At 39.3% G+C, this 144179-nt stretch overlaps 1 protein-coding gene, 1 long non-coding RNA gene and 2 pseudogenes across 3 annotated transcripts; 1 reads left to right on the top strand and 3 right to left on the bottom strand.

The window, feature by feature from the left end:
• Positions 1-37122: 37122 nt before the first annotated feature.
• TMEM158 (transmembrane protein 158) lies at positions 37123-40352 on the bottom strand. The gene is made up of 2 exons (XM_074271513.1): positions 38404-40352; positions 37123-38289 (listed from the first exon to the last, which is right to left on the bottom strand). Exons 1-2 carry the CDS (start codon positions 39707-39709, stop codon positions 38177-38179), a joined length of 1419 nt encoding a protein of 472 aa, XP_074127614.1. The 5' UTR covers positions 39710-40352; the 3' UTR covers positions 37123-38176.
• On the top strand, positions 39758-102272 carry LOC141543843 (cell division cycle 5-like protein pseudogene; annotated as a pseudogene).
• Positions 102273-124449: 22177 nt separating this feature from the next.
• LOC141543842 (nicotinamide phosphoribosyltransferase pseudogene) lies at positions 124450-126854 on the bottom strand (annotated as a pseudogene).
• Positions 126855-130055: 3201 nt separating this feature from the next.
• Positions 130056-136679, bottom strand: LOC141544849 (uncharacterized). 2 transcript variants are annotated; one of them, XR_012482823.1, is made up of 2 exons: positions 133269-136679; positions 130056-132834 (listed from the first exon to the last, which is right to left on the bottom strand). It is a non-coding gene; the product is annotated as an uncharacterized LOC141544849 (long non-coding RNA). The 2 variants fall into 2 exon arrangements; XR_012482822.1 differs by having other exon boundaries at positions 133339-136679.
• Positions 136680-144179: the final 7500 nt, after the last annotated feature.

Here is a 144179-nt window from a genome sequence, read left to right as displayed (position 1 = left end):
CTCAGTGCAATGCTATCTGAATCTTTTTAACATTTACACAGGAAGCCAGACATGGAAACTCAAGCTGTGTGCTAGAGATACCAAGGCTCTCGAGCTCAGGAGTTCTGGACTACAATGAGCTAAACCGACGATGGGGGCTGACTGACTTGGTCTCTGGGCAGCCCCTCTGTCTCCAAACTGGTGGAATAGGGAGACCCAGTCTTTTGTTACTTTTTATAAAAGATTTACAAAATATTTTTCATTTATATCAAAAAGCATTTATTATTTGCCCATTATGTGTCAGGCATTGGGCTAGATATTGGGGAAACGAAAGCAAATATAAGACATTAGAATCGAAAATCATTTTTTAAACTGTAAATCCCCAAGGAAGATAATACAAGGATGAATCTGCTCCTTTTACAAAAGAGAAATCAAAGCTTTCAGAGGTTAATTGATGGGTCCATGGTTACAAAGCTAGTGAACGTTGAGCCAGGATGTACTAAAGCTTGCCGGCATCAGCCTCTGTTTCTATTCTCAACCTCTCAGGCTTATTAGTGGTAAAATTCCCAGCTCTCCAGCAGCGAGAGGCTCCCCCTCTTTGACCCTGTCCCCAGCAATTCTCAGAGCTGTGGATGGTGCTCATAGCTATGCTCATCACCATGGCAACTGCCAGGGAGGATCAACAATGATGGAGACAGCTGTCCTTAGTGCTCACAAGACTTCTCCTTTCTTTGTTAAATGATCTAGTTCAGGCTGTCTTAGAAGATAATGAGGGAAGGGAGGTCTCCTTCTGGTCACTTGAGCCTTCTAATCCCATTCTTCCTGCTATCTTGATGAGGTAAGGGTCCTACCACCTTGTGAACATGGTCTCCCCACTTATACTTGGGGACTACCAGATTAAGTAACATTTACATTCAGGATAGGTGTCACTGAGTAGAGGTCACATATTCAGCTGTGTTTGGAGAGATGATGGGAATCATGGGCTCTTTGCCCCTTCCGAATAGCTCCTTTGGCTGTTGTTCGTTCATTTTTCAATCATAATCAACTCTTTGTGACCCTAAAAATGTTACTGTCTACATTTATTACAATGCTTGGAATCCATGATACTCATGACCGAATCTCCTGTAAAAATGCTAAAGGTATTCAGTGAGTCAACAAGCACTTATTAAGAACTTGCTGTATTTCAGATATTGCTCTAAATATTGGAAATACAAAACAAAAGAAAAACCTGTCCCTTCTCCCCAGAAGCTCAACAGTCAAGTTCAAACAAAGGAAAATGGAAGCTACTCCAGAGGGGAGTCGGTATTATCGGCCTAGATGAGGTATTTTGATAAATTAATGGCCAAGAGAGAACTGGACTCTCACACTGAGATTGAGTGTTTGGAGGTGGCAGGAAAATAGAGACTTTGGGGGTCTCAAAAGGGGTCTTACTTTCCTATGAAACAGGAATGAGGAAAGAAAGGTTTGAAAGAGATTTGATCATAAGGCATATTTCACCTAATATTATTACTTGGTTTCATCAAATTCAATTTTGGGTGAAATAAAATATAGGGGTCAGTTGAAGCCTTAGGGGCAATAATATAAAGGGGAGAGAGCCCTTGAGAGGTGAAGAGGTGAGATTGTTTAATCTCTAGGTAAGACGTGGGATATATCTGTGTGGGGAGGAGGGGTGAAGTGGGGGTGATAGGGGAGATCAGGGAGTGCTAGGAATAAGTATAGCTGATCTAAAGACTGGCAGCTCATAACTTTTGGATCCTGTGTCAGAACTGAGATTGGGGCAATTCTGGTCCAAGGGAATCCTGGGAAGGTCATGGGACTAAGCGAAGCAAAACCAAATCAAGCCTGAGCGAGGGGGAACCCCAGAATTAGGGTAGAGGGGCATTCTGAAGCATGGAATTGAAGAGACCCAAGGGAGGGCTGGGGCTTGGGGAGCAGTGATGGCAACCAGAGGCTAAGGGCTAAAAGGACAGGGAGGGTTACTGGGGTGGTCCTTGGGAGTAATGCTCTGGAGGAGAACAAGACAGAGCCAGAACGGGGGCTGGTAATTAGTGATATCACAGGGAAATTTTGTTTGGGTATGATACATTAATGTTCCTGTCCTGGGTAGAAAGATAGTTAACTTCTCTGGGAAGTCTATGGTAAGTATCCTAGAAAACTTTTTATCGTTCTTTAAAATGGTAGAAAGAGGGAGGTCAGAAAGACCTGAATGCTATTTCTACTTTAGACTCTTACTAGTTTGTAATCCCTTGAACCCCAGCATCATTATCAGTAAAACAGAGCTAAACAGTATTGTTAATATCTATTTCATGGGGTTGTTGGGAGAATGAAATGAGATAATATGTGTAAGTAATTTGCTAAATTGAAAATCCTCCATTAATACTGGCTGTTATTAAAATCTCATCTTATAAATGGTCAAAGAATATGAACAGACAATTTTCAGATGAAGAAATTAAAACCATTTCTAGTCTCATGAAAAGGTGTTCTAGATCACTATTGATCAGAGAAATGCAAATTAAGACAACTCTGAGATACCACTACTCACCTGTCATATTGACTAAAATAACAGGAAAAGATAATGATAAATGTCAGAGGGGATGTGGAAAAACTGGGACACTGATGCATTGTTGAAGGAGTTGTGAACTGATCCAGCCATTCTGGAGAGCAATCTGGAATTATGCCCAAAAAGTTATCAAACTGTGCATACCCTTTGACCCAGCCATACTACTACTGGGCTTATATCCCAAAGAGATCTTAAAGAAGGGAAAGGGATCTGTATGTGCCAAAATGTTTGTGGCAGCCCTTTTTGTAGAGGCCAGAAACTGGAAACTGAATGGATGCCCATCAACTGGAGAATGGCTGAATAAATTGTGGTATATGAATATTATGGAATATTATTGTTCTATAATAATGATCAGCAGGATGATTTCAGAGAGGCTTGGAGAGACTTACATGAACTGATGCTGAGTGAAGTGAGCAGAACCAGGAGAACATTGTACACGGCAACAATAAAACTATATTATGATCAATTCTGAGGGACGTGGTTCTTCTCAACAATGAGATGATTCAGGCCAGTTCCAATGATCTTATGATGAAGAAACCATCTGCACCCAGAGAGAGGACTATGGGAACTGAGTGTGGATCACAACATAGCATTTTCACTCTTTTTATTATTGTTTACTTGCATTTTGTTTTCTCTCTAATTTTCTTTTTAAAATTTTTTTTATACAGCATGATAAATGTGGAAATATGTATAGAAGAATTGCACATGTTTAACATATATTGGATTACTTGCCATCTAGGGAAGGGGGTGGGTGGGAGGGAAGGAAAAAATTGGAACAAAAGGTTTTGCAAGTGTGAATATTGAAGACTATCCATACAAATATTTTGAAAATAAAGCTTTAATGAAAAAAAATTCTCATCTTAGAGTTCCCTGTTACAACCAAAGAGCCACTATGGGGAGCCATAGTGCACAGGGCACTGGGCTTGGAGGCTGGAACTCCTCCTGAGTTCAAATCCAGCCTCAGACACTTCCTAGCTGTGTGAGCCTGGCAAAGCCCTTCCCTAATTGCCTCAGTTTCCTCACCTGCAAATTGAGTTGGAGAAAGAAATGGTAAACCTCTCCCCAAATGGGGTCATGAAGAGTTGGACATGCCCAAAATGACTGAACAATAATAAACCATAACCAAAGGCTATTTTAATATGTTAATACTAAATGTTAATGTCGAGAAGAGCAGATCATTGGAAAGCATGGGAAACTTGTCCAGGGTGGGGGTGGAGTGGGAGGTGATAATTTCCACCCTGTTAATGAATCTAAGAAAGGAAACAACTTATTATCAGCTCATAAAAATGACTGGCAACATTTGGCCAAGGCTTTTATCATCCTCTGCCAACGAATTTCCTAATGGCAGATGGCACTGGGGGCATTATCTGGGGCTGTTCCTGAGCAGATATGTCCAATGGGGGGTGACAAAGCAGAGAGGTGGTACCGACCTGTTGGGCCACAGTGGTGCCGTGGGATGAAAAAGTTAAAGAAGCCCCAGCAAGGGCCCAGAACAAACTGCACAGGACTCTCAAGTTGCCAGGTTTCCCTTCTTGTTGGATAATCACTCTGGCCCATAGCTCTGACTCTCATCTCTGCTGCCTGGTCAGATTTATTGTGACATGCCCTTTGGCCTCTGGTTTTCCCCTCAACTCTCTTTTGGCTGACATGTTGTTGACATCTTCCATACAGATAAAAATTCAACTCTTCCTTCCCCCTGATCAGCAGTTGGCTCGGTGGCACCAAGTGGCCAAATCCCTAATTCTACATTCTCTAGATCCCAGCTTCTTAAACTGTGGTTTATGATCCCATATGGGGTCTCAAAACTGTGTGGGAGTTGCAAAATTTTGATTTATCCTCAATAAATGTTTAATTTGTAACCCTGTTTTATATAGCTATATACCTGGGGGTATATTTCTCAACACAAAAGGTTGAGAGTGGAAACATTTCTCAGACACAAAAGGGTTGGGAGTGGAAAAGGTTTAAGAAGCCCTACAAGTTTAGGTCATCTATCCTTGGCTGGGAAAGAGCCCTGATGATGGGCAAACTCACATCAGACAGTGTTGGTCAAGAAGCAGACTCGTCAATCCTGTTGTGAATACTTTCCAAGTTATAAAGACGACTTGGACTCCCGCTGCCCAGAAAAAGTACCATGGCTGCACAGTGTTTCCCACCTCTACTGGGGCTAGAGTAGAGCTAATTTGTACAGATGTAATTCTTGGTTTTATAAAATATTCCCCTGTTTTAGTTCTTCTGGTTCCTCTCATGACTTGTAGGCTTTGGGACCGATATAAACAGTAACTGTGATTTCTGTGACCCTGGACACATCACTTTGTTATAAAAGTAAATCCTTCCATTCTGCATCTGTGACCCAGTAATGCTGTGAGCAGGTGATGGGCCACAACAAGGTGGAGGAACACCAATGTAGCAGGGAGGAACTACATTACTATGAGAATTTCTCAATCGGCTGGTGCTTTTTTGGTGGTTTTTCTTGCTCTAAAAAGTAAATCAACAAACCTAAAACTTTGGCTTCAGGGAGGTAGTAGTCTTGTCAGGTCCTTCCAAGGCTTTTTCTGATCTGTCTAGTCTGGTGCCCTCAGTTCTCCCCAAATGGTCTGAGTCTGTGTTGCTGTAATGTGCCTATTTTGAGGTAATACTTCACTGGGCTGTCAAGATTCCAGCTAAGAGCCTTCTGCAGCTAGGATTGGGTGAAAAGATTGCGTGGGTTTATGCTAGCTCTGGCAGAACTGCCTGGAAACCTTAGGCTTGTGTAACCTGGATACAACTTACCTTGTTCCTCTGAAAGGTTTCTGACTTCATCAGGGTGGGTGCACTCTCTATGGATGCAGGTTTTTTCCTTCTTGAGGAAAGAGAGAAGAAAACAGAAAGAGAGAGAGAGAGAGAGAGAGAGAGAGAGAGAGAGAGAGAGAGAGAGAGAGAGAGAGAGAGAGAGAGAGAGAAGACAGAGAGACAGAGACAGAGAGAGACAGAGACAGAGAGACAGGGAGAAGAGAAGACAGAGACAGAGACAGAGAAACAGAGAGAGAGAGAGAGAGAGAGAGAGAGAGAGAGAGAGAGAGAGAGAGAGAGAGACAGAGAGACAGGGAGAGAGAGAGAAAGAGAGAGAGAGAAGACAGAGACAGAGAAACAGAGAGATAGACAGAGAGAGAGAGAGACAGAGAGAGAGACAGACACAGAGAGAAAGACAGAAAGAGAAACAGAGACAGAGATAAAAACAGACAGACAGACATAGATACTGAAACAATGAGGCAGAGAGATAGAGAAGCAGAAGCAGAAGCAGAAGCAGAAGCAGAGACAAATAGGGGAGAGAAATGAATGCATAGAGGCACATAGAGGACATTTATTAGGCACTTATTTTAGTTGATTCATTGATTGATTGCAGGAGACCAAAAAAAAAAAATCATCAATCTGCCTCCTTCTGGTGATAAGTCTGTATGCCCTTGGAAGCCATAATCTCTCATTGATGCATGAAACCTTTCCTACTCGGATGGACCACTTAGAGTTTGTGCTGTGCAAACTGTTTTAAAATCATGGGTCATTTAGAGTAGATAAAATCCATTTTTACAGATTTGCTTTGCTTTAGATTACTTTATATTATGAAATAACAACTGAACTTGGAAAAAGTGTCTAACATTTTTGTTTTAAATGTTTGCTTTGAAATTGTTTAACTTTAGAAAAATATTTAATATTTTAAAATAAAAATGAATTATGTTATTAAAAAAGCCCTCTGGAACTGTAGTTGTTCATAGCATTGCTTAGGATTCTAAAGCCTTTTAAGCTGTCTTTCCTTATAATTTTGTCATCATTGTATAAATTGTTTTTCTGGTTTTGTTCACATCATTTTGTATCAGTTTATAAAAGTCTGTTCAGGTTTCTCTGGAGCCATCCTTTTAACCATTCCTTATGGCACAATAATATTCCATCATATTAATTCACTACATTTATCCAACCATTTCCTAATTGAAAGAAAAATTAAATCAGTTTAAAGATACCATTCTTTTTAGAAGTAATATGGCCTAGTAGATGAAATTTGGGGCTCAGAGTCAGATCTGGGTTGAAATCTTTTGCTTCTGGTAATAAATTATAGGACTCTGGAGAAATTGCTTAACTTCCATTATTTTCTCAAAACTTCCTAGAATTTATATGTCAAATCACTGATGGATTGTGATCTATTTTAGTGACACTGGGAGATCCTCATGCTAACCAAATCACCAATCTTTCACATGGTACATACTAAGTGCTTAATAAATGCTTTTTCATTTGCTTATTCAAATTCACATGCTAACCTAATAGAAAAAATGTATTAAATTATCATATATTAATTAAAGAAGTGGTAAAAACCTAATGATAGCAGGAATGTGAGGAAATGGATAAACTTCCATCTTACTTAGGTCATTGAAAACAGTTCAGTCTTTCTAACCTAACTAGCAATATATTTTTAAAAAACTGTCTATCCTCTCTCAGTCAGTAAATATACTTTGTGAAATATAGGGCAGTACTTTAAAAGTCCCATTATTTCAACTTGGTGAATACACCCTCAGTTGAGACAATCTTTCTAAGTTTTAGAAAATGGTTTTAAGATGTTCTGTGGACAAAAAGTACTCCATCCTGAAACAAAAATAGTCAAACCTACAAGTTGGTGGCCAATCTTCATAATCCCATCCAAACAGCAGCAGCAGCAACAACCATAGCTAACATATATAATACCTCCTATGTGGCAGGCACTGTATTAAGTGCTTTATACAGATTTAGCTAATTTGAGCTGGGCCCTGGATGACAAGACACAATAATTGCCAAGATCACACTCAAAAACTTTCCTACTTGATAAAGTTTGAATTCTATTGACCTTAGCCTTTGAGTTAGTATTGAGTGCTTTTTGGGTGTTGGAGAAGTTACAATAGTTCTTATAAAGCCAGTCCTTTCTCTTGTGGAGGCTATAGTCTGATATGGGGTTTGATACTCTTTTGCATACTCAACATGCAAAAGAATTCCTGGTGAATATATATGAGAAAGTCAAAGTTCTATGGCCATGGGAGTGGGGAGGGAGGGATATCATGGAAGGCTTTATGGCCTTCAAGAAGACAAAATTCAAATTTGTAGGGACAAGGGGAAGACAAGAGTTTTGGGTTGATATAAAAATTGGTATGACTTGGGTTTGAGCCTCATCTCCCTATAGAATATAAGCAGGGACTATTTTGATTTGGTGTCTATATTGCCAGTGACTATTACTACCAAAAAACAAATCAAACGTACAGAGTTTATAGGTGTAGGATATGAAAAGATCTGGCTTCCCACAATACAAGGTTACTTTAATTATAAATTCTTTAAAATCTTTAATTGTAAATTCAAAATCTTAGAAAAATCCTGTAATTTCATTAGTATAGAGAGAAGTTCTTGGTCAGGAAATATCTTTACCAAAGCAGATCAGCACCTTCTTTGGGACTGATTATCTAGAGTTACCTGGAGGTATTAAGAGATCAAGGGATTTGTAGAGGGCTAATAAGCTTATAAATGTGAATGTCAGAGGCATTGGGTCTTTGTGACTCAAGGCCAGCTCTTTATATCTATACTCTACATATCTATACATACAACTACCAAAGCCCTGGTTTTGACTTTCAGTTTCTCTTCCATATCTCTTTTGATTTAAAAACAGATTCTTCTTTAAATTGTCCTAGGAGAATGCAGTGGTTTCCATTTGTGCCTCCGTACAAATAAAATTCAGGCTGCTATTGCTTAGGAAAGCTTAGGAGAATTTAAGAAAGGCAATTCAAACTAGAAAAATCCAGATTGCATGTTTCTCCCTCACTGTTGTAAGATATGTTCTAGGGAATATATTTCAGAGATCATTTAGCCCAATCTTCTCCTTTTACAGCTGAAAAAACCAAATTTGTCCAAGATCACACAAAGAGAAAGAATTGGAAATGATGTCCTACAATGGCATTGCTCATTGTGCCCTCCCACAATGGAGGAGGAGAAAGTAGAGAAACAGAGGTTCAGTTGGTAGGTGCAGTGCTATCCATCATTTAGAAAAAAACCTGAGCTTTGACACCCTTCTCAGTCTTTGTTATCCATTCTCCTTGTGGATGAAATCCCCTCTTTGCATAAACCAAATTCTGGAGGAATGATAAGTGTCTGCATGTGCTACTTGTTTAGCTAAGAGTTCTTGAGAGATGCCCAGCCCTGCCTTTGTCCTTCAAATTCTCTTCCAGAAGGCAAGGGACTTTGGAGGTTTCTGAGAGCATCCTCACCAGACAGAGTTCAATAACCCAACCTCCTGGATCAGAGGCTCCTGGCACTGGGTGATGTGCAAAGAGGCTGCCACCTGGTGGCTGAAGGCACGGCAAGTCTTTGACTCCTTGGGGGCTCTCCAAATGGGCAAGGGAGCCCGTTTTCTACCTGAGACAGGGTAGTGATTCCATGATGCAGAAGAGTCAGTAACGTCTTTGGAGGCATAATATTTGGGACCAATTCCTTTTTGTTGGAATTAAGCAATAAGCATTTGTTAAATGATTCTTATGTGCCTGACACTGTGCTAAGTGCTCAGGATACAAAAATACAAGCAAAAATATGTTTTCTGTGCCCAAGCAACTCACATTCTAATGGGGGAGATAGCACGAAGGCAATTATCTTCATACAATCTGGACAATTCTCAGAGAGAATACATATATATATATATATATATATATATATATATATATATGTATGTATGTATGTATATATAGTATAGCTACACAATCTCAGAAAGTAGGCACTAGCAGTGGGGGAGGAGGGATAGAAGGATGAAGGATGAATGACAGGCCTCTCATGAAAGGTAGGATTTAAACTGAGTCTCAGAGGAAGTCAGGAGGCAGAGGTGAGAGGTAGATTATGCATGCATTAGGGGACAGCCAGTGGAAAGGCTAGAGACAGCGTCCTTTGTGAGGAATGGGCAATGAGGTGTTATTGCATCATAAATTATGTAGAGGGAGTCAACTCTAAGAAGAGCAGAAAGGTGGAAAGGGCCAGATTGTGAGACTATAGTATGTCCCAAAACAATGAAGAATAGAGAGATGGCTGAAAAATCAGGAATTTGGATTCATAAGTCCTGAATTGAATAATTTTTTGTCTATAGACTAGGAAGTATCCAAGGAAGGGTTCAATGTTCTAAACACCATCTTCTACTTGCCACCTGTGTCAAGTCAACTTCTAGGCAATGTTCTCACTTCTGGAGACACAAAAAAAGTCAAAAATGGCACCTGCTCTGAGGGGACTTACAGTCACTCAACCTCTCCAGACCTCAATGACCTCATCTGTAAAATGAGGCAGATTGGAGCTGATGACCTCTAAGGTCCCAACTCTAAATCTATGATCTTATGAACCTCCATTTAAATGTGGCTCATCATTATCTGAATGCCAATGTCTAATAAACAAAATAGATACCCCAGAGTGAGAGGCAGCATGGTGGAAGGGCAAGAGGGACGGAGACTAACTAATCCAAGAAAGAACACTATAGACCAAGTCTCAGTGGCTAGACAGATGTGAACAATGTGGCCATTTTACCCACTTGGAGTGGATGGGGAGGAAAGTTGGTTGGGGGAGATGGGAAATACACATGCATAAAAATGAAAAATAAGAGCCAGAAGTTTCTTGTAGGTCTAAAAAGGGTTTCCCTTACAAACAAGGGTCTCTTAAGTTAGGTAATACCAACAACATTCACTGATTTTATAGATTAGGAAACTGAGGCTAGGAGAGGTCAGATGACTTCTGAAATAGCAATAACATTAACTCATTTTATAGATGAGGAAACTGAGGCTAGGAGAGGTCAGATGATCTCTGAACCTTATGCTCAGAAAGCTAGCAAGTGCCAGACCCAGGGCTCAAACCCAACTTGTCTACCTTGGGATCCAGAGCTTGTTCCCATGTACTAGTAGAGGCAGACTCCCTGCTTCTTCTACTCTCATTGGGTCCATCTCTTTCACTTTTCACATTAAACCTGCTTGAGTGTATCTCAGTGAAAAGAGCTGTAGGTTTGGGGTTGAAAGGTCTAGGTTCAAACGCCAGCTGTGCCATTCATTTCATATGTGACCTTGGACAAATGACTTTACAATTTCATCGGTAAAATGAGCGGTGTGGTGGGGCAGGGTCTTAACTCTATTTCCCTGTGCAGGTGAAGCTAGTTTTTCCTTCAATGGTAGATGAGACCATCCTTGGCACTTGCCTGGGAGGGAGATTTATGAAATCAGACAACTGACATCACTTCCAGCCAAGAGGACTTCAGCCTGACTCTAAGACTTGGCTGGTGGACCACAATGGGCATCTCAGAGGAAGAGGACTTTGGCTGCCTGATTCAAGTTCTTATTGCATATCCCTTTTTTCATATCCTTTCCCTGATAAATGACATGCAAGAGACTCATTGACTAGATGACCTTGAAAGCTCCCAGCTCTAGGGTCCTGAAGCTGAGATCCATACATATTATCATCACCTGGTCCGGTTCCACAAATCGTGCTTAAGGGTCTCCATCACAAGCAGTGCTCACCTCATGGCCCTGGCCATGTCCAGGAGCAAGAACAGAGTGCTGCTTCTGTTTGGTTGACAATGCTTATTGATGAGGAAGAGAAGAGAAGAGAAGCCAGTTCGCCTCCCCAGAGCCGGTCTGCTTTTATGGGCTTAGCAGAAGGGGAGAACTGAGTTGTTAAATCAGACTGGCAGAGCTGACTCAGAGATGCAGAAGCTCGATGATGTACAAAGAAGGTGCTACTTCCCTTGTGTGGAGCAGGGGAGAAGTGATAGGAATTTTATCAGTTTTCAAGCTATCAGTTGGAATCTTAGTGACTTTTTCAATGCATCCAGCTCCCGAAGCACCTCACAGGAACACTACTTATATAATACAAGATTGCACTTTGTCAAGGCTTTCTTTTATTTTTTTAATTGATGTCTTTTGCTTTGTATATCATTATTTTTCTGGATCTACCTTTTCTCCAACCCCACACTCAGCCAAGAAATGAAACCTTCCTTTTAGTAAAGAAAAACAACAAACAATGATGATATCTGACAATGTAAGCAGCATTTACTCTAGAGGGTAGAGAGGACAGATGTGGCTTTCATCATCTTAGGAGGATACCTTGCATATAGAAAGTACTCAGTAAATAACTCTAGGATTATTAGTTTCCCATTTACTCAGAGTGTGATCTTTTGGTGCCATTTCATTTACACTATTGTCATATACATTGTTCATTTTGTTCTGGTTCTATTCATTTATTCTGTATCCGTTTGTAAAAGTCTCCTTATGTTTTTCTGAATACTATATATATATATATATATATATATATATATATATATATATAAATATAATTTTTACTATACAATAATGATCCATAACTCTCATGAAGACATATATGGTGTCTTTAGCAATGCCCCCTTGGGAGGGATATCTAGTGCTTTATTCCCAATATACTAATGCTATGAATTTTTTGGTATTTCTTTGACCTTTGTCTCAATTTGGTTTTCCTTACATTTTTAGGGTATATGCTCAGGAGTGGGTCAGAGATTATTAATGGTTATTCCCTTTTCTTGAATCTTTCCAAATTATTATTCAAAATGGTTGGATTAAATTAAAACTCCACCAACAAAGCACTGTTGTGCTTGTCTTCCCACAGACATTCCCACATTGATTATTATCATTTGGGGGTTATCTTTGTCAATTTATAACATGTGAAATGAAACCTAAGAGATGTCTTTTTCTTATCAGTGATTTTTAGCAATCTTTTATTTGGTGGTTAATAGTTTTTAATCTTTTCAAAAACTGTTCATGATGTTATGGAATGTTATTGTTCTATATGGAATGATCAACAGAATGGTTCCAGAGAGGCTTGGAGAGACTTACATCAACTGATGCTGAGTGAAATGAGCAGAACAAGACTATACAGCAATCAATTCTGATGCACATGGCTCTCTTCAACAATGAGATGATTCAGGCCAGTTCCAATGGTCTTGTGATAAAGAGAGCCATCTGCACCCAGAGAGAGGACTGTGGGGACCAAGTGTGGATTATAACATAGCATTCTCACTCTGTTGTTGTTCACTTGCATTTTGTTTTCTTACTCATTTACTTTCTTTTTTTTTGATCTGATTATCTTGTGCAGCAAGAGAATTATATGAATATGTTTATACATATTGGATTTAATACATATTCTAACATGTTTAACATATATTGAATTGTTTGCCATATAAGGGGAGGGATGAGGAGAAGGAGGAGAAAATCTGAAACACAAGGCTACGCAAGGATCAGTGTTGTCAAATTATCCATGCATATGTTTTGAAAATAAAACGCTTTATTAAAAAAAAACTGTTCATGTACTCTGTCTACTTATCTATTAGGGAATGATTGAGTCTTCTTCCCTTTGTCCCATTGACCCACATAATAGTCCTGGTAATAATATTTCTATGAATATAATAAGCCAAGGTGGTGGAGAGAGGAAGCATCTGAGCTGCTCCAACATTTCCTTCCAAAGAATTTTAGAGTAATACTTTAAATTGAATTCTGGAGTATGAGAGTTAACAAAAGGTCAGGGTGAGATGTTTTCCTCCATCCTAAGATAATTTTTCTAATAATTAAGATTATTAGAAAAGGTGTCTGTGACCTTGAGAGTGGGAGTTTTCCCGGATCCCACATGGAAGAAATAGCAGCTATGGGTCTTAGAAGTAGCAACAACAGCAGAAGCAGCTTTGGAAGCTCTCAAACCAGTGAAGATAAGGTAATCAGACAATTGGCCAAAAAAAGATTCCAGACACAGGATAAGGTGCTATTTGGCAAGTCCATTGCCTCTATCCACTTCCAACTTGTAGTTCCAGGATAGAGAGGAACACTGTCCCATGGGAAAAGGGACCTTAAGGATTAGTATCCTGTAGTAGTCCCAAGGGAAAAGTAGCTATGAGAATCTGTGTTAAGGGCAGGGGTCTTGAGGATCAAAACCTCTTTTGGTCACAAGGGAGCAGTATCCAAACCTATCCCCAGCTCATACGACCTTGGAAGCACCAAAAATTTTCAAACCCCTAGAACTAATTCTGAAAATGCTAGGGCAGAAAAAAATGACTAAAATTTTGAATAAGGCCCACCTCCTCTCCCTGGGAATAGAATTTTAACATACAATTAAAAGTCAAGAAGTAGAACAGGAAATTAAGCAAACAACAACAACAAAAAAAAGAACCTGATCATAAAAATCTCTATGGTGATAAGGAAGATCAAGACACAAACATTAAAGAAGGCAATGATGTCAAAACAGCTATAAGCAAAATCTCAAAGAAAGGTGTGGATTTGTCATAAGCCCAAGAGAAATTCCTAGAAAAGTTAAAAATGAAAAATTAAATGCTTAATAGAAGAAAAATTGGGAAAAGAAATAAATGCAATGCAAGAAAATTGTTTAAAATGATTAATAACTTGGTAAAATACTGAAGAAAATAACCTAAAAACAGAATTAGTTAAATGAAAGCAGACGTACAAAAGCTAATTGAAGGAACAAATTCCTTAAAAATTAGAATCGGGCAAGTGGAAGCTAATGAGACCACAAGACATTAAGAAACAATAAAACAAAGTCAATGAATGAAAAGAGAATGAAAAAAATATAGAAGGAAATGTGAAATATCACATCAGAAAAAAAATGAATGGAAAATAGATTTCAGAGGAGAAAATTTAAGAATTATTGGACTTTAGAAAAGCCATGACTTAAGAAAGAATTTAGGTATCATATTTTAAGAAATCATCAAAGAAAATTAGCCCAACATCCTAGAACCAGAGTATAAGATAAAAATTGAAAAAATCTACTGATAATCTCCTGAAAGAAATCCCCAATTTGAAAACTCCTAGGAATATCAACCAAATTCCAGACCTTTGGGGTCATAGGAAAAATATTTCGAGTTTCCAGAAAGAAACCACAAAGCCATAATCCCATACAGAATTTAGTACCCTGTCAAAGGAATGGAAGGCTTGGAATACTATATTCTATAAGTCAAAAGACCTAGGATTACAATCAAGAACAATCTACCCAGCAAAACTGAGTATAATCCTTCAGGACAAAAGGATATTTTAATGATATAGGAAACTTGCAAGTATTCCTTGAAAAGACTAAAGATGAATAGAAAATTTGACTTTTAAATACAAGACTCAAGAGAATCATAAAAAGCTAAATGTGAAAGAGAAATTAGGAGACTCAATGAAGGCAAATTCTATACATTTTTATATGAAACATGGTAATTGCAATTCTAAAAACTTTATCATTAAAAGAGCAGTTAGGGAAAACTATATAGACAGAGAGCACAGGAGTGAGTTGATTATGTTGGGATGATCTAAAAAAAGGGATGGGTGAGAAAAAGAAATGCACTGAGAGAAGGAGGAAGGGAGAGAAAGAATAGGGAAAAATCATCTTACATAAAAGAAGCGTGCAAAGGAAATCTTTTACAGTGGAAAGGAAACTGGTGGGAGGGAAGTGGGCAATGCTTGAACAACAGTCTCATTTGAATTGGTTCAAAGACCAGGTAGGATTTGTACATGGAATGCAGGGCTGCTATTAGGAAAACCATCAGCATCATTGACCCTTTCAATAATAAAAACAACAAAATGTATAGGATTATATCAATAGATGGAGAAAAGGATTCTTTTTGGGTTTTGTTTTACAAAATTCCTATATAAATACTAGAAAGCATAGGAATAGATGGAGCTTATCTTAAAATAATGAATATTATCTGTCTAAAACCAAAAGCAAGTGTTGTCTGTATTGGGGATAAGCTAGAAATCTTTCCAGTAAGATCAAGGATGAAGAATTTCCAATCTCACCACTATTATTCAATATTGTATTTAATATTTAAAAATGCTAGCTGTAACGATAAGATAAGAACTTTAAGAAATTGAAGGAATAAAAATAGTTAATAAAGAAACAAAATATCACTCTTTGCAGATGATATGTTGGTATGTTTCGAGAATCCTAGAGGATCAACTAAAAAATTAGTTGAAACTATTAACAACTTTAGCAAAGTTGCAGGATATAAAACAAATCCACATACATCATCAACATTTCTATATATTACCAACAAAATTCAGTAGGGAAAGATGACAAAAATCCTATTTTTAAATAATCAGAAACATATAAAATATCTGCTATCCAAAGATCCCAGAGATCAAAGAAAAGGGAAAGGGGCCTATATGTGCAATGATATTTGTAGCAGCTCTTTTTGTGGTGGCTAATAATTGGTAGGGAATTGCTCATTAATTGGAGAATGGCTGAACAAGTTGTGGTATATGATTGTGATGGAATACTGTCTCTCTATCTCTTTGTCTCTGTCTCTCTATCTCTCTGTGTGTCTCTTTTAGTGTGTGTGTGTGTGTGTGTGTGTGTGTGTGTGTGTGTGTGTGTGTGATGCTATAAGAAATAAAAATCAGAATGGTTTCAGATAAAACCTGGAAAGATGGATGAAATGAGATAGAACCTGGAGAATAGAGTACATACAAAATAATAAAAATATTACAATGATAATCAAATGTGAAAGACTTAGCTAATCTTATAAATATAATGATCCAAGACAATTCCAAAAGATCTATGATTTTTAAAAATATGCTAAAATACCTCCAGAAAGAGAACTGATCATAGCTTTTCTACTTTATGCTTCCTTCCTTTCCTCCTTCCCTCCTTTCCTCCTTCCCTTCCTTCCCCTTTCTTCCCTCCATCTTTCCCACTTCCTTCCCTCCCTTTCCCCCTCCCTTTCTCCCTTCCTTCCTTCCCTTCCTCCCTCCCTTCCCCTCTCCCTACCTTCCCTCCCTCCCTCCCTTCCCCTCTCTCTACCTTCCCTCCCTCCCTCCCTCCTTCCCTCCCTCCCTCCCTCCCTCCCTCCCTCCCTCCTTCCTTCCTTCCTTCCTTCCTTCCTTCCTTCCTTCCTTCCTTCCTTCCTTCCTGGCATCTACTGCTTGTGTGCAGAGATCTGTATGGATAGCTCCTCGAAGTATCTCCGTTTAAGGAGAATGCCCAGACCAGCCAGCCCTTCATTTCTCACCAACTTGCATTCTGGATTTCCCACAACCACCAGTTATCTTCCGCTACACCCCCTGTCCCTTTTAGGTTCCTTTTATACACTGTCTTCCCATAATAGAATTATTCTTGATGCAGGGACTGTCTTACTTTTTTGCTTGTATTTGTATTCTCATTAACATAGTGCCTGACATATAGGGAGTGCTTAAGAGATTTTTGTTGGCAAAATGACTGACTCTACCAAGTATTAGAAGGAAGACATTTGGAGAAAAGTGCTTCTAAGGATATTGAAGAAAGATCTGTTTCTTTCTTTCTTTTTCCCCTGAGGCAATTGGGGCTAAGTGACTTGCCCAGGGTCACACAGCTAGAAAGTATTAAGTATCTGAGGTTACATTTGAACTCAGGTCCTCTTGACTTCAAGGCTGGTACTCTATCCACTGTACCACCTAGCTGTCCCCTAAAAATATGTTTCTTTAAGTTGCATGGAAGGGGTGGGATGACTGGCTGATTTCATCATGGTTTATCCAAGATTCTATGGAATGCTATAGTTCACCTATTATTTGATTAAAAGGTCAGTCCTGTCTATACTTCAGACCTATGTGACCTTGGGCATGTACCTCACCCTCTCAATACCTCATTTTCCCCATCTGTAAAATGAGGGATTCGAAATCAATGGGCTCTAAGGACTTTTCCAGGACCTTTAAAAAAAACTGGAGGCTTTCCTCTCCATTTGACATTATGGTTCCTTCTTGTGGTCATGTTATCTTGTGACCCTCTCTCTCCAAGAGAGAATTAGGAGAAGCTTAGAAGTGAATTATACACTTCTTCTTTATGAGTCAGAATGTAATTTATCACTCTTTTTCCTTTGCTGGCATGTGTAGGGGGACACTAGGACCCAGGTCACAGCATCAGCTCTGCAGGAAATCTCTCTCAGATCAGAGCTTATCACACAGCTGGGGCTCTAGCTCTAAATTTGCCCTGACATTCACTAATTTGCCAAATTCTCCATCTCCCTCCCTTACCCATAATCACTGCTGACATCACCCTTATCAAGGATTCACTTTCCTCCTCTCACTTTTTCCTTAGCCACTGAGTCCACATGTATTCTCTCTTTTCCTCCTTCCTCCCCATCTCTTCTTTTCTCTCTCCCTTCTTTTTTCTCTTCTTCCTTCTTTCTATCTCCCTCCATCCCTTTTCCTCTCTTCTCTTTTCTCACTTCCTCCATCCTTCCTTCCTCTTTCTCTGTCTGATTCCCCCATCACAGCTTCTGTAATAAGGTCATATTGCTGAACTCCCCAAGCACTCAATATTCTTCTTTCTAAACTTGAGCTCTTCCTTCCTGCCCCATATCCAACATTATCTTTAACCTCTCTTCAATCTAACATTATTTTCAGGGTACAGGCATGTGCTCTTTCAACCACATGGCCCCAGCTGAGTGGTTGGGATAATAGAGACAATAGGGAAAATATCTGAACCCCTGAACAGAGGAGGGGGGATTTTGCAGGCAGCTTGATCTCATAACCTAGCTTCTAGTAAGAGATGAGAAATTCTCTTGCAGTGCCAGCCTTGTAAGCAACCCTAAGTGCAGGATTTTGGGGATCCAACCTTTTAGAAAGAAAAGGGAAATTCCTGATCAGAGCCAGTCTCTTAGAGAGAGAATTCATGCTAGAGGAAGAGCAGGGAACACATCCACAAGATGGAGGAGAAAAAGGCCTGAGCTTTACCTGCTACTGCTACCATGTGAACATCCAGTGGGAAAGAGGTTGCTTATCTAATTTTTTTCTGAAAGAATTCATTCATTCAGGACTAGAAAACTAGATGCCAGAATGGGACTTTTGGGTAAAAGAGGGACTTAGAATTTTGGAGGTAGAGGGTGAACAATACTTAGTAGATGCTTAATAAGTATTTATTGATCGATTGATTATTCCCATTGTTACCAATGCACAGGATGGTACTAAGAGTCTGGAAGATGAACCTTAATTAAGCACTTACTGTGTGAGATGACTACTTGGTTCAGTGCATAAAGCCCTGGGCCTGGCGTCAGAATGGATCTGAGTTCAAATGTAGCCTCAGACACTCACCAGCTGTGTGATCTTGGACAAATCACTTAACCCTGTTTGCCTCAGTTTCCCCATCTGTGAAATGAGCTGGAAAAGAAACTCATAAATCACTCTAGAATCTTTGCCAAAAAACAAAAACAAAACAGTTATGAGGTCACAACTGAACAGCAGCAATAAATTGTGTTAGACCATGTACTGCTGGAAATATAAAGACAGGCAACAACATTCCTTATCCTCAAGTGTTAATATTTTAATGGAGGAGACAAACATACATACATATATATATATATATATATATATATATACACTCTCTATAAATATTTTATATATTTATAAATATATTATCTCTATAAATATATAAAAAATATAAATAAATATATTGAGAGAGAGAGAGAGAGAGAGAGAGAGAGAGAGAGAGAGAGAGAGAGAGAGAGAGAGAGAGAGAGAGAGAGAGAGAAGGAAACATTTGGAAGAATGAGAGTCACCAGACAGGGAAAACTATATTGATTGTCTGTGGGTTACAAAGGGCCCTTTGTGCATTTTGGGGCAGCTTCCCATGCCCGATATATACATCCTTGCTCTGAATGATTCTATGGAATCTGGGGCTTCTTCTATGCATTTATTAAATAAGGATTAATATGGAGATCTAAATAAGAATTATTTAGGGACTACATTCTGATTGTTCCCAGAGGGAATTCTGCATGAAGGCAATGTGATTTAATGGAATTATGCTTTGGGGGGGTGCTTGGAAGATGGTGTGATGATTAAAAAATTCAAGAAACCTAATTTTGGGTAATTTAATCACTTTATTAATAAGATCAGCAGGTTATTTATAAAAGGATGGTTATTTGCCCATCTCTATCAGATCAATATTGATCTCCCTAATATTGGTAAGGTCATAGATTATATGCCCTTTGAAGAGGACGTTTGAAGAGGAAGTGTTCCTGAGGGCTGCCTGAATCACCTCTGACTGGTTAATTAAATGGGAAATAGACTATCTTGGGTTGGGTGACTTAGGTCACTCAAATCTTGATCATCAGTTTCCATAACACTTGGCCTGATAATAGTAAGAATCATCAAATTCCCTGGATCTGTCTGAACAAATAAAATGAGCAGGAATATACCCATTAGCTTAAATTTAGAATTTCCTTTACTGTCTGATTAGATCTGAGCCAGGGAAATCTCTAAGAGATTTCCTCCACTGTCTGGTTTCTGGATGAATAAGTAGGATAGGGGGAAAACCTTAGTCCTAATATAATAATTGGTTATTAAATATAAGAAAGAAAGATTCATTTCTCCTAATTTAGAGTCCTTGTAAGTCCAGAGCATGGGCCACAAGGTTATTATGTTATATTGTATTATAATTGCTATGAAGTCTACCAACATATGGCAGCATCTCATTCTTTACCCAATTATGGAGATGGATACTTTAACAAGAACCTTTTCTAAGCATTTATAATTCTATGAATGGCCAAATCACAATCTTTATATTCTTAGAAGAGAAAAATAGTATGAAAGAACTGAAAACCATGCATATGCCAATTGGTTAAAGATATGGCCTATGATTACCCTGGACACTGTGTCCAAATGTTTGAAGGACTATCTTGTTAGAGAGATTCTATTTATTCTGTAGACACTAAAGGGAAGAAGTGCATTATGGGGAATTTCAGTGGGGAAGAACTTTCTAACAAGAAGAGCTATCCCAAAATGAATTAGGTTACTTGCATGGCTGATGAGTGCCTTGTCATTGATATTATTCAAACAAAGGAGGGATGACCATTCATCAGATATATTGTAGGCAGAACTCCTGTAGTAGGGGGAACTTGGACCAGGTAACCTATAAGGTCTTTATGGTTATGACTTTACTTGTGGAGGAATATAGAGATCTTAAGAACTAAAATCGGAAGAAATCTTAGAGATCATCTAATACAATCACCTAGTTAATGCCCTCATTTTACAGATGAGGAAATTGAGGGATAAAAAGGCTGACTCACACAATGTCGAGTGGAAAGAGTGCTGGTCTTAGAATTGAGAAAATTGTGGATTTAAATCAAGTCTCTGATACAAGTTATTAAATATTCAATAAGCTATTTTACCTTGCTAACATCAGTTTTTTTCTCTGTAAAATGGGGACAATCATAATACTTCACAGAATTTGTTGTTGTTTTTGAGTTGTGTCCACCTCTTCATGATCCCTGTTTAGGAGTTTCTTTGCAGAGATACTAAAATAGTTTGTCATTTCCTTCTCCAGCTCATTTTACAGGTGAGGAAACTGAGGCAAAAAGGATTAAGTGACTTGCCCAGATTCACACAGCTGGTGAATACAGATTTGAACTCTGATCTTCCTGACTCCTGGTCCTGTTTTTATTTTCCATATCCTCTAATTGCTCTCACAGGATTATAGTGAGAGTCAAAAGAGATAGTATATGTAATTTTTTTTTTTGCAAAACTTAAAACACTGTTTAATGTCTTCTAGGTAAGTAACTAGGAGAGTTAAAATTTGAATCCAGATCTACTCCAAACCCAATGCTCTTTCCACTGTTTCAAGCTATCTTCAATATGTTTTTTGTATGAATTATATGACTTTGATAGTTGTCGTTTTTTCTCCTAGAGATAACGTATTTTTACTTTTATGCAAATATGAGCTCTGTAAATCGCAAGTTAGTCAGAAATTGACTACGTAGTAGTTTATAGCAGAATGATGGGGCCACTAAGCTGGTTTAGGTTCAGAACCATTTAAGCATAAAAGAAGCTTTCTTGGGGATGGAGCAAAAAGTGGTCAAAAAGATGGGGTGGGGAGAAACTGAGTGAATCATGGCAAGAGCAGAAGACAACAACTTATGAAAGTTAGATTAGACTGGAGCCCCACTTCAAAGTCCAGTTCTTTCTAAATGATGTCCCTGATAAGGTCTGTCTTCTCTCTCATTTCCCACCAGAAAGGAATTAGCCTTTCTGATATCGTCCTGTGACCACACAGGGTCTCGATTGCTCTTTGTGTAGCCTTCTCTGAAAGTAATATCCTCTCTTGATTTATTGAATCACTGAATTAATTTTAGCATCTGGAGACATCAAATAAGTTCAACAATAACAAGAAAATGGTCTGGTTATAACTTTAGAGGACACATCAGGGTTTTCATCTTCTAAAGTTGGATTACATTTATTATCATTCATATCAGCAACTGTAGGAACAGAAGGCAACCAGATTTCTGCCAGGAAAGTGGAAAGATCTGTCTGGTTTTGATAGATGCCTGACTTTTGAAATAGGAAATAGAAGAGAGAAACTATTTTCTCATTTACTTCAATTCAAAAAACATTATGAAGCATACTCTGTGAGATCAGCCCTTAAGGAGCTTACATTATATTGGACTATTGGTTGAGTGGGAGGGGGATACAACATGTTTGTATATGCATATAATATGAGGTGTTTTGAGGAGAGAGAAAATACTAGTTCTCTAATCAGGAGGCTCAGAAGAAGCTCAATCCTGAGCTGAACCTTGAAGTTAACGACTACTAATGCATAAAGGTGAGGAGAGAATGCATTCACACAGATATCAGAACTAGAAGGTACCATAGAGGTCAACTTGTCATAGACTTATTGATTCAGAGCTGAAATATATTGATCTTAGAGGACCTCTAGTCCATTCTTTTGTTTTACATATCAGGAAACTGAGTCCCAACAAAATAACTCAACTTGCTCAAGGAGAGTCACAGAGGTAGTAAATGATGGAAGCAGGTATAATCTAGAGCCTCTGATGCTTTCTCTTCTACCAAAACTCACTGAAGACCCTGCAAAGTGTGAGCATGTGAAAGGAGGAGATGGAATGTTGAGTTTGAGGAACACATAGTAGTTCACTGAACTTGAAAGGTAAAGTATATGAAGGAGAGCCATGTAAAATAAATCCATAAAGATAGGTTGGATTAAGATTAATCAGGTCCTCCATAATAGATATTATGGAGGACCTGAAATAACAGATTGAAGGGTATGTATTTTATCCTAGAGGCAACAGGGAATCACAATAATTTTTGAGCAGGGAAGTAGCATCAAAGATGCCTGAATAGTCTTTATGAGATGTTATAAGTAGAATGATTCTCCCATTGGGAAATTGGAAACTGTGTCTTGTCAACCCTTAGGTGGGAGGTTTTTAAAAATGTTTGATTCATTTAAATTTATGTATTTATTTATTTTTACTTTCTTTTTTTATCATAGCTTTTTATTTACAAAATATATGCATGGGTAATTTTTCAGCATTGACAATTGCCAAACCTTTTGTTCCAACTTTTCCCCTCCTTCCCCCACCCCTTCCCCCAGATGGCAGGTTGACCGGTACATGTTAAATATATTCATTTAAATTTAAATACAAAATAAGAAAAGAAAATAGAATATTGTCATGTATATAGCAGAAATAAAAGAGGATTCACTATAAAACAATGCATTTCCCTTTCATGAAAACCTATGCAATAAATTCTACACATTGTTTTCAAAGCAACCCATCTTTTCCATGAAGGGAGAGCTTTGATAAATTTTAGAATAATTATAATAGCTAAAATTTTGATAGTACTTTTAAGTTTACAAAACTTTTCATATATTCTAACTTATCTGTCCCTCTCCCCCTCCCTTAGCAATTGTGTTTAGTAGGTAACATTATTATCCCCATATTACAAAAAAGGAAACTGAGACAGATATCAAGTAACTTGCCCAAGATCACATGGCTAGTATATATGTGTGAGGCTGGATTTGGTTTCAGGCCTTCCTGATTCCAAGTCTGACACTCTTTTCACTATAAGAGGCTAGAAGATATTAGAATAGCCCCGGTTCTCTAGTTTCATCTCTGTGATCTATGACTGTGATACTAACTATGGAGTTTTGATTTTTTTTAAGTATTGGGGTTTTTTGAAAGCTTTTTATTTTTAAAACATATGCATGGATAATTTTTCAACATTGACCCTTGCATAGCCTTGTGTTCCAAATTTTCCCCTCCTTCTCCCCATGCCCTCCTATAGATGGCAAGCCATCCACTATATGTAACACATGTTAAAATATATGTTAAATCCAATATGTGTAACCATATTTATACAATTCTCTTGCTGCATAAGTAAAATCAGATCAAAAAGGAAAGAAAACAAGTAAGAAAACAAAATTCAAGTGAACAACAACAAAAAGAATGAGAATGTTATGTTGTGATCCACATTCAGTTCCCACAGCCCTCTCTCTGGGTGTATATGGCTCTCTTTATCACAAAAATCATCGAAACTGGTCTAAATCATCTCATTGTTGAAAAGAGCCATGTCCTAAAGAATGAGATCATAAATAGATTAGAGGAAAAGAGGATAGTCTACCTCTCAGACCTGTGGAGGAGGAAGGAATTTATGACCAGAGGAGAATTAGAGATCAGTATTGATCACAAAATAGAAGATTTTGATTACATCAAACTAAAAAGTTTCTGTACAAACAATACTAATGCAAACAAGATTAGAAGGGAAGTAACAAATTGGGAAAATATTTTTAAAAGTAAAGGTTCTGACAAAGGTCTCATTTCCAAAATATATAGAGAACTGACCCTGATTTATAGGAAACCAAACCATTCTCCAATTGATAAATGGTCAAGGCATATGAACAGACAATTCTCAGATGATGAAATTGAAACTATTTCCACTCATATGAAAGAGTGTTCCAAATCACTACTGATCAGAGAAATGCAAATTAAGACAACTCTGAGATACCACTACACACCTGTCAGATTGGCTAAGATGACAGGAACAAATAATGATGAAGGTTGGAGGGGATGTGGGAAAACTGGGACACTGATACATTGTTGGTGGAGTTGTGAAAGAATCCAGCCATTCTGGAGAGCAATTTGGAACTATGCCCAAAAAGTTATCAAACTGTGCATACCCTTTGACCCAGCATTGCTGTTATTGGGATTATATCCCAAAGAAATACTAAAGAGTGGAAAGGGACCTGTATGTGCCAAAATGTTTGTGGCAGCTCTTTTTGTAGTGGCTAGAAACTGGAAGATGAATGGATGTCCATCAATTGGAGAATGGTTGGGTAAATTGTGGTATATGAAGGTTATGGAATATTATTGCTCTGTAAGAAATGACCAGCAGGAGGAATACAGAGAGGCTTGGAGAGACTTAAATCAACTGTTGCTGAGTGAAATGAGCAGAACCAGAAGATCACTATACACTTCAACAACAATACTGTATGAGGATGTATTCTGGTGGAAGTGGAAATCTTCAACATAAAGAAGATCCAACTCACTTCCAGCTGATCAATGATGGACAGAAATAACTATACCCAGAGAAGGAACACTGGGAAGCGAATGTAAATTGTTAGCACTAATGTCTATCTACCCAGGTTACTTATACCTTTGGAAGCTAATAATTAATGTGCAACAAGAAAATGGTATTTGCACACATATATTGTATCTAGGTTATATTGTAACACATGTAAAATGTATGGGATTACCTGCCATCGGGGGGAGGGAGTGGAGGGAGGGAGGGGATAATTTGGAAAAATGAATAAAAAAAATAAAATTATTTTTTGGATAAAAAAATTATTTGTTGGATAAAAAAAAAAGAAAAGAGCCATGTCCATCAGAATTAATCTTTGAATAATCTTGTTGCCTTGTATAGTGACCTCCTGGTTCTGCTTATTTCACTTAGCATCAGTTCATGGAAGTCTCTCCAGGTCTCTCTGAAATCATCTTACTGGCCATTTCTTACAGTACAAAAATATCCCATAACATTCAGATACCATAATTTATTCAGCCATTCCCCAACCAATGAGCATTCATTCAGCTTCTAATTTCTTGATACTACAAAATGGACTGCCACAAACATTTTTGCATATACTGGTCCTTTTCCCTTCTTTAAGATCTCTTTGAGATATAAGCCTAAGAGAAATACTGTTGGATCAAAGAATATGCATAGTTTGATTACTTTTTGAGCATAGTTCCAAATTGCTCTTCAGAATGGCTGGATCCATTCACAATTCCACCAACAATGTATCAGTGTCCCATTTTCCCACATCCTCTCCAACATTCATCATTATCTTTTCCTGTTATCTTAGCCAATCTGAGAGATGTGTAGTACTATCTCAGAATTGTCTTAATTTGTATTTCTCTGATCAATAGTGATTTAGAACACCTTTTCATATGACTAGAAATGGTTTTAATTTCTTCACCTGAAAATTCCTTGTTCATATTATCTGACTATTTATCAATTGGAGAATGGCTTGAATTCTAATAAATTTGAGTCAATTCTCTATATATTTTAGAAATGAGGCTTTTATCAGAACCCTTAAATGTAAAAATGTCTTCCCAGTTTATTGTTTTCCTTCTAATCTTGTTTGCATTAATTTTGTTTGTACAAAATCTTTTTAACTTAATATAATCAAAATTATCTATTTGGTGTTCAATTACGAGTTCCAGTTCCTCTTTGGTCACAACTTCCTTTCTTCTCCACAGATCTGAGAGGTAAACTATCCTATGTTCTTCTAATTTGCTTATAATATCACTCTTTATGTCTAAATCATGAACCCATTTCAATCTTATCTTGATATATGGTGTTAGGTGTGGGTCATTGCCTAGTTTCTGCCATAAAGTATTGGATTTTTAAAATGTATATATCTTTATCTATTTTTTTTACTTGAGGGGGGAGGGTAGATGAGAACCTCATCACTTTCAAGTGAGTGTCTTCAGAACATCTCCTGTTCCCTCTGCTATAGATTATTGTTTTATTTCTATTTTCCTTTAACTTCCTCCTCCTTCACTCAAAACACAGAACTTGTATATTTTCACTTTAACAGTCTCAGGGTTACCTAGCAACATCAGGAGGGATGTCAAGTCTTGAGCTTATAGCAAAATAACCAGCATCCTCCTTGCCAAGAGAATAAAAAGAAAAGAAAAGAATTAAACTTGAGACATGAAACTCCCGTCTACAATAAAACATTCTAGTATTAAGATCCCCAATTTAATAACCGGCAGAAATTCTCAATCATTACACAGTTAGAAGCCAGTGGATTCATGGTTTAAACCCACGATTTCAAGTCTGGAAGAAATCCTGGGTGGCCAGAAAGCACTAAATTAATCATCTAGAGCTGAGCGAACACACATTAACTTCGAGGGCTGCTAGAATATCTGATAGACCAGCATAGAGAGGAGACATTTCTAAGAAGAAGGAGTAGGTAGGCTGAGATTCATTTTGAGCAAAAGGCAGGCTGGTCTGCACCTCAGTTAACCTTTGTAAATAATGGTGCAGTCTTTTACCCAAAGGATGAGCCATGGGTGTATTGAAGTAGAAGAAACCAAATCAAATGAGTTTCAGTCTGCCTCCTACGCATAAGTAAGGGTCACTGTCATTCACATCCCTTCTTCTACTAAGGCTGGGGTTAAGTGACTTGCCCAGGGTCACCCAGCTAGGAAGTGTTAAGTGTCTGAGATCGGATTTGAACTCGGGTCCTCCTGAATTCAGGGCTGGTGCTCTACCCACTGCACCACCTAGCTGCCCCTATTCATTCACATCCCTTCTTAACACAAAGAGCACATACTGATCATGTCACCTCTCTCCTGAAATCTTCAATAACTCCTTATTGTGTCTGGGATCCAATACAAGCTTCTCACATCCTCCAAAAATAAACCCTCCATAATCTGGCTCTCATCTTCTTTCCAGTCTCATTTCATAGTATTTCCTTTCCTACCCATTTGATTTCAGTCAAACTGATTCAAACATAAAATTGCATCTCTCCTCTATGTATCTTGGTCCAAGTAGTCCCTCAGGTCTAAGATACACCCCCTGCTTACCATTGTTTCTTAGATTCCTCAGTTTCCTTCAAAATTCAGCTCCAATCTCATCCTCTGTATGAGACCTTTCCTGAGAGAGAAGAAATAAACATTTGTTAAGCACCTTCTTTTAAGCTACTAAATGCCAGGCACTGTGCTAAACATTATGTCCAACATATCTCATTTGATCCTTACAACAACTTTGAGGTAAAAGCTGCTATCATTCCCATTTTATAATTGAAGAAACTGAGGCAGACAGAGGTAAAGTGAGTTGCCCAGGATTACAAAGTTAGGAGGTATTTTAGTATTCTGGGTATTTTGGATATGAGCTCAGATCTTCCTAATTCCAGTTAGCTCTTCCAGTTTCTCTTGGTATTTACTATGATAAATTTTGCATATACATATACTTGTGGAAGCCTGATCAGATCCACTCTCATACCCTCCCCTTTCCCTTTATGTAATGCTCATCTTTAATTCTCCAGCTGTAATGGTGTTTGAAATCTTGCTGTTCTACAGCAGCACCAGGAAAATGTTTTCATAGAAGGGTTCTTTGCTGTGATGGGAAGCTGGTATCCTCAAAAATGCTTTGCCAAGAGCAAAAGATGTCCTGCAAGTATTGTGTGGAAGGAAAAAAAGAGAAGATGGGCTGGGGAAGGCAACATTGAAGCAGACAGTTACATCGATCCATCCATACCTTCAAGATGGCAGGATGTTGGAGGCAAGAAAGACAGAGCTCCAGTTCTTTGGGTGGATCCCCTGTGGCAAATGTGGGAGGAGAGGAACGAGAATAAATGGGATGTGCAGGCATAGGTGGAATGAGATCTGCACCACTGGAGTAAACTCCCATACTGATGAGACCACAGGTCCATTTGAGCATCCAGGCTGCATATGCTGTCTTCCTGGATAGAATGTAAACTCTTATGGGCTAGGGACTGTTTATTCTTTTGCTTTGTATCCTTAGTAACTGGCACTTAAAAGAATGCTTGATTGATTCAATTCAGTTGACAGATAATCAGAATTCTGTACAAGTTAGGTTCTTGCTGGCTGCTATCCAAGGCTGTTTAGTCCCTGAGAAGCCCCTGAATGTCAGGCAGTTTTTGCCAATAAGGAAGTGCTAAGGCACAGACCCTTGTAAAACATTAGCATGGGAACGAGGCTCCTGATGAAAATTAAACTGTAATTCCCCCAAGAATCTATTCTCTCTTAAAGATACAGTAATATTATCTGTAGCCTCTGTGGGCAAGACTATTGACATCAGTGCTACAAATTTAACATTTAAAATATTTTATAAATGTTGGTTAATATTGCCCTATTATCTAATCAAATTCCCAAATTGGAAATTTTTTTCTATGGTTAAAGGAAGGGATTGTTTTGTTTCTCTTATTTTTCCCCTTGTCTTTTTTTTTTTTTTTAGAAAGGGGAGATCTGGAAATGTTTTCAGGTAGTAGATAATTAATTAGTGGATAAAGGAAGGTTAAAAGTTAGTGAATTACCAATTGATCAATGATAGACAGAATCAGCTATACCCAGAAAAGGAACACTGGGAAATGAGTGTAAACTGTTTGCATTTTCTTGTTTTTCTCCCCAGATTATTTTTAGCTTCTGAATATAATTCTTCCTTTGCAACAACAACAACAAAATTCAGTTCTGCCCATATATATTGTACCTAGGATATACTATAAAATATTTAATATGTATGGGATTGCCTGCCATCTAGGGGAGGGGGTGGAGGGGGAGTAGGGGAAAATTCAGAACAGAAGGGAGTACAAGGGATAATGTTGTAAAAAATATTATAATTTTAAAAATTAATTAAAAAATTAGTGAATTAGAAGGGATGATGAAAGGAACAAGTTGATAGAGGAAATGGGATCAATGATACACATAGAAAGGTTGATGTTACTAAGAAGAAAAGCTACCTCATCCTTCAAGTCTTGGGTAAAGGAAGTGAGATGGCAAGTAGGTATTGGGGTTATGTTCATAGAATCATAGCAAATAGGAAACTTTTTGAGGAAAAAAAATCTTATTTTGTTTATTTATCCTTCTGCCTAGTATAGAGACTTTCATCCAGAAAATGTCTTTCAGTCAATCAATAAGTATTCATTAATTGTTTGCTAAGTGCCAGGCACTCTGCCAAGCCACACAAAGTAAACACAACAGTCTCTACCCCCTTAGAGGGTATAAATATCTCCTGGGAGAGATATTTATGTTAATAAATAAGTAAATTCATGTATAAATTGTATAAAAATTAAATTAAATATATATGTACATATGTATATAATAAACGATGACCTTACAGTCAGGAGTCTTTAAGAACTGGGAGAATTACCCAATCCATATATTTTTGTCTGCCTATATTTTTGATTTCCTTCACAGGCTAATTGTATACTGTTTCAAAGTCTGATTCTTTTTGTACAGCACATGTATACATATATTGTATTTAACTTATACTTTCACATATTTAACATGTATTGGTTAACCATCTGGGGGAAGGAGGGAAAAAGTTGAAACAAAAGGTTTTGCAATTGTCAATGCTGGAAAATTATCCATGAATAAAATTTTTATAAAAATTAAAAATTAAAATTAAAATTAAAAAAAGGAAAAAAAAAAAGAAGTGACAGGCAGAATGGGGAATGTTGCAAAACTAATCTAAACACATTACAATGTATTGTTTTGATTTCTACAATAAAAATGCCTGTGGATAAAAAAGAACTGGGGGAATTAGTAATGGTCTTTTGGAGGACCTGAACTTTGTTTTAAAGGAAATCAGGGTTCCAAGAGGCAGAGGAAAAAGGGATGGATATTGCAAGAAGAGGGGAGGCAGCCAATGGAAAGCACCAAGAGTGGAATGCTTAATACATATTCATTGAATGAATAAATGAATGGATAAAACTCAGGGCAATAGATTGTCAGGATGGGAGGGGTTGCTTAGGGAACAATTTGGGTCCAGAATTGAGTGTGTGGTGGGAGGAAGGTAGCCCTGGGACCCAGAAAGCAAAATTGAAATGACTGTAATGTTTGAGATTAAGCCTGTGGAACCAGAAGAAAAACCAAAACCAAGTCACATCTGATTAATGTGTTAACTTGAATTTAAAACAAGTTTTTATAATAATAATTCAGTTATACTAAACAGAAGTAATCTACCCTCTGGTTTTTTTCACACTGTAAATTTTAAACTCTAATTGGCTGCTGAGGAATACTTAAGCATTCACTCAGGGAAGGAGTGGATCCCAAAAAATATAGCTACAGAAAATCTGCCAGTGGGACCATATAGGGTAGCAGAGTGCTTATTAAAATTCATCCAGATCAGTAATTAGCACTTCTTGATCTTGGAAAGAGCTGGATGATAAATTTAGCTAAAGGTAGTGATAGACAGACAGACAGACAGGTAGGTAGATCATTAACACCTCCAAAATTGACAAACATTCTCAATCAGGGCTCGCTTTATTGTTTTGTTGACTATCTAGACCTAAGAAAGTAATGGGGAAAATGTGCATCCTGTATTTTTTTTCTTGCAGAATTGGTTATTAAACATTTATGATCAGGCCCCTACACACAGGTGAAGAGTTTGTTTTCAGTGTGTCCACATGAGTCCTTTTCTGCTTTCCTTCCCAGCCCCCTTCTTTCCCACTTTAGGCTCTAAGTTCTTCTATGTAAGTTTGTTGTAAGGATCAAAAGAACATACATACATACATACATATATACATATTCATATTACTCTATAAACCTTAAAATGTTAGCTATCATTATCAAAATAGAAATGTACATAAAACTAATATTCATTTGCAGACTGGAACTGAGATTCTGTCACACTCATGAACTAAAGCTTCTGGGTATTTGTTTTTGTTAATTCCAATAGGGAAGGATTTGTCTTATTAAAAGGTAATTGGCAGCAGGACTGTGAGAGTTTTATTTATGTTTTTTTTAAGGAAGCAGGACTTCCCTTTCATTTTGAAATAATATGTTATTTCAACATGTTTAATATATTAATTGTATTTCATTATGTATATACATATATATATATATATAATTCAATAGATTTCATATATCTTTAAGGCTAATCTTGAAGCTAAATTTGGCTCATCACTTAGAATGTTTAGATCATACAATGATGGACAGAAACAACTACATCCAGAGAAGGAACACTGGGAATTGAGTGTAAACTGTTTGCACTATTGTCTTTCTACCCAGGTTACTTAAACCTTCAGAATCCAGTTCTTACCGTGCAACAAGAAATTTGGTTTTACACACATATATTGTATCTAGGTTATACTGTAACACATTTAATATGTTATAGGATTGCCTGTCATCTAGGGAAGGGAGTAGAGGGAGAAAGGGGAATTTGGAAAAATGAATACAAGGGATAATGTTGTAAAAAAAATTACCCATGCATATGTACTGTCAAAAAATTATAATTATAAAATTAATAAAAAACAAAAACAAAAAAAGAATGTTTAGATCTTAAAAGACCTTAACATGCCTTGTTTGCTTGTCTTTCTTTTCTTTCTTTCCAACTCTAACTCCTAAATCCTCTTCTGCCTTTCCTTTCCCTTAAGCCTCCAAGATGTAAAAAAAAGAAAAAAATTCTTTCCAAGCCCTGTCCCTCCCCAGGATCACACCACTTCCCTTGAGCTGGGTCTCTTTTCTCCTACCCCCAAGCATAATAGCAATCATATGCTCCAGGAACCCTTAGTCTCATGGTAGCCCCAAATTCCCAATGTTTTATGTTCTCCAACACCAATAACACAGGAGACCGGGAGATAGAAGGAAGAAGATGCTATTAGTTAGAAAGCACTAGCTAGATGGGAGGTCATAGAAATAGTCGTGGAAAGTTAAATCCTAGGGTAAGGGATAAAGAATAGAAAGGGAAGGATAATAGGAGAGACTGAGTAGCTCAACCATTGAAAAGAATATATAGAATTGTTCTATTAATAAATTATACAAAGTATACACACATAGATACAAACATATAATTTTCTTAAACAGTGTCCATGCTAGGATTTCCTTGTAGATCCTTGTGTGTGTGTTTATCCCTTATATCTGTGTGTTTGTGTAGTATATATATCTTATATCTTGTGTGTGTCTAGTATACATAAGGAAAACCTGTATTTGAATCCTGTCTCAGACATTTACTGTGTGACTCTGAGCCTGTCACTTACCTGCTCTCTGCCTCAGTTTCCTCATCTGTAAAATGGGGATCATAAAAGAACCTACCTCCCAGTGTTGTGGAGGTAAAATTAGATTTGTAAATTCCTTTAAAATTATTTATTATTATTATTTCATCATCATCATTATATACATACATCATTATAATTATGATTAATTTGGGAGATATAGAAATCCCACTGGTGGCTGAAACTGGTGGCAGAATCAACCAGAGTTGATAACAATAGCCCCCAGAGATAAGTGATTGAGCAGCAAACTTGAGATGGACACACAGCAACTTCATAAACATTGCAAAGTCTTCAGAGATTGTTGCATGGTGGCTTAGTAGCTTTCTTTAGCAATGGCCAAGTCCAGTAAGGAACCAATGAAGCAGCTAAGTGACCTGCTTGATTCTGCCTTCTAGTGGGACTGACCAGGTAGTCTACAGGAGGTACAAGCTCTGCTGAGCTTCTCCTCCTGTGGAGAGGCTGTGATGGGCAAGGAGCTAATTCAGCTGAACAATGGAACAACTTAATGCCATGTTCCCAGTGAACTTCATGAGGAATCATCCAAGAGAGAAAAGGGCCTTTAGGACCAGAAGTACCCTTAATTTAGCATCTAGTTATTGTGTAGTTTCTGCAAGTATTTCTCAATAATGCTGTACATTAAATTGGAGACTTGTGTTTTAAGGGAACAGTGAATTCTAGGATTGGGAAGGAATGTTTTATACCAACAGTTCTTATTATATCTTCTAAGTGAATCTCTTTTCTAAAAACATTAACTTTTAGAACTCCTAATGGAGTTCAACTGATTGACTGAAAATGGGAAATACACTTGTGAAAATGGGAAATATACTTGTGGATTCATGAATGATGGTGTTACCAACCCAGATTCTCAGGGTTACTCCTAGAACTAGGATGAGAGAAGCATCAAGCCTCCCTCAGTGGACCTAGCTAGGTAATTCAAACATCTGGGAGCAAGGCAAGTGGCTCTGAGGGGATGTTATACAGATAGCTTCAAACATACATCTGTTTGATTTGATTACATTAAACAATAACTGCTGAACCTTCATAGTTCATTGCCTGACTATTCAGGCAAGATACCCTGCTTGCAATCTTAAAATGTTAGAACATTACTGGAGCATCTTATATTTTGAATTTAAGGTAGAACCTTTCTGTTTCTATATCTCTTCAATATTTAGTGTTCTTCATAGATTGGTATTCAGATATACACCTTTTCTTTTCATAGATGTACTGAGAGGAAAAAAAAACCTTGTGGCACAGATCCATCTTCTAGCTTTATGATCAGCCAGTCTCAGAGTTTTCAGATCCTCTGGGAAGATTAGGGTAAGTGGGCCTAAAGGAATTAGGCAGCACGTTGGTTATTAGACTTCATGTGCTAGAATAATTTTCCCCTGAGGTTAGATCTATTCTCAGAGGTGGGTTTGAAGGAGCTTATCAAAGAACCCTTATCCCCAGTGACCAAGTCTCTCCTCACTTAGGAGAGTTTAAATGAGAGGGATGATTTGTCCTGGGGGTTTAGACACAATGCTGATAGCCACACTGGCTTGAAATTCTCCCCCAATTAAAGGAAGTATTCACTGTTTCCCAGAGGTCTAATTCATTGCAATGGAGGCTAGATAGTGATTGAGTGAGAGAAAGTGGGTGTGTATAGCCTATAATAATGTTCTGCCCTTTACGAACAAAGAGTAACTAGTTATTGACTTATTGACAAATGACTTACAATGAACATGTTTTGAGGTATTTTTTCCAGGAGTGTCAGAAGATGAAGGTCTTTAATGACCATTTTAGCTTCTCTTTCTAAAAGATGGAAAAAATAACTCTGACAATGCAAACTGCCCTTGAATTTCAGAGATCTTATTGAGGTATTACTATTTACCCAGCCCTGAAACTTCTTTTGAGCAAACTACACTTTTCTAGTTGGGGATGAAGTCCATTTCCTTAGGACAGATTTTTTCCTCACTCTGGTGATCTAAGTGCTCTGCTCTAAGCAATTGAGCCAATCAACCTGGCTTGATGAGAAATGTCATGACCTTCTGTCCAGTCTTGTCCTTGGGCATGCTGCCTCTCCAAGAAAAATGATGCATAATGGTTAACAGGAAGGGACAGAAAGCTTCTGTTTTTAAGTCTATACTATTATAATCTCAAAATAGTAAGACTGCAAAATCCTGTTTATTGGAATCTGTGGGGTTTTAGCTCTATCTGAAGTAAAGAATGTTGGTAGACACACAAAGATCCATGAATATTTTTGGAAATCTGCAACAAGGAATGTCTCTAGGAACCAGAAGCAGCATGGTATAGTGGATTGTGTCTTAGGTTTAGTCAGGAAGACTGATCATAATATCTACCTGAAAGTGCCTGTTTTCAATTTATGTTGGTTGCTAAATAGGAGTGGGTCTCAATAGATGTGTTAGGAAGGCTATATGGGAATATAATTTCTTTTTGCAGTGACAGTGTGGTATTATGGAATGAGCACTGACTTTGGTACATGTGGACATGGATTCAAATTCTGACAGAGCCATGAACTTTAGACAAGTCATTTCATTTCCTTGTGCCTCCATTTTCTCATCTATAAATGAGGTTGACTAGAAGGCCTCTGGGGTATCTTCCAGTCCAAACCTATGATCCTGTAACAACTATGTTCAAATCTTCCTTATGACACTATCTCTGTGACCTTGACAAGCCATCTCTTTAAGCCTCGGGCAACTAATTCCCTCAGACTTCTTTACTAAGTCATAGAAGGACAACATTCTTTCCCTCAATAAGCCTTCATTTATTTCCTGAGGTTGATCTAAAATTCTTTATAGTCATTTAATTTCCCTATTTATAAAATGATTATCTTTGTCTTTGTCCTTTCTCAAAAAGGATCATGATATCAGGAAGGTAATGTAAAGGATGACCATGTTAAACCCCCCAATTTTCCACATGAAAATTGTTTGCTTAGAGCCTGAAAGTGAGGAAAAGGTTATTAGAAAAGACCGTAGGTCACAAAGCTCTGGCTTTTCCTAGACAGGAAACAAAGTAAGATTGGCAAAAATGTTAAGCATCTTCCTGAACACCACAGTGTTGTCCCAGTACAATGAATAGAAAAATAGAGTAGTGTGAGGAACTCCTCATTTTGTTTTACAGCTAATTACACTGCCCTGAACTGAGGAAAAAGGCCAAGCTAGAAGTGGGGTAGGAATAAAGGCCCAATCTGGGTTTGAATGCTTCCTCTTCTAGTTCATCCCTATAGGACCCTCAGCAAACCAGCAGATCTTTCTGGACTTCCATTTCCTGACTTCTAAAATGAGTATAGGTCAGGGAGAGGGAGTGAACTAGAGCACCAATAAGGTCCAGCCCCAAATTTGTGATCTGACCCAGGGTCTTCCACTGTCATGTGAGATACATATTTGTCTGTGGATAACATGAGTGTAATATCCTTTGAAACAATGAAAGAATTGAGCCTCCTACATCATAGATCATATTCACTGCTGGCTGCTTCTCTGGGCAATCCTTGGTTAATCAGAACTGGGTGATCACAAAATAAAACCGACTCTAAAATCTTTTAAAATGGTTATCTCTCAAATAATAATTTGAAAAGGAAGAAATTGCCTAAAATTATATTTTAAAGAAAAACCTGAGAGTCCTTAGCACATATTAAACACTTTGGTGCTTTTTCAGTCACTCATTCAATTGCATTTCTTTTAGTAACCATTTTAACTCCTCTTTATAAAATGCCAAGAGTCGGAGTCACTTCCCTTGACAAGGGACACATTATAGATATTTAAAATGCTTTACTATTTAATTTTTTAATATTTTATTTTGGATATGCCTGCCACTTGTAGGATGCATTTGAATATCTGAAAGAATTCTAAAAATAAATATTTTTTAAAAGCTAATGAGCAACATTTGTTTAAAAACAATGGAATAGCTATATTGGCAAGCCTGGCTTATTTGGGCATGAGCATCTCTTAGATAAAGTGCTGTCAAAAATGAAAATTTCAAGACTGCATCATAGAATAGTGTCAATGATGCAATTTCAGAGAACAATTACTTATATAGAAATATTACAGATTTTAATATTTCTGGATCCTCTTATTGATACATTTTACTGGCCAACTTTTGACCAGTGTGGGATTATTACTAAAAAAGCCAATCGCTGAGAAATCCAGATATTTTTCCAAGTGTATGCATTAAAGGAGTGAAATTTGAAGTGGAATGTTTTACACCAACTTCCAGTTTCACCAACTAAACAATGGCAGAATCAGTCTTAGTGACATTTGTCTTAGATATTATGGCCAACTATTCCTATAGGGTCAATTAGATGAAAATTTTTTTCTTAGTCTTTTTTTTTTTTTTTAACATAAAATACAGCAATATGGCTAATGGTGGGGGAGAAGCTAGACCAGAGTCAGAAAAATCAGTTTCCAGGTATGCCATCTGTGTGTCCTTGGGGGAAATACTTAACCTTTATGGACCTTGATTTCTTCATCTGCTTAAAATTAAGGGCAGAAATAAATTGATCTCCCAAGTTCCTTCCCCATTCTGATATTCCATGATTCTTTGAGACAAACAACAAAAAAAGGTACACATGTATTTCTGGAGGAAAATGTCTGTATTAAAAGCCAAGAAACACAGAACTACAAGAAGAAATACACAAGAGAAGGCTTCATTTGGTAAATCGACTTGAAAGAAGGTTCATTAAAGTCCAGTATCCTCAGTAGCAATATATCAATTTAAAATCCTGCTCACAAAACTCTCCCCTTTGTAAAAAAACAAAAACAAAAACAAACAAACAACAACAACAAAAAAAAAAAAAAAAAAAAAAAAAAAAAAACAGCCCTCCCCCAAACCCAAAACACTGCAAATACATCTGTGGGCATATACAAAGAGCTCCTTTTACTACAATGACTGCAGTTTGGCGTGTGTGTGTGTGTGTGTGTGTGTGTGTGTGTGTGTGTGTGTGTGTGTGTGTGTGTGTGTGATTTTTTTTTTTATTAAAACGTTCCTTCGAAAGTTATTAAAAATATAAAACAAATACACAGGATTTGGTCATTTTTCTGCTATGAATGTTGGGTACGTGGGGGCGGGGTGAGGAGGAAGGTATGCATTGCTTGGGAAACCTAAGGAAGGAATCGTGAAAGATGCCCAATCCATCCCTACCCCTCTTTACAGGTGCCCATCATGTAGCTGTGGTCCATGAACTTGGATTAGACTTACAAAGCTTTAGGATGTGACCCCAGACGTTTCTTTTTAAGGACAGGAAAGCGTTTGCCACAGCTGTTGGCCGTCTCTTGCCCCCCCCTCCCCGTTCCCACCCCATCCCCCCAAAAGAAGAACAATTAATGGTAACTACAGCACGAATAAAACCTGTCGAGTATACCGCCGGGTGAGTCACCCAAGAGACAACAAACATAGTCAAAGGGAGAAGAGGAAGGAGGAGCAGAGAGGAGGGTGAGGGAGGAGGAGGAGGGTGAGGGAGGAGGAGGAGGAGGAGGGTGAGGGAGGAGGAGGAGGAGGAGGACCACGAAGAGCTGGGAGGAGAGGAGCCGCAGCCCCGTCACGCTGGAAGTGGGAAGGCAAGGGCCCCGAGAGGTGGCGGGGAGCCGCGGCTGGGGAGATTCGGGGAAGTCGCGGGGGGTGGACCCCGGGGGGCTACTTGGCCCCGGTGCCCGATGTGACGGCGGCGGCGGCCGCGGCGGCGGCCGCGGCGGCGGCTGCAGCGGTTCCAGATGTGACGGCCGCCGCGGCTGCCGCCGCGGAGGAAGAGGAAGAGGAGGAGGGGGCGGCCCCGCCCCCGCCGGCCCCGCCGCCGCCGCCGCCGCCGCCGCCGCCGGTCCCTCCGCTGCCGCCGCCGCCGCCGCCGCCGCCGCCGCCGCTGCCGGCGGTCCTCCGCTGCTCCATGCCGTTGGGGAGGAAGCCGGCGATGATGGGCACCGGCCAGATGAGGGCGGCCACGCTCCACACGATGATGACCAGGGTCATGAAGCAGGCCACCAGCGTGGACTCGATGGGCTTGCGGTTCAGCCGCCAGCCGGGCTCGCCCTTGAGCTCCTCGAGGCTGAAATCCAGGCAGCAGAAATTCAGCGGCTCCCCTTGCCACCAGAGCTGGCCCGGCTCGGCCGCGGGGTAGGAGGGCAGCGATGCAGAAGCTGCAGCAGCAGCCGAAGAAGCGGCGGCGGCGGCGGATGCGGAGGAGGCGGCGGAGGCCGAGGCCGGGCCGGGACCGGGACCGGGGCCGGGGCTGGTGGCCGCCGCAGCGGCAGCCGCCGCCGCCGCCGCCGCCGCAGCCGCGGCAGCGGCAGCCGCAGCCCCCCCCCGGAGGCGGCCCAGCCGGCGACCCCGGACCCAGCCGCAGCCCACGCAGAGGCGCAGGTCCTGCTGGGCACCCCCGGCCGCCAGCCCCAGGTGTTCGATGAGGAGCGGCGGGCCCACCCTGTGGAAGGCGGCCGAGAAGAAGGCGCGGCCGTGGCCGTTGGTGGAGAAGAGCAGCAGGTCGCACTGGATGCCCAGGGGCCGGCTCCAGCGGACCAGCAGGGAGCTCAACATCTGGCGCTGCACACTGATGTTGCAGTGCGCCTCCTCGTGCTGATGCTGCTGCTGCGGCTGCTGCTGCTCCTCGTGAGGCGCCTGCTGCTGCTCGTCGTCGTGGTCCCCACCGCCCCGCTCCGCCGCCTCCGGACCCCTCTGCTGCTCCTGGTGCGCCGGGGCGCGGGCGACGGCGGGCAAGGGCGAGGCGGCGGCGGCGGCCAGGGGCGAGGCGGCGGCGGCGGAGGGACCGGCGGCGGCAGGCAGGGGCGAGGAGTCATTCGGGGAGGCTACCGAGGAGGAGGCCACCGAGGAGGAGGCCGGGGAGGCGGCCGGGGAGGCAGCCGGGGAAGCGGGCGAGTCGGGGTCAGACGGCGGGGTCGCGTGGCTTCTCTCCGCGGCTTCTTGGCCACCTGGGTCTCCCGGTTCTCCCGGGTCTTCCGCGTCCTCGTCAACCTGGGGCGCCTCCAGGTCAAGCTCCATGGCCCCGGCGGTGGCTTTGGGTTCGGGAGCCGACGGCGAGGAGGAGGAGGAGGAGGCGTTGAGTGGAGGCAGGAAGAGGCCCGCTTCGTCCTGCCCCCCAGCGGCAGAGGCCCAGCCCCGGACCGGCAGCAGCAGGAAGGCTGCGACCAGCCTCAGCCCCCGGAGCAGCAGCAGCATGAGACTGACTTAGCGCCTCGAAGGGGCAGGAGGAGGAGGAGAAGAAGGATGCATGGCGCGGGCGGCCACCGCTGGGACGAGGGGCGGCGGGCGGGGAGGTCCCTCCCCGCCGCGGAGAAGCCCAAGGAGCAGGTGGAGGCGGAGGAGAAGGAAGGCGAGGAAGAGGAGGAGGAGAGCCTCGGGCGCGGGCACGGAGGCGACCACGGCCGCTAGTCCGGCTGCAGCAGCTGCTGGTGAGAGATGCAATGAGGGGAGAGCTCGGAGCCTAGTTTAGGTGCCGGGAGGAGAGAGCGGGGGAGGAGGAGGAAGAGGAGGAGTAGGGGGAGGTGGTAGTGGTGGTGGTGGAGGTGGGGGAAGAAGAGGAGGAGGAGGAGGAAGAAGAGGAGGAGGAGGGAGAAGGAGGGGAAAGTGTGACAGCAGCAGCGACGGCGGCGGCTCCGTGCTGCTTTTCCCTCCTCCTCCCCAGCCTGGAGAGAGGCTGCGGCTGGCTCAGACGTGTTAGTGGGGGAATCCTCCCCATGGGGAGGGGAGGGGACGGCAGCAGAAGGGAGTGGACGGGAGGGGAGGGGAGGGGATGGGTCTGGAGTTCGTAGCGCTGCGTTGGGCTCGGGAGACTGGGAGAGCCCTCTGTCAGCTGGGCGCAGCGCTGCTCTTCCCTCTAACCCCCACCCCCTCCGCTTCTTCCGCCTCCGCTACTTTCTTCCCGAACCTGAGCCCCTCCCCTGCCCCTCCCCCCCGCCCTTTCTTCCCCTGCACCTGCAAACTCCGGGAGGTCTTGGCTTCCGAGCCTGGGGAAAAGTTAAGACAGCCAAAGCTTTTTCCCACGCCCCCCCCTTTCCCCTACCGCTTGTGGCTTTTGTGGTCACCAAACTCGCAGGTAGTAAAGCAAGTCTGGTCCAGATTCGCAGCTGGCTGGGGCTGAGCTGGGGCTTCCCCTTCTTTCCCCTACGTCCCGCCCCACCTCGTCCACGTCTCACCGTCCACTCCCAACCATCCACTGCGCTGCAGTCGCCCAGAACGCTGCTATCTCCCCACTTCAGTCGAGGCTGCAATCTACTGAAAGTGGAATGGCTTAGGAAACGCCCAGGAACCCTACTTTTGTTAGGTGTCTAACCTGCTTAACGTGCTTTCCATTCCTCAGGCTGCGTCCAATCCCGCTCCCCCTTCTCCCTCCCCCCCCCCCAAAAAAAGAACTCGGACTCCAGAAGGAAACAATCTCAGTAGCGGAATTGGGTTCTTAAGTCTTGAAGAGAGGATCGTATAATTGATTCTTCTTTGTCCTGGAATACAGTTTCCTACTTTATATCGATTTCTAAAATTTTAGACAAGAAAGCACCTTAGAGACTGTTTCAGTTCTACCCTTTCGTTTTACAGAAAGGAAACTGAGGCCCACTTTCCCAAAAGGAAAGTGGCTTGCTCTATCTAGATCAATACAATCAGAGTTAGGAATAAAGTTCAGGCTGAGACTAATTTCCGAGAGACTGACCTCCCTAATGCAACCAAAATGCTTTAAAATCTGCAAAGAGAGAAACATTTCCCTGGGTCCCCTTCCTCCCCATGAGTCTTCCAGAGTTTTAAGTCGTTAAGAAACCTCACAGCTAGCGTTCCCCACAAGCTGAAGCAATATGCTAAGTGCCAAAACTCAGTCACTGAAGATAACACCAGGAACTAACTACTTTGGGGACTGAGGTGCAAGTGCCCACGGTAGAGTGGGCACCCTGGCATATTCTGGCACAAGAAAAGGGAATTCCTCTAGGTTGGAAATTTTCCCTTCTTGCAGTCCTTTGTTTATTCTCACTTTTCAGCCAGTTCCTGGCAGGGCGACTGGTTGTATTTTCATGAATGATTCATATCAGAGCCTGTGCAGGAGGACAATTAATCCCAGGGTAAGAAATTAAAGTGTGCAAATGGTTGCCAGAGCTGCCAACTGAATTATATTAATATTAGATTTATATTTTTAAAAAGAGAAAACTTTTGCTTATGCAATTCTGCTTGGCAGACTTTTGAGTGAAATATGTCCGTTTATAGAGCCTTTAGGGTGCTGTCCTTGGTCCTAGGGTTTGGGATTCATCTTGCCTACCATCAATTCACCTGATAAAACCAAAAGAGGAAGAGGGAGGAAATTAAGGGGAGGCAGAAGCTAGAGCAATCTGGTTCTCTCCAAGAAGCTCTTCAAACAAACAAACAATATCATACATCAGCTTTTCTAGAATCATACTTTTTTTTTTTTTTTTTTTAAACAAAGAACCATTGTTTTAACCTGGAGTGGTGATGGGGAAAATACCATTAGCATATTCCTTCCAGGAAGCTGTATAAGAGAGAAAATCATGAATATTCTTAAATTTTAGTTAATGTTTTTTTCTCCTTTAAGAACCTCTTTTTCACTCACTGAATATATTGGCTGGAGTGATTTAACACTATCAGATCCAAACGGTCTGATGAACAAAACCACTGCCTTTTTGTCTGCTCTTTCAAGAGAGACTGAGAACAGGAAAGCTTTCATTTTACAACAATGTCACCTGTGCCTTGGCAGCTGACATCTTTGGAGTTTCCAAAAGCTGGAGAGCTTGAGATAGGGCCAAGATGCGTGAGGAATGGAAACATCAAGTAAGTTTATACCATGAAATCTGTGTATCAAAGTAACATTATCCACGACTCACTATTATGCAGAATTTGATTGTATGGTTTGTGAATTATTCTGTCCCCTAGTTTTAACCTAGAGGCCGTGGATAGATTTTGGAAATCTTTGAACATAGGAGATAAACAAATCCTTCTTTCCCTAGTCTTCAATTGAAATTTATCAAAAAAAAAAAAGATTCTGAAAAGAGGTTCCATATCTAGGCTTCACCAACCTGCCAGTGGGATTCGTGACAAAAAGAAAGTCATTCCCTCAGTGTCTTTTAGGCTGTATTGCTGGTCTTTGTGATATTTTACTATTGTGGACAGACAGGGGAAAGTTTGAACTCTGGAATTAGTGACTATAATGGTTTCATATTTCAGTCAGGTAATTCTCACCTCAGTTAGCACTTATAATCAAGAATTAACTGTAATTCACTTGGTATGTCAGACTTTGAAGATAAAGAAAATCAATGCTGTTCTTTTAAAGTGTGTGTGTGTGTGTGTGTGTGTGTGTGTGTGTGTGTGTGTGTGTGTGTTGGGGGGAGGGTGTGGATTTTTGTCTAAACCTATGATCTCATTGTCACAGAGAAGCTTTAGTGATAAAATTTCCTCTATCAATGTAGATCATCAGGTTGGCATTTTAGAGAGTTGTTTGGGAGACAAAATGACTTGTGGCCAAAACAAGACTTTAACTTAAGTATTCCTATCAATGAGATTGCTTCTTTAAATGCACATACCATGGCCCTCTTGTCCTATTTAACATTGTGTTTAACAAATGTGTCCATTTTCTTTTGGAAATATGGGTGATATAAATCCTAAATAAATTAAGCAAATCTTAGAACAATGGATTATCAGCATAGATTGTACCTTACTCCAACCCTTTCAAAAACTGAAGCCCTAAAAGGTTAGGTAGTCAGGGCTTAAACTGATTCCTGATTTTAGTCCAGTGTTCTTTCCAGTGGAAATTTTCTCACTACTCTGAAGAGCGGAGCAGGTGCCTTTATGTTTTAAAGCTGCAAGATTCAGTTCACTTCAATAAGCATGTATTAATCACTTATAACATGGAAGCCTGAAAGACACTAAACCAGGGGCTAGGGAATATATAATCAAAACTGAAACAGACTCTGCTTTCAAAGAGTTTACATTCCGTGAATATGACATAATACACACATACACAGACAGACAGATAGACATACAGAGAGAGACAGAGAGAGAAAAATGAATAGAAAGCATATGAAAGGTAATTTAGCTCCAGTGAGAAAGAATATTAGTTCTATGACCCATGGGAATCCAAAAAAGAGGAAGGAAATCTGGTTGGGATTTAAATGAAGCTAGAAATTCTGCAATTGGAGGTGAGGGGAAAATAAGGCTTGGGAAAGAGGGGTAGCACTTGTGCAGAGACATATAACTAAAGGAGAAAAGGCCAGTTTTATTGAAATGGAGAATGCATGAAGAGAAATTATATAAAACAAAACTGGAAAGGTACGTAGGAATCAGATTTTTAAGAACTCTAAATGGCAAGCTGAGGATTTTTAAAAATTTAGTTTAAAGGCAACAGGGAGTCACTGATGCTGTATGTGTCTATATGTGTATGTGAATGGGTGTGGTTATATATGGATGGATGGATGGAAAAGGAATGATTCTATGATTCTGGGAAAGGAAGATGATACAATGAAAGATTAAGACAAATCTCTAGATAAATCTCTGAATTTACTCAGTCCATATGAGCCTAGGAAAATCCCTACAAATAGAACAGATATGACTGTATAAAGACAGATTGTATATTCCTGTTGGTAGAAAACCAATAGTTGAAAGATTCAAAGCAAATATTATAATTAACAACAATGTCCTAATTTTTTTCCATTTCTAAAGCTCTTAGCAAATATTATTGTATCCTCATGAACCTTAGTGAAATAATAACACAAATATCTTGGGTTTATTTAATTCATTGCATCCAAAGAGCTTAAAGTGCCTCCAGTGCATTAATTCATTAGTATGTTATTGATCTAGGTTGAATTAAGATATCATTATCAGACATTACACATACAAACACATACACAAACAGAAAGAGAGAGAGAGAAAGACAGATGGAGGAAGGAAGGGAGGCAGGGAGGGAAGAAAGAGAGAAAGAGGAAGAGAAAGACAGAAACAGACAAAGACAAAAAGAACATAAAGTGATAACATGGTAATTAAGTGAGAGTTAGAAATCATTGTTAACAAGATTTTCATCTGGAGAGTTTAGATAGCTTTGGTGACATGGGGAGGTATGGCAGCTTTCTTGCTTTTCTCCTCCTTTTTCTAGGCTCCTTGGGAGGCGATGTTAGTGGTGGGAAGCAGAAACAGAGCTGGGAGGCAAATGTAGTATTTGAACCTTTCTCTGGCTGTTCAGATGTGTTTAAGTTCTCTACTAATTATTTCAGTTTTCCAGAAAGGTCTATATTTCATCTGGGTGAATGCTTCCTCCAGCATCTGCAGAATGAAAGCTTTGTATGCCTTAGTAGGCTGCCTTCATGAGTCCCTTCTATAAAATTAAAAAAAAAAAAAATCTCTTGGTAGCCAACCCTCTGGGCTGGTAATTGGATGATAGGCAAATGAGTCTGTCACCACACCTGGACTCAAAGTCTTGATTGGAAATATTTTGTAGATTAGTTCTTGACCTGTTTTACTTAGGTTTTCTTCCTATATTACTTGAGAGATATAATTGACTTGCTGCTCTTCTTGGCCTGAAGTGATTTTTACTGTTTCTAATTTCCTATAGCAATTACTGGCTTTAAAATTGAGTTGACAATTATTCACAGCAGCATGGTATGGTTAAAAGGATGTTGCCTCTAGAGTAGGAGGATACAAGTTCAAATTTTATCTCTGTCCCTTACTATTTCTGTGACCTCGGGCAAGTCACTTTTCTCCTCTCTGCCTCAGTTCCCCGCCCCCCATGAGAGCTGGATGATTTCTCAAGTTCCTTGAAGTTCTAGACCTATGTATGGTCCTGTGATTGCTCTTGTTGCCTTGAGCTCATATTTAAGTTATATGTGGTTATTTACATCTTCAAATGTTTATATTTTATTTCCCTATTTAGAGTATAAATAAATGTCATTCCTTTTGTACCCCTTACTAAAATGTCTTATGCATAGTGGACCCTCTTTTTGGGAGGAGGTAGATGACTTCTGTTTTAGTCTGGAAAAACTCTTAGGAGCACTTAACCTTTCAGGCAACAAGTTGCTTCAACTCTAGATGTGCCCCCTTGTTCTTTCATAGTCTTTCTCTTTTTTAGAATCTTCTGGGCCTGGAACCTTTCATCTTATGAATTTCCGTACCCCTTGTAGGCTTGCTAATTAGCCCCCATCTGCATGAAATTAATTGATATACATTCATTAGATATGATTTGTGGAGTCATCACTTAGTGCAATGTATAGATATATTACAAGTACAGTCTGTATTTATTAAGTGCCAGGCACTCTGCTAGGATCAGGGAATACAAGTACAAAGAATAAAATGATTCCTATTGACAAGGAGATGATGTTCTAATCAGGTAGATGAGTATTTATGTAAATCTATACAGTGTAAATGTAAAGCAAATAAATATCAAATTTATAAAGTAGTTAAATACAAGGCAATTTGGGAGAGATGGCACAATCGGAGTTGGGAAGTGGACATCAGTAAAGACTGCAAGTACTGGTAGAAGGGATTTCTCTTCAGGTATGAATTGTATTAAACAACCCTTTTGTTCATAAAAGAGTGACTGTGATAGTTATGGTCCCCAACTCATCCCATGAAGTTAATTTGAAGGCACCAGGGAAGTTTAGCCTGGAAAAGAAAAGATACATTGTATGGAAGAAGAAGTAGATTTATTCTGTTTATCCTTGGAGAGGAGGATCAAAAGTAATGGGTCAAGGTTGTAAAAAAGCATATTTATGCTGGAGACCATCAAAAACATATTTTAAAATGGAGGGATGAGTTACTTTGGAAGGCAGTGGACTCTAATTAGAAGACTTATTGGAAACTGGATGATTATGTTATGATAGTTTCCTTTTGCATATGATTTAGAAAGGATGACTTCTGAGATCTCTTCCAATCTAAAATATGGTGATTCTTTAAGATCCTTTTCCAGCAACGAATGTTTAAAAAAACTAACTTTGGAACTACAGGATCAAAATTAAAATCCTGTCTCTATGACCTTTTATATCTATGCCTGGAGCATCTCCCTGGGCCTCAGTTTCCCTATCTGAAAACTAAATGGGTTAGGCTAACTGTCCTTTTAAGACATTTCTAGTGTTTACTCAATGGGGTCTTATCACCCTAATTAGAGCCAGAACTTGGACTAAAATTTCTGTGACTTCTAGTAAAATTAACGCATGAATACCATAGAATCATAGAGTTAGAGTTGGAAGACAGTTGAAAGGCCATCTAATCTGACCCTTTCATTTACAGATGAGAAAATTGAGGAAGGTTAAATTACTTTTGCAAGATTACCTAAATAGGATTTGAACCTAGTTATTCTTGCTTTCAAAGGGAAAAGAAGGGTAAGGAAGGAAAAGGAAAAGGAACAGAATGGAATAAAATGGAAGGGGAAGGAAAAGGAAGGAAAAAGAAGGGAGAAGAAAGTTTTACATAAGAGAGGATTGATTCAGGAGTCAAAAACTAGGGTTAACACATCATTTCTTCCATATCTCCAAAGCAATTTGATTATCTGTTATTCATACTTCATCTTTAAGGCAATATTTAAATCCATACCTATCCCATTGATAGTGATCTCTGTTGACTACATCTGGATCTGTTCACTCCACTAGGCAAACCTTGAGCCTGGAACTCCCTCCTGGGAGCTTTCAGTTAGCACATTTGTGGATTTTGACAGGCAGGATTTGCAATATCAGGAGACAGTTGTTGAAATGTTGTGAAGGAAGGCCAGTAAGGATAGTATGTTGACTGAACCAGTAGCTGTGACATGCAGCATATTGGTTTCTGTGAAACAACCAACTTTAAGCACATCTTTCTTTTCAGAAAGCATGTCGGTCAGATGGAGCAATAGATCAACTTTCCCATCAAGTATCCTTTCTAAATTGTCTCATTCTGGGAAGAGATGCCTTTTAACTCAACCACTGAGTGTAGTGGTATTTTGCTTTTCTTCCTGTTACCCGTATCACCCCCATTCCACACATTCACCATGTAACGGCTTATTTAACAATCAGAGCTGTCAGCTCTGAGAAAACTAATGTAGCAAAGCTGGGGCACAAAAACCACTCCTTGCAAAGGCAACTGTAATTTCCACTCCATTTGCTAAACAAGCATCATAAATATTTACTCCACACCTCCTTGTAAACAACTCAAAAACACATCCCTCTAAATTAGATAATTGGCACCCCGTTTGTAGAATTGCAAGAGTTCAAGAATAAGTGGGACTCAAATTGGGGGAAATTAAGGGATCTGGGGACTCATTAAATATCTTATTTTCAGAATTGCTCTTCTCAGCTTTTTCCATTGTATTTCCAGCCCAATGCAGGCTCTTTACCATGACCCCAGTCTAACCTTGTTTGTTGGATCACAGACAAGGGTACAGTGAAAAGAAGACTGAATTTTGAGTCAGAAAGCTTGGGTTTAAATAGGCCTTTGCCACACTGCTTCTCATATACTAACACTGTGACTTTGAGTAATCTCTTAATTCTTAGGGCTTCAGTTCCTCATTTATAAAAGGAAAGGACTGAATAGTCTGCAAAATTCCTTCCTGCTCTAAATTTATTATATTATATTGTAGAATTTTATTATATTATCTATTATAAATCTACTCTAGATTTTTGAATCTCATTTGTTCTGAAAAGAAGTTTTACTTTGGAGTATTAAGGAGTATTCTATTTACTCCAAGTGCTTAAGTTGCTGTGGATTAGTTAAAATATCATAATACTTATAATCTTTGACATTAATACTTTAAAGTTTGCAAAGCAGCCTACATAGGTTATCTTACTTTAGTCTCACAATAACTGTAAAATAAATAACTTTAGGTATTATGCTAATTTTATAGATAGGGAAACTGAGGCTCAGAGGGGCTAAGTGATCCCCCTCTAGGCACATAGCTAGTGAATGAGAGGCAACATGTAGTAGAGAGAGTACTAGATTTGGAAGCAGGAGATATGTGGATTCAAATCTAGCCTCTGACACTTACTAGCTGTGTGTCCCTGGGAAAGCTATTGATCTCTCTGAATGCCACTTTCTTAATTTGGTGAAACAGGAGTGATAATAGCACTCCCCTCACAAGGTTGTGAAAATCAAATGATATCTATAAAGTACTTTGTGAACCTTACCTGGTTGTATAATGGGAGCTGTGATTATCATAACCTAAGTTCTCTTGCCTCCAAAACTCAGATTTTATCCATTATCCCTCTATAAGTAGGGAATGAGCAATGTGAATTTCTGAATGCTTTGGAAAGGAGCCCAAATTCTATTATGAATGAATGAATGAATGAATGAATGAATGAATGAATGAATGAACGTAGCACATGTTTATCTCTTACTGTGTTTCAATTAATGTGTTAAGCTTTTGGGATGTAATTGAGGGAATCCCTGTTCTCAAGGGATGCACATTCCAGTTGGGGGAGTCTACACTTAAAAGAGATTTTAACTGCAGGGCAGATTAAAGGAGTGAAGATCTTAATGATACAGTGGATGGTAAAGCCCAGTTATCTTTGGGGAGCATCAACATTTCAGATGACAATATGAGGGAGGGGGGAGAAATAGTGACATAGCAGATGGTAAAAGCCTAATAGTCTTCTATTTTATGAAAAATATTAAAATCGGTGACTCTCAGGTTATCCAAGCATTTCTAGAGGAAGGGTATGGGGGAAAACAAAGGAGAAAGATGTCCCTGACCAACTCAAAGGATCTTGGTGGCCTGGGAATTGTGAAAATATTTCTACCAATCAAGAATGGTAGGAAACAAATAAGGAAAAATCCACCCAAATAAACAGTTACAAATTTAGACTTGAGAGGGAGCATAGTTCAAGTTTCTCTTTTTACTATTTCGGCAAATAAGTCCCTGAAATGGAACATGGCTTATCTAAGGAATCAGTTAACGGCTAAGTAATGATTTCAGTCCTGATCTCCTTGACATCTCATCCTGGGCTCTTTCCACTTCATTTCATAGGACACTTTGTAAGCTTTTAGCTGTATCTTAAAAGTCAGTAGCAACTTTAAATAACGAGGGAAAAGCAACTTTCAGTTCACTTAGGGAGAAAAGAAAAGAAGATGGACATTTCTACTTGCCTTGAACTATACAGTGGTTGGGGTGGAATATTGCTGACCTTTCCCATTTACAATGTTAGCCATGCACCAATAGCTTCCATTTTGACAGAATGCCTGATATACTCCCTCACGACTTCCAGGTTAGTCAATCAGACAGTCCTCTATGGGACACAGATTCCAGTCTGTAGCTCTGTTGCTTGATCTCCACTTCAGCAATAGGTTTCCTGTTCCCCTAACCTGGGCTCACTTGAGACAAAACTGAAATAGAGGGAAGGAGCTGAACTATGTGGATTCCTCACTTACAAAATGAAAAGGTTAGATTAGTCAGTCAATAAACATTTATTAAGTGCCTACTATGTGCCAGGCACATGGTGAAGGGAGCTTGGTGCAGTGGAAAGATTTCTAGGTCTGGAGAATGAGGACTTGGGTCCAAATATTGGCTCTGCCATGTTCAATTGGTGGAACTAAAGGCAAGCCAGCCTTCTTTCACCTTGGTTCAATTCAATCCACCAAGTTTCACAAGTATTTTTTATGTACAAGATACTGTATCTTGACACTGAGGCCATAATAATAAAAATGAAAACCAAGTCCCTACCCTCAAGAAGCTTGGATTCTAATGGGAGGGGAAGCTCCTCTTTTGCAAAATAAAGGGATTGGCTTCAGTGACCCTTAAGATTCTTTCTAGATTCATTTCTAGGATTCTATGATCTCCAAGGTCCTTTCCACCTCTAAATCCTATGATTCTATGAAATCACTCGGTAGAAATGTAATAGATGTAAAAGGATCACAATGTGGAGGAAAAAGTACTTGTTTTGGAATTACAGCATCTAGGTCAAATACCAGCTCTGATGCTTTGTTATTTGTGTCTTTGGGCAAGCCATTTAATTGTTCTGGGTCTCAGTTTCCTCATCTGTAAAATGAGACCATAAGTTCTCCTTTCATCTCTAAATCTGTGATTCTATTATTCTGATTCAGGTTTAGGCTTAGAACCCTAATAAATTGCACTTAGACATTAGGGCTTGTTTCTCTATCAGAGGATGGCCAAGTCCTAGCTCAAAATGCTCCATCACAGATATAGTTGTTTACATTTTTATCAGTTCTATCCTGATTCCTAGAGTTACAAATACTTATAAATGGCAGTGCTCCTGCTACTAGATAGATGAATGATTAAACCCTCTGAGACAGGGATCTCCAGGAACAAAATCCCATAGCCTTTTTTAGTAGCATGTCCCAGCATTTAACAATCACTTGTGTAGGTAGGGACTTCTTTCCTTCAATTATTTCTTGAATTTATTCCTTCTTTTACATTCCTGTTGTTCCTTCTCTCTCACCCCAATCCTGTGCCTAGTACATGCCTTTATTGGATAACTACACCAACCTATTCACTCTTGTCCCAAGGCCTCTTTCCTCAAACCATCCTACATATTGCTACTGAATTAATCTTCCTATAATTACATTTCCATGTCGATCATACAGACAGTGTTCTCCAAAGTTGGGAGGGTTGTATAGAATAATCCCAATGAATGTGTGATCAACCATCTGGAAGGTGGAAAGATGGATATCATCTCATCTCTTAATTCAACCACACATACCACACACAATAGTCCTGGCTCTGCCCCCTCCTTTTGCTGTTGAAGATTCCAGCATCCTTGCTTCTGGATTGAGTGGTGGTTCCTGGGACAGATATAACCTAGCCACCCTAGAGTCACCCACGGAATTCTTCTAATGTACATAATTAATACTGTAATACAAGTAAATAATTTATAGTTATTTCATATAAGATATTAAATGTTATATAAATTATATAGTTTATAATTAATAATATAGTTTATTTATCTTATTATTTTATGTAATTTATTTATATATAATATAATTTATAAATAAGAAAATGGACTCTTTTTGAAAAAGAAATCTTAGGTCCTCTTTAACCTATTCCCACATATTTTTTCAACCTGTCTATTGCCATTCTTTAACACTGTCCTTCAACTTTGTTTCCTTAGGATTCCCTTCCATCCCCTCTCACTGTTCCCACTCATAAGCTGTGACTCTGGGCTTTTGTTCAAATTGTCACCAGTGCTTTGGAGCATCCTCCTCCATTCTCTCTTCCACACATCCTTTTAGATCTAGAATGAGTTCCCACCTACTCCATGAAGCCTTCAATGATTAACCCAGCTTATACTGGTCTCTCTGAATTTCCATGGCCCTCCCAATTTGAGCACAAACAGATAGAGTTTTCACTTCCTTAACTTTGCCAGTTCTCTCATCTGGAATATCTTCCTTTATTCTGCTCATCTAAGTCCCATTCATCCTTCAAAGCACAAAAAATACCTCACTAGTGCAGATTCCTTCAGACCTTCTGGACTGGACTCCCATGGCACATACCAATATCTTGTATCATAATTTATTATTAGGAACATAGGATTTAAGGTTCCAAAGGCATTGTGGTATGGTGGACAGAGTGCTAAAGATCTGGCTTTGAAATCTTGCCTCATACTCTTACTTGCTGTATAATTGGCCAAATCTTTTAACCACTTTGAACCTCATTTTATGCATCAGTAACATGATGGGGTTGAACTTGATGACTTATAAAGTCTATTTCAGCTTTAAATCTGTAGTCCTATGAACCTTATGGATAATCTCATTCAACCCTTCTCATTTTATGTGTAAGGAAATTGAGTTTTAGAGTTGTTGACTTACCTAAAGTCGGTTTATAGATTTAGTACAAGAAAGAACCATTGAATCCAGCTGTCTCATTTCACATATAAATATTAAAGTGACTTGTCTAGGGCTTTGTAAATGATTTAAATCTAGTATCTACACATGCTTGTAAGTAGCATTTCAGAGGAAAGATTTCCTGATTGGAAGGAAAGAGTAATTGTTAAACCCTAACTAAACTGACTAAAGTAGCTCATGAAGTGTTATATCGAAAAAGTGTCCTATATCAACAAAATAACAGATAAGTAGAGTTTTGAAGAAATAGATATGTGAAACAATTATTTAGGAACTCATTTGTTTTCTGTCTTCTGAGTTGAACACCTCCAGTATTCCTTTAAAATCACTAAAAGCTGGTTTTCATCTGTTGCTCTGCCCAACCTAATAAGGGATAGAGCCCAACTATTCAACCAAATTTTAAAAAAAATTTGTGAGATGTGTATACACACAAACACACACATCAAATCTGTATATCTATATCATATATATTTGCCATACTCAAATAGCTTCATGTAGAACTATCTTTTTATATATTTGAGTATTTTCATTGATGGTTATTAAACTTATTATAAAAAACCCAAACAAATATTATTTGTATTGTCTTAACTTTTACATATTTAGATCATCTCCCACTACAATTTAAAGCCCATTTCCAATAGTTGGGCTGCTTTGTGCCCATTTATTTCTTTTAATCCCTAAACATTGAGCACAATGCTTTCCATATAAGAGCATCAATTTAAATCTAGAAGAGACTGCTAGAAGGGAATTAAAACTACCTAATTCCACTCCTACATTTTACTGGAGAAGAAAATGGGTCCCCAATAAGCAAAGCAACTTGCCCTATGTTACACCAGTAGGAAGGGTTAGAAACACGATTTGGGCTCAGAATTTTTGACTTCCAAACCAGTGCTCATTTCTCATCCCCATCCTCTACCTCTGCCCTTATACCATGCTTTCTCCCTGGGGTTGATACATGATATTTATGTGTAGTTGATCATAATGACGTGGGACCTCACCTGTCGTCTCAGGTACTGTTCCTTGTTTTTTTGCCACATGTAAGCCTTGTCTCACCTGTTGTTCCTTACAGAATCTCCGAGTTGGAAGGGGTCATCTCGTCTAGTCCTTACTTAAGCAGGAATCCTCTTGACATCATCCCTGGCGAGTGGTTACCAGCCTCTGCATAAAGACCTCCAGGGATGGGGATCCCACTACCTCCTGAGGCAGCCTATTCTATTTTTGGACAGTCCTAATTGTTAGGCTTCCTTCTTTAGAGCCAAAATCTGCCTCTGTGCAGAGGCTGTTGCTCTTTGTGCTGCCCTTGGTGCCAAGTAAAGCAAATGTGTCACCCCTTACCCCCCATACATGGCAGCCCTTCAAATACTTGAAGGTAGTTTTCATGTTCTCCCTACTGCTCCCACTCCTTGCAACCCCCGCAAGTCTCTTCTCAAGCAGTAAGCTTTTTGCTTTTTCATGCCCACCTCCTCCCCACTGCTTGGTTCCTTCTGCTGTCTGATGGAAGGGACCACATTTCTCCCTTTTATAGCCTCCACGGTCCCTAGTATAGCGCTGGGGACCTAGTATGTGCTTACTACGTTCTTGTGGCAAACGCATCATTCCTTTTGAGCCAGTGATCCCATTGCTGGGAGTGCATCCTAAAGATATAAAGAAAAGGAAAAAAAAAAGGACTTAGCTGTATAAAAATATTTATGGCTGCTTTATTTGTAATAGCAAATTAAAAAAAAACTGGAAACAACCCATATGTCCAGTGATTGATAGAATGACTGAATCAATGGTGACATATTAGTGTCATGGAACGTTATGGTGTTGTAAGAAAAAAAGGAAAAGATGAAAAGTATGAGTAAATATAAAAAGGCTTATATGAAGTGATTCAGAGTGAGACTGATGGAACTATAAAAAATAGACTCAGTGAAGAGACCTTCATTTTATTTTTTAAAGAATGAAAAGAAAACAGAGCCCAAGCTAATGGTGCTTCTGACAGATTTGGACAGGGACTCAGAGCAAATGTATCTTTGGTTAGTTTGTTATGTATTTGATTCTACTTTGTTAAAATGTAATGTGCATATATATATATATATATATTTATGGCTTCATGTAGGGCTGCATTCCTTATTTTGTACTTTTGTTTATTTGTTTTCATTAATGGCTATTAAATTTATAATTTTAAAAGCAAGCAAATAAATACTTGTCTCATTGTCTTGACTTTTACCTAATTAACCATTCTCCCATGACAACTTAAAGCCCATTTCCAATGAACAGACACTTTCCTCTTAGTATATCTCCATAAAAATGAAGCCTCCATCAAGTTCTCCTCTAAAGCCTTATCCTGGTTTCAAAGGGACACTGGAGTCTCAAAGACTGGAACAGTTGAGCTCAAACTCTGGTAGACTCCGGGGAAGAGGTGGGGTTTGAATAGGGTGCCTGATAATGGACCGTGTATTTATTATATGAAGATGAGTCTAAGACAAGAACCAGTTGACCATAGAGTGAAACAATTTTTGGCCACTAAAACTAGCTACAAAAGTAAAGAGAAGGAGTAAATGTCACTGATGGAAGGCAAGTCATACTGTCAAAATTATAGAACTGCAAGGATTGAAGGTATATATACATGAAGCCAGTTGTTAAGAAATCTGTCTTTTGAGTCAAAAACTACCTATTCCTCTCACTGGATTTAAATCTGGCTTTTATTTATGACTTTCCCCAAGCTTTTTATATCCTATGTCTCCTTCATTGAAGAAATTCACTGTGGCCATTATGTCCAGCTCTTGCCATGTCCATTGTAGTCTCCACTCAATACCTTGGATAGTTACAAGTCATTATAGCTCCTGTCCTTTGGCTGACCTTCAGAGACCTACTCAGCCCTCCTTGAGTTCTAACAGAATGCAAAGTTAATCGTGCTGTAAGAACATTTGGCCATTTCTAAAGTAAATGAAACTAGCTTTAAATGTAAATCCCAATGGAGTCTTTAGTAGAAATGTAATTTATGTTGCTTCACAGAACCCTGGAAGTATAAATGCAAGGGCCCTGTTCAGCAGTGCTCTAGGAGCTGCACTGAGGTGTGATTATGTACATCTTTGAGCTGGTACACAAAGCATGATTGGGATAAAGACAGCTGTGCAGAAGCTATCAAAATATAGGTAACTGAAGTTTTTGTTACGACCTCATATTTGTATACAACCTGTAAAATACTTTCCTCACAACATCACCACCAGAAGGTTAGTTCAACATTATAATCCCCATTTTACAAATGAATAAACTGAGGTTTAGAGATAATAAATTATTTAAAATGTGGTTATGGGGTCACATGGTATCAAATAGAGCTGAGAATCCTGGGTACATCAGCATCTCAAAATAAGTGATAGGAACCAAGTCCTTGAAAATCCAGATGATGAAAAAAGGAAGTCTCTGATCCCAATTAAGGATAAAGATGGAGAGGCTATTCCATTGGGGCACACATGAATGTACCCACAGAAAACTGCTCTTACACCATGACATTGCAACAAAGGTGCGTTGAGTAACTCTATTTTTGCCTTCATTTAGGTGGGGGAGATCACTCCAAAAACTCATTCTGTTCAAGATTTGGGATACTAGAAGCTTATCATACTGCAGGAGGAGTGTGGTATAATGTAAAGAGGACTCATTAAAGACTTGGACTTGGGTTTAAATCCTACCTCTGAATTTTGCTGTCTATATGATTTTGGGCAAATCATTTAAACTCCTTGGGCCTTGGTATCCTCATCTATGAAAATTTTAAAATTGGATTAGAGTTCCTATCTAAATCTATGACCCTAGGCTCTTATCAGTTTCTATTAGTAAGATGTTATATGAATGTAGGTATATGAATAAGCAGACAGCCATTGTAAGTAATTTTCCATTCCATAATCTTTTAGAAATAAATCAATCTTTTATTGAAAAGAAAATCCCAATGGATTGGCTATCATTTTGTACAGTGTCACCATTATTCCCCCACTAGTGCTTGTATTATATCTGAGGCTTCTGATTAGTTTCCCAGGGATTGACACCTATAAATGACAGAAGGAATTATTGACAACTATGAATAGCAAATAAAATCACCATCTTAGAAAAACAAGGCATTCTAATTCACTAATTTTTAAGGAAAACACCTAGCAAATCAAATGGGATCCATGTGGAAGAGTTACAGTAGGATATGGATGAGTCACACTGGATGAGTAGGCAGGCGTGTGTTGTAATCTCTATTCCTGGACAGAGATTCCACATCAATGAAATTAAAAATCTCTTATAATGCTAGAATATTCAGTTATTCAACCAATAAGCATTTATTAAGCACCTACTATGTCTCAGGCACTATGCTAAGTGCTGGGGATACTTAGAAAGGCAAATGATAATTCGTGATTTCAAGAAATGAGAAAAAATATAATGGGAGTTCTCAGCTTCATTCTGTTTACATTAGCACAAAATGGAAAATGATACCATATATACATTGGATCTTTTTTAAAACAAAAGATTAGTTTCATTCCAGTACACACACACACACACACACACACACACACACACACACACACACACACATACACACACAATGGGGATTCATGATGAACATGACCCAAATTCTGGATGCTAGGGTGCCCAATTTGCTCCTTCCCCAAAGCACCTTTAGGAATGGGAACCAGAGACAAACTCAGCCACATATCTTGATTTGGATAAGCACTGCTGGATTGTTTTTGATTTTGCACTTATCAGCATTGCTTCTTCTATACTGATATATATATATGTATATATATATGTGTATATGTATATATCCATAAGATATTCAGACCATCCAGTCATCCACCTTGAAGCATACTATGAAAGTCACAAATAGTTCCTCCAGCAAACCCAACACGATGTCAACATATGGGAAGAAGATTCAAGGCAAACTCCCTAGTCTCAACGCCCCTATGGGTCATGTCCTCTTTGGCTTTTTCCACCATTCACTCACACTCCATGCTAATGCACAACCATTAGCCCCCTTAATGCACTCTAACAGCTTCTACCCTAAAGCTACTTTTGTAATGAATAGGTATTGCCTCACACCAGAATCTATCATCCATATTTTGTGGTACCCATAAATAATCCCTGGAGAGTGCCATAAAGCTCATCTTCCTATCTCTACCTGCTCCCCCAGCTATGATGTGAACTTTCCTACACAAAGAATTGGAAGACACAGCTCTCTGCTCCTAGTTTTCTGATACCTGGAGACAAATGGCTTTTCATCCTTATGCCTCAGTTTCCTTATCTGTAAAATGAGGGAGCTGAACTAGACAATCTTCCAAGTAGCAAAAGAAGTAGAAGATTCAGCTTCCTCTTTGAATATTAATCCCCACAAGGAAAATCTGATTGATTGATGAATCTTTCAGTAAGCCCTAAGTGAAGATAATACTGAAGAAGAAGTCAGGAGACCTGGGTTCTAAATCTTGGCTCTCCCACTGACAAATTATGGAATCTTGGGCATACAGCTTAGTTTCTCTGGACCTCAGTTCTGTCATCCACAGAATGGGTTCTAAAGTTCATTCTAACTCCAAAATTGTATGATTAAGTGGGAACTTCTGCATTTTTTGTAAGGGAGTTTTACTAGAGAAAAGATTGCAATTTTTAGTTGGCTATTAGTTCTTTTATTATCAATCATTTTATTTTATTTTGGGAGACAGGTGGTTAATTATTTCCCTAACCATGGTGCTGAAAGGGATACTGTTTGTTTTATGGAGACTTTCATTCTCCAGGGTCTCTTGCTAGTTAGGAATTCATAGGGTTTCCTTCTTCCGTTGAGAGGCCTTACCTAATAGAGGCTGCAGCACTAAAAGGAATCAAGTCTATGGCTCTTTAGGGACACCTGCCTGGAAAGCCTCTGGTTGCAAACCAATAAACCTGGAGATTGCCTCTGATGGCCTCTGAGTTCATTTCCACCCTGGAAATTTTTAAGAGGAACTACATAAACTCAATCTTCTAGCCACCCACCCTCTCCCAACCTCCTTTTGTTCTGGGGCATAGTCCAAGATGCAGACACAGAAGTCTAACACTGAGTTGAGGATGATGCAGCATCCTTAGTAGTAGAAAGTGTGTGGTCCCTCGGTCCCTGAATGCTATCAGTCTGCACCTCTGAGAGAAAGCACAGAAGGAAAAGCAATTAATTTGGATTCAGGAAAGGAGAACAGGTTCAAATCCCAACCTCTGACACTTAGTAGCTAGGTGAGCCTAGGAAGGTCATTTAATCATTCTGAGCCTCTGTTTTCTCATCAATAAAATGAAAATAATAAAGTTCTGCCCACCTTGTGGATTCTTTTGAGAAAAGTGTTTTGTTAATTATAAAACATTAAGGAAATGTAAACTATCTCTGGGTTTCAGTTTTCCCTTAACTTTCAGGAATTGGTTTTAACATTCCTACATTTTGGGTTTCTGCTGAAGTTAGCTCATTCCCTAGTGCTAGGGGCTGTTGATTAAAGATTGTCAGGGCAGCCCAGAGAATTTTCAAAACTACAGACCACACTGTAACAAAAGCCTATCCAACATAAACTCTCAGACTTCTGTTTTCTCTGTGCCCACAGCATGACCTAGCACATGAGACTTTTCTAGGGATATTGAACAACAGACAGAAATACACAGCTACACAGGGAAAGTTGCTCCTGAAGCTGCCCTGCTCCTATGAAGAGATTGTTCTATCTCACTGTAATCCCTTCCTTCCAATACACTCTGATAATAGCAGGAAGCTTGGAAAGTTTAAAGCATGCTATTCCTAAAGTGGACAGTATATTATTTTTAGAGTTAAAGTACCTGGGTTTGAATTCCAGCCCCTCCTTTTTTGATCTCAGTTGATAACATAAAATGTAGCCAAGTCACAGAGTCCAGTTTCACCAAATGCCAAAGCAAATGCAAATCAGCTCAAATCAAAGCCACAATATGAATTCTGTTCAAGTTTCTAAGGAACAAAATCTCATTTGAACCTCTGGCTCTGCCCCAAAGTGAGCAAATATTACTCAATGTGAATAATGAAGAACTGTCTCTCTTACAATCAGTTAAATAGTATTTCTTTTTTAATGGCAAGATATTCACCATCTTAAAATATTGGAATATGTCAATTGCTACCATTACGCATTTATTAAAACACCTGGTAACTTTAATACATATAACTATGCAGCTAGTCTGTCTTATAGCACAGACTGTCCCCAACCTTCATGATAATGGGTTCTGGGAAATTGTGCCATGAAATGGATTGTCATAAAGTAGATCATAATTTCCCAAAGGGGGCAATATAATAATTGGAGTTTTGTTCCTAAGAACCCGAGATCAAATAAATCAGAGGTATGACCAACAACATATTATGAAAGCAACTGTAAACCTTTATTATCAGTTTAAATGACACAGTTATCATCTACATCCTATAAAGGGGGTATCAATATAATGTCCACACTGAGAATACAAAAAATTCCAATATGTTTGTGCTATTGTAGCACTTTGGGTTCCTGGGAAAGATGCCCTTGGGTCAGTACCCAATAAAAAGCATAGTTTATGAGCCTTCATTAATGTATTTATATTTACCAGCTGCTCAGAAGATGTATTAGTTCAAAATAGATGAAATTCCTATTCAAATAGAATAGGAAATAATGACAATAAATTGTGTTTCCCTCTGTGGATTACTTCTTCATATGTCACCAGGTAAACTAGTGGAGGAAGAAATACATATAGCAAACATATGTGATCAGAGAACATGTAGGGAAGGTATATGTAGCCAAGGAGCATGTGGGAAGGGGCATGTGCCAGGTATATATACAGCCAGGCTGTACTCACACTTTTGACTCTCAAAAGCCATTGATGGGCTCTGAGTAGATCATCCTGCTGCTGTTTGCTGCTGAGCCTAGCATTTCTGGGCTGTTTTCTTTGTAATGTTTTCTGGGGCTTTCTGACATTATTATGGTCACCAGCTACCATCTGCTGGCTTCCAAATACCTAGCTTCTTCAGAGTCAGCTGCTACCTTACATAGAATTATAAATCACCTCTTAGCTGGACATTTTGTAGTATTTGCTGGATGTTTCTGATGTCATTATAGTCACCAAGCTACCACTCACCAGGCTTTAGCTTTCTATCCATCTAGCCTTTTCAGGTCAGCTGCTACAGTACAGGGGCTAGCAATTATGTCCAAAACAGGGTGAGCTGTAACTCTTTTACTGGGTAGAGGGGAAAAAAGCTGTGAACCATGAGTGTTAGCCAGGCAGCCATCAGAATGCCCTAGATGATGATTAAGTTTGTGCTTTGATTGACCATCTGGGTACTGATTGGTCCCAGAACACAGTATGACTTAGAGCTATGGAATTCATTTAACCCCTTTATGTCCATGTTTCGGATTCTGTGTTCCTAAAACTCATTTGAGACAGAGACACCAGAAACTCAGAGGAGCTATTTGAAGAGTTGAAAAGCAGGGGGAACATGGAATGGGCGCTTTTGGAGAAATGCAAAATTCTTTTGCCCATCTTAAGCTTCCCATGACAGCAAAAATGAAAATATTTCACTGGTGCTGTTGGATGGCAGTCAGACCTGGAACACTACTGTCTTTAAAGAATTAAAGATAAGCATTTCACAGAGAAGTATAGACATGGTGGGAGTGGGAAGACATACAACTAAGGAGGAAGAACAAACTGAAGAACAAATAAGAATAAAGAAGGCTATAAAAAGTTGTGTAACAGAAAGAGAAAATGGGCTGGTCTCATGGTGAGAGTGAGGGATAATAACCAGATAGTCAGAATGTTCTTCCACTAGTGGTACTCTTAAATTTTTGGTAGAAAGTAAAGAAAGCCTTTAATAGCACTTTGAGTGGCTCCTTGTGGTGAAGTTTTGGGAAGACATAGGCAAGAATCACACAGGATGAGCATATAGAGATATATTATGATTTGCATTATTGGAATGAACTCTCAAATCAATGAGATCATGTATCTTTGAGTTTTGGGGAGTATTTACTTTGTGGATTTATTTTGAGAATGATTGAGATTATATATACAAATTATACATATATTGCTTTGTAAAGTGCTATACAATTATTATTTGCCATCATTATAAAATTGGCACAGAATTTACAAATCTGAGCAAGATGCTTTTGAAAATTGTCAAAAACAGTTCAATTTTTATAGAGTAGAAACTGGTAAAATAGCAAACAATATATTTAGAACATTTTTTGTTAAGCCCAATCACCTTCTATTCAGGCAAATAGTCTGACAAAACCCAAAACATGCACAAAAACCCTTTCCCTGAAGTAAAGAATGGCATGCAAAAATCTACCCATTACCCGTAATTATAGTAGAACTTCAGATTCACAATAGACTCCAAATAAGTGGTGCTCAATGTTTATTAGCACCAATGATAGCAATCATGATGGTGTGTATTCCATTGAAAAGTATTTTTAAAGGCAAGGGCTGACCCAGAATTTCTCCCTTTCTGCCATCACAACCTCTTTATCTTTTCCATACTAATATTTATAGAAAACTCTCACTTCTTTATCATTTTAAGATTTCTACAACTCTTTCTTTATACAAGTCCTATGAGGTCAATAGCATAAATATTATCATCTCCCTTTTATAGATGAGAAAAAATGAGACTCAGTAATGAAGTGACTTTCATACAGTTATATAATTAGGAAGTGTGTGAGCTGGGACACCAACTCAGGTCTTGAGTCTATAAAACCTATGTTTTTTCTACTCTGTCATGTTGTGTGCCAAGTTGTGTCCCATCCAACAAAAGAGGGCCAGGAATCTTTCTAAAACTTCCCTATCACTGGCCACTCTGAAAAGTTGAGTTGGTGCCAGATGAAAGCTGTGCAATCTCAAAATCACCCAACTGAGTCTGGAGGAGTGAAATATTCTGAGTCTTCACAAATTGAAGGACTGTCTACATCTATTGTCCATGTGAAACTTATTTAGAAGACATAATAATTCCAGGTCATTAATACTGATTTATTTCCCAAATTTTGACAGCCATTTCTGAGGTTTTCATAGGATAGACAGGATGTGAAAAATCCTTAAATTACTTACGTAGGAGTCTGAAGACTCTTTGGGCCACAACTTTAAGGATTAGTCTCCATGTCTTTATGTGATTGCCAGTCACTTTATGATGAGGAAGAGAGGGAGGCGGATTCCATAGATTTTATTGGGAAAGACAAGATCACAGGCACTCAAGACTTAAAAGTATATCCGGCTGTTGATCATAGTTCTGTGGAAAGGCTCCTGGAGTTTGGGCTCACAGGAACTGGATTCAGACCAACTCTACCACTTCATGCCTGAGTGTCTATGGGAAAGTCCTTAACTTCTCCGAACTTGAGTTTCCCCATCTGTAAATTAAGGAGGTTGGACTGAAATCCTTTCTAACTCAAAATTCATGAACCTATGAAGAATGACAACTCTAGGTGACCTGAAGGGCACTGAAAAGGTGCTTAATACATGGAGACTGCAATCTATAGATAGAAAATGGGTTTGATTAGAAGAACTCTAAAGTTCCTTTAGTTCTGAAACTTAATAGTCAAGGACTTTTCCAAGACACAGCAAATAAGTGTTATTAATTGAACCCAATCTCCCTTACTTCTAGCCCAACTTTCTGACTACAAGCAAGCCCCTTAATCTTCCTGATCTTCATTTTATCTTCAGCGCAACAGAGATAATCCTATCAGCACTACTTGTTTGTTGCAGAGAAAGAACCTTACGAATACTGATGTGCTATAGAAATGAGATTTTATTCTTACTGCTATTATTTGAATCCACTGCTAGAGTTGTCTTGCCTCTGGGCAGCCTGTTTCATGTTAATTTCCATGGTCAAAATAAATCATTACTTCTACATTGAGTTCCTATGAAGACAAGAAAGTTATATAATTAGGCATTTAATGTCAGTTGAATTAGATTGAATTGAAACAAATTATAAATGTAGCTAATTCAATGTTTCACAAGACTTGGAAGTATGTCCTCCAAAATTATTCAGTCATTAATGGTATTATTTCTCCCTTCTATCACAGTAAGGAAATCACCAATTATAAATCTCATGGTGGAAGACTGAGCAAAGAACTGGGGGAAAATGTTATCCCTATTTTTTAGGAATAAAAGGGTTGTAAAACTTTTCTCCCACAACATCCATGTAAATGGGCATTTGGTCTTGCTTCGCTGGTGTGATGAATCAGTATAGAAAACTCTTTTATCAATTCATCCTGATAACTCATGTGTACTTTTTTAGTTTTGGAGAGCTGCATAGATCATTGAGAAGTTAAATGAGTTTCCCATAGTCATATAGCTGTTATGAATCAGAGGCAGGCTCAACATAGATCTTCCCAGTTCCAAAACCAATTCTCTTTCCACTATTATCACCATAATATAATGCCTCGAATACAGAAGGTGCTTAATAAGTGCACATTGATAGATTGCGTTTTTAAGTATTCCCTTTGCACAGATGTGGAGAGTAAGGTACAAAGAGTGACTTTTCTATTGTCACATGACTAATTAGTGTCTTGTCCAGCATCAGTAACCGTCATTCTTTGCTCCGTGCTTTAGTGATAGATTAAAAAAAGCATTGAGCCTAATTTTAGCAGCACTTCACTGTTGAGAGGTTAACCTTGAAATGAAATAGAATGAATAAAAGGAAACAAGAAAACCTGACCTATGAAAAAAAGTTAGAAGCTCAACTTTAAATTAAAAGAATAAAGGAACATAAAAGCTTTGTTTCTTCATGAGGAAAGGTCATTTTTGAGGATAACCAAGGAATTAGTCTGTCGACTTTGGGGCCATGCATATAGAATGACTAGCAGGAAAACTGAACTCTATTTGGGATAGGAACCTCTTAAAAATAGAACTACTTCTTGAGAAATCATTGAAGTCACACTAGTGAAAGGTTAAGTCCATAAGTAAACAATAGCAAGCAGTTACAAAACTAGTGACCCAATAAGTGACTTGCCTTGGAACCTGAGGACTGACTGGAGGACCATTCCAGGTGAGCCCCTTATGATCACTCCCAATTCTTCTGTACTTCTATTGATGACTCATAGTTGTTGCCCCCATTGGCTTACATTAATGCCTTATTTGTGCTTTTTTGTCAAAGCAAGGGTCAAGGTCACTTATTCCCATCCCCATCATCACGGGAGCAAAGCTACAAAGCACTCAATATACTTATATGGTGCTCTGAACAATTCACTAGATTGGTTGAATAGACAAAGTGCCTCCTTGAAAAGAATAGTGGAGGGAGTCATCATCACTCCTGAACTAGAAACTAGCAAATGGAAACTTTAGTCTTATATCTTTCATTAGCAAGGAATTCTAAGTTTTAATTTTATCTATATCTTCCTCTTTTAGAATGTAAATTTGAGGGCAGGGACTGTCTGTCTTGCTTTTCTGTTTGTATCCCCAAAGTTTAGCACATTGTAAGCATTTAATATTTTAAGTTCATTTAAGTCTTATGAGAGAACCATATGTATAACACTGAAAAGCCAATTCTCTGGATCTCTGAAACATACCTGAACTAGCTAATGGACTTTGTTCTTTGGGAGTACCTAAACTCAGAATAGGGTGTGAATTGGCATTGATAAGGTCAACTGAAAATGTTAGGAGAAATCTTAATGGAGTAATTGAATAAACTGAGACCTGTTAACAATCTTAACTTAAAAGCCTCCTTGACGTCATGGTTCTCTTCAAGAATGAAGAACAAATGGCAATAACAGGTATGCTTGGTCAGAAAAACCACAGCTGATCCAAATGAGAAGGTGCTGCTGGACTTTCCACAGATCAGGGATGACAAATCAAGATCCCCTCAGTCTGTTCATTGATGTCAAGGGGGGGAGCATTTCTCACTGTTCTCTTTCTAAAAATCCTTTTCTAGGGTGATTAAATAATGAGCTTATTGACATACTGACTCTGAAGACCCATGTCCTCAGTGGAAGCCTATTACATTCTGTACCATGAAGATATAAGGTTTATGTGCTTATTTCTTTTTCTATCCACTCATCGCTATCGCTACCTGATTATTCAGTCTTCTGCTTCTGTGAAACTATCTTTGCCCTTGGAGGAACCTTACTGGAAGAGAGTGGCAAGTTGGGAAGGAAGAGAGAATTTGGACAGAAAGAGTCATGCTTGGAGGTAGCAAGAATACTAAGCAACCTTTTTTTTTTTTTTTCAATTGCCAGAGGATAGATTATGAAAAGATGGGATAATTACATGTAAATTAAATGCAAATAACATGCAAATAGAGAGAGGGAGGGAGGGTGATAGAGGAAGAGAGAGACAAAGACAGAGAGAGAGAGAGAGAGAGAGAGAGAGAGAGAGAGAGAGAGAGAGAGAGAGAGAGAGAGAGAGAGAGAGAGAGAGAGAGAGAAACACAGGGAGAAATAAAGAGGGAGAAAGGGAGAGAGGAAGGGAGAGAGAAAGAAAAGAAGGGAGGGTAAAAGAGAGGAAAGGAGGGAGACAGGGAGAGATAAAAAAGGAGGGAGGGAGCGAGAGGAAGAGAGGGAAAGAGAGCAAGTGTTTTCTCAGCTATTTTCTATGAATATCTTGGTTGAGACCACTGGCTTGGGTATTTTCCAAAGTAAGCACATAGGACACAGATCTAGTGTCATTCACATTAAAGGATAATGGCTGCAGCAGAGGTGCTGAATGGATGAAATAATAGGTGGGAAATTGGAGGGAGAGGATAGAGAAAAACCTTCAGGATGTTAAGAGAACTTCTGGAGGGATCTTACCTCCTTGAACAAAAGAATGGAGAAAAGAAGAAATGACAGATTAGACGTAGGAGCACAGCATCCTGCACTGGCTGATGTGGGAAAAGTTTAGATTTAGGCTGCTCTATTGGTAGATTCTTCTGAGAGGATAATTGTGCAAACTATTCAGCGATGCTCATTTTTGAATCAAATTACCATATTTTTAACAAAATTATTTTTGCTTCTGCCTTTGTTCTAAGGACCTGAAGCATTCCAGAAACAAAGACAACTGGAGGAAGACCTTGTTTGTGTGAGCCAGGGGTGGGTGCAGGGATGGAGAGTAATTATCTTATTAATCTTTGTATTTTTCTCTGCAGGATGGGAATGAATTATGCAAGCATTAACTAAAGTCTTTTCCCCACCCCTCACTCCCAGGAGATTGTTCCTGAGGACTTAGATAAGAGCCACATTTTCTTAATTTCCATGACATCTCCTTGTTTCCAGATATTATGTACTTTTTACCTCTAGTCGATCCAATTGTGCATTCACTGAGTGCCTACTGTCCACAAGGCTTTGCTCCAAATACCAAGAGGGACGAAGGTTTGCTTTAGGCTCAAATGAGAGTATATATAAACTCGATTAGTCAACAAGCATTTTTTAAACTCCTGTCAGGCACTATTCTGAGTGCTGGAGAAACAGAGAAAGGAAAAAGAAATCCCTGCCCTCAAAGAGCTCTCATTCTAAGGGGATACATCTCTCTCTCTCTCTCTCTCTCTCTCTCTCTCTCTCTCTCTCTCTCTCTCTCTCTCTCTCTCTCTCTCTCTCTCTCTCTCTCTTTCTTCCTTTCTCTCTCTCTCTCTCTCTGTCTCTCTCTCTGTCTCTCTCTGTCTCTCTCTCTGTCTCTCTCTGTCTCTCTCTCTCTCTCTCTCTTTCTCTGTCTGTCTCTCTTTCTCTCTCTGTTTCTGTCTGTCTGTCTCTTTCCCTCCCTCCCTCTGTCCTTCTCCCTCTCCCTTTCCTTCTCCCTCTCCCCTCTCCCCTTCCATTGCTACAGATGGCAAGACATTTGGACCTGAGTTTAAATATGGTCTCATACACTTAACATGTCCTAGCTGTGTGACCCTGGGCAAGTCACTTGACCCCAATTACCTCAGGGGGAAAAAGATGATCACTAAAAAGTTAATTTTGATCTGACTAATCACAGCACTATATACTACAGACATTTCCAAAGAACCAATGTCAGGGCTAATACTATTTCCAACATGCCATGCTTTTTTTCAGAGGGTTGGGGCAATTCATGTAGAGTTTGTATGAGCATCTGCCTGCCTACCTGTCTAGCCTGGCAGCTCCTTCGACAGAAAGGCTCCTAACCTCTTGTAAATTGGCTCAGATTGACTGCTCAGTTTTGTAGTTGAGATAATACTGGACTGACACTACATCAACCTGAAGACCCATAAGGTTAAAAGGTTAATGAAAGAGATTCGAGAATTATTGGCCTTTGTGGCAGCCCGTTAAAGATTCAATACTTTGATGTCTGGAGATTTCTTCTCAAGAAAAATGTTTTCTCTATTTTTGGAGACAGTGTGATTTCCTTATTGCCTCTGAATGAACCAGAAATCAAGGTACTAACTGAAGCCTTTGCACCTGGCAATTTTAGCTTTCGTAAACACAACCTCTAGCATGCTGTTTTCTTAGCTTCCCTAGAAATCAGAGAACCATTGGTTCACCAGAGGGATTGGTATCAAGTGATCATGGAAAAAAATCTTTGAATGGGGGTTCTTAATCTGGGATCCACTGAATCCTCAAAATGTCACTGAATCCCAAGTTTACTTTAGTTTTTTTTTCTTTTACTAGTTTTTGGTTTCTTTGGTAATTTCATATATTTTATTTTATGCATTCAAAACATTTTTCAGAGAAGGAATCCATAGGTTTCCATTACCAGAAGGATCCATGACCAAAATAAAATAAAATTTTAAAGAAGGTGAAGAATCCCTGAAGATAGAGCGGTAAGAGTGATTTGTTTTAATTCTGGGGCATGCATGTACAATTAAGGATGATTCAGACTTAACCTGTTGGAATGGTTTGACACAACAATGCTCAGCCCTCAGTACCTGATTCATAGGAGGCCCTTAATAAGTGCTTTCTTAGTCATTCTTAACATTTGTTAAGTGTCTACTATATGCCAGACTCTCTGCTAAGTTATGAGAAAAAAAACAAACATGAAAAAGAAAGACAGTCCCCGGTCTTCAAGGAACTTACGATCTAATAGGAGAACCCACTTAATAAGCAGCTGAAAAGAGAAGGGGGAAGGGAGGAAGGTATCTGGGATAGGGATACAAAGGAGAAATTCAGACAGTACAGTCGTAGGGAGTGTAGGCATGTGGGAAATGAACAGATGACTATCCTAGGAATCCTTAATGGAAGAGTTCTCCATCCTCCATAGATCAATTCCCATGTGTAACAATAGGCCGAGGAGTATTATTAACAGGATAGTGGCTAGTGTGAGCCTGGAGAAGCTATCGATGTTTGCAAAGCAGAAAACAATAAGCCCATCATCTCTTCTGCATATGTAGCAACCACTAAAATGAATGTTCATATCTCAAGTTTTCTGGTGGTTTTGGGAGAGGGAGCTTTCTAAATCAGTAAGTTAGCCAGCTAGGAACTAAAAATACCTACTCTGCAACCTTAGCCATGTTCATGTTTCAGCCTGACCTTCTGTATTGCTCAGAACATGATTTCCTTTATTGGATGCTACAGCTGGAGGCAGAGGAGAGGTGAATCATTATTCAATTTAATTCAAACAATACTTACTGGAGTACCTACTATGTGCTTTGGGGGAAAAAAAAAGGTAAGGCTCCTTATTTAGGAGCTAGATCTGATTCTCAAGGATGAAGGACAAGTCCGTGAATTATAATGATACAAGATCTAAAGAGAAATGAAAAGAGGGATCAAGGCAAAGTGTGTAGAAGAGGAAAGGATCATCCTGTTTACAGCTACAGAACAGACAAGCCGGGGCTGATGGATCCAGTTTCAATTTAGAACCACATCCCACATGTCCAAGTGCATGATCTCGTATTAGAAACTGTTGTCCTTAAATGTTGTTTTCCCCCTAATTAAAGGAGAAAGAAGAAATGATGTTGACTAAATCCCCCAGGGAACCAGTGAAAATGCTTATGGGTCTTAAATTAATATGTCTAAAAAGAGATTTTCTCTTGTGAATCCTGAAATAACAGTATCAGCCAGATCGTTGGAGCTGTCACTTCTTTTCAACAACCTCAGAGTGGCAGTCTTCTTGGATCTTTTTTAGGAATTCCTAGAAAGGGAGGGTTAAATCACATTGGAGCTCCCAGTTCCAGGAATTACTGGCAGTTTTCCTTCCCTTTACCACAATTGCCCCCATGGATCCTATTCTGCTGAAGCTATGTACTAAACAGATAGCAGAAACTTCATGGCTATGACAACTAGTGGAGTGAGTGACAGTGTGTTGGCTTAGAATCTTGCACTTATCCCTCAAACTCCCAGTCTTTGGAAATGTCTGTAGTATGTAGTGCTGTGATTAGTCAGATCAAAGATAACTTTTTAGTGATCATCTTTTTCCCCCTGAGGCAATTGGGGTTAAGTGACTTGCCCAGGGTCACACAGCTAGGAAGCATTACGTGTCTGAGACCAGATTTGAACTCAGGTCCTCCTGAATTCAGGGCTGGTGCTCTATCCACTACTCACCTAGCTGCCACAAATAACTTTTTGATGTTTAAATTCCACTAGAAATGCATAATGGCTCATCTAGTCTTTTCTCCAAAGGGGCAGGTTGGCCAAGAGCTTTGAGTAAGTCCTTTCACTGTTTGTTGTTGCTTAATTATTTTTTCAGTCATATTCGACTCTTCATGGCTTCTTTTGGGCTTTTCTTGGCAAAGATACTGGAGTGGTTTGTCATTTTCTTTTCCAGCTCATTTTTGTAGATGAGGAAACTGAGGCAGAGTTACGGTCACGTGTTTAGTATGTATTTGAAACCGCATTTGGACTCAGGTCTTCCTCACTCCTAGGGAATTCAGTAGATAGAGTGTCAATCCTGCAATCTGAAAGATTTATCTTATATAAATAACATCATACAATTTTATGTTATTAAGATTTTTTTTCCTCTTAAAAAATCTATTAGGAGTATGGCATATAGCTGGACTAATACAGTATATGTCTGATACTTGACTGTGATGGCAACAGGATCTTGGACTCCCAGAGTTCCTGTGAGTGAAGCGCAAGTTCTGCCAGGTCACTTAAAGTAAGGCTTCTCGTTAGGAGCCCAATGATGGAGCTTATGTTCATAGCATGAGAATCCTTCTAGTCAAGTTCAGAGAGCTTCTCCCCCCACACTTTGACTCCAGGGCAAATGAAGGAATGAAGATGTGTGTTGAAAATATTTAAGTGCTTATTATGAGGCAATTACTGTTCTAAATGCTGGGGAATACAGGTATAAAACCAAAGACGATCCCTAATCCCATAGGATTTATGTTCCATAGGATGAGACAACATCTCTAAGGAAGAGATGGATGGGTTTTGGGTTGGAAAATTTACAGTAATGGGGAATGGAGACTGAGGAGTCATTTCAGCCTCAAGAGCTATGAAAGACAGTCACGAAATTATGGAGAGGGGACAACGTTGTGAACTTTGTGTGAAACTGAATCCTTGGAGTATGTGAACAGTGAAAAAAGGGGACATGGAGACTCTCTCATTAAGCAGCAGATTCTATGAAGTACAAAAACACCAAAGCATGGGGTAGAATTCCCTCATTCCATTCCATCCCTACTTATTCAGCTCCAGGATGTGAGAGACATTATTTTAAGTCCTCCTAGGCTGGATGCTTACATCTCCCCCTCAAGCCTCATCCAGATTAGCAAACCCTGAAAGAAAACCAAAGTGAGGTTGGAATCATATCAAACCCATCATTTCCACCCCCTATTCTAGAAAGAAATTTCATTGAAAGAAGGTCACATTGTAGAGAAAATTCCTTCTCTCTTACCTTTGTTCTTCCTCTCTATCTTTCCATGGTCTCTTTTTTTTTTAAAAGTCCTCTTTGTATTTTAATTACCCAGTGCTTCAGTTGTCTGTTTCTTTGTAAATGTCCCTGTTTTTCATGTTTATTTTGGATAAATCTAATTATATGACATCATATGAATTCACACACTGGAGAGAATCAAGATTTCAGGTCAAACCTCAACTTGCCATTCACTAGTTAAAGCTATTTCCCCCCATGATCCTCAATTTCATCAACTGTTAAATTAGGGGTTTTACTAAATGATTCCTAAAGTTCCTCCTAGCTCTGAAATGGCCTCATGCTTTGCATTATGGGGGCAAACATCCAGATACTCCCTGCAAGGCTACATTTCCCCACATGTTAGGCGTTAAATTATTCCATTTACCAGGAATGGTAGTCCCTTCTCTGAACACAGCTGCTCTCATATTTTTCACATCAACCATGAAGTTCAAGGAAATGCAATTGGTGTTAAGGAAAAGGGTAACAGTTGCCTGGAGAGAAGCCCATCTCTCAGAAAATAGCCAACCTCCTTACACTCTCCTGAGTAGGAGGGAAGAAGGCCATATCTCATTATTTTGAGAACTCTGAGATTTGGGGTCAGATTCTGACAGAGGGCAGCCAGGCCTTTGGTATTGATCTATCCCTAACCAACTGAATTCCTGCCAAATCTGAGGCTCAGAGACAGACATTTAAAATACTCTATTCACCAGTGTCCAATAAAAAGAATTTTTGTCCATCTTTCTGGTTCTTCACTCAGTGGTAAAGCACATAATACAATTAACTCTCTGCAAAGGAAGAAGAATTATGCAATGAATAATAAAAAATGCAAATCATTTGCCTAATCTGTGAGGGGAGAAGGGATACGGGAAGGTGAACCTGACCTCCCTGAGAAGGGAGAAATGAGGGTGCTGTGGGGAGGAAAGTTTTTCAGTTTGCATCTGCTCCTATTGGAAGAGGGGAAAGTAGGGTGAGGAGAAGCCGATTATGAGCTCAACTGGTTTTTAGTAGTTGTCAGTGGGGGAGGGAGTGCTGGGAAAGTTGGCTGCAACCCAGCCTCAGCTGGATTTAAAGTTATCAGGGCAAGTCCCAGATGTTTTGTTAAAGAGGAAGTGAGTTAATCCAGGGAAGTAGAGAGTAAAGAAAATACAGGATACAAGTGGTATTCAAACCCCTCTCCTCTCAGCTGGGTTGGTGAATCTTCTTCAAACTGACAGAGCTAGAGCTGCTCCCAATTCCTTGTTGGCAATTTCTGGATAGGAATGGAGCAAGAAGCCTGTTTTTTTTTTGTTTTTTTTGTTTTTTTTTCAATTCACAATGGCAATCTCTTTCTTAGCATGTGAAATCTCCTCCACAGTCTGCATTGCAACCAGCTTCTTCCTACTTTCCCATTCCCTCTTTTTAACTCCTCTTTTTTCTTATTTCTCCTATTCCTCACAAGCTTAGGTAACATTTGTCACAGCCCCCTACTTTCAAACACAAGAGTGGAGTATAATTTAAAGATTACTCATTCCTCTGACTTATTGCCCCCATCCAGATGACCTGAAAATGTCAATATCTGGCATTCCCTTAAGGGCAACTACAAGTTTCCCTTATAAGCACTCAGCCTTACAAGGCTCAGAATATAAAGAAATATTTATAAATTAATAGATACAGAAAGGATCATGAACTCCTTAGCCAGGCAAGAGACTTCTTCATGTGAGCTGATTAAGTTTTAATCTCCTGATTAAGTTTTATAAGTAAAGTTTTATAAGGTACAGTTCTACATTAAGAGTAGGTCAGGGTTCAATCCTCCACCTTGATGTTTCTTGATGGGGCTCTTTTGACTCCACTGCTCTTTTCTTAAAAATCTAGCTAGAATCACTAGCTGCTACTTTCTATTTTTCTTTATCTCCTGTCATTCCTATTATCCCCTCCTCAGCTACTGGCCAAAGTGTAGTCACTTCTTGAAGGGCCCCTGATTTATTCCTACAACTCAGCTCCCACCACTGATGTCTTTTATAGCTCTGCTTTTTGGTAATTCAGTTACCAAGACAGCTACAATAAATTCCATAATTCTCCCAGCTTTGTTGTTTCTATCACTTTCCAGCAGATGGCACTATTCACCTTCTTCAGGGAACTTGTCTAAAAGCAGGTCTATATGGAGAGACCAGGAGACTCTGACATTGGCCAAATGACTAAAAAACCAAACACACCAAAAAACAAACAAACAAACAAACAAACAAAAAAAAAACCCTCTGAACTCTAGGCCTTCATTCTTATTCTATCTTATGGAGAATTGTTTACTGCTCTCTCCACAAGAGTCTGAACAATGCACCAGGGGAGTGCATAGTACTACTTCCCACTGACTCTTGGGGTTTGGAGAGGCATTTGCTTCCATTTACTTTTCTGCCCCTCCGTTTCCTCTAGGACACAATGGTAAAACTATTCCAATTAACCTGAAATTGCTTCATGAAAGATATCCAAAACATAGGGAAAGGAAGACATGAATATATTTTACATAAGGGTTTGCTCTGAGACAAATTTGTGGTCTGTGAAGCTCTTTCACTGAACAAATGTTTTGCCTTGGTTGTCAGAAGAAATCCAAGATATGGAAAGCTGTATGAAAATTTTTAAACCACAAATAATTAGATAAATTCAAATTAAGACAACTCTGATACTACCTCATGCCCATTAGAGTAATAATGTTGACAAAAACATGTACAATGAAAAATCCTGGAAGGACTATTGAAAATAGGTGCATTAATACACTATTAGTGGAGCTGTGAATTGGTCCAGCTATTTTGGAAATCATTTTGGAACTATACCTCCAAAGCTATTAAATTGTGCATGTTCTTTGACCTAACAATGCTGCTACCACATCAAATAGATTTTTTTTTAAAGGAAGAAAAGGCCTTATATATGTGAAAATACTTTTAGCAGCATTTTTTTGATGGTAGCAAAGAACTGGAAACTGAGGGGATGCTCATCAACTGGGAAAACAAATTGTGCTATGTGTGTGTATGTATAAATATATATATATAATATATATATGATGGAATGCTCTTGCTCTTTAAGAAATGATGAAGGGGATGATTTTAGAAAACTTGCAAAGATTTATATAAATTGATGCAAAATAAAGTGAGTAGAGCCAAAGGAACAATTTATACCATACTGTCAAAAATAAACAACTTTGAAGATCTCTGATCTAATGACTATCTACCTCCAAATAGACTGGTGATAGATTCAGAGAGCAGATTGAAGATTGATTTTAACATTGCTAATGGAAGAAATTGTTTTCCTTGTATATTCATAATGGATTTTGTTTTCTTGCTTTCTCAATGGATGAAGAAGGATTGATAGAAGGGAGAGAATTTCGAACTGAAAATAAAATAAAATAAAATTTTAAAACTACAGGCTGAACTAGGGAAAAAATTAAAAAGAAAAATGATCTGTGTTGTCTGTACTCTCCACACTTTGATGTGTTAAGAGCAGTCCTGGACCAACCAACAATTGGAATGATTCCTGAAATCTGGGAACAGCATGCAGTATGTATGGCCTCGCTGTGAGCAATCAGATGTTGATTGCAATCCACATGATAAATGAAGCTCAAATCATTCCAGTCAGATCAGATTGATAAAGCTGGAAAAGAAGTCTTTTAAGCTTGGATCCCCCAAAATGGGAGAACATCTTTTATATTCTGGGAGTGTATAATATTTGTATCTTTCTCTATTTTTATTTGGGGGTCATCTCTCTTTCTTTTACTTCTTTTTTCTGATCTGTCCCCAAATATTTCAACTATCATCTGGCATCAATCCCTTCCTCTTCATTTTTACTACTAAAACTCTAACCTCAAGATTTATTACTTCTCATCCTGGGGTGAGTGAACTTGTCTTTTTAATATCTCGATAACTGTATTTCAATGTAATTGGTTTCCTAATTAATGTTATATATTTTGTTTAATGGATTTAAAAATATGATTTTGAGAAAAACTTGACCAGACTATCAAAGGGGTTAAAATTTCAATCCTAAAGTTTAGCCTGTCCCACTGTCTCCTATTTCTCTTTCTTTTTAGTTCATCCAACAGACTAGCTGATCATCAGTCTTCTGATCCTTCAGTCATTCATTAATTCCATAAACACTTTTTGCTGAAACATGAAGCTAATGTATTAAGTATTGAGGATACAAAAAATAGCCCCTCCCTCTATGTAATTCTAAGATATATTTAAATGCTAAGTAACTTCAGGAGGAAAAGGAATTCTTAGGGGAGTCAGAAAAGTTTCCCACAGGAAGTGGTCCCTGAACTGAGACTTAAAGCAATCAAAGGATTCTAAGAGATGGAGATGAGGAAGCAAAGCATTCTGGGCATGGGAAGTAACCGGTACAAAGAAGGGATGTAAGAGATTGCATGTTGAATTCAAGAAAAGGCTGATAGGTCAATGTGGCAGCAACGTATTGTGCAAGAAGATGAGTGCTATACAAGAAGTCTAGAGAGCCAGCCACGCATTGGACTACTTTCATGTTAGCAGAGGGGCTCGATACATCTGGCCTCTCTAGAAAAATTTCTATGATTCTCAACATCTTATTTTTTATTTTTTGCTGAGGAAATTGGGGTTAAGTGACTTACCCAGGGTCACACAGCTAGAAAGTGTTAAGTGTCTGAGGCCAGATTTGAAACTCCGGTCCTCCTGGACTTCAGAACTGGTGCTCTATCCACTGAGCCACCTGGCTGCCCCTGATTCTTAACTTCTTGTAGAATAAAGTACAAATTCCTCAGCCTGGAATTTCAGGCTCTTGCAAACTGCCTCTATACTACTAATCTAGCCCATTCTTCCTTGTTTTCATTGCACATCCCAACCAGACTTGTCTTACTGGTTCCAAAGTATGTCAGGCTCATTTCTGACTCCAAATATTTGTTCATATTGTTTCCCCTCAGCCGTATAAGATGCCCTTTCCGTTTCCTTTCTTCCAGTGACATTCTATCCATCCTTACAGATCCAGCTCAAATATATCTTCTTCTCTGAGTCTTGCTTTGACTTTTCTAGTCTAATTATCAATACTATGTTGCATGTGAATAGAAAAGGCATCAGGCAGATCTGGATTTTCACATTTCGTATGTGAATACATAGTAACTGAGTGATCTTAGACAAGTCACAACCTTTTAATGGCAAGTTGCAAAGAAGATCCTAGTCTGCACTGGTAGAGAAAGTTCCTTACTAGGAATTGCCTATACTGATGGAGGGAGAAAAGGAAGGAAGAAAGGAAGAATAGAGAGAAGGAAGGAAAAAAAGGAAGAATATTTGAAAGGGGAGAAATATATTTGTATGTATATAGAGTGATGTGTGAGGGAGGAGAGAGAGAGAGAAGGAGAGGGCAAGAGAGAGATAGATGGACAGACAGACAGACACACAGAGAGAGACTTGTTTGTAAAACACTTCCCATATATCTTCCCATCTAATGTAGATAGTATAAGTATTATCACCATTTTTCAAAAGGGGAGACTGAGGTTCAGCAAGGTCAAAGAACTTTCCCAGTATCCCATAATGGGATTTGAACACATCTCTTGATCCCAAGTCCATTACTATTTCCATGTTACTTTTTCATTTATCTCCATCTTCTCTGAATTTCTAGAGCACCCATTGCTATACTGTTGATTTTGACTCAATCTTATATTGCTTTCATTGTTATTTAACTGTTTCTCCCCAATTAGATCTAAACTTTTTGAAGCAAACAACTGTGCTATACCTTGTGTTTATAGCACCCAAATGTCTAGCACTGGGCTAGAACATAGTATCCCCAGGAATAGTAGCTGCTCAATAAATTTAGATTGAATAAGTGAATGCTGAATGCATGTTTATCGTTCCTGTTTATTTAATAAACTCTTCCTCAATGTAAGACTGAGGTTGGGAGTTCATTGTTTCTAATGCACCCTCAATCAACAAGCATTTTTAAGTGCCTACTATGTATCACTTTGCTACTATTTTAGCCACTTTGCTAAACACTGAGGACAAAAAAAGACATAACAAAACTGATCCCATATATTCTAATGGAGAATCTGGCATATATAATAGAATATATAAGATAAATTAGGGTGGATAGAAGATCACTTTAAATGACATGACACTAGCACCTAGAGGGAAGGGGGAAGGTCACCTGGAGGAAGCAGCATTTGACTAATGTTAAATAAAAAAAGATTCTAATAGTTGGAGGTTGGGAAGGAGAACATTCCAGGCATGGGAAACCCTTAGAGCAAAGCACAGAGATGTCCTATGTGTGGAATAGCCAGTAGCTCAGCATGGTTAGAGGGATGGTGAGCAGAATAGCAAGCAGAGTATGTGGCTGATGGGAAGGATATGGAGATATTCAGTTTGGAGAAAATGGAGAGAAGTCATGGTACCTGTCTTCAAATATTGGGCATTACCCTGTCAGTCAAAGAGAGATTAGATTTGTTCTGTATGGCTTCCAAAAGTACATTGGAGGGCACTGATTGGAAGCTTCAAAGAGAAAGATTCTGGTCCTGTAACAAGAAAATTTTCTTAATAATTGAAGCAATTACACAGTGGAAAGGACTCCCTTGAGAAATAGTGGGTTCTCTCTCTGTCTCTCTCTCAATCTCTCTCTCTCTCTCTCTCTCTCTCTGTCTCTCTCTCAATCTCTCTCTCTCTTCTCTCTCTCTCTCTCTCTCTCTCTCTCTCTCTCTCTCTCTCTCTCTGTCTCTCTCTCTCTGTCTCTCTCTCTCTCTCTCTCTCTCTCTCTCTCTCTCTCTCTCTCACTGTCTTTGTAAAATATCCATTTGTCAGGCATGTAGGAGATGACATTTTTTGTTTAGGTTCAGATTGGACAAGATGATCTAGGATGATCTTGCCAACTCAGAGATTCTATGGGACTGTTCTATAAAGCATGTAATGCTACTTTTCATAGCTCTATAGATTTGTAACTAAGGACTTGGGATTCTTTTACAAGCTACTGACATTTGTTTGGTCTGCCCCCAAACTGCCCATTTGTCAACTTATTCATTATGATTAGCAAGTCCATTTTGGTAATTTTTTTTTCAATTTTTTTTCAAATTTCTTTGTGATTGATTTAACCAATTAACACCGAAATCCATTCAATTTAAAGTTCTTGCCCTGAGATCAAGTTATTTTTATTTTTAGAGCTGGGATATTTCTGTGAAGACCCCAAGGCAAAATGGGTTGAGCAGCCCTCATGTATTATGAAGTCAAGAGGATTTAGGGAGAGTCTCTTGCTTGAACTTAACCCCAAATAACCTGAAAACAAAAAACAATCAATTGGTAAATCTTGATTCTTCTACTGCAAGTTCTCTTGAATCTGTCTTCTCCTTTCTATTCTCACCAATATATCTCTAAATATAATCTTTATTCTCATCTTCATTGTCCTAAAACAGCTCTGACCAGGTTATCCTTCTGCTTAACAATTTTCAGTGGCCCAATGAACTCCATATTCCATCCATACTGGCTTATTTACTGCCCCTCCCATATTTTCTTCTCATTTCCACCTTATCTCTTTTCCTGGATTTTGCTCAAAAATCCTACCTTTTGTAGGAGATCCATCAAGGTCCTCCCAACTGCTACTTCCTTCCTCTCTAAAATTGCCTCATGCACTCAGTATATATTTTGCAAGTACATAATTATTTACATATTATCTCTTTTATTAAAAAGGGTTCTCCTTAAGAAAAGGTCATATTTCTGATTTTTGCTTCCAAGATGACCTACTACTAGAATGCCTGATCTGAACTAGTTTGCTATTTTTAGTCCAAGTTGTCCAGGATGTTACTGAGACCTCAACCAATCCTACTATATTCCCTATTCGGTATCATTTCCTTCCATTTGTTCTTTCAAATTGGCCAGAGTTTTTTGTTCCCAGTTTTATGTCTTTGATTCCATAGAAATTCTCAATGGAGAAAGGTATTGGAGTAGAGCTACTTTACATGTGAAGGAATTGTTGAACTAAGCACACACTTCCCAAACACTCAAAATAAAACAACGGTTGTTTTTATGCAAAGCTGAGCATAGAAAAGATCTGTGAAAAGTGTTTAGGAATGTGATTTGGGATTAAGAAATAAAACCAAAGGCTTATGAACTACAAAAGCTTCCTACTTATGCATCATATATACTTTCTTCAAAGAAGAGAGGATGAGAAGGCTCTGCACAGAGAACAACAAAGAACATCATGAAAAATTGAAAACGACTAGATCTTAACAGAGAGGATATGACGGGTTACTAATGTGGGAAGCATCTCTGAATCAGCTCTCTAGTCACACTCAGAATATCACAAATGATTAGAGAAATAATCCAAATAAACTCCAAATTGAAATAAAAATAAGAATGAGAAGAAGATATAGTATGTAATAAAAATGATGTAAACCTGGCCTATTTCAAATTGACAAGCATATCAAAGAGCCTACTGTATGCTAAGTGGTGCAGTGGATGGAACATTGGACCTGAGTTCATTTCAGAAAAAAACAAAAACAAAAACAAAAACAAACAAGTTCAAATCCAACCTCACATACCACTGAAACCATGGAAAAGTCTAATTTCTATCTGCCTCTGTTTCAACATCTGTAAAATGGGGATAATAATAATAACTATCTCCCAGGGTTTTTGTGAGATCAAATAAGATAAAAATCATAAAGTCTCTGGTAGCCTTAAAGTAAATCATAAACCCTAGCATTTATTATCATTATTATTATATACTGGGATGGAAAAACAAAAATGAAATGGCTCCTGCTTTGAATGAGCTTGTATTCCACAGGGGGTAGAAGCTAACAATGTGTGCAGAGAAATAAATACAAGGTAATGGGGGCAGAGTATTAACAAGTGGAGACATCATTTAACATGTATTTCAACATATTTAATATGTATTGGACCATCTGCCAATTGGGGAAGGGGTGGGGGTAGGAGAGGAACATTTGGAAGAAAAGGTTTTGCAAGGGTCAATGTTAGAAAAATTACCTATGCATATGTTTTGTTAATTTAAAAAATTAATTAATTAATTAAAAATAAAAATGTGAACAATTAAAAAAAGAGGGCACATCAGGAAAGGCTTCTATGGGTAATGGTACTTGAACTGAGTTTTCAATGAAGGCAGAAGCTCCAAGAGAGAGAGGTAAGAAAGGAGGACATTTGAGGTAAGTAGGAGTAAAGCAAGATATGGACTGTTCTATAAGGGGAATATTGAATAGACCAATCAGTTTGGAATAGAGTACGGGAAGGAAAATGTGTGAAATTGATCCCTAAAAGACAGGTTTGAGTCAGGCTGTGGAGGGCTTTTTAAGGACAAAATTTAGGCATAGCAACTTGACAACTGTATTGGGGGATGGTTTGGAAAGGAGAGAATCAAAATAGAGGAACAGTTTGAGAGATTATTGGAATCGTGCAGCCAAGATATGATACGTGAGCCTAGGGTAGTAATTTTACTTAGCGAAATTCAAATGACATCGCAAAAATGAAAGTAATGATTATCTTAAGAAAGGGAATGACTGGATACCAATGTAGATATCATTATAAATCAGCTGTGTGCACATAGCTAACCATCAACTTTTCGGAGCAAAGAACAAATAAGAAAAAAAGAAATATGAACAAAATATGATGAAGAGACCATTATAAAAATGGAGGAAACGGAAAATCACCAAGGAGATTTCTATTTCTTAGACAGAACTAAGCAGTCTTAATGGAGACAAGTCAGATAGCACTGGAAAAGGGCTGTCCTCTGAGAATGAAAGAATATAGAAGAATGGCTATGTTTGGCCATACTACCTGCCATCTAGCGCACACAAAGGAAAATGTTTTAATGTAAACAAATGACTTTACTTTCAATAATGAGTCCTCAGACCTTAGGTACTGAACTTGTTCACGAGAGGAAGCAAGGATGTAGGGAAGAAAATTGATCAGGTTTAATGATGGACACATTCTCTCATGATCACTACCAAGTGCCATGGTGACTTCTCTTTCCTTTCTTATCCACTTATATTAACTGACTAAAAATTGGAAGGAACTTTAGAAGTCCAACCTCCTGATTTTGCAGATGAAAAAATGGAAGAAGCCTAGATAAATTCCAAGTGATTTGCCCAAGTCTATACACCTAGAAAGTGTCTAAGGCAAATGATCTTCACTACACCAACCTGCCGAAGACATGGACATGGATGGGGTATGGGTGGACAACATATATCAAGGTCCTTTGGGAAGCCTTGGATATTCTAACCTTGAGAAGCAGCCACATCTCTGGAGGTAAAGACTGAGCTCATTAGATGGATCCAGCTTCCAGCACAAGAATTATTTTTAACCACAGTATACCTGTGGCAGCTGCCTTCCTCAAGTGGTTGCTATGAATCATCTCTGAGATGGTGAAGGCTTGCCAAAGGGCAACCAAGTTAAATTTAGTGGGTGAATGTTTTTTAAAAGGATTCTGGAGTTTGGTTAGGAAAGAGATTCTTACTTACATCTTGCTAAATATAAATCAAGTTCTGAGAAATGGAGAAAGAAGGAAAGACTCTGGTGAATTGGAAATCTTCAACTGCCCACTAATTAATTCCACTGAAAAACTTTGAAGACACCAAGGGCTAATAAAAAGGGGAGGAGACCAAGTTGGGGAACACAGTAGTTGCTACTGAGGGCCTTTGAAAACTGTCATAGGAAATAGTTTAAGCACTTAGTATGTATCAGCTGGGGAGAAAAAAGCAAAAGCAAAAACAATTCCTACCCATTAGGAGCTTATACTCTAATTGAGGAAAAATGCATATGTAAATAAAATTTTACATTATACAAGAAACATACTGTCAAATGGAAGATAACTTTAGATTATCTGGGCATGTAAGTGGCACTGTGGATGGGAGTGCTGAGCCAGAATCAGAAAAATTCACCATCTTGAGTTTAAATCTGACACTTCCTGGCTGTGTGACCCTGGAAAAGTCATTTAACCCTATTTGACTCAGTTTTCCCATTTGTAAATTGAATTGGTGAAAGAAATGGCAACCCTTCTTGGTATATTTGCCAAGAAAAACTCCAAATTTGGAAACAACTGAAATGAACTGAACAACAAAAAAAGGCCTTAGATCAAATGAGATAACAGCTCAGTGCTATATAAATGCTTTTTATCTTCCCCTTTAGAGGGGAAGGCACTAACAGTCTTGAAGAAAGCTAGGGACCTCAGAAAGCAGGTAGCAATGTCTCCCCCACTCTTCGTGTATCGTATCAAAGGCAATGTCTGGGTGAACTCTTGGAGTCTCCCATAGTTTCCCAAGTCAAGCTGATGGCATTTTACCTAGTACTCTGATGAAAAGTCCACAGGGATTCCTATTCACTAGAAGGAACCAATAGTGATCAACCTTATCAGCCCAGACTCTTCCTTTAACTTACCATATTACTGGCCTTTTTGTCCTTCATCCCCCTTCTACAACACAGATTCTCTGCCACATCACACTTCAGGTCAGGAAAACTTTAGGAAGCCCAGTAGATCCTCCCCTGCTTTCTTTCTCATTTAGGACAGGGCCAATAGACTAAGAGCAAGCCTATGCGAATTCCCAGAAGCCTGTGCAAAGAAACCATTCTCCAAGCAAGGTACATCACTCAATTCACTCTAACCTGAAGTGTTTTCAGAGCTTCTGATAAATGTTTCTCTGCTGATGACACAGGTGGTGACATGCTCAGCATGGAGAGACTGACAAAGTAGGTTTTTTAATCACTGAAGAAAATTTAGCTTTGGGCTCCACAGCTGTCAAAATGTTCCTCCCAGGCCCACATATGTTCATAAATAGTATTACAGCCAGAGCTGAATACTAGCTAATGACCTCAGGGGGAGGAAAAAAACACCCTAAACTTGCCAATTTAGGATTTGTTTAAACTTACTTTGTTTTTTCTTAAAATTAAATGTTTAAGAATAGCCTTTTGCTTTGATGGGCTTCATTAATTAATGAAAATGTATTTGAATTTCATCTTTTATTTTTCCATCAGGAAACTAGGCTTAGTGGATACTTTTCACTAATTAAGCCATTGAGGCTGGAAGCTTTTGTAAAAGCAAGTCAGTGAGGACCTCATTATGGAGGAGGCTGAGGAAAAGAAGTTAGAGTCTTTGCTCTAGCAAGTCTGGGAGAGAGAGATCCCTTAAATGAGAATGGCTGGAGAACGACTCAGCACTGGGAGGAAGCTTAGAGAGCAGCTGTTATGAAAGGTAGGGAATGGTTAAGAGGCTTCAAATCTCAGGTTTGTCCCCTTTTTTGCACCCCACAGTTCAGCAAAACTGGTCTTGTTCTTCTTCAGTCACAAGCTGTCTCCTCTATGTGGAACACATTTCCTCTTCACCTTTTAGAGTCCCTAATGGCCCTTAGAACTCCAACATGATTTCTATATGTAGCCTTTCCTGATTCATCCCCTCCTGGATTACCCTTCTTATATATCCTTGTAATATATAGTGAATCCATAGCATGTCCCTCAAGTCTTGGTGCAGTTTCAAGCTTTAATAGTTTAAGATGATAGCCCCATCGACTTGACTGTGTGCATGATGTTCCTCCAATGGTTTCTCCAATAAGCCCCTTGGCATCAGGACTTGCTATTCACTTTTGTCTTTATATATATTATATTATATATATATATATATATATATATATATATATATAATATATATATGAAGTGCCCAGAAGAGTGCCCCGTATATAGTAGATGCTTAAAATGATTATCGAACCTGATTATTGAATCACTGAATGATTGTATATGTTGTTTTCCTTGAAGACAGGGCCCATTTCTTTTTCTGTTTTTGTCTCTGCAGAGTCTAGCACAGTGTCTGGAACATAATAAGTGCTTAGTGAATGTTTGTTGATTCAGTGATCACCTGAGATCACACAGAATCAGAACTAGAAATCTAGTGTCTCTTTATGAACTGAAAGGATCATCCATTCTGGGGTGGCCCCTAGGATTGGTGCAGAAAACTTCTCTCAGGTTGTGGTCAGGCTCTGTCAAGGAGACAGATATTGGGGCAGCTAGATGGCACAATGGATAGAGCACCGGCCCTGAAGTCAGGAGGACCTGAGTTCAAATTCGGCCTCAGGCACTTCACACTTCCTAGCTGTGTGACCCTGGGCAAGTCACTTAACCCCAATTGCCGCAGCAAAAAGAGAGAGAGAGAGAGAGAGAGAGAGAGAGAGAGAGAGAGAGAGAGAGAGAGAGATATTAATAATGATCAGTTGGAAACATAAGACTTGAGTTGGTTGGGCCACCAAATACTAGAGGTAGAAAATCTGAGCTGAGGATGGAATGAGGGATGCTCGGGTGGTCCTGGGAGGAAATTTGTCCAGAATATAGTGCAGGACTACTTGAATATAGAGGACTACTTGATAGGTGGGAAGGGAGGCAGAAGGACATCAGGCTGAGTGGAGATTTATAATCTGTGGGCAGAATCAAAGGACCTTTGACTCCCAGGAAGCAATCCCAAGTCTCTTGGGAGGTTGAGATGCTTCAAAGAAATATAGAATCCTTTGAATCTCCGAGAAAGTCACTCTCTAAATCATCTCCTGGGTGAATGAATACCCATTGCCTTGCAAATATACTTTTATTAATAAGTATATTTTAATATATATAAGAGCTGGAGAACTGGATTCAAATCCTCCCTCAGGAACTTGCTACAGTGTGACCTGAGGAAATCACTTAAATTCTTTAATTGAATACTTGCCTCTTATAAAATGTACCTGACAATGTCTAAGGCCTCCAAATTTAGGAAGACAGTGAGGCAATGTGGTTCAGTGGAAAGTGTGCTGGATTTGGACTTAGACATATGATGATAACATGGTGAAAAATGATTATTAATAACCAATAATTTGGGGAAAATTAAGAGCTTTCTCTTTCTAATGCCCTTTAAAAGTTCAATCTGAAGAACATTACTAATAATGAGATGGCACTGACTCTCCTCAACCTTCAGCAGACTTCATCCAACCTTGCAAAGAATTTAATCTAAGGTAGGAAACCCATTGTGTTCTGCTCCCTGAATTGATAACCTAAAGCTATGGATGGTCTGGTATGGATGCTTTCCCTAGCCAAGAAACACTCAGCCCTCCATTTTCATATAACCCACTTCCAATCCCTGTTAACCAATTAGATTTTATTGCTGTTTGATCAACCACCTACTGTTTTGAAGGGAATATGAACTGTGAGTACCGCCTGCCATGATTAGCTTTTATTATACACGAGATGGCCAAATGACCATCCTTTTATTAATAACCTGCTGGCCTTATTAATAAAATAATTAAACTACAGAAACTATGTCTCTTGAACCTTTTAAATCATCATGAGATGATAACTATATTTGTTCAGCATTTTAAGGTTTGTAAAGTGCCTTTCAACTTATTTCATCTTCACAACAATCCTGGGAGATAGGTACTATTATTTACCCTCATTTTGCAAATGAAGGAACTGAGATAGAGTGATTTTCTCAGTATCACGCGCAGGTAATAAATGTCTGAGGCTGGATACAAACACTACTCTTCCTGACTTCAGTTCTTAGTGTTCTACCCATTGCACCACCCAGTCACCTCTAGTACCCATGCAATTCATTTAACTTTACCTTTAAATTGAATGGTTGGGACTAGGTGGCTTTTCTTCCTGCTTTAAATCTATGCTAATAAAATCATGCTCGCTTTTCCACAGTATTAAAAAAGCATAAAGTAGATGGCAATGATTTTCCTTTTAGGTTCTTACCCTACACATATTTTTAAATGACTTTCAAGGGAAAAAAAAATCCACACTATTTCCCTACGTGATTTAACGTGATCAGAACTGCTATAAACTAAAAGTCTACAGGAAGAAAGTAGGTGGCCATGAGCATCTTTGGCACCCTCAGACTCAATAAATACCAAATAGAACAGGTATTTCCATATACGTAGCAGAAAATAAGAAGAGTATTTTACCTGTAACTGTTGATTTCTAGATATAGCTTGCATGTCTTTTAAAGAAAACACAGACAATAGTAAAATAGAAATAATATTTCTGAACTTAATAAAGACCACATAAAATGCGCATTTTCACATACCCGATATTGGTTGGTTATTGTCCTTTGTTCTCAAGGAGAACCAAAATTACATGTTGGAATCAAGGTTCAATGCTTCCAACTATGGCTAATCAGACCCACACAAGTTCAGAACACTACCACAGATCAGGCTCAAACATTCCATGTGAACATTTGGGGTGGATTCTCTAAATTTGTGCATCTCACATTTCTTTTGAGCTACTTCAATTCTACTTTGCGCATAGAGCACAGGGCCTTCTTTGATATGGGTGCGCCATGCTGGGAGGTCCTTTGACAGCATCTCCATGTCACATAGTCAATTCCAAAGTTCTCAAGAGAGACCTTGAGAGTATAATTGTTTCACTTTTTCTGACCCCCCATGTGAGTGCCTACTCATACAGTCTTACAGGATGATAGGATTTTGCATGAAACTGTTGGTGTCTATTATATGCAGCTTGCTTTTTATGGAAGAAAATTCATATAATATTATACAAATATATAATAAATTTATCATATAACTTTCAAAAATCTCCTATTTGCCTGTGATTCTCTTTGGTCTTCCTTCCATTCTCTTGTATGCTTTTCTTTAAAAAACAACCCTTTCCCTTCTGTTCTCTTCTATATTTTGACTATCCTATTCCTTCTCCTTCCTACTTAATTGGGAAAGAAAAAAAGAAAAAAAAATCACTGCAACAAAAATATATAGTCATGCAAAACAAATTCCTACATTGGCCATTTCTAAGAGTTATGATTTATTCTGCCTCTTGGGGGATACATCTTTCACATTAGGCGAGTTGTATGCTATAGTTTTAATCCTCTGGAATCCTGGTCAGTCTTATATTAATCAGCATTCTCAAGTCTTTCACAGTTGTTTGAATTACCATAATTCTGTTTATATTAACAGAGAAATTATATTTATATTAAATTAAACTGCTTACTTTAAACTGTATCAGTTCAAATAAATTTTCTTTCCTGATTCTCCATTTCATCATTTCTTATGACACAATTCATATACATTAATTTGTTTAACCATTTTTCAGTTCATGAGAACCCCTTAATTTTTCATTCTTTACCAGTTACTAGGGTTATAGCCTAAAGAGCTCAAAGAAAGAGAAAAGATATCCACATGTTTAAAAAGAGATGTTATAAATATTTTTTGCACATATGGGTCCCTTTCCTCTTTCTTTGATTTCTTAGTGGTTATTAATGGCTGAAAGAATATGCACAATTTAGTGATTTGGGGGATACTTCCAAATTACTTTCTATAATGATTATACTGATGCATGATTCTACTAAGTGCACATTAATGTGCCTTTTTTCCCATAGAATCTCTAATATTTATTATTTTTCTGCAATATGTGCAAATCTAACTATAAAGTGGAAAACCAGAGTTGCTTAAATTTGCATTTTTCTACTTATTAGTGATTTGAAGACTATTTTCATTTGGTTGTTGATAGCTTAGATTTCTTCCTTTGAAAGCTCATGTCCTTTGACCATTTACTCAACAGAGAGAGACTTTTATTCTTATAAATTTGAACCATTCTTTATATATTTTAGATAAAGAGACCATAATCAGAAAAAATTGCTGCCAAGATAATGCCCAAGTTATCTTTTTAAAATTTTCATTTTAGCATTTTTCCTTTCTAATTTCTGCATTGATTTTGCATGTACAAAAATCTTCAGATGTTATATAATCAAGAAATCTATTTTAGCTTCTGTACTTAAATAGGAACATACTTATCAATACTTTTGAAAGGTAATTTCTTCCTTGCTCTTCCAATTTGCTTATCATTTCTATTTGCCTATGTCTAAGTCATGTATCAATTCAGAGCTTGGCATATGGTGTGAGATGTTGGTCTACAACTAATTTCTGCCAGCTGCTTTTCTGTTTTCCCAGAAGTTTTTGTCAAATAGTGAGCTTTTACATCAGTAACTGAGATTTTAGGGTTTATCAAATACTAAGTTATTTCACTCATATACTTCTGAAAGTTCTCTACTTATTGTCTTCCCTAGATCTCCTTTTTATTTCTTATTCAGTATCAAATTATTTTGATGATTATTACCACTATGATGTATGATTACAATGGATACAGCACCATGTTTGGAATCAAGAAAACTGAATTTCCTGAGTTCAGGCACTTATTATTTGTGTGGCCCTGACTAAATCACTTAACCTTATTTTTCTTAGTTTCCTCATATATCAAATGATCTGGAGAAGAAAATATCAAATCAATCCAGTTTCTTTGCCAAGAAAACCCCAAATGAGGTCACAAAGATTCAGACAAAATTAAAAAAAAAAACCTAAACAACAAAAAGTATTGTGTGAAGGGGCAAATAGGTAGTGCAGTGGATAGAGCACCAGCCCTGAAGTCAGGAGGACCTGAGTTCAAATCTGTTCTCAAACACTTAACACTTCCTAGCTGTTTGACCCTGTGCAAGTCACTTAACCCTAATTGCCTCAGAAAAAAGAATAAAGTGAAATTGTGTGAGATGTAGTACCATTAGGTTCCCATTCTTCCCACTCTTTTCCCCCTTGATATTTCTGACTTTTTGCTCTTCCAGATAAATTTTGCTATTTTTTTAGCTTTATGAAGGGTTACCTTTGATAATTTTATTAATATTGTACTGAATAAGTAAATTCATTCAGAATAGAATTATCATTTCTATATTGGTACAGATCATCCAAGAGCAATTAATATTTGGGAGCAATCACTTTGACAAGTGCTTTATACATCATACCAACTACCCAATAATAGCTAAGAGCTAAAAGCTCTTGCTACAAGAGAAGAGATGTTCTCCTGGTTACGGTTTCATTTTCTACCCAAGCCCAATATGTGCTTGTAATTTTCCCCAAATGAAAAACAAACTCTATTTCCTCCTTTCCTAAGTGAGAAGAAAAAGTGAAGGGCAGCCCAGGCAGACAAAAACACCCATCCTCCAAAGAAAGCTGTTTGTGGATGATAATGTCATTATCACGGAACTCTCACCATGTATTATTTCTTAATTAAAGTAGTAGTTTACTGTGGTGGCAGTACCTTAATGACTAAAATACTCTCATCCCTCCTTGACTGTGCCTCCCCTAGACAATTTAATAACCATGATTATTCGGGCTGCTGGCAGAAATGCCCCAGACAAGGCCCTCTTACTCTTACAATAAGCTAATGGGTGATTCTGAGATACTGGGTCTCTGCATTGGATTTGGAGTCAGGGTTCCTGGGTTATAATCCCAGCTCGGCCACTTATTACTTCTGTGACTTTGGACAAATCATTTTATCTCTCTGGGCCCAATTTCCTAATAAGTAAAACAAGATGGCCTCCAACTTCTCTTCCAACTCTCAATTTATCATACAATGACCCTCTAACCCAGATTAACAATTTTTGTCTGGTAGTAATGGACAGGTGGCCCATCTGCTGAAAATCAGGGCATGGAGTCTCTGCCAATAATTGGTTTTGACAACGACTTAATCCCTTAAGAGAATGTTGAGGGGACAGTATGGCCATCATAGCTTGAGATTGGTGGAGAAGAGGGTCTAGTCATGGATTCAAAAGCATTCTTATACAAGAAGAGACTTAAGGGATTGTCAAGTTTTATATATGTCCATTCTTTTTTCTTTTTTCTGCCAAACATTATAATTCAGGCTTTTATTTGGGCTCTAGCTGATGATTTTTCTAGATCCCCTGCTGATTGTCCTTTTCAACCCACCCCTCACAGCCCTGAATTCTAAATTAATCTGCATTAGTACTATTTGGATAATATTCCACTGACTGAAAACCTTTAACACTCCCCTGTTGCCCAAAAGATAAAATTCAAATCCTTAGCTTTTTACAGTCTGGCCCTAATTTATCTATATGGATTAATTTCCTACTGCTCTCTCCCAGGAATATTAATGCCTAGCATTTATACAGCTGATGTTTTAAAGCACTTTACTTGCATGATTTAGTCCTTCATAATCACCTTTTGAGGCAGCTATTATTATTACCTTCATTTTTAAGATAAGGAAACTGAGGCACATACAGCTTAAGTGACTTGACAGGGGTCACAAGACTAACAAGCATCAGAAACAAGACTGGAATCTAGAAAAAATTTTCCATTTTAAAATTCTCTTTTTCCCTCTACTTTCTCCCTCACCCATTGAGAAGGCAAGACATATAATACCTTTTATACAAATGAAGCTATGTAAAACCTATTCTCACATTAGTTATGCTTTTTTTGAGGGGGGAGAAGAAAGAAAAATTTAAAAAGTGGAAAAAATATGCCTTCCTCTGCTCTCAGTTCATCAGTTCTCTTTCTGCAGGAGGAGAGCATTTTTCATCCTAAATCCTTTGGAATTGTCAGGGATCAAGAAGAGCAGGATGTGGAGTAGGCCCCGACTGGACAAGGCAGAAGCGGATCTACCAGAGAGAAAGGGCCAGCTTACAAGTTGGAGGTGATGGACCAAATGAAAGCAGCAGGAATGGGGCTGGCTGGGAAGGGCTCATGCGCCATCGGTCCTTCCTGCTCTGCCCCTGATTGCCCTGTAGCCTTGGCACTTTTACCCACTGGGTCTCCATTTTATCATCATCACAGATGAGGAAGGTCAAGGTCTCCACAGGCTCAAAAATGCTGGTTCTCAGGGACTTGCCTCCATGAACTCCTCCCATACTCTCTGATCCAGGCCATTCCACCATTCATTTTTCTTTGTCCCAGTTTATTTGCCAGCCTTGAGACAGAGCTACAAAATGGTTTCTTTCAAATGCACCGAAGAACGAGGGGCACTCAGCTCCCCTTCAGCTCCCCTTCCTCTGCAGCCGCTGAGCAGGAGGCAGGGCTCTTTCTGGGCTGTCTTGTAATGGGGAGGGTGATTAACCCAGAATGCTTGCCTGCCTTACATTGAGCCAAGCTGTGCCATTCACTTTAGCTGAATGATTTCTCAGCATTCAGTTTCCAAAGGGCTCTAGGGAGGAAAAGTGGGTCTGATGGTTTTACAGATGAGCCTATTCTGTGGAGGGAAGGAAGGGCCGGTCTTCATCCTTAGAATTCCACTTCCTAGAAATCATCCATCTTTACAACCCTTTCAACATGCACAGGATGGTTACTGAGATCTCACTTCATGCAAGGCACTGGATTGGAGGCCAGAAATCTGGGGCCTGATTGAAATGCAATTCAGTTTAATCTGACAATCACATATTCAGGATCTGTAAGCTTCTGTGGTTGGCTCTGGTGATATAAAGACAAAAATAAAACAGTTCCTGCTCTCTAGGAGCTATTCTACTTCATCCTGCATAATTTCCCTTGTAATCCTCTGCATTTTATATTATGTACTTAAAAAAATTCTGAAAAGAGGTCCAAAGACTTCATTCTATTGCTAAAGGGGTCTAAGACCAAAAAAAAAATTAAGATCTCTTCCCTAGAATTAAAAAAGGGGGGAGTTCGAAGAATTCAAGATGAAGAAATAGGGAAAGTATTGTAGGCATGTGTGACCCTAAAACAAAGGGGAAAAAGATGCTGGTCATTCTAAGAGATGGGGGAGAGAAAGGAGAGCATTCCAGATGTGTGGTGCCCTGTGTGCAAAGGAAAAGGTCGGGGGGCTCAAGGAGAAACAAAAACACTAATGGCTTTGGCAAGAGAGGCAGAGGATATCAAAAGTGACCTCCATGTGCCATTAGAACATAATCTCCCAAAGTCAGGGACTGATTTTACTTTTCCTTGTGCATTCAGCACTTAGAATTATACCAGACACAGAGTAAGTATTTAATAAAGCTTGTAGACTGATTGGTGATTCTGGACATTTGGATGACCCCAAGGCACAGGGTCCTCCTGAGGAAGGCTTTTCTACCTCTGATATTGGGAGTCACTTGGCTGTCATCACCCTCTGTTGAAGACTGTTCCAGTATCCAGACACCCAGATCTGACTCCTGGTGACAGGCAGACAGTAGCAACATCCAGGTGGCAAAAAAAAGTTACTTCTCTTATGAGCCACCTAGCTTCTTGTTATAACTATTTTGTTTTTCTGTGGTTTTCGGAAAGTTCCTGCAAAATGTAACTCCTGCATCCAGGAGATCATGAGTTTATTGAATTCCTGAAACATTGATATATTTACAATCACTTTGACCCTTTGATGGATCCTAGATCCAAATATCCATCTATCTAGGATCTCCTCAATGTGAGTGCTCCATCCAACAAGAGTAATCCATCAAACCCTTCTCATTCATATATTTCTAGGAATCCTTTGTAGAACACCTAGTCATTGCATGACAGGGCTCCTCTGGGACTAAAAAAGGTTTGTTGATGCATAATCGGTAACTTTCATCTATTCTGTACATATCTCACATGTACACAGTTATTCACACGTCTTCCCTGTAAGCTCTTTGAGGCAGAAGACTATCTTTTGCTTCTCTTTGTATCCCAGTGCTTAGCACAGTGCCTGACATACAGTAAGCACTTAATAAATGTTGGTTGACCATCTATCTGACAACATCCATATGTTGTCCCCCCTGCTGCAGCTCCCTTCTCATTTTTAGCCATCCTTGGCAATGTCTTTTATACCAATTAGTAACAGTGCAACAGCTGTTTACAGCTTCCATTTGGCTCTCCAGTGCTCTTTGGGTCACCAGCAATTTCTAACCTTCAGAGAGTGTGGTGCTTTGTGAGACCCTGCCAAGAAGCTTCACTGGGAGGATATTTGTGTGAACAAGATAAGCTTTGGATGGATAGGTAGCAGGAACAGCTTGGGGTGGATGAATTCTAATTCAATTGCACAGGCATTTAATTAAGCATCCACTAGGATACAAACTAGGCCTGTCAGCCAGGGCAAATCACTTAACCTCTGGGTGCTTAAGGTAACTCCCAGACACTGCACTGCAGGGCAGCTGTTGGCTTGATCTGGTAGGAGTTTCCTTATTTAGAAGTGTTCTAAAATTGAAATCTTGAGGCTTGCCTGGTTCCTATTATTGGCTAATCAACAAGGGCCAGAGTGATTTGGGTTTAGCTTGTGGTCATTAAGAGATCTAGTCACTAAACTCTCAAGATGTCTTGGGAAGTTCAATGATCAAAAAAAATTTTTTTCTTTTTACATTTCTTTGGATAGAGCAGCCACAGATAAGGATGTCATATCCTATGTGGTCAGAAAGAAGGGAGAGAGAGACAGAGACAGAGAGAAAGAGACAGAGACAGAGAGAGCAAAAAGAGAGACAGAGACAGACAGAGAGACAGAGACAGAGACAGAGGTAGAGAGACAGAGACAGAGACAGAGACAGAGGTAGAGAGACAGAGACAGAGAGAGGGAGAGGAAAGAAAGAAGGAAGGAAGGAAGGAAGATGGAGGGGAAAGGAGGGAAGGAAGAAGAATGTGAATAGCATTTTTCCGATTTGAACTAAAAACTCTGAGGATCTTCCCCTCCCAGATTAATTTTTTTGATGGTAAAAGAGGCCATTCTTTGCCTCCATCTTTGCCAGCCTTAATCACTGAATTCACATTGCTTCAGTCAAACTGAGACTTGTTAAAGACCTTAACTTTATCTAGAAAGACTTACATGAACTGATGCTGAGTTAAATGAACAGAACCAGGAGAACATTGTACACAGTAACATCAAGACTGTGTGAGGATCAACTGTGATGGACTTGGCTCTTCTCAGCAATGGCAAACCAAAACAATTCCAATAGACTTGGATAGAAAATGCCATCTGCATCCAGAGAGAGAACGATGGAGACTGAATGTGAATTGAAACATACTCTTTACTTTCTTTCTCTTTATCAAAGTTTTCCATTTTGTTTTTATTTTTCTTTCACACATGACTAATATAGAAATATGTTTAAAATGTTTATCAGTTTGCTTGTTGTTTTGGGGGGGAAGATAAATGAGGGAAAAATTGGAACTCAAATATCACAAAAGTGAATGTTGAAACCTATCTTTACATATAATTGTAAGAAGAATGAAAGAAGATGAAACCATGACTTAACAAATCCTTTTGCTTTACTAGCCCTCATGTAACTGGGGAGGGGGATACTATGACATTGAAAATAAAGACCTTCACTTTAAAAAGATGAGGTCAGTTCTCATCTATACAGCATTTTATTGTCTATCAAATGTCTTTCTTCTGATAGTCTAATGAGCTAGGCAGTCTAACATTATCCCCATTAGAAATATGAGGCAACTGAGGTCTAGCAAAGCAAATAGATTTGTCAAGTCGTGATTTCATCTTTTTCATTCTTTTTCTGAGAGTCCCTTTGGCTCTCCTCCCTTTCTTTTGTCCCTCTTCAACTTCCAGATACTATAATTTGCAATTAGTTGGGAATAATAATGATACCTAACATTTCTTTAATGCTTTAAGATTTTCAAAGTGCTTTACAAATATTATCTCTTTTTATCCTCATAACAAGCCCGAGAGGTAGGTGCTGTTTTTAATCACCCCCATTTTATATTTGAGAAAATTGAGATAGGTAAAGATCAAGTGACTTGCTCAGTCAATAATTGTCTGAGATTGGATTTGAACTTAGATCTTCCTGATTGGGTCTAGTGCTCTTGGGACAGTAGCACTATCCTCTAGGAAGGGTGCACCTACATGTAAGTCACCCTGGATTCAGAATTAGAGGATCCATGTTCAGATCTTAGACTGGCTACCTTATATGTATAACATTTAGCAAGTTACTTGGGCAAGACTTGGGCTTTAATTTCCTTATCTGAAAAATATGAGAATTCATTTTCTTCCCCCCCCAAAAAAAAAGATAATTTCCTTTTCCAACTTTTCTATTACTAGTGAGGGACCATTCCCTCAGGTATTGATCATTGCCTCAGTTTCCCCTGATAATAAGGTTATAAACCTTTATTGTAAGTCGTGGTGCCATCTTGGACTTTTTTTGTCTACCCCACATACTCAACCTGTTGCCAGATATTATCATTTTCAACTTCACAACACTTCTCTTACACCATATTCACAGCCAGAACTGTAGTCTGAGACCTCCTCAGCTCTTACCCTGGCTATTGCAATGACCTTTTAAATGGTCTCCCTGCTTCAGGTGTTTACTGATTCCATTCCATTCTTCATTCAACTCCAATCAAAAGACCTGTTTTAAAGTGAAGTTCTGACCTTATCTTTGCCCTTAACCTACTTGCATTAAATAAACTCTAATGATTCCTTATTATCTAAATGATCAAATATAAAGTCCTCAGTTTGGCATTTGAAGCTTTCACAGTTTGGTCCCTTTCTTTCCATCATTCACCTTGTCATCCACTTGGCAATCAAATCTCACCTGTCATTCCAAGAAGTTGTAGCAAGTACAGCAGCCATATCCTAATAAACCTTGGCAGATGGGCTAAACCAGGCTGAAGATAAATGACAGGCCACAATCTCCTTGGTGAGTTAGGGTGGTATCTACTCCAAGCACGTGAAGACTTTTCTCAATGAAATGGGCAGAGGAAAAAAAATTGTTTCAATAGTCTTGAAGGTGGATCAAGCAAAAGCTTGATTGGATATCTAAGATGCCAAGGCCATCCACTGCATCCAGGAGCATTGCCCATTTTCTTGACTTTTTTCCTACCTTTGACTTCCATGACTTTCAGCAACTTGCCTCAACTCATGCAGGAGTCAAGATATCACCCTGTGATGTCATTGGTCCTCTTCAAAAACAAAGGACAAACAACTTAGACTTTTCCACTTCCTGCAGTCCAGCCTCAGTGGTCTATTTCCTATTCTTTGGACATGATGCTCTATTTTTTAATTAATTTCCAGTTAATGCCTTTTGCATTAATTATCCCTTATGTCTGAAATGCCTTTCCTCCTCCTTTAGACTACTAATTTTCCTGACTTTCTTTAAGGCTCAGTTCAAATATTTCCTAAGGAAGGCTTTCCTCTTCTCTCTAGTTACTAATATCTCTTTCTAAGATTATCATCTTCTACCTATCTTGCATGTACCTAGCTGCACTATTGTTTGGCTCTTAGAATTAGAAGCAGGAAAGGGTTTTTGCTTTCTTATCTCCACTGTTTAGTACTATGCCTGGCACATAGTAGGTCTTTAATAAATATTTGTTAACTGGCTAGGGACTTGACTTAATAGTTTCTAAGGCTTATTATAGCTCTACATTTATGGGATGGATCTTACAGAAATGCCTACTAGAATGAACCCTGCAATATCCTGTGTAAGGTTTCCCTTTCTCTGTTAACCAAAGCCTCAGAGTATGCTTTCTATCAGAAGATATGCAATCAAGAAGTGCTAAAGTGCCCTAATTAATGCACCAAACAGCTTCTGTGTAGGAGGGCAAAGCAATTAAAAGCTAGACATGTTCAAGTCCTTTAGATAGTGTCTGGGTGACGGCAATTCTGTCAACACCCTTGAGAAAGATTCTGTCAGTCTTTGTTTGAACAACATGGCTTTATTGTCCACAAATGAAGCCCTTGTCTTGTCAACTAATCCTGACAGAAAATTAGAGAAGACAGCTGGTGCTGGAGGGGTGGTGGGGACAAACAAAGAAAAGACACCTTTTCATTGAAGAAGATCCTTTCAAAATTGCCATCATACTTCAGATGGCACTTTTCATTTACTTCCCAATATCAATTTGGAAAGGGCATGAATTCCTCTCAGATGCCCCCAAAGAAGGAGTTTATTTGTTCTGGATGATTCCCTATTGATCTTTTGGTTCCAAAAAGATTGCATTTGCAATGAATTTTTTCCTTTATTAATTGAGAAGAAACATGGTATAATGTACAGATTTTTAACATAGGAATTTGCTTTAAACAACAACAACTAGATAATTATATTTCAGTATAATTGGTTTCTTTTGTAATTCTCTGTATTTTATTTTATGCATATTATTCCTAGAAGGTCCCATGGGCAATCACCAGATAGCCAAAGGAGTCCATCACACATGCACATGCACACATGTTAAAAACCCTAGGATAATGAATAATGGACTGGACTTTGAGAAAGAATCCTGTTTATATTTTGTGTTTACATTATTTACTTAACCTGGGAAGTCACTTAACCTTTCTGAACCTCAGTTTCATCTTCTGTAAAATGGGGATGATATTGGTACCTACTTCACAGAGTAGCAGTAAAGATTGGATGAGAAAACATATGTAAGATGCTTTCCCAACTTTAAAGCACATCTAAATGTGAACTCTCTCGTCTGTTCTGCACCTGCCTCTTTGTAGCTGCATAAGTGAAAAAGGTTACACATTCTCTGAGCTTCGGTGGCTCCTTCACTAAAAGGGGAATATGGCCTGAGAGCCAACATCACAGGACTTTTGATTGGCAAGACTGAATGAGGTGATATGTGTGTAAACACTGGGCTCCTAAAGCCTTTGAAGCTTCTGGCATTGGAGCCTCTAATTCCTTTATGAATGTTCAGTATGACTATCTTGGGTAACCAGTTATGTTAATCATGGTCCGTAGTCTCATTCAGTACTCAACCCCCTATTTCTAGACCATGTGATCATCATAAATCCAATCACAAAGTTTAATTGATTACAAAATTATTTTAAAAATAAGAGAATAAATTTCTTGACTCAGTCAGTCAGGAAACATTAATTAAGTACCTACTATGTGCCAAGCACTTTGCTAAGTGCTAGCTATATAAAAAGAGGTAAAACAGCTTACAATTTGCTGGGGGAAACAACAAAAAATATATTTAAAGAAGCTATATTTAGATTAAATAGAGAATGATTAACAGATAGGGAGATACTAGAATTAAGAGGGGTTATGAAAGTCCTCTGGTGGAAGGTAGGATGTTAGCTGGAAAACCAGTAGGCAAAGGTGAGGGAAAGTATACCAGAGAGAGTCTGAAGTCAAAAGATGGAAAGTCTTGTTTGTGTAACAGGCACAATCCAGTGGCGTTGGACTGAAGGGTACATGCTGGGAAGTAGGATATAAGGAGACTGGAAAGGGGTGATTGTGAAGTGATTTTGGTGTCAGAACATTTTGTATTTGAAGTCAAGAATATCACTGAGTTTGCTGAACCACAGAGTGACATTATCAGACTTGTGCTTTAGGAAAATCACTTTCATGGCTGGATGGAAAATGGACTGCAGTGGAGAGAGACTTGAGGCAGGCGGAATCGCCAGCAGTCATTGCCATAAATGGTTCGGGTGTGAAGAGATGACGCTCACCTCAGGATGTGTGGCAATGGCAGAAGAGAGGAGGCAGCATTTTTGAGAGGTGTTGCAGGAGTGAAATTAATGGATAAGGGCAATAGATTGCATATGGCAGGTTGAAAGATGGTGAGGAGTCCCCAGTGACCCTGAGGTGGTGGATCTGAAGGACTGGGAAGATGGAAGATCGCACAGATGGTATGAAGAAGGTAAGATTTAGGAAGAAATAGTATGAGTTCAGTTTTGGGCATGGTGAGTTTAAGATGTGTACTGGACATGCAGTTAAGAGATATTTGAAAGGCAGTTAGAAATGTGATAGGAGGTCAGCAGAGACATTAGAATAGGATAAATAGATTTGAGGATGATCAACATAAAAAAGGTAATTTAATCCATGAAGAAACTGATGCCTCATGAATAGAGGTATCAAAGAGGGAAAAGAGAAAAAGGCCTAGGAAAGAACCCTGTGGAATACCGACATTTAGAAGGCATGATCTGGATGAAGATCCAGCAAAGGAAACTAAGGAATATAAGAGTATTGAGGGTGGGGAGATTACTTTTTAGACCATAGGCAGATATGGTGATAAAATTATTGCCCCTCAGCTTACTGTCTAGAGCCAGCATGGATGTCTGCCTCCCTCTTGGGTCTGAATTCCTCTAAAACCTCCAAGATGGGTTTGTGCATTATCAGGATTCTACTGGGGTTCAGGGATACCAGGGTATCATCCTTCCATGAGCAATCCCTTTATGGATCCTCCCTCCTACTATAACTTCTCTCTCTGTCTCATGACACCCATGGATGTTAGATTAAGTTGTTTATCTTTCTGTTTCATTTCCCTGGAGGATCCTTCTTTTAATGCAGTTTTTTCTCTCTATTCCTTCTCCCAATTCACACTACCCTGCAATATCTGTGCTGGGATGGGGATGGAGGTGGGGGTGGGGAGGATAGCCCCATAGGAGTCTAAACTTTTTTTTTAAAAAACAGCCTTATTAACCACTGACCTGATTGAACATCCATTATGGACACGCAAGCTCTAACTGTATTTCATATAAAAAGTGTTTTGTGAAACACTATATCAATGCTAGTTAGTTTTGTTTCTTGTTTCTTTTTTGCAGGGCACTGATAGATACTTGGGGGAAAGAAACATAATAATAGCTTGTATTTACAGGAGGTCTGTACAGAAGATCAAAGGGGCTTTCTGTGTGGGGAGACAGAAAATGCATGCAAAAGCAATAACAACACAAAATAATCCAAGGCAAGTACTCCACAAATGATAATAAATTTCATAGGAGTTCAAAGGAGAGAAAGATCACTGAGGGCCAGATTATCTTCCTGATTCCAGGGCTCTATGTACTGTGTGACCTAGTTGCCTTAAAAGTATTAAGTTGTAATATACACCCAAGAAAGATTGAACAGACCAGTTCTATAATAAAGACACAAGTCAGAGATCTTAAAATGGCCCTTATTCAAGTAGAGTTAAAATGTTCACGTGGTTGATAGGCCATTTGAAAACTGGCTTCAAGGCCAAGCAACAGAGCAAGGTAAGGCAGCAGTAGAAAATAAGAAGGGCAAGTTTCTGGGACTTTTGCATAGCTCCCAGACTAAGCTGTTGCAGTGTGATCATGATCTCAGTGAAGAGACTGTATCTACTTGACCATAACCTGCCCCCTTCCATGTCCTAAGCCTTTGGTAGATTGGGGAAAACTTGGCTCAGGGAGGAAAGTAGAATTTCCTGTCTTCTATATTTCTCTTATGATGGAGGCACTTCCCTTGAAAATTCAGGCTTTAAGTTATGGGCAAATAGCTAAGCACCATGGATGACTTTGGGAAATACATGATTCATTTGAGATGGAACAATTCTCAAAGGACTATAATAAACTTTGCTTAGATACTGAATGTATTCAATCACTGCCAACATGCAAGCCCCAAGGGAATGACCCTTCATCTCCCTGGTCCTTCCTTCCTATTCTTTTTACCCTGCCATCATCAAAGGGAACCCACACCAATATTTACCTGCCATTTCTTTCTGTTCACAGAATTTTAAGCACTAATTCATATTTCTCCTCACCTGGTGGAGTCCAGTTCCCCCCTTAAAAAAAATCGTGGTGAGAAGCAGCATAGCAAAACATACTTATTTCCCCCCAAAATCATAATCTTAGCAATGCCTGTGAACTACATCCTAAAATAAGAGCTAGCATACCAGAAGGAAGGGGACTCAAGTGGATCTCTAGTAGAGAAATAATATATTCTATATTATCTGTAATTCCATGTGACAGCGAGAGGGACGAATCAAGGCCAGCATTTTCTGGCATAGCATGCCAAAAAAGTAGGATTAAAAGTATTTTATTTTCAGGCACAGCTTGAGGGGGAAATTAAAGAAAAGTGCCCATTGTTTGACTGGACTGGAGTTGGCCCTGCATTTTGAACTTAAAAGGTTGATTTACTGAATTGTGATGAAGTACAACCTCTTGAGTAATACAAATTCTTTCTTATATGTGCAAATTATCCACAATTTTAGCATCTACAAGAATTTGACATTTTTTTTATCATAAATTTTCCTGATTTAGTGAAGTCTTTTGAAAAGTAGAAAAACCAAAATTCTGACACCTTTGAATCATGTCTAGTTTTTTTTTCCCCCAGCTAAAGCTTTTCTTTTTCTTTTTCTTTTTTTTTTACATTGGACATTAGTATTTTCAAAGGCAAGTTGTTTCAATAAAATTTAAATTGCCTCCCCATACTGAGTGAAGGTTGGATTTCAAGCATTAAGCAGTTGGCAAAAGCCTCATTAGGTCCTAAGACTTTTTTACCCATGTAGCTCTAGACAAGGTCACAATATTGAGAAAGCCCTACCCCAGGCAGAACTCCCCTGAGGGACGATCTCCACATAAATCCTGAAGAGGGATGGGCAGATGACAGTGAGCCCTCCCACAGGAAGCCGATGGAGAGAGAACATCTCCCGTTAGGCTTCATGGGCCTTCCTGCTCCTAAGAACGACTTTGAGATTGTTCTACCAGAAAACCTTGAGAAGGACCAAGTAGACCAGGAGATGGAGGAGACTTGGGTAGAAGATGCAGCTGAAGTGGACGCTCAAAAGCAGGCTATCCAAGATGCAGAATGTGCAAAGGAATCCCAACAAATGCACGGAGCTGTTCAGAAGGATCTGCCAAAACCTTCAGAAGTCAATGAAACCGTCCTCAAACCCTTCGATGTAGACTCATCAGTAACAAATCTACAGAAAAGCGAAGAACTCCTTAAAAAAGAAATGATCACAATGCTTCATTATGATCTTCTGCATCCTCCTTATGGAGAACCAGCTGGAAAGACAAAGGGGGAAAGTATAGGTTTGCAAGAAAGAGTAGCAAGCACAGAACTTACCTAGAACACAACTCCGAGAAATTCTCCAAAGATGAACTGAAGAAGGCTCAAGACCTTCTGACACAGGAGATAGAAGTAATCAAGCAAGGAATGAGCCATAGAGAGCTGTCAGATGAGGCTTATAAGCAGGTGTGGGAAGAATGTTACAGTCAAGTTTTATATCTACCTGGGCAGAGACGATACACAAGAGCCAACCTGGTTAGTAGAAAGGACAGAATCGAATCCCTTGAAGAGAGACTGGAGATAAATTGGGGTCACATGAGCACAGAAGCTAAGAGAGCTGCAAAAATGGAAAAGAAGATGAAAATGTTGCTGGGTGGCTACCAGTCTCGAGCCATGAGACTGAAGAGCCAGTTGAATGACTTAGGGGACCAGATAGAGCAAGCTCACTTGGAGCTTTGGACTTTTCAGCATCTAAAGGGACATGAGGATTCAGTGATTAGCAGGAGGATGGAGCTTTTAAAGGAAGATATTCACAGGCAGCAAATAAGAGAAAAGGACCTTCAACAAAGATACTCAGATTTGCTGCTCCAGAAAAGAAGCATTACCGCCTGAAACATCCTTTGCCTCTTAAAGAAACAGTCCATCCTTTGCAAGAGTGAAGTTGAGGTTTACATCTATCAAGATTGACTTGTTGTCTGTGGAATTTTGTTTTCATTTGTTTTTTGTTTTGAATAGATCCCATCATCTATCCTAAGATCCATATTCTCTTACTGACCCTTAGGCTTTTATAATTGAATGACTGCTACACTGACCATTGAGTGACTCTTAGGTTCTTTATGTATCAATTCTGGTTCCACAAGAGTTTTCAGAGGTGAATTTTTTAAGAGGATCCTCATTCTTTTAGTAGTGTCATGATTACAATACTTTAGTTTTGACCTGTCAAAATCATATTTAAAAATTGTTAATGAACTCTTAAGTGTGTTGACTGTTAGTAAATTCTCAAATAAAAATTAACTTTAAAAAAATAGCAGATGTGGTTTTTTTCCTTTTGTTCTGATTTTCCTTTCACAACATGCCTAATGTGTAGTTATATAGAAAATTACTGTACATATATCAGCTATAGGAGATTGATTGCTGTCTTGGGAGAGAGAGGAGGGGAAGTTAGAGAAAGAAATATTACTGGCTAACCACTGTATTGAAACTATCCTTGTTCTGCCCTTGTATCCAATCACAGTAGCTACATATTCCAGAGGGCAGAAGACAATTTGGGCAAAGTATTTGATGGAAACATCTAGTAATCTAAATGGCCCTTAGTACAAAGGACAAGATTCAGCCTAGAGAGGAGTTTCTTCACAAGAGAATTCGGGTCTGCTTTGCATTACATCACATTTGATTTCTTAATTGTGGGTGGGGATAAGAGAGAGAACCTAGAACTCAAAAATCTTAAAAACAAATGAAAAAATTTGTTTTGGATGAAACCGGGATCAAAATATTAAATAATGACATAAAGAAAGAGATTTAGTTCAAGAGAATTGATAATGTAGCAGGAATTTCTTTAATTAAAAATAAATATTAGGAAACAAAAGACCCTGTCCTTGGATATTCTGTTCCAGCTGTAGAACACAATTCCACCAGAGCCTGAACAAAATCGGGAAAAAGATTCATTTGAAGATAGTGGAACACAATTTTCATCAGGGGTTATGTCAGTGGTCATTGATAGTTATAACATTTATAATGCACATGTGAGAACCTGGGATATTTAATTGTATCAAGTATTGCAGAAGCACCACTCATCCTCAGACCAGATTCTGGAAATCCTCCTAATACTGTCTTAAAGGTTTTGGACATTCTTAGCAAGAATTTTCCAGGCCACAGGAAACCAGGGCTCTCCTGCTAAGGGAGGGACAACTTTAACCAGAGAGGAACTCCAGCTGAGTGGTTCCCTGCAAATAGGGATGATTGGCCATAGTATACACAAAAACATAGAGTCCTTCCCAAAGGGAAGGGAGGTTGCCACCTAGAATGGGGGTAGGGGTAACCTTGCTATTTCAAGGACAGTAACAAGGAGAGAGATTAAGGTTTAGTTCAGAGAGAGTAACTGCTAACCTCAGGCCATAACAAATTTCTTGGATATAGCTTGAAATCTGCTCTAGTCTGCTTCTCAGGCTGGAGGTCTTGGGAACAGTTGTCTACCTCAGATGTGGGCTGCTTTGGACCCTGTAAGATTTTCAAGGTCAGGTCACCTCTAGATTCTGCAATCCAAGAATGGGGTATTTTCCCTGTTTGAGAAGTGATCAGTAGATCTAGGACTCCACTCCAAAAACAACAATGCAGAATTTGACTTCTGTGAGAGTGGCAAGTGGGACTTCCAAGGGACCTTTCTAAGGGACCTTCCAAGGATTCAGAAATGGTGTTTCCAATGGACCTAGTCACCAGATTGGATCAGGACCTGAGTCTGGGAACTTAAGACAATTTGGTAAGTCTCTGATGTTTTCTGAGCTAAGCCAATAGAGTACTGCTGGAAGTACTCTTTTCCTTCTCTATTTTCAACCACAGGTACAGTAGTACTAGGGAAAAACAAGTAGCAAATATATATATATATATATTTGATTGTTTCTTAATAGCATCTGTAAGTACCATCTACTGCTAGCAGCTGATCCTCAGACTTCTTTTTGAATTAGGGTTAGGATCTCCTCTTAAAATTTTGAATAATTTTGTCAATCCATGTGTTTCCAATTTCAAATACAGTTTTTATCCAATTAATATGCCTCACCAATTTTTGATAATTATTTACAGTAACTAAATTATCCCTTCTAATTTCTATTTTAAAATTGGCCTAGAATCAGCCATAGATTGCATCTAGAATGACTCTTTTCCTGTACTTCCAAAATCTTTATCACACTGAATTTTTAAATTTTTATTTTATTTTTAAGCTTTTTCCATTTTTGTCAGGTATTATTAATAACTGTGCTATCTTCTCCCCCCTTTTAAAAAATATTGTGGTGAGTAGTGGCATAGAAAAGAATACATATTTTCCCCCAAAAAAATCAGAATCTACGACTCCAGGCACAACCTTAAACCCTAGGAATGCCCATGAAATGCATCTGAAAATAAGACCTAGCACACCAGAAGGAAGTGGATTCGAGTCGAGTGAGTCTCTAGTAGGGAAAGAATATATTCTATATTATCTATAATTCAGTGTGACACCAAGGGGGACAAATCATGCCTAGCACTTCCCAGGATAGCATGCATTAAATCTTGTGCTGTCAAAAAAGCAGGATTTAAGGTATATTGTTTGCAGGCACAGATTGAGGGGGAAATAAGGGAAAGTGCCCATTGTTTGACTGGGCTGGAGTTGGTTCTACATTTTGGACTCAAAGTCCAAAGGTTTATCTGCTGAATTGTGATGAACCTTATGAGTAATGCAATTTTTTTATATGAGCCAATTGTCCACAATTATAGTATCTATGAGAATTTGAAATTTTTAGTTCATAATTTTTCCTGATTTAGTGCAGCTGCTTGAAAAGTAGAAGCCCCAATATTCTGACACCTTTGAATCATTTCTAGTTTTCTCCCCAGCTAATGCTTTTTTTTTTTTTTTTTTTACAATAGGCATTAGTATTTTCAAAGGCCCACCTCTGATTGATCTGATAATCACTTTAGTCTGGGAAACAATCACCACCCTTTATTGAATTGAAAATTAACCCTTAATCTCCCTAGCCTCAAATCTTAGAAGGCTAATAAAAAATGACTCTGCACCCCAAACCTTTGTTAATTCCTTTCTAGATTTAGCCTATTGGGAAGTTGTTTCTCAGTGTAAACTCATCTTTACCAAAACCCTACCTTTGCTAAATTCCTTTTGGAAGAGCCCGCTGAGAAGTTGTTTCTCAGTATAATAAACCAATTTCCCCCTAAAAACCTTGCCTGCAGTTTGGTCTGCGAATTAAAAAACAAAACAAAACAAAAAAACCTGTGACACCAGCCTGGGGATCTCTCACCCCTCATTTCTCACATTTCAACACTTCTAAGGTGATTTTGCCAATAATCTAAAAGGCATCAAAGCAATTCAGGAGAAACCTTTCAGATAATATTCTCTGTCCCTGCTACCTGATTGATTTTTCCTTATTATAATTCAATATGTATACTATATTGATATCAGTTGGACAAGAATCAATCTTATAAATTTTATCTTATATTTTATATCTTATATTCTACACTCATATTTTTATTTGATATCTAATATCTTATATTTTATTCCTTGTGTCAGCTTGGTGATAAATTATTTCTGGTGATCACTTCTTCCTTAGTTTATCTTAATTTATTTTCCCCTCTTACCTCATTGTGAGCTCCAAAAGGATACTCTCCTGCTAAGACATTGATGAGTCCCTGTTTGGGCGCCATCCATTGGACCCCAGTTCCAGTGAATACCGGAGACTGTGGGTACCCGAGGCCAGGTGGAAGATCAGCTTTGCAGTCTTTGTTTATTAATTTGAGTGCCAATTTAATATATCTTTTAGGCTAGTGTAACAACATCACTAGCTAGCTTCAGTTGACATCATTATCCTCCCAGGGTTAATTCCATTCTTTGACATTTCACTGGCCCTCTACATCTGTTAGAAATGGTGAGCCTATATGGGCATGGACCAACCAGACTTTTATCCTCTTTATATTACCTGATGCTCTTTCAGGGAGAAAGTGATTTCTTTCCTAAATTTTTTCATTGTATTTTGCTATTCTCACTTTCTTTTTGTTTATAGTTATTTGGGCACTCTGTTATCCCCTTATTAGATTGTAAGCAGAGTTATGTCATATTTAGTAGCTAGCATTTCTGTACCGCTTTAAACTTTGCAAGGATTTTTACAAATATTATCTCATTTGACCTTTACAACAAATCCCAGTAAGTATATGTTATTAGTCACTGTTGGGCAGCTAGAAAGTTATGCGATTTCAGAGTGATAGAATTGCAGGCTTTCTTTTGATCTTAGATTCCTGTCAACCTGTCATTAAGCATTTATTAAACATCTACTATGTGTCGATCACCATGCTAAGTTCTGGGGACACAAAGAAAGATAAAAAATCCCACCCCAATCCTTCCTATCAAAGAGTTCACAATTTAACTGGGGACACAACCAGCAAAAACAAATTAAACTATGTATGAACACAACATAGACAAGCTCATCTGAAACTACTTTCAGAGAAAACATTCAGGTTAAGAGGGACTGAGAAAAGCTCCTTATAGATGATGGGACTTCAGCTGAAACTAGGGGAATGCAGGAGGTAGAGATTGGGGTTAAGTATAAGATAACTGGAAAGATATGACAGAGTTAGGTTGTGAAGGCTTTGAATAATAAATAACATTTTATATTTGATCCTAGAGGTGATAGGGAGACATTGGAGTTTATTCAGTAGAGAAAGTAACAAACTTTCAAACATTTATCTCAGGTACAGTACTAAAGCAATATATTGATTCCTCTTATACAATGGTATACCATAACAAATCCTTTTGCATCTGATCAATAATTTAAAAAGAAATATGTAATATTCACAATGTTCACCTGCAAGCAAAAAGTCAGGTAACATGCCCAGCCCTTCTGAGATGTTTTTACATCAGCTTCATAAACATTGATCCCCAAAATATTAAGCTAATCATTGAAAACTTTTCTTAACATAAAGCAAAATTTTCTCATAAATAAATGAAGTTCTTTTAGTTAGGCATCTCAGAAGTACACAAAAGGGTTGTAATTTTGAACAGATTTCTTGGAATATGTTTAAGTTGGTATTTTCAACAGCGGATCTGAAAGGAAACTCATTCTGAAATGGCAATGTCTGATCTTCCAGAAGGAAAGGAACACAATGAAAAAATCTCTCGTTAGGGATGGATCTGGAGCTTTGTCTCATTCATACACACTCCTCTTACACACCCCAAGAATGTCCTTTGACATTACCTGGGACCCAATTTGCCATCATCTATTGGAGTTTGTCACCTGAAAAAGACAAAGAGAAATTAGCATCACAAAGGGAAGAAAGCTGAGTCAAGGAAGGATGCTCTGGAAAGATGGCAAGGGAGTGTAGAGACAAAGGCACCGGGCTGGTAAATTCTACTGTTGAGTCATGTCTGGCTTTTTGTGACTCCATTCAGTTTTCTTGGCAAATTTTACTGGAGTGGTTGGACATTCCTTCTCTAGTTCATTTGACAGATGAGAAAGAAAACTGAGGAAAACAGGGTTAAGTGATTGCCCAGGTTCACACAACTATTAAGTGTTGGAGGTCACATTTGAATTCATATCTTCCTGGCTGCAAACCCTAAGCTCTATCCACTGTACCAGCTAGCTGCCCTTTGGGCTGCTCTCCTCCTAGGCCTGCCTCTTGCTACCGTCTTACTCTGGAAATCTTGGCAAACTTGCTTTATTTCTTTAAGACCCTCTTACACTCCGTCTATAAGTCTAAAATTACAATAATAGAAGAAACCTTTCTCTTGTTGTTTCTTGGCTTTGGGCATTCCCATTCTCATCAGGTCTACTTTTTATATTCTGACCTAGACCTCATGTTCTAATTAAAAACAGAAAGGATGAAGAATGTTTTCATACTACACCTCCCCCTTATTCCCCTCAAAAAGAAAAATTGGATAGAGAAGTAATGGACTAAAATGCAGAATAAGACACACATTTTTGAATAAGGTCAACACAGAAATTTATTTTGTTTTAACGATATTTATTTGTTACAAGGGTGTTCTTTTTCTTTTTTGTGGGGGAGAGGGGAAGGAGTGTGAGGGTGGAAGAGAGAAAAATAAATACTTAAAAACTTGAAATTTTAAATTTTGGGGGGGAAAATCAGAGAATTAGTACAATTGGAGCACTGGACTTGAAATCAGAAGATTTGAATTTAAGTGATGTTCCCATCCAAGGATGTGCTGGAACCATCTCAGACTTGCTGAGGTGAGTGGATTGTTAAATTTTCAATGAGAGCATTCACATTTTGGAAATACACTATAAATCTAATGGCTGGAGAAAGCTGATAGTTGAAATTCCTGTATGAGTATTTGCATCTTGGAAATTGATAATGAATGGGTATAAATCAGGGCTTACTATATTGTCTTGTCAATTACCCAGACTTAAAGAAAGTGGGATAAAAAATGTTAATAATGCAGATAAAATTTTAAAGGGTGCCATTTACCTCCCTAGAGAATCAGTTATTAAATATATAACATCACACTCCTTCCAAATTTAGCTTGGGTGCCGTGTCCTTTCTCAATCCTTGTTGGATCTCCCAGAGATTAGTTCTTTCTCCCTTCTGAAATGCCTTCTACTTTTTAATATTGAGATTGTATCTCCCCAGTACAGCTGGTAAGTGTCTAAATCCAGGAAGGAATTTGTCTGACTCCAAGCCAGGTGCTCCATGCATTATGTTGCCATCTAGCTGCCCCAATCTCTCATATTGGGGAGATCACAATCCCAGGAGAAGAAACCAGAAGTTCGAGCTGCCTTCAGCACACTCTTGCCCAGGATGCTAAGATGTGGAGGTGACAGACGATGCAAAGTCCCAGAGGTGGGAAATTGGATGCCAGGTGAAAGAATCCACACAAAGTCCTGTTTGACGAGTCTGGAGTTTGCAAAGGGGAGGCAGTCTAACACTGGCTGTGAAGAGCTCTAAATGTCAAGCTGAAAAGTTGGAATCAATAAGGTGATTGCTGAGATCCCATCCAATTCTGACATGTTCAGTGTCTGAATCGCAGCTGTGAGCAGGCAAGCTTGCTCTTCAACTTCCAAATAGGTTGGATCCTTCCAGCTTTTCCCAAAACGCCCTTTTTTTTCTCCTTCCACTTAGGTTTCATGTGGGAGCCAATTCAGGGCATCTTGCCATAGTCACTCCTTCCCAGATGCCTCTTCCACTTGTCAGGTTCAGCATGCCACTCAGTCCTAAAGGGACTCCAGTGAAGAGGAGCAAAGTGCCATGAAGATTCTCTGCTCTGCTATTTCCTGTGTTCAGTTAAACCCAGCCCAGTGTGCCTTTATCAAAAACCCACTGGCTATGAAGCACTTGTGTGCTAGGACACAAAAGGCAAAGCTACAGGAGAATCACTGCCCTTGGGCAGCTTACATTCAACTTTTTAACTAATAGCAGGCATTAATCTTGCCTTCGCTCATCAACTCATTTGCTCTCCACAACACCCTGTGATGTAGTAAGATAAGGATTGGTACCCATGTTTTAAAGATAAAAAAGTCTCAAGTGCAGGGACCATGAGTGACTTGCTCCTATTCACACACCTTCTATATGAGTAAAATGCAAGATTTGAACCTGGATGTTTTCTAACTCAAAGTCCAATTGTCTTTTCATTATACTACCTGCCCACGTTTACATTGGGGGCTATTGTAGATTGAGAATGGAAGAGACCTTGGAGGCCATTTTCCGGATGAGAAAATTAAGGCTCATAAAGGTTCAAAAATTTACTAAGGATCTTATAGTTAGAAAGTATCTGAGGGAGGATTTGAACTCAGGTCTTCCTGTTTATGAGTCCAGCCTTCTCTCCATTGTACCTCCTAGCTGCCTAGGAGGCTCTGGGAGTCATTTGGCTCTAGAAGAGCCAATGATGAGGAATGCATTTCTGAAGCACAAGGAGGGCAGGAGCAATAGGGGATTGGGGCTAGAACATGTGACATGGCAAAGTATGGACTTGCAATGTATTTGCAAAGAGATGGTATTTGTTATAATGAATCAACGGGAATGAATTTTTCTCCAGCATTTCCCAAACTGGGTTCCACGGGACTCTGGTGAACTGTTCCATGGGAATGTGTGGTACATGAGAATTTCAATGCAAGTGGAATTAATGAGTGTTTGTTAATTTAAATTCAATCATCCATTCCAAGCCCTTCATTTTGGGGAAAAAAAAAAGCCCAAACTAAAGCTAATAAGACCTCTTCTCTAAAATGTTAAATAAAACATGCATCAAAACTACTGTGTTAATATTTTGGAATAATATGGAAGTAAACTACTTCTCTATTTTGCTCCAAAAAGATCTCAATCCTCTTTTATCCTAGGAGTATTTTTTTACCTTTAGATTCAGCTCCTAAGGCTAAATAAGCATTTATAGATTTCCTTAACATATTTCAAGGTCCAAAGTTTCCTGGACCAAATTAGTTTGGGAAGTGATGACTTTAGGAGCTATAACTGGCATATGGAGAAAGGGACTTTATCTCAGAATACTGATGGTACTTGATGGTAGAAATATTTGAGCTAGCACCTAGCTGGCCAGATCTTGTTAAGATAGCAGCTGTCAGAGCTCCAGAGTCCTCTTCAGTGGCATCTCTCTACATTCTATTCAAACCATATTTTTCTTTAAAAATTGTTGCTTGACAAGAGAACTGTACAAATATGTATACAGATATTGTATTTAACTTATACTTTAACATGTTTAACATGTATGGGACTACCTGCCATCTAGGGGAGGGGTTGGAGGGAAGGAAGGGAAAAGTTGGAACAGAAATGTTTGCAAGGGTCAATATTGAAAAATTACCCATGCATATGTTTTGTCAATAAAAAACTATAATAATAATAATAAATAAATAAAAATAAAAAGTATAGTTCTAACCCCCCCCCAAATAAAAATTGTTGCTTGTTGCTATTGTTGATGATGATTACATCTAGCATTTATAAACCACTTTCAGATTTGCCAAGTGCCTTACATGTGTTATCTCATTTGATCTTTTCAACCACTCCCTGAAATATGTTGTTGTTGACAAATTTTTGTCACGTCTGACTCTTCTGGACCCCATTTGGGATTTTCTTTGTGGAGATGTTGGAGTATTTTGCCATTTCCTTCTCCAGTTCATTTTATAATTGAGAAAACATAGCAGGCTTCCAAGGGGAAGCAACTTCAACAATCATTCAGTCAAAATCCATCTACTACATGCCAAGTATTATACTGTGGCTTGAGGATAAAAAGAAAGGCAAAAATTACATTCATTTTTCTTTCTCATTTTTTTCCTTTTTGATCTTATTTTTTCTTGTGCAGCATGATAATTCTAGAAATATATATAGAAGAACTTTACATGTTTAACATATATTGCCATCTAGGGGAGGGAGTGAGGGGAAAGGAGGGAGAAAAAAATTTGGAATAGAAGGACTTGCAAGGGTGAATGTTGAAAAAAATCTATGTTTATGTTTTGAAAATAAAAAAGCTTTAAAAAAAAGAAAGGCAAAAATCCAAAAAATCCCAAGCCCAAACCAGGTTGTTATGACATTCAAATGAGATGGAAGAGACCCCTACACTGTGCAGACTCTAAAGGGCTTTATAAATGTCTGCTATTTGTATTCCTTGTCTAAACAGTAACAAAACAGTCCTCACAAGCTGGGACTTCTGCCCTCTCATGGAAGTTTCCAAATCTTATATAGGTTTGTTTCTATTTCTGCCTAGTTTTGGGGAAGAAAAACATAAAAAAATTCTCATCTCTCTCACATGTTGCCTTCATTATTAATTGATTTGATTGCTGCTCTGAATAAGGCTCTGGGGTTGGTTTCTTTTGTACATAAGTAGGTGAGCTGTTTGCATAAGATTATTTATTCAAGAATCAGAATTTACTCATGGAAGGCAGAAAGATACCATATAGTCGATAATCTGCCAAAGGCTGTTAAAGAAAATTGAACTTATCTCATGTTCTTGTTTTATTTCATGTTTTTATTTCAATCCCAGACAGAGCTCTGTCCAACTCCTAGTTATGTCTACATGCACTTAAAGCATAACCACATAAAAGTAAAATGTTATTAAGCTCCCCAAGAGCAAGAATTCTTTTAATTTCTCTACAACCTAACACAATCACTGCCTGAAATGTTGTAGGTTCTAGAAACATGCTTTCAAATTGATGTATAGGATCATAGATTTGGAGCTGGGAATGGACTTAGAAACAAAGCATTTAGTCCAATTTCTCCATTTTATAGCTAAGGAGTCTGAGGAAGAGAGCAGTCATACCCTGCATTTGAACCTAGGTCTAGCTAATTCCAAGTCCAGAACCATTAAACCATCTCTCTCTCTGTCTTCCACTGTATCTCTCTGTCTCTCTCTGTGTCTTTCTGCCTCTCTTTACTTACTTTTTATATTTTTTCACTTGCTCATTTCATACTTATGCAAGATGTTCCAAACATCTCTAAGCAGTTTCTGACTATTAAAGATGATAATAAAACTCTAACAAAATTATTAAACTTTAAAAATGCCCAAAGAACTTTTAGGAAACTGGATTTACATATATATATATATATATATATATATATATACATATATATATATATATATATATATATACCATCAATCCTCAATTTTTGTTGGATTAATGTTCCTAGAAAATGTCAAGAAAGTAAAAATTGTGAATACTGATATATTGAACCTATGAGAAATAGGGAGTTGGGCTCTCACAACCACCAAAAAGTACAATCTTCCACTAGAGATTGCTGAAAATATGCTTTCTGCATATAATTCTTAATAAAAAAAACATTTATTCTGATAATATATGCTTTTCCTAACACAGTAACCATAAAATAATCCATAAAATTCAGTATACAAAATAAAGTTGGCAATATGCAAAAGTTTTTCTCACTCATAATTCCATAGCATTATAGACATCCTTTGTGCTAAAATCTCAATGAGAAAAAAAACCCAAAACACTGATTTTACACTATTCACTTTATGATACACAAAATATACAATATCACAAACACCATACAACAAGCAAAATTCTTAAAACTAAAATATTTTAACCTGAATCTTACTTTCCACTGTGCCACTTGGCAGTATGAAGGTGCTGTATTGTATCCTAAGTATACTGCTCCTGTTGTTGTTTGTCCTTCATTCTAGAAGAGACCACTGACATCATGAGTGTGATGTTCTGACTTGCACATGAATTGTGTTTGAGTGAAGCAGAGCTGCACAAAGTGGTCAGACTCCAGTCTCAAGCTCTCCTTCAGAGTCATCAAACTCTAGTGGCAAGGCAAAGATCAAGACAACTGGCAATGATCCAGGATGTAGTGAGCGATCTTGTCCTTTCTAAATGAAGGTCTTTCCCAGATCTCAATTTCTCTGAGGCTATGCCCATTCAATGGTTAAAAGCCAGGTAAGAAATGAGAAAAAGGATGCTCTGATTTGCCATCCCAAAGATATGTACCCAAAGGGGTACATACTTCGAGTTTCTAGCCAGAACAGAAAACAATTGCTATTTAAAATCATTCAAACTCATCAAAAACAGTAAGCTACAAAGGCTAGGGCTGGCCTATTATTGGTCATTCAATGAAAGACAAAATAATTTGGGTTTAAAGCTACTCCAGCTTAAAGCTACTTAAATAGTAAAATGGTTTTATTCAAAGCCTGTTTTCAGAGCTATATTTCAAGAAATCAAAAATAAAAACTATTCAGAAAAAGTAAAGTGCCCCAACTATTTGAAAGAAAGGAGGAAGAGAAGAAATAGTAGCAATGTTGGGGTTATGTACCAAATCAAGAGGCAAAGATTTTACTTCATTACTAACAGTGGGATCAATCTGTAAGAGTTTTTTAGAAAAGAAATTGATTTTAGCAATTAAGAAGGGAAAAGACAAATTCCCTAGTAGAACTCAGAATTAACCGGGGGAAGATGACATTAAGATAAGACATAGAACAGGATGACTGACAATGGTCCCAAATACAGTGGGAGGCTTGGCTTTTTTAGGATAAAGTCTTTCCCAGATCTCAGTTTGTCTAAAGCAAGACCCATTCAATGATTTAAGGCTAGGTAAGAAATGAGGCAAAAGATGGCTTTGTTTACTCAAAAAGAAAAATCAAATTAGGAAGAGAGGACCTTCATGATTTCTAACCTGAACAGAAACAATTGCTATGAGGCTTTAACTGGGACCTATTATTGGCCAGTCAAAGAGAACCAGAGTGATTTGGGTTTAAAGCATAGTCAAGTAACTCTAATAGAATCCCAGTGGGCTTTATCAAAGCCTGATTTTCCAGTGCTCTATTTTAAGAAAATATAGGTGAATCTACATGGGACAAAAGAATTAATTGTCCCAGGATTGTTTTTTTTCAGATGATAGAATAAATATGGAAGAGAAAAATAATTGAGTCCATAAAGCCCAAGATATCTTGCAAGGTCTTAGCCACTAAAATTTATATTTTTTGGGTAAATCCCTTTTCCCCCTCCTTTCCTTTCTTCCTTTCCTCCTTCCCTTTCTCCTTCCTTCCTTCCTTCCCTCTCTCATCTCCCTCTGTCCATATGGGGAATCATTCCTTACATATAGGTGCTCTGCCCAAAGAATATAAACTAGTGCTCTCATATAACTTCTAAGTTAATTCTTCTAAGAATCTGTTTCACTCCTTCCCACAGAATCACAAAGTATCCATGGGAGGATTAGGCTTAAACTTAAACCCTAATAGTAGTAAGACACATGTGTAGGAAATATGTGCAATAAGATTTAACTCACTTCACTTTCCCTGAAAATTCTCTTTGGAGAAACTTCAACCCTTGTTGTTTGTCCTTCATTTTAAAATTTAAACACTATCTAAAGAGCTATGAAAGAGTGAAATGGCTGAAACTGTTGGACAATCAAGGCAAATAAGTATTTATTAAGCACTTCAAAGATGACATAATATTGAAATAATTAAAATCGGAAGTTGCTAGATGTTGATGTTTCCTTCTTTGGGAACCATATTCTGGGATATTTTCTCCCTTTATCCTAGGGTACTTCCCCACAGTACCCTCATTCTATGCTGGATTTCCCTTCAAAGAACTTACATTGTAATACTGGAAGACAATGTATAAAAGGGAGTTAAGGGTAGGAAGAAGGGGAAAAACTGTACTCACAAGAAAGCACTGTGGTAAAGTTCAAAGAGTAAGAAGTTCAATAAAAAAAGAAATGAAGTGTGGCCAGCTGGGTCCCACCCCCAAATGAAGGACCCCAGGAAGAATTATAAATAGTAGAAGAGGGGTGCTGTCCAAGGTAAAAAGGTCCTAAGAGCTGACAAAAGTTCTAGACGGAAAAAGCAGCTGAATCATTGTAGAAGTCATAATAATAGAATATGTGGGAAAACATTTTTTACAGTTAAAGGTTCTGATAAAGGCCTCATCTCCAAAATATACAGAGAATTCACTTTAATTTATAAGAAATCAAGCCATTCTCCAATTGATAAATGGTCAAAGGATATGAACAGACAATTTTCAGATGATGAAATTAAAACTATTTCCACTCATATGAAAGAGTGTTCCAAATCACTATTGATCAGAGAAATGCAAATTAAGACAACTCTGAGGTATCATTACACACCTATCAGATTGGCTAAGATGACAGGAACAAATAACAATGAATGTTGGAGGGGCTGTGGGAAAACTGGGACACTGATGCATTGTTGGTGGAGTTGTGAAAGAATCCAACCATTCTGGAGAGCAATCTGGAATTATGCCCAAAAAGTTATCAAAATGTGCATATCCTTTGACCCAGCCATACTACTACTGGGCTTATACCCCAAAGAAATTCTAAAGAAGGGAAAGGGACCTATATGTGCCAAAATGTTTGTGGCAGCTCTTTTCATAGTGGCTAGAAGCTGGAAGATGAATGGATGTCCATCAATTGGAGAATGGTTGGGTAAATTATGGTATATGAATGTTATGGAATTTTATTGTTCTATAAGAAATGACCAGCAGGAGAAATACAGAGAGGCTTGGAGAGACTTACATCAACTGATGCTGAGTGAAACGAGCAGAACCAGAAGATCATTATACACTTCAACAATGATACTGTATGAGGATGTATTCTGATGGAAGTGGATATCTTCAACATAGAGAAGAGCTAATCCAATTCCAATTGATTAGTGATGGACAGAATCAGCTACATCCAGAAAAGGAACACTGGGAAATGAGTGTAAACTGTGAGCACTGTTTTGTTTTGTTTTGTTTTGTTTTTCTTCCCAGATTATTTTTAGGTTCCGAATACAATTCTTCCTTTGCAACAACAACAACAAAATTCGGTTCTGCACATATATATTGTACCTAGGATATACTATAAAATATTTAATATGTCTGGGAATGCCTGCCATCTAGGGGAGGGGTGGAGGGAAGGAGGGGAAAAATTTGGAACAGAAGGGAATACAAAGGATAATGTTGTAAAAAAAAAAACTATCTATGAATATGTACTGTCAAAGAAAATGTTATAATTATAAAAATTAATTTAAAAATTAAAAAATATTGATTTCAGACAATAAAAATAATAATAATAATAATAGAATATGGTAGATTGTCTTTAATTTATCTCACCTGAGGACACTGCCTAGTACAATCATGAAGTGCTCTGTATGATAGAAATATAGCAATGGTTATTCTATTTCATGCCATGTGAGGATGGGAAAAGTTTCATGTAGGAATGGAAGTCATTTTGAGAATACTAATCTCTGAACAAGCTTTTTTTCACATGGTGAAAGAGTTAGTATAATTCTCCAGGAAAACTGCATGTGATTATTCTAGTGAACTGAAAGTAGTCCTGTATGGCCAGAGGCAAAGTGGAAGTGAGCTTTCAGTTCTCTGGAAGCATTGCCTGCTCAAATATCCCACAGACCTCCTGCCTTCCCCAATCTCCCATGGCTGTGTGTGTGTTTATTTGCAGAATGTTTCAGGTCCCAGTGACTCCCCACTTCCTAGCAGATGGTTTACTTCCATGCCCAGAGACAACACAGGCAACATCTGCCATTAGTTATATCATCTTCCTGGTGCAGCTGGAAAGCATTATCCACAGCAATAGCAAAGCCTTCTGGGAGATACTCTCTATAAAACGAGTGATGAGTGTGTTTGGGCCTGGAAAAAGGTGTGTTCTTGAGCATGAGCCCTACATGAGCACCTTGCCCTTTGCTGAAGCTCTAACTGAAATGTTAAGAATAATTCAGTTAAAAGTGATGGAGGCCTTGGGAAGAGAGTTCTGATCTAAGGAGAAGGATGGAAGAAACTCCAGAACACCTGCTTATTACCCTTTGTCTTACACACTCCATGAGGGGAAATCCAGCATAGAAGGAGGAGAGTACCCTAGGCTAAAAAGCTGGATCATGGAGAAAATAGTTCCCAGAGAAGGAAACATCAACATCTGGTAACTTCTTATTTTAATTATTTCAATATTATGTCATCAAGTATTATACTTATAATATATTATAATATGAATTATATTATATTATATATTATAATAGAAAATAAATATTTTATATATTATGTTATGTTATATTACATGATTTTAATATATTACATTCATAAAAGATCCTAGTGGGCAAGGACTAACTTTTTTGCTTTCTTTGTATCCTCAGCACTTAGCAGAGTTCCTAGCACATAGTATGTGCTTGATAAATTCTTTCTGGTTTGACTTCACTTGAATTATTCTTCCAAACTAGGGGCTAAGTTCAATTCTATCTCTTGAAATAACATAAGTATTGTCAGTACCCTCTAAATGTTCATTGTCCCATTCTAGTTATGTCTTTGGTCAAGTCAACAGAATGTATTAAGCATTTATCATGTGTCAGACAATGTGTTAGCTGTATCTCCTTTATTTGACAGCTGAGGAAATTGAGGGAACTTTTCCAGTCACACTAGTTAGTAACTGAACAAGAACTTAAACTCTAGTATCCTGACTTATAGTCCATTGCTCTTTTTACAATGTTACTCTGCTGACCTACCTCACAAAACCCTTTCCACAAGTCAGATGGAACTAAGTATGTATCAAACGCTGAAAAAAAAATCTTCATAATTTGTTTTTTCTTCCCCTTCTGAAGCCTGGTGTATGGATTAATAAATTTTAAAACACATAAAGGAAACCTGCCCCTTTCTTTTTCAAAATAGTATTTTATTCATTTTTCTACTTACATATCAAGAAACTTTTTAGTACTAAGTTTTACAAGATTTTAACATCCAATTTTTTCCCTTCCTTCTCCCAGAATCTTCCTTCCCCTCTTCCAAAGATGGCAAGCAGTTTGAAATAGTTTATACATAGAAAACATATGTTCTATCATGTAAAACATATGTTCATGTTAGTCACAGCCATAGAAAGAAAACATAGATCACTAGAAAAAAAATGAGACTGTGAAAAAAGTGCTTCAATCTTCATTCAGAGTCCATCAGTTCTTCATGTTTATGGATAGCATTTTCTTTTGTACTTCTCTTGGATCATTGTGTTCCTGAGAAGAACTGAGTCAATCATAGCTGGTTATTACACCGTGTTGCTGACACAGTATACATTGTTTTCTTAGATCTCCTCACTTTACCTTGAATCAGTTCATACAAGTCTTTCCGGTTTTTTCTGAAATTTTTCTGTTCCTTATTTCTTACTGCATAATTATATTATATTATATTCACATACCACAGCTTCTTCAACTATTTCCCAGAAGGGAAAATGAAACAAGAGAAAGAACTGGAAACTATAGGTCACAAACTAGGTATAGACTAATATCTCACACTTTATACCAAGACAAGTGGTGTGAAATGAGTGAAGGGTGATCCCATAAACAAATTAGAAGAACAAGTAATAGTCTACCTATCAGATCTATGGGAAGGGGAAAAACTCATGATTAAATAAGATATAGTATTACAAGATGCAAAATAGATAATTTTGATTATATTAAAGAATTCTTGAACAAACAAAGCCAATATAACCAAGATTAGAAGGAAAACAGAAAGTAGGAAAACAATCTTTACAGCATGTGTCTCTCATGAAGGTCTCATTTCTCAAATATCTACAGAACTGGGTCAAATTTACAAGAATACAAGCCATTGTTCAACTGATAAATGTCAAAAGTTATGGACAAGTAGTCCTGACCTGTCCAATATATCACAGCGATAAAGAAATCAAAGTTATCTATCAGCACATGAAGAAATATTCTAATTCACTTTTGATTAGAGAAATGCAAATTAAAACAACTTTGAGATACACTTCCCACCTATTAGATTGGCCAACATGACAAAAAAGGAAAGTGATAAATGTTGGAGAGGATATGGGAAAATTGGGACATTGAAACGTTGGTAGAGTTGTGAACTCCAATCATTCTAAATATGTGCCCCCAAAGCAGCCATATAGTACATACCCTTTGTCCCAGCAATACCACTGTTACATGTGTATCCAAAAGAGATCAGAAAAAGGAGGAAAGGGCCTACATGTGGGAGTAAAGAAGTGGAAACTGAGGAATGCCCATCAATTGAGGAATGGCTGGATAAGCTGTGGGATATGAATGTAATGAGATACTATTGTTCAATAAGAAATAATGATTTCAGAAAAACCTGGAAAGAATTGTATGAAATGATACAAAGTGAAATGAGCAGAACCAGGAAAACAGTATCAAAAACACTGTGCCATCATCAACTATAATTGACTCAGCTCTTCTCAGGAACACAATGATCAAGAGAAGTACAATGGAAAATGCTACCCATAATCAAATAAAGAACTGATAGACTCTGAATGCAGATGAAGGCATATTTTTTTAAGCTTATCTTATTCTTTCTTATGTTTTTCACTTCACTTTTTTACAAGAGATCTTGGGGAAGGGGGGATAATGAAATCAGAGTATATTCCTGCCCAAGAAGAATGGGGGGAAAAGGAAGCCTACCTAAGTAGATATTGAGGAAGAGGAATCTTTTAATATTACAGATATCCTGTTTTTATATACATTGTTTTGTAATACATTTATTTCAAAAACATATCCAAGTATACCTTTCTAATTGAGCATAACATCTTGTCAACTCCCACCAACTGAGACAGTTTTGTATGAAGAGAAGATGATGGCAGATGCCCCAGAAGGCTCTTAACTCTTCACTTTTAAAGGGATGATCCTCTCCAAGAAATTGTACCAAGATAACTCCCTGGGACAGAAAGAAACAAATATTCATATCTAGTCCTTACCACTCTAGCTGGCTCTCTACCACAGTGGCCATCAATTCAAGGCCTCCCCGTCTCTGTCCTGTCCTTTCCTCCAGTTCAGACCCCCATAAACTTTGGTCAAGGCCATCCTAACAAGAATAGTCTTGAAATTCTAGGCATCAAAGCTGAAAATCACTATCTAATTTCATTTCAAAAAGGAATTCAGCTCCAAATACTTCCTTTCTCATCTAACTGATTTACTCTGGCACATCTGACTTCTCTACCGTGCCTCAGAAAGATCATTACTGGAAAAAATCTCATTAATCTGCAGGAGTCCTTCTCAATATCATCCTTTAGGCCCTTCTGATAGAAGGGTAGAACCATGAACTCCAAGGTGTCCATCTAAAGAGGAAGTTCAGCTCAGGACATCTTATTTCTCACCTGGCCATGATACTCTGAGACATTGGTCTTTTTTCCTATTTGTCTATCCAGCTTAGCACAAAGCACCCCTGAGGATAACATTTATGTCCAAAGGAAGAAAAAAATGAAAACAGCCAAGAATTTGGATATTTAACCAAAATCTAGATTCCTCATGTCTAGCAAGCCCAGATCTTACTTGCCTTCTGCTTGCCTCAGACCCAGCAACAAAAGGCAAAAACCCTCCAGATCTCCCAGTACTGCCTCTTTGCCCACGACTCTGCCCCCCTCCTCCTCTTCTCCCCACTACCTTCCTCCTGCTCTGCTCCTCCCCCTTTAATCCAACTCCTCTTTGACTCCCTCCTCCTTTTCTCATGCACCACCCCAAATCATTCTACTCATTGCCCACCCCCCCAAATATTTATATATAAGCAGTAGAGCATAGCCAGAGCCCACTTCCTCCTTCCTCGAAGAGCTGAAGGACATCAGGTTCTCCTCCTCTGACCAGTGGTCCATTGGGAGTTGCATCATGGGCCCAAAGTACAGTTCAACATCCATCTCACTACTGATTCCTAGAAGTCCAAGTTTATGCTGGAAATAAGGGTGTGCTTTTGGTTGGGAGGCTGCTATCCCATTTCAGTGACCTCCAGTGAACAAGGTTAACTGCCCAGTTAAGAATTCTGCTGCCTGTATTCTTTTGTCTGAATTTCATGTTAGCAACAATAGGGAAGCTCTTCACTGCAGCCTGTTTTGCTGAATGGGCATCAGGTAATGGGCACCACTTTTGTCTGGGTGGTAATACCAAAATCAGCAACCAAATCTTCTCCCTTGTTTCTGAAACAAGAGAAGTTCACAGTGCAAAGCTCATCCTCACTTGGCTCTTCTCAGCAATTTGGTGGCTCAAGACAATTCCAATAGACTTGGGATGTAAAATGTCATTCACAAAGAACTAGGAAGATTAAATGTGGTCCAGAGCATCCTATTTTCACCTTATTTTGTTTTTCTTTGTTTCCTTTTTCTTTCTTATGTTTTTTTTTAACCTTTGGTTTGATTATTCTTGAACAACATAATAAATAATGGAAATATGTTTTTAAAATCTGTTCTAGTTGCAAAACACAGTTCCATCAGAGCCTGAACAAAATTGGGAAAAGGATGTATTTGAAGATAATTTTCATCAGGGCCTGTATCAGTGGTCATTGATAGTTATGACATTTATAATGCATGTGTGAGAATCCGAGACATTAAATTGTATCAAGGATTGCAGAAGCCCCACTCATGCTCAGACCAGATTCTGGAAATTCTCCTGATACTGTCTTAAAGATTTTAGACCTGCAAACCTCAGGGCATAACAAATTTTTGGGGTATAGCTTGACATGTGCTGTAGTCTGCTTCTCAGGCGCAAGATCTTGGGAACAGTTATCTACCTCAGATGTGGGCTGCTTTGGACCCCATTAAATTTTCAAGGTCAGGTCACCTCTAGATTCTGCAATCCAAGAGTGGGGTATTTGCCCTATTTGAGAAGTGATCATTAGATCTAGGACTCCACTTCAAAAGCAACAACCCAGAATTTGACTTCAGTGAGTTGTCGAGTGGGACTTCCAAGGGACCTTTCCACCACAGCTCAAAGGATGGAGTTCAGAGATGGTGTTTCCAATGGACCTAGTCACCAGATTGGATCAGGAGCAGAGTCTGGGAACATAAGGCAATTTGGTAAGTCTCTGATGTTTTCTGAGCTAAGCCAATAGAATACTGGAGGAAGGAATCTTTTCCTCCTATATTTTCAACCACAGGTACAATAGCACTGGGGATCAGAGGACATCTAGCTTTTCAGAGAATTGATCCAAGCAGTTTTTTAATTGACTTATCATTCCTGATGACTGGGAGTGATAGACACAATGGAAGTGCTGAGTAACTGACCAGAAAGAAAGTAGCTTAGCTAATGAAACTTCTGTAAAATCACATATATTGGGAACCCCCCCCAATAATGCCATGATTGTTTTTCCTCAGAGGATTTTTGCTGTCCCAGAAGCTGGGTCAGTATAACAGGAAAATCCTCCCACCTACCAAGAAAACATACAAACCACAATCAAATCAGATTTGTAACTATGGATCACTGGCAATCAGATGAAATCGATGAGGTACAGAAAAGGGAAGAACTCTCAATGCTTCACTATGATCTTCTACATCATCCTTAGGGAGAACAAGCTGGAAAGAAAAAAGGGAAAACTATAGGATTTGGAAGTAAGAGTACCAAGCATGGAACTGACCCAGAACACAACCCCAATGGGAAATTCCCCAAAGATGAACTGCAGAAAGCTCATGATCTTTCCTGTAGATCCAGCACTAACAGAAATGCAGGGCTTGACAGGGCTCTATGAGCTGGTCTCATTGGGCTTGGGGCAGGTGGGACACTTAGCAGTGATAGCAGCCCTGTGAAAAGTATTTTCAGATTAGTCCCAGCACCATGCCATATTCCCAAAGGCTAAGTGAATGAAGGTATAAAGGTATGAAAGCTCAGCATCAAGTTCTTAGGGAGAATTGATCCATTTTGGGCCACCAAGAGTCATGTAGTCTTACCACAATGACATCCCTCCCTTGGGAAGTTTTTGTTTGTTTGTTTTTTGTTTTTTGGGGTTTTTTTTGCTTTGTGATAAACCAATCCCTTTCTGGATGTGGCTATTCCTAATGTTGTTAGGTTAAAGAGCCTACACAGGCTTCCAGAGCAAGATGTATATTCTAAAATCATACATGAGGGACAAAGTCTAGAGGGACTTCTGCTAAGGGAGTTGCACCCTCAGGAATTGGGGGAGTTAAAGCTGAGATTTTTTTTCCTAATAAGTCTATTTTAACACATATTACTTGATGAATCATATTGGGAGAGGAAAAATCAGAAGAAAAAGGGAAAAACCTTGGGAAAGATTTTAAAAAATAGGAAAAAAAAGAAGTGAACATAGCATGTAGTGATTTATATTCAATCTCCTTACTTCTTTTTCTGGATGCAGATGGAATTTTCTCTCCAAAGTCTATTGGGATTGTTTTGGATCACTGAACCATTCAGAAGAACCAAGTCTTTCATAGTTGATCATAACATATTCTTATACAGTGGATCCTCCTTGTTTCACTCAGCATCAGTTCATGTAAATCTTTCTAAACTTTTCTAAAATCAAATTGCTCATCATTTTTATAGAACCACAATATTTCTTCATCTTCATATACCACAACTTGCTCAGCCATTAACCAATTGATGGGCATCTACTCATTTTCTAATTCTTTGGTATCACAAAAAGCACAAATATTTTTACACATGTGAGTTCTCTTTCAGATTTCCTTAAGATACTGACCAAGCAATTGCACTGATGGGTCAAAGAATATGCAGTTTGATAGCCCTTGGGGCAGAGTTCCAGATTGCTCTCCAGAATTATTGGGTCAATTCACAATTTCAACAACAATATGTGAGTGTCCCAGTTTTCCCACATCCCCTCCAACATTTATCATTGTCTTGTCCTGTCAGCCAATCTAACATGTGTCCCTTTTGACCTTCCTTTAGTATGGGGTGTGAGATGTAGGTCTGTGCTCAGTTCCTGACATATAGTTTTCCAGTTTTCCCAGCAATTTTTGTCAAATAAGTTCTCATTCAGAAACTGGAGTTTGGGGGTTTATCAAATACTAGATTCCTATAGGTCTTGATTATTGTGTCATGTGTATCTAATCTATTCCACTGATCCACCATCTATTATTTAGCTAGTACCAAATGATTTTGATGACTTTTAAAAATAGCTTTGATGCTCTATAATATAGTTTTAGGTTTGGTACTGCTAAGCCAATATCATTTTCATTTTATTTTATTTTCATTAATTTCCTTCATATTTTTCAGTAGATGTCCTAGGTGGAGATAACCTGCACTGTTTTGACCTTTTGTTTGATCAGCAACTGGGTCCTTAAAGACATTAATTCCAAGGCCATTGGTAACCATATGACTGTATTTGGTGGGACAACTCATCAACTGCAGATCAAAGGACCATTTTTCTTTCATCATGCTTTCAACATGAAACTTTGTTATCGACTTTATCTTTTTGAAATAATTTATAATCTTTTTGAGTTTTTACTAACTAGACACTTATTACAGAGAATCTCCAAAACCTTTAAGACAGTGGCAGGAGAATCTCTAGAATCTGGTTTAAGTATGAGTGTTGCTGCTGTATTCCATGATACAATTAAATGTGTTAGATGTTACCCCAGATTTTCACATATGCATTATAAATGTCATAGCTATCATTAACCAGTAGCATAGGCCCTGATGAAAATTGTGTTACTATACGTTCAAATGCATCCTTTTTTATGGTTTTTAGCTCTTGATGGTACTGTGTTCTGCAACTGGAACAGACTATCTAGACACAGGGTCTTTTATTTCTTAATATTTCTTTTTAATTAAAACAATTCCTGCTGCTTTATCAATTCCTTTGAACTTCTCCAAAAGAACAGGGCTCCTACAACAGAGATATCTTTATTTATTGGATATTTTCTTCCAGTTACATTCAAAACAATGATTTTGTTATTATTTGTATGATTTTTAAATTCTAGATTCTCTCCCTTATCACCACCCACAATTACAAAACCACATGAGAAGATATGTAGAACAAACTACAAATATTTTGGGAAGAGACTCTTCTGTGGCCAGAATTAGGTCATTTGTACTCTAGGCCATTTAGATTACTAGATTTTTTTCCATCAAATACTTTGCCTATTTTGTCCTCTGCTCTATGGAATGTATAGCTACTGTGGTTGGATACAAGGGCAGAACAAGGACGGTCTCAATTGTTAGCCAGTAACATTTTGGATCTGTGTTTTCCATTGTGAAGAAAACATTTCCTCTGTAATGAAAGAACCCTCAGGAACTGTTTTTACTTCTAAGTAAAATGAGCCTCATATTTACTTTCTTTACTTTTTATTTTTATAGTATTTTATTCTTTCAATGACATGTAAAGATAATTTTCAGCATTCACTTTTATAAAATTTTGAGTTCCAATTTTTCCCCTCTCTAACTTCCCCTCACCTCCCTCCCCAACACAGCAATCAATCTAATATAGGTTATACAAGTACAATCATTTTCAACATTATTTTCACATTAATCATGTTGTGAAAGAAAAATCAGAACAAAAGGGAAAACCACATCTATTTTATAAAGTTATTTTTTATTCAGGAATTTATTCACAGTCAACCCATTTAAGAAGTGATTAAAATTTTAAAATATGATTTTGACAGGTCATAATTAAAAAAAATTAATCATGACACTACTAAAAGAATGATTATCCACTTAATAAATTAACCTCTGAAAATTCTTGTGGAGCCCGAGTTGATACTTAAAGAACCCAAGAGTCACACAATGCTCAATGTAACTGTCATTTAATTATACAAGCCAAAGAGTCAATAAGATATTATGGATCTTAGCACAGATAATGTGATCCATTCAAAACAAACAACAAATGAGAAGTCATAGAGAACAGGTAAATCTTTGATGAATGTAAACATCAGCTTCACTCTTCCAAAGGATAACAGCATTAAACTGTTTTGTAAGGAGTTTAATAAATACTTGATGACTTGAAAAGCCTCATCCCTTTGAGACAATTCCCCATATTCCCTAACAAAATTAATTATGATGCATTTTAATTTTAAAAATAAAGATGCTCAGAAAGTACTCAAAAAAATTCAATGATAGAATGTTTCATCTCTAAGAAAAATGTGGTTTATTAAATTTCTTCACCCAACAACAAAAAACCACATATGTAACTGTGAATATATACAAGGCAAGAGGGAGCACCTTGTAGTGGAGAGAGGGCTGGTCTTATCAGGGAGACCTCTTTAGGTCCTAATTCTGACACACGAATGAATGAATGATGGCACAAGTGGAAAAGAACATTTCAACATTTACTATGTATGAGCAGGGACACTCACTATCAATTAGTCATTAGGCAGTCAGTCAATCAATAAACACCGACTAAGGGCCTACAATGTGCCAGACATTGTGCTAAGCTCTGTGAGACCTGGGACAAGCCATTTAATGTCCACGTGTCTGGAGAAACTTTCTAGGATTGAACTATAAAGTCAATGGCCACGGGAATCTGACCAAATCACTCCCTGTTCAACTAACTCCAGAAGCTCCCTCCCATCTCAAACAGAAGCCTCTCTGCTTTCCAACAGGTTCTGACCCACTTCCCAGCATTCCAAGGGATTCTTCCTGGCTGTAGCTCAAATTCATGAATAACAGTGTTTGGATACCATCTCCTTCTCCTCTAGAACGGTTTCGGGTCTTCTATTCAGATTTCTCTGGGCAGAGGGGAGAAAGCTGAAGCTTTAAGAAGTCACATTGGCCATGTTCTCAAAAGATAAATAAAGAGCTCAGCTGGCTCTATCCCAAAGAGATAATGAAGGAGGGAAAGGGACCCACATGTACAAAAATTTTGTAGCAGCCCTTTGTGTAGTGGCAAGGAACTGGAAACTGAGTGGCTGCCAACTAGTTGGGGAATGGCTGAATAAGTTATGGTATATGAATATTATGACATATTATTGTTCTATAAGAAATGACCAGCAGGATGATTTCAGAGAGGCCTGGAGAGACTTACAGGAATTGATGCTGAGTGAAATGAGCAGGACCAGGAGGTCATTATAAACTTCAAGATTATACTGAATGTGGATCACAACACAGCATTCTCACTCTTTCTGATGTTGTTCACTTGCATTTTGTTTTCTTTATTATTTTCCTTCCTTTTTTATCTGATTTTTCCTGTGTATAAATGTTTACATATATTGGATTTATGTATAACATATATTGGATTGTTTGCCATCTAGGTGAGGGGGAAGGGGAAGGAGGAGAAAATCTGAAACATAGGGCTATGTAAAGATCAATGTTGAAAATTTATCTGTGCAAATGTTTTGAAAATAAAAAGCTTTAATAAAAAGAAAAATAGCTAAGAGATTCGGGACTTTTCCCCATGGCCTACAACTCTCTCTCCCTGGGAAACAAAAGGCCCAAAACACAGATTCTCCTCCTTACTTGGCTTTTTCAGAGGTCAGGGAGGTTCAAAACTGAGATGCTTCAGCCAAAAGGGCCAGGGGGGAATCCCAAGAAGAGATGGGGTTTGGAGTCACTGCTTAGACTATCTTAACTTTGAGCATCTTGATATAAGGAACTCCTGGAGGAAGTTCCTCTGGCTTATCTGTAGGCATTCTTATAGCTGCCTGGGGAGTTGTCTCTGGTCACAGAACTAGTATGTGTGTAAGTAGAACTAGGACATTAATATTCACCTATGTTATTGGTTGTAAAAGCTCATTTATTTTTTTTTCAAAATTTGCTTTTAAAATATTTTAATTTCCATTTTTTTCTTCCCTTTCCCCTCCCCAAGACAGCAATCAATTTCATGTTACATATGTACAATCACATTAAACATATTTCCAAATAGTCATACTGTGAAAGAAGAATCAGAAGAAAAGGGGAAAACCACAAGAAAGAAAAAAAACAACAAAAATGTGAAAATATTCTGCTTCGATTTGCATTCAGAATCCATAATTTTTTCTCTGAATGTGGATATCATTTTCCATCATGAATCTTTTGGAAATGTCTAAGAACAAAACTCATTTATTCTAAAACCTATTTTATTAGTATATTACCTTATTATATTTATAATAAAGCTTATTTTTTAAATTTGTTTTTCTTGGCTGACATAACCATTTCTAAAAGGAAAACATCATTTCCAAAGGAAAACATATTTTGAACTCCAGTCAATTTACAAACTCTGGAAACATAAACGACTTATAAGTAAGGGCCTGGCTGTATTTTTCCACTCATTTTAATGAATTTGGCTTGGTGAATCCTAACCTCAGCGGGAATGAATTTTGGAAATGTCTCAAGAACTTGTTTCATCGCAAGCATGCCCACTATCCTAGACATAATGTGTTTCTGACAGGATCACCAACAGAGGAATTAGTGGAAAGTCTAATATTCGAGTACAAAAAGGGCAACTTTATGAGTACAGAACAGGGAAAAGCTTGGGAAGATGGTAACCCTGAGGATTTGGTGGGTGGCAAGCTGCCAGAGTCCCCAGTGGTAGGAGGGAGTAGAGCTTCCAGGAAGAGGAAGGAGATGATGTCTCTTCTCTCTTCACTCTACACTTTGAGGTCTGGGTTTGGGTCCAGATTGTGGCGATCATGTTCACAGGAGAACAATCAGAACCATCAAAGGCCTTGAGACCTTGCCTTGTGAGCATCAGAAGAAGGAACATTGAGCCTGAAGAGAAGACTCCAGAAGGCCATGATGGCCATCTTCAAATATTTAAGGCTATGATATGGAAGAGAGGAACTGGACTTGTTCCACTGGGCCAACAACCAGAGGGGAAAACAAGGCACAATGGTCAGGGGAAGTTGTAAGGAAGATTTTCAGTACTAGAATTCCTGAGATTCTTCAAAAAGCCAAAGGATAATCTAGAAATAGTCTGAATAGGTATACAAATCACTAATCAGACAAGGATAATTTTTAATACAGGAATTACAATTGAGATACAAATCCTACCCAATTCAGACTTTTCCCTGGATTCACTGTTCTGATGGTCTTCCTGTGAAGCCAAATGTTCACATCTTTACAAGTAACAGAACAGAAGATTTCTAGGGGGTAAGGAATTACTGCTTCTATACAAACCCGTTACTTTCCTTTTAGGCAGCTTTCACTAAGACTACTTAAGAATTTTCTGATTTGTGCCCTCAAGTAGAAACAAATAAAAAACAATACTGTAAAAATGTTGAATGATGAGCCTATAATAGTCCAACAAGCCTCGGGGTTTTTATATCACACGGTTAGCAATTATGAATAATACTATCCCAAAATGGAAATTCTTGATGCAGGTGGTTGCGTTCCATAGATTTTTTTTCTTTTTCTTTACCAAACTACATGCACTAAGAATTAAAAGCAGTCGCTCTCTGTCCCTGAAAATCCTCTCTGAACACCGGGCACTTTTGCCCAGAGCAGCATATTCCCAAACCATCCTTACACCCACTGGAGAAGGTTTCGGGAGCCCACTGAACACCTGACTCTAGACTTTTACTGTGAAGAGATGATTTTAAGGCCCGTATTCTTAATAAAGACACTAAGTTCTAAACAGGACGTACCCCTGGAACCAAGAGCTGAGGCCATAAAGGGGGCGCTTCCAGAAACTGGAGTTAATAAGAATCAGCATCAAATAGATGAGATTAGGCACTTCTGGAATGGTTTGTAAATAGACTATAGCAAAGGCTGAAATGCTTCCTAAATGTTATTAAGGGGTTGAGAATCCCTCCTTATAAAATAAAGCATCAATTCTAAATGTAACGAATCTAGTACCTATTAGGGATGTAACTAGGGAACTCAACCAAGGGGACCAATTATTTGTACTGGATTGGTTACAAATTGTAACTCGGAAACTCAAACATCCCTTTCATGAGGAAGTATTTTAATGACAGATATTTCTGATAAACAGTACTGGAGAAAGGAGAGAAGACCACGAAGGGTTTGTAGAAATGTGTCCAGCTCGTCGCAGGGCAGAGGCTCTGCCAGCTGTGGATGAGCAGTATGCTGATGGGGTCATACCCTCAGAGCCCTTGGACCCAAATGCTCAGATGCCTTCCTTTTCTGGAGGCCCAAAGAAGTTACTCTCCAATTGCTGTGTGCCCTTCTTCTCGAGGCCCAAGAGCCGAGCAGGGCTGTTATGACTTGGATTTTAGGGGGCCTTCAGCCCCACTCTCCCCCTCCCCTCCATTAGAGGAGGCCACACATTTTGGAACATTTTTGTTGCTTTACTCTATAAATATAAAACTCATATATACTAGCTCTCAGGAGGACCTTGGGATCAGAGCTGAGTCCTTAGTCTTGATGGAGGATTGAAGGAGGGGAGCACCACGTGCTGGTCAAAGATGGAGTTTGAAGTCTGGCATCTTCTCTTATGTCTGAGGGTGAGACTCCCTTTAAATACACCAGTAGGATTACATCACTACCTCACATTGAGCATGTGCAACTGTAGAACATTACATCACCACATTACCCTAAGTATCTGCCAACTAAGATGATTACATCATTACATTCAGTAGGCGCTTAAAGAACCATTGTCTCACCTGGAGCAGGCACTTAACTAGAAACACCCTGCTGTCCTAGATTTAAGCACACCTTTTCAGGGTTCCTGCCCTCTACATCTGTAATTCTATTCTCTTTGCAGTTGGGGTTGAAATGGGGTTGAAACGAGAGAAAATACAGGACAGCTGAAATAATGTGAATTTACAATTTGTACTGGAATTTGTAGTTATAAAAGGGTTCAGAGTTGGTTTTCACTCCCATGCCCATTTCACTCCCCCCTTTTTCTCTGAAGGAGGCATACACTAGACTCATCAGAAGCCAGAGGGGGAGCAAGTGTCCCAGCCACGAGAACTTTACCGCCTGGACACGGTCAGGCAGTTAGTCAGCGAGGGGCGATTAGTAAGGCAAACAGAACAGAGCAAGGGGGCGTATCAGGGATATAACCCGGGAAGTCACCGAGGGGACCAGTTACAGTGTGACTGACACCAGGACATGGACTGTCGCCAGGAGGTTTTCCTCCGCATGTTTTCTGACCTGGACAGATTCCCTGATCACCCCGAATTGTAGGTATAGAAAGGACAGGCTTCCCCCAGGGCCATGCAGAGGCCTCCTTGCTTGAGGTATAAAAGGTCTAGGCGAGTAAACCTGGGGGAGGATGCACACAAGGATGCAGAGTGCGGGGATGAACCCAGGTATGTTCACTGATGCAAGGGATAGCCCCCATGAGGCCTGTGAAATAGGATCCTTTAGGGCCCAAACCAAAGCCTTATCTGTGCAGGGGGACCCTCGGTAATCACTACAGTGTTGTCTATAAGGGGAGTGCTCCAGGTCAAGTCCTCCTGCCTTAATATTCCCCGCTTCCCTTTCTACCCCTCCCAGGTGAGTCTAGGGCCACGGGCGGACACTCGGGGTTCTGTGTAGAGGGAGCTTCTGCCCCCAGGTGGCACTAACACCAATACCCACAGAGTAGGGAGGGGCGGGTTAAGGCTGAGCCAGTGGCTTGAGGGTAGCGAGAGGCTGGTCATGTTTATCACACCACTGAGGGTGGACATAAAGTTTCTATAAGGGGGCCTCAGTCCTGGTGACAGGATGCAGGGGTTGTGGGACGGTGAGGGTAACAACTGCTCCTAGTTGTGTAGAGTTTGGTGGTGGAGGGGCTGCCTTACCAAGGCTGTATTAATCCGTCTTGGTGCTGGACGAGGAAGATCAATTACCTGATGGGACCTATAGCAACACTTTCCCTAGGGAGGGTCCTCCTCTGAATGGTAAATAATGTGGCCAGGTCCTGGCCTGTAACAGAATAGGACTCCCCACGTCCTTCCCAGTTCCCAACTCTGATTTGCTCAGTCCTTCATTGTTATTGCGATGGGGTTACAAGTACCTAACCTGTGACGTTGCCCGGGTGGTGACAGCCCTGAACCCTAAAAGAAGGCCCCCCTATCCAGTCAGCTATTGTCTCACACCCCCACGAGGTGCAATGGTATTGAACTCTTCCTTGGCAGTCTGGTGCTCCCTCCCCCAGCACATACAGTACTGAGTTTTCCCAATCCTTTTTCCATTTCCAGGTTCCCACATCCATAGGAAAGGAGGGCAGGACACACTCCTCCCCTAGAGAAGGGGCCTCCTGAAGCTCCCCAGAATCTGGGTATAAAACAAGTGTCTCAGGTGGGTGGGAAATTCCATTTTCCCCCCCAAAAGTTGGCATAGGTCGAAGTAGAACCAGTGCTGCCCATAGGTTTCATTTCTTGCTGCCACCTCCCTCCCCCACTTCTAACCAGGGTCCCCACAAAACTATGGGGAAGGTAATGGTTGGGCTTCTCCAATAAGATGGGGAAACAGGAGGGAAGAATAAAATAGGCTGTGAAAGGGGATAAAATATAAAAACGTCATCTTTCGGGTCAGGTCCTGCAGGCAAGGCTTCACATGTAAATGATGGATCCAGGCCTTCCAACTGGCCACCTTTACTGCCGAGGGAGTGGAAAAGATGGTCTGGTGTGGACCGGTCCGGCGGGGTTTGTTTTCTGGTCAGGACCCAATCTCCAGGCTCGAGATCAGGCGAGGCAGGAGGGACGGGAGGGATCCGGGCAGCCTCAGGCTAGACAGCTGGAACCGCAGCCTGGACAGCTCTCAGGGCCTGCAAGGACTGGAAAGGGGACTCATTAGAAATATCATATGATTGGGGATGGGCCAGATGGGGAAGAATGGGAGGTGGGATTGCAAACATAACTTCAAAAGGGGATAGAGATAGGACAGCAGGGAAGGGGCTGCACCTGGCTCTGAAGAGGGCAAAAGGAAGATCAACCCAGGTATCACCAGTTTCAAGTTGGAGCTTGGAAATATACTCCTTAAGCGTCCTACCTGACCCGAACTTCAGAGCCTGTAGCCACAATGTAACCGCCGCCTGAACCCAAGGGCTTTGGCTAAGGACTGGCTCACTCGAGAGACAAAAGCGGGACCATTGTCAGACCCCAAGGAAAGCGGAAGGCCAAAACGCAGAACAACATCAGCCGCGAGCCTTTTGGTCACCGCTAGGGCGTTACAGGGAAGGCCTCAACAAAGACTAAAAGGTACCGTCACCTTTCACTCGAGGCCGTATCAGTGAAGTCAGCTTCCCCGTGTTCTCCAGGGGCCAGGCCTCGGTGTTTACCTTGGTGCTAGTCGGGTACTTATGGGCCACTGTCTCAGCCATGGCCTTCAGCCTTGGCAAAAGGAAAGAACGGGACAGAAGGTCGAACAGTGACAGCCGCCAAGATGAGTGAGGGCGAGCGCTTTTGAGACGAAAGGGATCCCGGGGCTCTGGTGGGACCACTGGACCATCCATGGTGCATCTCCATCCGGCAGCGTCCTCGCTCTTGGGTGAATAAGCGGGCTGAGGCGGTAGCAGAGTGTCTTTATCTGGCATGTGGCCAGGAAACAAGGGGCAGGGCGCTCATGGCAACGGCCTTTGAGGCTTCCTCAGCTGCGGTGTTTCAGACCCTGGGGGAGCCTCGTCCAGATGAGCTGCCGTGTAATTAGTCTCAGGATCCTCCCAGGTGAAGGCAAAGATCGGCTCATGGGAGCGAGGGGTATTGAAAAGGCGTCTTTCGGGTCCAGAACCGTTACCATGTTAATGTGGGGCTCAGGGAGAATAAGAGGGGGTTCGGGTTAGGGGCTGTCAGATGTATGCCTCAGTTCTATTGACTTCCCCGAGATCCTGGGTGGGAAGAAAATCCCCCGACCCTGGTGTCTCCACAGGGGGAGCGGGTGTTCCAGGGACTTTGGCAGGGCTGGAGGATCCGGGCTTGTATAAGCCTGTCACCGGGAGGCTAGAGGCGGGAGCAGCGTACTGTTTAATTCTGACAGGAGTCTCGCGCTCTTACTGCACCCCTGCGGGAGGCTGCTGGCTGCCAGTCCACAAGGAGAGTCCTCCGCCCAAACCCTGGCAGGAGGCGCAGGAGGGGACGCAGGGCTGTTTGTTGGCACAAAAAACCGGGATTCCAAGGAGAGCAAACAAGGGATGAGTAACTGGGGGAACGAAAGACCACCAGATGGATCCCTGAAGGAGAAGGCGGCCTGCAGTGAGTCCCCACCCAAAAGTGGGTGCGGCAGTCTGGCACGAAGAGGAAAGGATGTGTAACAGTTCCCTGACCCAAGTCAGCCTTCTGAGGGGGAGTGTAGGGGACCTCCTTGGATAGAAGCTGCTTCTCTAGAAACGGGACCCTAGGGGTCTTGTAAGACCGATTTGGTGGCCCCCATATGCACAAGAAAAGGAACCGGGAGGCCCTTGGCCGAGGACACTGGGAAACGAGTGCCCCAGAGGACAGGGCCGCTGTCCATGTCTTTTTATTCTGCTGGATTGTTAAAAACTTTCTGGACAACCGCAGTCAGCTCCGATCACTTTCCCCCTCACGCCCCTCCAGCTTCCCTAACTTTTTCCTAGTATCAGGGGCCGGCTGACAGAAATGAGCAACCTGGCCCTGCGGCGGGTGGGATCCTTGGGAGCAGCGGGGGTACAGGTCCGGGCAGGCGGAGCCCCATCCTTTCCGCGCTTCCCTCGCTCACCTTGGACAAGCTGTCGGCTTCCTGGCTGCCCCCTCCCCAGCCCTCCAACAATAACTGGCGATACCGGGCTCACGCTGCCCTCGGTCTGTTATAATCCCAATGGGGCGAGCTTCAGGGACCCCTCGTGCCAAGCCCAGCGGGCGGCGTGGGCCGGGCCCAGACCGTCCTCTTCCCCCTCCTCCCCCGCGCAGAGCCCGGAGGAGCTGCCAGCAGTCATCCTGGGGAGTAAAGACAACGGTGTCAGGAAGGCTCCGGAGGCCCTGCGGCCCCAGAGAACTGGGACTCTGCTGTCTCCAGTCACACAAGTCACCGGTGGAAAGGGGACGGAACCGCGAAGGGCCGACTGCGGGCTCTGCCACGGGACGTTTGGCGGGACGGTAGAAGGGGGCAGCCGTGTCAGGACTGGGGGGCATAAATGAGGCCCGGCGTGAGGAGGACTTAAAGGGGAATCCACGGAGGCTGAGGAAGGAACGCGCCTGCAGACTTGGGTGAGAGGGAGGGGCTGGGAGGGGGAGGACATTCCCTGGGAGGGGGAGGACATGCCCGGCTGGCGGGGGCAGGGCGGGGTAAGCACGCCCCGACCAGCTGGTCAGGCGGCCGCACAATCTCCCTTTATCACTGCAGGTTTCTCATCTCTGTAGAGGAGGCAGCTGTCCGGCTCTTTCCGGACCCCGTCTTCCGGGCACCGTCGCCTGCGGCCGGTGCTTCCCATGCCCTCCGACTGGCTGTGGAGCCCGCGCCAAAGGCAACCTCGCTGGGGCCTCCGACTGGAAGTCCCAGCCGGAGAAAACGCAGGACAGCGGAAATAAAGTACAGCTGGGGGAGGGGAGGGGGAGTCAGCCCCGAGCATTCTGTGGGTCACATATTTATAAAGAAAAGCTACAAGAATGTTCTGTAACATGTCATCGAGACGTGACAGGCCGCGAGGGTCGGCAGGATATGGAAGTTTCACCCTACATGCTTGAGAATACCGTGTGTGGGAGAGAGAATAGCTCTTTTAAACCATGAAATTCTGAACTAGACTCAAAGGTGCAGGCTCATCTTCCCATTCCATAAAAGGTTTAAAAAAGTAATCCGTATCCAAAAGTCTAGCGACAGAAAGGGTTCAGACAGAGTTCACTTTCTCACGGTGTGGGTCCTCGTCCATTTCAGGGCCCTTAGCTCGGGCACGCCTCCCCACGGCCTGGCGGGGCGCTCTCCCTTCTCCCGCCAAGGGAGCGGATTACCATTTAGTGATCACGTGACCAAAGGGGAGAGACTCTAGGGCGAGGACTAGGGCGGCTCCCGCTTTAAGTCCCAGGGACCTGAGTTCAAATCCAGCCTCAGAAACATACTAGGACCAAGCAAGTCATGTGACCCTGTCTGCCTCGGGTTCCTCGTTAGTAAAATGAGCTGGAGAAGGAAAAGGCCACGAAGGAGAGTCAGACGTGACTGAAGGACATCAACGAGACCAGACTGGTTTGGGAGTCGTGCCTTCGTCCCTGCCGCTGCTGAGCACGTGTCCTGAGCGCTGCAGAAACCCGGGGGCAGGAGGAGCAACAAGAGGCCCGAGAGACCCGAGTTCAAATGCAGCGTCCGAGAGACGTCAGGGTCATCTGAGGCTGGGAGGTGACTCGCAGCCTGGAGCTGGAAGGGACCCGACGCCCAAACCCTCATTTTCCTGATAAGGAAACAGGCCGGGGAAGGGTCCCTGCTCCGCCGAGCATGTGGTAGGGGCTTCTCTAGCTCCCTCTCCCGCCTCTTTCCCGGCAGTCCCCACGGCGCCCGGACACGCCCCAGGCCCGCCCTCGCTCTCCTCCTCCCTCTCCACGGAAATTCCGCCGCCGTCCCAGATCTCATGCTCCGGTCCCCGCGGCCGGGCCTGTTCCCGAGGCAGGCGGACGGGCGGCTTCCGGGACGCCCGGGGTGGGGCCCGGACTGGGCCCCGGACTGCAGGGGCGGCGGCGGCGTTACCTGCGCACAAGCTCAGTCTCCTAAATCCACGAGGGGCGTCTGCTCATGGGCGCCGCCATCTTGGGAAAACGAAAACTTTATGGACAGCGAACGCCGCGCACAAAGACAGAGGAGGCGGGGCCGAAGCTGGCGAGTAGGCTAGGCCGGGGAAGAGGCGGGGTTGGGGCGGACTCTCGGGTCTTCCCCGCCCCTGCCTCTGCCTCCAGGGTAGGGATGAGCTCGTAGGAAATTTCTTGGCCTTTGAGTCCAACTTCTTTACTTTGTCTAGGAGGACCCTGAGGCTCATTGAGGCACCGGCTGGCATTTCTATAGGCTCTAACCTCTCTGCTTTTGTTCCCTCCTTTAACTTCCCAGCAGCTCCCCATTTCACAGATTGGAAAACTGAGGCTCTTAGTACCCTCGCCCCTGCCTTTGGCCAGGGGCGATCTCTCTAGGGCACGGTTTCTTCCTCTGTAAAACGGGGGAGGTTGGACCAGAGGGCCCGCCTGCGGTGCCGGCCAGCCTGGCCCCGTGGTTTCCCGGCAGAGAGACTCCTGGGGAAAGCTGCCTCTGTCCTCCCGCTCCTGGCTTCCAGTCTCAGTGGCTTGAGGGGTCTGCTGGGCTCCCCTCCCCTCCCCCCCCCAGCACCACGGGAATCCTGCCCTTTGTCAGGAAAACTAGCGCCAGGAGAGGGTCCCACGTCAGAATTGCCGGCTCAGGCACAGTTCTGGAGGAACCACTGACAAAAGGGGACTGGGCGGATGTGCCCCGTAACCCCCGGGGGGGGGGGGTTCTCCTTTGTTCCTGCCCTGTCTCCCTATGGAAATGGCCTTGTGGCCTTCAGAGGGCGTTCCTGTGGCCAGGAAGCCCTTGTCTCTTGCCTCTCTCTATCCCCAGGCGCCGGGTCCCGCTCGCTGTTATTGTTCAGCTGTTCAGTTCCGTCTGACTACCGGGGTGTCTTGCCAAAGACCAGGGTGCCATTTCCTCTCCAGTGTGGCCCCATTTTACAGATGAGGCAAATGCGGGCTCAGTGGCTTGCCCAATTAAGTATCCAGAGCAGGTTTGAACTCAGATCTTCTGGCTCCAGGCTCAGGCGCTTTCTCCTAACTGCCACTTCCTTATTTTAACTTTCTGAATGTTTCTGGTAAACACATTTTAAAATTTTGTTTCTAATCCCTTCTGTAGCCACCTTTGTTTTATGGGTGAGTTCATCCCATTCACATTCAGTCATGATAGTTAATTGCTTTCCCTTCCTCTATTCTGATCTTCTACTTTTTTCTCTTCTGTATTCTTTTAGTTTTGATCATTCCAAGTTATTACTCTTTCTTTTAATCTTCTCTTCACTGTTTTCTCTCCAGGCTTAAGGTTTGTTTTGCTTAAGACTAGTCTCTGAATCTTCCCTTTCTATTGCGTTTTCCTGGCCATCCTTTCTGTTCCTATCTGTATCCTTGTGTTACACCAAAATCTTTATGTATGTCAGAGCATGTTCTGCCTTCCTTTGATCAGCCTAGGTGAAATGAAACTTATAAATATACACTTGTATACAACTATAAAGGAAATTTGTTTTGCTTTCCTATGTTACAAGATATTTTTTCTTCCTTTCTTTTCAATGAAGTATGGGCAGGAAAGGAGACAAACATTTCTATTAATTTAAAACAAATAGAAATCGGAAGGAGAATACAGATGTGAAATATTGCATGTATTTTCAGATGAGATGCCTATATTCTTTTTTTCCTTATTTTATTTTTATTTTTTATTTTCTTTTTTCCCCTTATGTTTTTTTTTTTTTTATACAAGATTGTGTTGCTATCACAAAGTGGGAGAAATATGTAAATATTTGTAATGAAAAAAAAATATATCATTAAAACTTGACAAAACCAAAGTAAGGCATTGCTAATTGCTGAGACAGGAGAACTTTTTTCAGCTGTGATGCCAAACAGAGGAGGTAGAAACTGAAATCCCTTCTTACCTTAGAAGATGAGTTTTCTGAAGATGTATTCCTTTGTTCATTATTCTATTTCTACACAGCACATTACGGGAGAGTATCTGCACTTTAGTGGGAGGTTAAATGTCACCCCTTTGATGGTTTTTCCTGTTACTTATTTTATTCTGTTCCAACAATTTTTTTTTCTATTTTGAAAAAAGGCAAATGATAAAAGCCTTGTATTTCACAAGGCACGATTTTAAATTATTTTTATTGATATTTCTTGCTTTTACATCACATTTTCAGAATGGGCAGATACATGGTTCTGAAATCAAGAAGCCTTGAGTTCAGATTCAGCCTCAGATAACTAGATGTATGACCCTGGACAAGTTACTTAATCCTGTTTGGCTCATTTTCCTCCTCTGTAAAGTGAGCTGGAGAAAGAAATGGAAAACCATTCCAGTATATTTGCCAAGAAACCCCACATGGGGTCATGAAGAATTAGACATGACTGAAAATGTAAACTGAAATTTTTTCACCCTAACCCTCCTCTTTACTTTCCTACTCATCAAGTTATCCTTATGAAGAAAGGGAAAGAGGGAATGATCTATAATAGTGAGGAATTAAAAAAAAAGACCAAAAACACCCAAAACTTAAGTTTGAGAAATATCAAGTTAAAGAAATGCAAATGTATACTCTTACCAAAGCCCTATTTAAAAAAAAATAAATTAGAGATTTGGTAGGAAGTTCTTGAGGACATTATACAATATTGGAAGTAGAAAAAGAGGAACATAACAAGATAGGATTGTGAAGAGCATAGTCCACAATTTATATAAGTCATTCCTTGAATTCTGGTTCTTTGACAGTGACATAATGTTGCTTTGCACATTCCCCTGGGATCTGCTTTAACTGACTTCACTTTGCCCTATAAACATTTGAGCCTAAGCCGCCTCGTTCCTTGCATCTGATTCATTGCCTGCGGCCTATGTCTTGTACAAACTTATCTTCTCCCTTCACCAAGATACTTTGCAAGAAATAACTTTCCTGCTTGGACCAAATTCTCGTCCTTGGAACATCAGTAGTTCTTGAAATTTTGCATGCTCTAGACATATAATAATTTCATCCCAGGGTGGGGATGAGCCTGAATTTTTGGAGTTTTCCATCAGAACACTGACGCTGCTTTCAGGGTATCCTGTCTGTCCCTTCTCAAAGATCAGCTGATCTAAATTCAGAGAGACAAATTACCAGGTTGGCCATAAGATAATCAAGTTTTTCAACATAATAATTCTCTTTAAAAATTTTTTTTCTGGATATACATGTTTATTCTTAAATACACATTGCTCTATGAATCATGTTGGGAGAGAAGAATAAGAACAAAAGGGGAAAACCATAAGAGAAAAAAAACAGAAGCAAAAGAAAAAAAAAAGTGAATATAACATGCTTATTTATATTGTATCTCCATAGTTCTCTTTGGATGCAGATGGCATTTTCTATCCAAAGTTTATTGGTATTGCTTTGGATCATTGAACCTCTGAATAGAACCAAATCTTGCATAGTTGATCATCTTTAGAGTAATTCTCAAAGACCATTTGCTGAGCATCAGAGAAGTTCTGTACAAGTACCAATGAAAGAAGCTTGAACTCAGAGGTAAAGCTTAAAATTATTATTTCTAGCTTTTTTAGAAACTGGTAAATAATGACTTTTCATTGAAAGTTGAATTTCTTTTTTCTGCATAAGGATCATAGCAATAAAACCATTTCCTTCAAAGCTCCCAAAGCTACAGCAAGATCTTCTTGTTTCCATTCCCCGAAAGCAACAAAGATTTGGAAGTTTGGGGTTACTAACTAGCTATGTCAGTAAGTGATTCTTTGACAGTTGATTAAATTGACAATAAGTGACTGGGTATGTCAAGTTATGTTCTTGGAAAGTTATTAATCCAAACTATTACCATATTTTTATTCTTTTTTGATTTTTTGGCATTAGTACTTTTTTTTAGGCAATCAGGCTTAAAAGACTTGCCTAGAATCACACAATTAGTAAGTGTCTGAGTTCAGATTTGAATTCAGGTCCTCCTGATTCCAGAGCTGTACTCTAGCCACTGCACCACCTAGCTGTCCCCATTGGTACATTTCTTGAAGGTTTGTTTTTTTTTTTTTTTTTCCCCACAACTGTGATAACCAACTTGAAACATTAACATTAACTTTTCCTTAGGAATTTTGGCTTAAGAAGAACTGGAGTACATTATTGAATACAAAGTGGATAATTTTGATTATATTAAGTTAAAAAGTTTTTGTAAGGGGGCAGAGCTAAGATAGTGGAGAGGAGACACATATTTTTCAGAGCTCTCTTCATTTCCCTCAAATTAACAGCAAATCCAGCCTCTGAACTGGTTTTAGAGTGACAGAATCCACAAATATTTGGAGTGTAACAAATTTCCAGCAGAAGATAATTTAGAAGATCTCCAGAAAAGGTCTGTTTCTTTCAGCAGGGAGGGAAGTACGCCAAGCACAGGCAGCCATGGAAACCTGAATGCAGGCAAGCACAGGGACCCAGGGCAGTATGGACTCCACCCTGGAGAATCTACCAGGAGGAATCTACAGCAGTGTTGGCTATTCTTTCCTGGCCAGACAATAGATAAGCAGATCAGCTATAAGATATTCAATGCAAATACAAATGGCAAATAGTGACCCCTGAAGCCCCAGAATATCACTCAGCACTAGAAGTTAGTCAGCACTGACTCAGCAAGCCATTGGAGGAAGCTTGGATAATTCCTCCTTTGCCCTAAAAGCAGACCTCAACCTTTAAAAAAATGAGCAAAAAAAGCAAAAAGAACTTTAATCATAGACAGTTTTTATGAAGAAAGACAACAACCGATTCCAAATCTGAGTACACTAAAAGCAGATGTCTCCAGATCAAACCCCAAAAGGTGATATGAATTGGTCCCCATCTTAAAAGGTTCTCTTGGAATAATTCAACAAGGATCTTAAAAGAGAGTTAGAAGAAAAATGGGGAAAGGAGATGAGAACTTTGCAAGAGGGTTTGGAAAAGGAAATGCAGAAATTATCTGAAAAAAATAAAAACTCCTTACAAAATAGATTTAGTGAAATAGAAAAAGCATATAACTCCTTAAAAATATATTTGACAAAATAGAAAAAGAAAACAACTCCCTGAAAAACAGAATTTACTAAATGACAAAAGAAAAAAAAAACTCCTTAAAAAAAACAGAAGAATTTGTGAAATGGAAAAGGAAAACAATTTCTTGAAAAAATCAGAATTTGTGAAATGGGAAAAAAAATCCATAGGATGAAACAACTTATTTAAAAATTCAATTGACCAAATACAAGATCTAAAAAAGGCAACTAAAGAAAATAATTCACTAAAAATTAGAACTGAACAAATGGAGATGAATGACTCAATAGGACATCAAGAATCAGTCAAGCAAAAAAAAAAAAAAAAGATAGAAAAAGAAAAAATATAAGAAAATGTAAAATACCTCATAAGAAAAAACAATTGACCTGGAAAATAGATCCAGGAGAGACAATCTAGGGATTATTGGACTTCCTGAAAACCATGATAAAAAAAGAGACTAAACATTTATCTTTCAAGAAATCATCAGGAAAAACTGCCTGATGTCCTAGAATCAGAAGGTAAAATAGTTATTGAAAGAATTCCCCAATTTCTTCCTGAAAGAGATTCCAAAATGAAAACCTCAAGGAATATTGTAACTAAATTTTAGAACTATCACACAAAGGAAAGAATATTACAAGCATCTAGAGAGAAATAATTCAAATATTAAGGAGCCACAATCAGGATTACCCAGGACCTAGCAGCTTCCACCTTAAAGGGTCCAAGGGCTTAGGATCTGATATTCTGAAAGGTAAAGGAACTTAGAATGCAGCCAACAATAAACTGTCCACATTAACTGAGAATTATCTTTCAGGGAAGAAGTTGGACATTCAATGATACAGGTGAATTTCAGTTATATGAAAAGACCAGACTAAACAAAAAATTTGACCTCCAAATACAGAACTCAAGAGAAGCATAAAAAGGTAAAAAAAGAAAGAACTCTTGAAAACTATATCTCTGTTATGGATATACTTAGAGAATGAAGGTATAATTTGATTTTATTGTGACAATATAAAAAAGAAACTAGAGGTGGAAAGGGGATTGTACTGGAAAAAGAGGAAAATGGGGGTAAAATGAGGGAAATTACATCTAATGAAGAGGCAAAAAAGACCTATTATAATAGAAGGAAAGAAGGGAGGGGGTGTAAAGTTCTTGACTTGTGAGGGTCCAGTTGTCTGCTCAATTATAATCCTTCTCTGGGAGGAGATCTGTAAAATCTTTTCCTCTGTGCACAGGTTTCTTGGGAGCTCTGAATCTCCTCCAGCTCTTGTCTTTTCATCCCAGAGTCAATTCTCTCAGACCCAATGCTGCCCTTCTTTTATCCTCCCAGAGAATAGGTATGTGAGAACTCAATGGGGCGTGGGGAAATACTTCCACCAATGAACTTGCTCCTCTTGGAATTCCTAAGGTGTAAACTCCCTTTAAAGGCCTGAACCAAAGGTCTGAGCCAGAGAACTGTCAAGTCAACCTGAGTTCTCACCATGTCATTGTCCAGACAACCTGAGTTCTCACCTTGTCACTGTCCAGACAACCTGAGTTCTCACCTTGTAATCCTAACAAGGGGGGGTGAACATTTTGTGATTTTTAATCTCATCAGACTTGGCTCAAACAGAGAGTATTAAATATATTTTGTTTCATTGATAAACTTGTCACACCTTATAGGAGTGGGAAGGGCTTTAAAGGGAAAGGAAAGATTGAGGCTAATAGAAGAGAAAACAGAAATAGTAGGGGAAAGGTATAAAAAAGAAAGAGGGGCTGTGAAGGTAGAGGGCTATTTGAGAGAAGTGGCGGTCAAAAGCAAAATACTGTGGAGGAGGGAAAGTGGAAAAGGAAAGAGAAAAGCATAATTTGAGGTGAATGAGATAGCAGGAAATACAGGATTAGATATTTTAACTGTGAATGTTAATGGAATGAACTCTCCCATAAAACAGAAGCAGATAGCAGACTGGATTAAAAGCCAGAATTCTGATATGTTGTTTACAAGAAATATATTTTAAAAAGAGTGATACATTTAGAATAAAGGTAAAAGGCTGGAGCAGAATCTGTTATGCTTCAGATGAAGTAAAAAATGCAGAGGTAGCAATCCTGATCTCAGATCAAGCAAAAAGAAAAATAGATCTAATTAAAAGAGAGAAGGAAGGAAACTATATCTTGCTAAAGAGTACCAAAAATAATGATGTAATATCAGTACTAAACATATATGCATCAATTGGTATATTATCTAAATTTCTAAAGAAATTAAGAACTGTAAGAAGAAATAGATCTTGCTCTCTCAGAACTAGATAAATGAAACCACAAAATGAATAAGAAAGAAGTTAAGGAGGTAAATAGAATTTTAGAAAAGTTAGGTATTTTTGGAGAAAATGAATGGAGACAAAAAGGAGTACACTTTTTTTATTCAGCAGTTCATGGAACGTATACAAAAATTGAATATATATTGGTCCATAAAGACCTCAAAATCAAAT

This window comes from Sminthopsis crassicaudata, chromosome 5 (genome assembly GCF_048593235.1).
Source record: "Sminthopsis crassicaudata isolate SCR6 chromosome 5, ASM4859323v1, whole genome shotgun sequence".
Taxonomy (NCBI): Eukaryota; Metazoa; Chordata; class Mammalia; order Dasyuromorphia; family Dasyuridae; genus Sminthopsis; species Sminthopsis crassicaudata.
Note: the sequence above shows the minus strand (reverse complement) of the source record. Positions and strands in the feature narration are given on the sequence as shown.

Coding starts and splice junctions, on each gene's coding strand:
- TMEM158 (XM_074271513.1), bottom strand. CDS start 39,709: ATGCTGCTGCTGCTCCGGGGGCTGAGGCTGGTCGCAGCCTTCCTGCTG. Junction 38,290..38,403: donor GGAGCAGCGGAGGACCGCCG/GCAGCGGCGGCG, acceptor CCTCCTCTTCCT/CTTCCTCCGCGGCGGCAGCC.